The sequence below is a fragment of the Heteronotia binoei genome, chromosome 3 (assembly GCF_032191835.1).
Source record: "Heteronotia binoei isolate CCM8104 ecotype False Entrance Well chromosome 3, APGP_CSIRO_Hbin_v1, whole genome shotgun sequence".
NCBI classification, from domain to species: domain Eukaryota; kingdom Metazoa; phylum Chordata; class Lepidosauria; order Squamata; family Gekkonidae; genus Heteronotia; species Heteronotia binoei.
The window spans coordinates 21693841-21838019 of record NC_083225.1 but is presented as its reverse complement, the minus strand read 5'-3'; the positions used below and the strand labels follow the sequence as shown (position 1 = coordinate 21838019).

General features: G+C 42.5%; 2 protein-coding genes across 3 annotated transcripts; one reads left to right on the top strand and one right to left on the bottom strand.

Annotated features, from left to right (window-relative positions):
- Window positions 1-73304: 73304 nt before the first annotated feature.
- Window positions 73305-109609, bottom strand: EPSTI1 (epithelial stromal interaction 1). 2 transcript variants are annotated; one of them, XM_060233575.1, is made up of 11 exons: window positions 109415-109609; window positions 99138-99196; window positions 98614-98697; window positions 96626-96699; window positions 95852-95935; window positions 89664-89737; window positions 85965-86058; window positions 83229-83312; window positions 80199-80272; window positions 79460-79562; window positions 73305-73681 (listed from the first exon to the last, which is right to left on the bottom strand). In XM_060233575.1, exons 1-11 carry the CDS (start codon window positions 109441-109443, stop codon window positions 73628-73630), a joined length of 813 nt encoding a protein of 270 aa, XP_060089558.1. In that variant the 5' UTR covers window positions 109444-109609; the 3' UTR covers window positions 73305-73627. The 2 variants fall into 2 exon arrangements, with proteins under 2 accessions (XP_060089558.1, XP_060089557.1); XM_060233574.1 differs by lacking the exon at window positions 109415-109609 and adding an exon at window positions 102301-102599.
- Window positions 109610-114744: 5135 nt separating this feature from the next.
- On the top strand, window positions 114745-143110 carry DNAJC15 (DnaJ heat shock protein family (Hsp40) member C15). Its single transcript, XM_060233573.1, has 7 exons — window positions 114745-114966; window positions 117156-117438; window positions 128201-128252; window positions 130544-130617; window positions 136827-136903; window positions 138879-138949; window positions 142842-143110. Exons 2-7 carry the CDS (start codon window positions 117241-117243, stop codon window positions 142910-142912), a joined length of 543 nt encoding a protein of 180 aa, XP_060089556.1. The 5' UTR covers window positions 114745-114966; window positions 117156-117240; the 3' UTR covers window positions 142913-143110.
- The last annotated feature ends 1069 nt before the right edge of the window (window positions 143111-144179 follow it).

Sequence of the window (144179 nt, the reverse complement as noted above, 5' to 3'; positions counted from 1 at the left end):
CCTAACCCTAACCCTATGGGCCCATTCACTCTAATGAATCTCATAGGCTATAATGGAGAATGGAAAAACATCCATAATTTTTCCAAATCAAGAGTATATCCTTCAGTGTGATATGAAAAATTCATCTTATCCAACCCTAAACCAAACCCCAATTTTAACTTGAACATAAGTGTGTCCCGAACTCTAACCCTAACCCTAACCCTAACCCTATGGGCCCATTCACTCTAATGAATCTCATAGGCTATAATGGAGAATGGAAAAACATCCATAATTTTTCCAAATCAAGAGTATATCCTTCAGTGTGATATGAAAAATTCATCTTATCCAACCCTAAACAAAACCCCAATTTTAACTTGATCATAAGTGTGTCCTGAACTCTAACCCTAACCCTAACCCTATGGGCCAATTCACTCTAATGAATCTCATAGGCTATAGTGGAGAATGGGAAAACATCCATAATTTTTCCAAATCAAGAGTATACCGTTCAGTGTGATATGAAAAATTTATCTTATCCAACCATAAACCAAACCCCAATTTTAACTTGATCATAAGTGTGTCCTGAACTCTAACCCTAACCCTATTGGCCCATTCACTCTAATGAATCTCATAGGCTATAATGGAGAATGGAAAAACATCCATAATTTTTCCAAATCAAGAGTATACCCTTCAGTGTGATATGAAAATTTCATCTTTTCCAACCCTAAACCAAGCCCCAATTTTAACTTGAACATAAGTGTGTCCTGAACTCTAACCCTAACCCTAACCCTATGGGCCCATTCACAATAATGAATCTCATTGGCTATAATGGAGAATGGGAAAACATCCATAATTTTTCCAAATCAAGAGTATATCCTTCAGTGTGATATGAAAAATTCATCTTATCCAACCCTAAACCAAACCCCAATTTTAACTTGAACATAAGTGTGTCCTGAACTCTATCCCTAACCCTAACCCTAACCCTATGGGCCCATTCACTCTAATGAATCTCATAAGCTATAATGGAGAATGGAAAAACATCCATAATTTTTCCAAATCAAGAGTATATCCTTCAGTGTGATATGAAAAATTCATCTTATCCAACCCTAAACCAAACCCCAATTTTAACTTGAACATAAGTGAGTCCTGAACTCTAACCCTAACCCTAACCCTAACCCTATGGGCCCATTCACTCTAATGAATCTCATTGGCTATAATGGAGAATGGGAAAACATCCATAATTTTTCCAAATCAAGAGTATATCCTTCAGTGTGATATGAAAAATTCATCTTATCCAACCCTAAACCAAACCCCAATTTTAACTTGAACATAAGTGTGTCCTGAACTCTAACCATAACCCTAACCCTAACCCTATGGGCCCATTCACTCTAATGAATCTCATAGGCTATAATGGAGAATGGAAAAACATCCATAATTTTTCCAAATCAAGAGTATATCCTACAGTGTGATATGAAAAATTCATCTTATCCAACCCAAAACCAAACCCCAATTTTAACTTGAACATAAGTGTGTCCTGAACTCTAACTCTAACCCTAACCCTAACCCTATGGACCCATTCACTCTAATGAATCTCATAGGCTATAATGGAAAATGGAAAAACATCCATATTTTTCCAAATCAAGAGTATACCCTTCAGTGTTATATGAAAAATTCATCTTATCCAACCTTAAACCAAACCCCAATTTTAACTTGAACATAAGTGTGTCCTGAACTCTAACCCTAACCCTAACCCTATGGGCCCATTCACAATAATGAATCTCATTGGCTATAATGGAGAATGGGAAAACATCCATAATTTTTCCAAATCAAGAGTATATCCTTCAGTGTGATATGAAAAATTCATCTTATCCAACCCTAAACCAAACCCCAATTTTAACTTGAACATAAGAGTGTCCTGAACTCTAACACTAACCCTAACCCTAACCCTATGGGCCCATTCACTCTAATGAATCTCATAGGCTATAATGGAGAATGGAAAAACATCCATAATTTTTCCAAATCAAGAGTATATCCTTCAGTGTGATATGAAAATTTCATCTTTTCCAACCCTAAACCAAGCCCCAATTTTAACTTGAACATAAGTGTGTCCTGAACTCTAACCCTAACCCTAACCCTATGGGCCCATTCACAATAATCAATCTCATTGGCTATAATGGAGAATGGGAAAACATCCATAATTTTTCCAAATCAAGAGTATATCCTTCAGTGTGATATGAAAAATTCATCTTATCCAACCCTAAACCAAACCCCAATTTTAACTTGAACATAAGTGTGTCCTGAACTCTAACCCTAACCCTAACCCTAACCCTATGGGCCCATTCACTCTAATGAATCTCATAGGCTATAATGGAGAATGGAAAAACATCCATAATTTTTCCAAATCAAGAGTATATCCTTCAGTGTGATATGAAAAATTCATCTTATCCAACCCTAAACCAAACCCCAATTTTAACTTGTACATAAGTGTGTCCTGAACTCTAACCCGAACCCGAACCCTAACCCTATGGGCCCATTCACTCTAATGAATCTCATAGGCTACAATGGAGAATGGGAAAACATCCATAATTTTTCCAAATCAAGAGTATACCATTCAGTGTGATATGAAAAATTCATCTTATCCAACTCTAAACCAAACCCCAATTTTAACTTGAACATAAGTGTGTCCTGAACTCTAACCCTAACCCTAACCCTATGGGCCCATTCACTCTAATGAATCTCTTAGGCTATAATGGAGAATGGGAAAACATCCATAATTTTTCCAAATCAAGAGTATATCCTTCAGTATGATATGAAAAATTCATCTTATCCAACCCTAAACCAAACCCCAATTTTATCTTGAACATAAGTGTGTCCTGAACTCTAACCCTAACCCTAACCCTAACCCTATGGGCCAATTCACTCTAATGAATCCAATAGGCTATAATGGAGAATGGGAAAACATCCATAATTTTTCCAAATCAAGAGTATACCGTTCAGTGTGATATGAAAAATTCATCTTATCCAACCCTAAACCAAACCCCAATTTTAACTTGATCATAAGTGTGTCCTGAACTCTAACCCTAACCCTAACCCTAACCCTATGGGCCCATTCACTCTAATGAATCTCATAGGCTATAATGGAGAATGGGAAAACATCCAAATGTTTTCCAAATCAAGAGTATACCCTTCAGTGTGATATGAAAATTTCATCTTTTCCTACCCTAAACCAAGCCCCAATTTTAACTTGAACATAAGTGTGTCCTGAACTCTAACCCTAACCCTAACCCTATGGGCCCATTCACTCTAATGAATCTCATTGGCTATAATGGAGAATGGGAAAACATCCATAATTTTTCCAAATCAAGAGTATATCCTTCAGTGTGATATGAAAAATTCATCTTATCCAACCCTAAACCAAACCCCAATTTTAACTTGAACATAAGTGTGTCCTGAACTCTAACCATAACCCTAACCCTAACCCTATGGGCCCATTCACTCTAATGAATCTCATAGGCTATAATGGAGAATGGAAAAACATCCATAATTTTTCCAAATCAAGAGTATATCCTACAGTGTGATATGAAAAATTCATCTTATCCAACCCTAAACCAAACCCCAATTTTAACTTGAACTTAAGTGTGTCCTGAACTCTAACTCTAACCCTAACCCTAACCCTATGGACCCATTCACTCTAATGAATCTCATAGGCTATAATGGAAAATGGAAAAACATCCATATTTTTCCAAATCAAGAGTATACCCTTCAGTGTGATATGAAAAATTCATCTTATCCAACCTTAAACCAAACCCCAATTTTAACTTGAACATAAGTGTGTCCTGAACTCTAACCCTAACCCTAACCCTAACCCTATGGGCCCATTCACTCTAATGAATCTCATTGGCTATAATGGAGAATGGAAAAACATCCATAATTTTTCCAAATCAAGAGTATATCCTTCAGTGTGATATGAAAAATTCATCTTATCCAACCCTAAACCAAACCCCAATTTTAACTTGAACATAAGTGTGTCCTGAACTCTAACCCTAACCCTAACCCTAACCCTATGGGCCCATTCACTCTAATGAATCTCATAGGCTATAATGGAGAATGGGAAAACATCCATAATTTTTCCAAATCAAGAGTATACCCTTCAGTGTGATATGAAAAATTCATCTTATCCAACGCTAAACCAAACCCCAATTTTAACTTGAACATAAGTGTGTCCTGAACTCTAACCCTAACCCTAACCCTAACCCTATGGGCCCATTCACTCTAATGAATCTCATAGGCTATAATGGAGAATGGGAAAACATCCATAATTTTTCCAAATCAAGAGTATATCCTTCAGTGTGATATGAAAAATTCATCTTATCCAACCCTAAACCAAACCCCAATTTTAACTTGAACATAAGTGTGTCCTGAACTCTAACCCTAACCCTAACCCTATGGGCCCATTCACTCTAATGAATCTCATAGGCTATAATGAAAATGGGAAAACATCCAAATTTTTTCCAAATCAATAGTATACCCTTCAGTGTGATATGAAAAATTCATCTTATCCAACCCTAAACAAAACCCCAATTTTAACTTGATCATAAGTGTGTCCTGAACTCTAACCCTAACCCTAACCCTATGGGCCAATTCACTCTAATGAATCCCATAGGCTATAATGGAGAATGGGAAAACATCCATAATTTTTCCAAATCAAGAGTATACCGTTCAGTGTGATATGAAAAATTTATCTTATCCAACCATAAACCAAACCCCAATTTTAACTTGATCATAAGTATGTCCTGAACTCTAACCCTAACCCTAACCCTATTGGCCCATTCACTCTAATGAATCTCATAGGCTATAATGGAGAATGGAAAAACATCCATAATTTTTCCAAATCAAGAGTATATCCTTCAGTGTGATATGAAAAATTCATCTTATCCAACCCTAAACCAAACCCCAATTTTAACTTGAACATAAGTGTGTCCTGAACTCTAACCCTAACCCTAACCCTATGGGCCCATTCACTCTAATGAATCTCATAGGCTATAATGGAGAATGGAAAAACATCCATAATTTTTCCAAATCAAGAGTATATCCTTCAGGGACTTCCTGTTTGGCTGGAAGACAGTCTGCAGCTCCCTAACAGAGGGGGATTTTATTGTCACTGTTCAGGGTATTAAAGACCCCTGATAAGGTCTATGCTCATTAACCCTAGGCAAGGGTTAACCCAAGACGACTTATCTTCCTTTAATGCTGTTGATATCGAACTGGAGCAGTCAGGGAGCTGACTCCTTCATTTCTTGATGTCCGGCAATGGAATGTCAACCATCGTCTGCAGTGACTCTAAAGTGACTTCGGTCACTTAAGGCTGTCGGAATCCAAGCACGCTAGAAGGACTGATTTTAATTGCAAGAAAATAGCAGCCGGGGGAGTTGAGAACATCTAAAATGTAGACTCATCATTCTTATCTTCACTCTGAGAGACTTTGAATATAGTTTAAACACTGAGTGGATTAATAACAGACGAAGGCAAAGCATAATTGAATGGAAAAAAAACTTTTACCTTGTTAAGCTGAGCTCTGTGGCTTTGGATGTGAACAACAGCAAAAAAAAAAAAAAACCTTTCAAGATAAGAGTGAAAGTTGGCAATGGGAGGCTGGTGACGCAGAAGAAAGAAAAGAGAGTTGCCGTGTATATATGCCCATAAACTGCAGAACCTAGAATGAACTGAGCTGAGTGGGGGCACAGCAGGAAAAGAATTCAGCTTGGGAAAACTGAACGCCGTAAAAACAATTGCCTTCAAAGATATTTTGGAGAAAGGACATATTGTTGTGAATTTTTGTGGTTGCGGTTTCTTCATGCAGCTCAAAAAACTGCGAGATTAGACACGAGATCAGTCTAAGCTGTGACAGGAAGTGAAACTAAAAGGGGCTGGACAATAAATCAGAGCCTATAAGGACAACAAGAGCTGTGACATCCGACCTTTGAACTAGGAAGGAATTGAGTCCAAGACTCAGATCAAGAAAGACGAAGAGAGACCTCTCTAGGCTGGAACTGTACCATAGAGAAATAACGATTGCCATTTTAAAAGGGAGAAAAACTGTCAAAATTGTTAAAATTCAATATCTTTGCTCAGGAAGAAGGGAGAAAAACGAAACTAGTCTCATCTGAAAGAACTGGCTCTAAGCTATTGGATTGGATGCTAAATTTTATGTGGGGATTTTTTTAAGGTTTGGTGATTTTTTATATGTCAGTAGAAAGAACAACACGTGCAAGAGCCCAATCATTTGACAAGATGCAGGCTCAATTTGACGCTCTGGAGGCAAAAATGTTAAAAGCTATGGACAAATTGCATTTGGCAATAAAAAAAGATATTAAAAAAGAAGTTGGAGACCTTAAGAAGGAGATAGAGAATTTTAAGGAAGAGACTCAAAATAAAGTGAAAGAGGTAGAGATGAAAGTGGATACACAGGCCTCTGCCTTGCTAAAAATTCAAGAAAAGGTCATAATACACGACTGTAAGTTGCTGGAGTCACAAGTGCGTCTAAGAGGGGTACCTGAAAAAGAAGACACAGACTTAAAAGGCTATATGGTGGATATCATCACTGAGTACATAGAAGAAGACCCTGACAGATTTAAGAGTATGTTGGAGGGTGCCTACAGAGTCAACTCAGTTTATGCGAAAAATAAAGGTCTGCCAAGAGACATCGTCATAAGATTAAGATCAAAAGAAGTGGCAGAGAAAATTTTGAGGAAAGGGTACCAAAAAGCCTGGGCAATAGAAGGGAGCAGAGTTAAAATAATGAAAGAGCTACCAAGAGAAGTGATCAGCGATAGGAAAAAGTACAAGAAGCTAACCGATCAGTTGCGTGCAGAGGGCACAAGATATAGATGGATAATACCAGAGGGTCTTGGATTTGAACAAAATGGCAAAAGGATTACAATAAGAAGCGAACAAGAGATGCATAGCTTTTTTGAAGAAAATAAAGAACCAACATCATAATGGAGTACAAATTACTATCTTGGAATATAAATGGACTAAATTCACCACAGAAAAGAAGGAGAACATTTCATTGGATTAAAAAGCAAAAATGTAATATAATTTGTTTACAGGAAGTTCATATACAACGCAAGGACAGTAAATTTTTGTGGAATAGAAATTTGGGGTTGGAATTTTTTTCACTAGCAGAGCAAAAGAAAAGAGGGGTGGTTTTTTACATTAAAGAACAACTTGACCCAAAATTAATCTTTAAAGACAAAGAAGGAAGATACATTGCTGTTGAGGTGACGATAGAGGCGAAAAAAACGTTACTACTAGGACTCTATGCACCCAATGGAGCGAAAGACAAATTCTTTAAAGACATAAATAGACAAATGGACGAAGAGACTTATGACCAGGTATTGATGATGGGCGATTTTAATGGGACAATACAAAATAACCTTGACAGATCAAGTCCAAAGAAGAATGATAAAGAAGGGAAGCTGCCCAATTCTTTCTTTGAGTTGATTAAACAGGAAAATCTAGAAGACATTTGGAGAAAGTTCAACCCTGAGGTAAGAGACTATACATTTTTCTCAGCAAGGCATAATTCTTTTTCCAGAATTGACATGTTGTGGGGTTCCCAAGGCTTGGGCCTCATAACAAAAAAAATTGAGATTCTTCCAAAGGTTTGGGCGGACCATAATCCAATATGCTGGTCAACAAAATTGCAAAGAAAATCAAGAAGATGGAGAATTAATGAGGATTTACTACAAAATAAAGACACTGTATCATTCTTAGAAAAGGAGACTGCAGCATTCTTCCAAATAAATGAAACGGATGATATGGAATATCCAACAGTATGGGACACTTATAAAGCAGTAATGAGGGGTATATTAATTACATTGAATAATAAAGACAAAAGAGCAAGAGAAGAAAGGCTGTCAGCACTGCAAAATGAAATAGATAAAAAAGAAAAGGACTTAAAAAAAAGACCAGGGAAGAAAAAATTAATAAAAGAAATTACGATATTACAATCCCAAGTTAAACATTTGCTGAATAAAGAATTAGAATGGAATTTAAAAAATTTGAAACAGAAATCGTTTGAAAGTGCAAACAAACCTGGTAAATACCTGGCCTGGCAATTAAAAAAAAGGAAAGAAAATAAGACTATAAATAAAATCAGGGCAAATGGGAAAACAGTAGTGGATCAAGAAGGAATTAAAAGAGAATTCTTTAAATACTATGCAAATTTATTCAAGGGTGTGAATGTAAGTAAAGAAAAAGTGGAAGAGTATCTACGAAACATTCAGGTGGCACCTTTGACGGAACATATGAAAAAGATATTAAATGACCCAATAGAGAAAATTGAAATAGAAGCAGCAATAAAAGCAATGCAAGAGGGTAAAGCTCCAGGGCCAGATGGATTCACGTCAAAATTTTACAAATCTCTCAAGGATGAATTAACACCCAAACTGTTGAAGTTGTTAAACACGATAAGAGAAGAAGGGAAAATCCCAAAGACCTGGAGGGAAGCTGTAGTCTCTCTGATTCCTAAGGAAGATAAAGATAGCACAAACGTAAAAAATTATAGACCAATCTCATTGTTGAATAATGACTATAAGATCTATACAAGAATTTTAGCAGAGCGACTGAAACAATACCTGACCAACTTTATAAACAAAGACCAAGCGGGATTTCTTCCTAAAAGACAAATAAGGGACAATGTAAGAGCTGTTATTAATGTTGTGGAATACTATGAAAAGCACCCGGAAAAAGAAGTGGCCTTCGACAACTTAAATTGGGACTTTATGTTTGCGGTAATGGAAAAAATTAATTTAGGGGAACAATTTATAAAAATGACAAGAGCAATATATACAGATCAGCATGCAAAATTGTGTATAAATGCAGACCTTACCAAAGAATTGAAAGTGAGTAAAGGAACAAGGCAAGGATGCCCGCTATCACCATTGTTGTTTATAATGACTCTTGAAATTTTGTTACAACAAATTCAAAAAGATGAAAAAATAGAAGGTCTAAAAATTAGAAGATTCTCTTATAAATATAAAGCTTTTGCAGATGATATAGTGTTCATAATGGAGAATCCGGTTCAAGTGTCACCACTGCTGTTAGCTAAGATAAAAGAATACGGAGAACTAGCAGGATTATACATAAATAAGGAGAAATCGAAATTCCTCTGTAAAAACATGCAACCAAATAAAACAAACGAACTACAAAAGGTGACAGGTTGTGAAGTCACAACCAAAGTTAGGTACCTTGGAATAGAGATAACAATGAAGAACATTGATTTATACAAAAACAATTATGAAAAACTGTGGTGTAAGATGGACAAAGATTTGATGAAATGGAATAAACTCAACTTGTCCTTACTGGGCAGGATAGCTGCAATCAAAATGAATATTTTGCCAAGGATAATGTATTTGTTTCAAACCATCCCGATTGTAAAAGAAGCAAAACAATTCAACAAATGGCAAAGGAAAATCTCTGATTTCATTTGGGCCGGAAAGAAACCAAGGATAAAGATGAAGATCTTAACGGATGCCAAAGAGAGAGGAGGTTTTCAACTTCCCGATCTAAGACTATACCACGATGCAGTTTGTTTGACATGGATAAAAGATTGGATAATGCTGTTAGATAAAAAACCTTTGTGGTTAGAAGCTCACGGAAATAGATTCGGCTGGCATGCATACATGTACTATGGGAAGAATAAAATGGATGGTTTTTTCTCTCACCACTATGTCAGAAATACATTACTAAATACTTGGATAAAATACAAGAAATACGGGGACGAGAGAAAACCATTATGGATAGTGCCAGCAGAAGTAATAAAAATAACAGCTGATTCTGAAGAAAAAAGAGAAATGTCATATAACCAACTGCTTAAGATTCAAGGAGACAAAATTGAATTAAAAACCTCAGAAGAGCTAAATAACAATTATGATTGGTTTCAAATGCAACAAATTAAAAGTTTGATGGAAAATGACATAAAATCAGAGGGGATTAGACGAGAACAAACAGAACTGGAAAGAGTCCTGTTAGGTGACAATGAAAAATTGATATCAAAAGTATATAAGTTATTATTGAAATGGTCTACAGAAGAAGAAGTAGTAAAGTCTCAAATGGTCAAATGGGCAATTAATGTGAATAGAGAAATACAAATGGAAACATGGGAGCACCTCTGGAAGAACTCAATGAAGATATCAACTTGTCAAAGCATTAAGGAGAACTGTTTTAAAATGATGTATAGGTAGTATATGACTCCGAAAAAATTGGCTAAGATAAGTAAGAAAATGTCGGATAGATGTTGGAAATGTAAAAAACATGAAGGTTCTTTCTTCCATATGTGGTGGACATGTGAAAGAGCGAAAGAATTCTGGAAGATGATACAACAAGAAATCACCAAAATTTTGGGCTATGATTTTAAGAAAATTGCAGAGACGTTTTTACTTGGATTACAATTAGAAAAATACCCAAAAGAAGACAGGACTTTAATTTGGTACCTGTTATCAGCTGCTGGGACTTTGTACGCGCAGCTTTGGAAGCAAGAAAAAATACCAGAGAAATGGGAATGGACCATGAAAGTTTTATCGTGGTGTGAAATGGACAAATTAACCAGAACACTAAGAGACTATGATTTAGAGATATTCAAAAGGGAGTGGAGAAAATTTAAAGGATATATGGAGAAAACTTGGAAAGTAAAGAAATATTGGACATTTTTTTAGTTGTAAGAATATATATACGGAACTTTGAGCAATCAGAAGTGCCTTTAGTATGGATTTGAACTTATAACCTCGGGGAAGTCAACATTGGAGGGAGGGGGGATGGAAATGTCATATGGGTTAATGTGAAAAAAAAGAAAAAATTAAGAAATAGATAAGCTTTGTAACCATATGCTACCAATAAATTGTTTAAAACAAGAGTATATCCTTCAGTGTGATAAGAAAAATTCATCTTATCCAACCCTAAACCAAACCCCAATTTTAACTTGAACATAAGTGTGTCCTGAACTCTAACCCTAACCCTAACCCTAACCCTATGGGCCCATTCACTCTAATGAATCTCATAGGCTATAATGGAGAATGGAAAAACATCCATAATTTTTCCAAATCAAGAGTATATCCTTCAGTGTGATATGAAAAATTCATCTTATCCAACCCTAAACCAAACCCCAATTTTAACTTGAACATAAGTGTGTCCTGAACTCTAACCCTAACCCTAAACCCTAACCCTATGGGCCCATTCACTCTAATGAATCTCATAGGCTATAATGGAGAATGGAAAAACATCCATAATTTTTCCAAATCAAGAGTATATCCTTCAGTGTGATATGAAAAATTTACCTTATCCAACCATACACCAAACCCCAATTTTAACTTGATCATAAGTGTGTCCTGAACTCTAACCCTAACCCTAACCCTATTGGCCCATTCACTCTAATGAATCTCATAGGCTATAATGGAGAATGGAAAAACATCCATAATTTTTCCAAATCAAGAGTATACCCTTCAGTGTGATATGAAAAATTCATCTTATCCAACCCTAAACCAGACCCCAATTTTAACTTGATCATAAGTGTGTCCTGAACTCTAACCCTAACCCTAACCCTATGGGCCAATTCACTCTAATGAATCTCATAGGCTATAATGGAGAATGGGAAAACGTCCATAATTTTTCCAAATCAAGAGAATACCCTTCAGTGTGATGTGAAAAATTCATCTTATCCAACCATAAACCAAACCCCAATTTTAACTTGGTCATAAGTATGTCCTGAACTCTAACCCTGACCCTAACCCTATTGGCCCATTCACTCTAATGAATCTCATAGGCTATAATGGAGAATGGAAAAACATCCATAATTTTTCCAAATCAAGAGTATACCCTTCAGTGTGATATGAAAAATTCATCTTATCCAACCCTAAACCAAATCCCAATTTTAACTTGAACGTAAGTGTGTCCTGAACTCTAACCCTAACCCTAACCCTACGGGCCCATTCACTCTAATGAATCTCATAGGCTATAATGGAGAATGGGAAAACATCCAAAAATTTCCAAATCAAGAGCATACCCTTCAGTGTGATATGAAAATTTCTTCTTTTCCAACCCTAAACCAAGACCCAATTTTAACTTGAACATAAGTGTGTCCTGAACTCTAACCCTAACCCTAACCCTATGGGCCCATTCACTCTAATGAATCTCATTGGCTATAATGGAGAATGGGAAAACATCCATAATTTTTCCAAATCAAGAGTATACCCTTCAGTGTGATATGAAAAATTCATCTTATCCAACCCTAAACCAAACCCCAATTTTAACTTGAACATAAGTGTGTCCTGAACTCTAACCCTGACCCTAACCCTATTGGCCCATTCACTCTAATGAGTCTCATAGGCTATAATGGAGAATGCGAAAACATCCATAATTTTTCCAAATCAAGAGTATACCCTTCAGTGTGATATGAAAAATTCATCTTATCCAACCCTAAACCAAACCCCAATTTAACTTGATCATAAGTGTGTCCTGAACTCTAACCCTAACCCTAACCCTATGGGCCAATTCACTATAATGAATCTCATAGGCTATAATGGAGAATGGAAAAACATCCATAATTTCTCCAAATCAAGAGAATACCCTTCAGAGTGATATGAAAAATTCATCTTATCCAACCATAAACCAAACCCCAATTTTAACCTGATCGTAAGTGTGTCCTGAACTCTAACCCTGACCCTATCCCTATTGACCCATTCACTCTAATGAGTCTCATAGGCTATAATGGAGAATGGGAAGACATCCAAAATTTTTCCAAATCAAGAGGATACCCTTCAGTGTGATATGAAAAATTCATCTTATCCAACCCTAAACCAAACCCCAATTTTCACATGAACGTAAGTGTGTCCTGAACTCTAACCCTAACCCTAACCCTACGGGCCAATTCACTCTAATGAATCTCATAGGCTATAATGGAGAATGGGGAAACATCCAAAAATTTCCAAATCAAGAGCATACCCTTCAGTGTGATATGAAAATTTCTTCTTTTCCAACCCTAAACCAAGCCCCAATTTTAACTTGATCATAAGTGTGTCCTGAACTCTAACCCTAACCCTAACCCTATGGGCCAATTCACTCTAATGAATCTCATTGGCTATAATGGAGAATGGGAAAACATCCATAATTTTTCCAAATCAAGAGTATACCCTTCAGTGTGATATGAAAAATTCATCTTATCCAACCCTAAACCAAACCGCAATTTTAACTTGATCATAAGTGTGTCCTGAACTCTAACCCTAACCCTAACCCTATGGGCCCATTCACTCTAATGAATCTCATAGGCTATAATGGAGAATGGAAAAACATCCATAATTTTTCCAAATCAAGAGTATACCCTTCAGTGTTATATGAAAAATTCATCTTATCCAACCCTAAACCAAACCCCAATTTTAACTTGAACACAAGTGTGTCCTGAACTCTAACCCTAACCCTAACCCTAACCCTATGGGCCCATTCACTCTAATGAATCTCATAGGCTATAATGGAAAATGGGAAAACATCCAAAATTTTTCCAAATCAAGAGTATACCCTTCAGTGTGATATGAAAAATTCATCTTATCCAACCCTAAACCAAACCCCAATTTTAACTTGAACATAAGTGTGTCCTGAACTCTAACCCTGACCCTAACCCTATTGGCCCATTCACTCTAATGAGTCTCATAGGCTATAATGGAGAATGCGAAAACATCCATAATTTTTCCAAATCAAGAGTATACCCTTCAGTGTAATATGAAAAATTCATCTTATCCAACCCTAAACCAAACCCCAATTTAACTTGATCATAAGTGTGTCCTGAACTCTAACCCTAACCCTAACCCTATGGGCCAATTCACTATAATGAATCTCATAGGCTATAATGGAGAATGGAAAAACATCCATAATTTCTCCAAATCAAGAGAATACCCTTCAGTGTGATATGAAAAATTCATCTTATCCAACCATAAACCAAACCCCAATTTTAACCTGATCATAAGTGTGTCCTGAACTCTAACCCTGACCCTAACCCTATTGACCCATTCACTCTAATGAGTCTCATAGGCTATAATGGTGAATGGGAAAACATCCAAAATTTTTCCAAATCAAGAGTATACCCTTCAGTGTGATATGAAAAATTCATCTTATCCAACCCTAAATCAAACCCCTATTTTAACTTGAACGTAAGTGTGTCCTGAACTCTAACCCTAACCCTACGGGCCCATTCACTCTAATGAATCTCATAGGCTATAATGGAGAATGGGAAAACATCCAAAAATTTCCAAATCAAGAGCATACCCTTCAGTGTGATATGAAAATTTCTTCTTTTCCAACCCTAAACCAAGCCCCAATTTTAACTTGAACATAAGTGTGTCCTGAACTCTAACCCTAACCCTATGGGCCCATTCACTCTAATGAATCTCATTGGCTATAATGGTGAATGGGAAAACATCCATAATTTTTCCAAATCAAGAGTATATCCTTCAGTGTGATATGAAAAATTCATCTTATCCAACCCTAAACCAAACCCCAATTTTAACTTGAACATAAGTGTGTCCTGAACTCTAACCCTAACCCTAACCCTAACCCTATGGGCCCATTCACTCTAATTAATCTCATAGGCTATAATGGAGAATGGAAAAAACATCCATAATTTTTCCAAATCAAGAGTATACCCTTCAGTGTTATATGAAAAATTCATCTTATCCAACCCTAAACCAAACCCCAATTTTAACGTGAACATAAGTGTGTCCTGAACTCTAATCCTAACCCTAACCCTATGGGCCCATTCACTCTAATGTCTCTCATAGGCTATAATGGAAAATGGGAAAACATCCAAAATTTTTCCAAATCAAGAGTATACCCTTCAGTGTGATATGAAAAATTCATCTTATCCAACCCTAAACCAAACCCCAATTTTAACTTGATCATAAGTGTGTCCTGAACTCTAACCCTAACCCTAACCCTATGGGCCCATTCACTCTAATGAATATCATATGCTATAATGGAGAATGGAAAAACATCCATAATTTTTCCAAATCAAGAGTATACCCTTCAGTGTTATATGAAAAATTCATCTTATCCAACCGTAAACCAAACCCCAATTTTTAACTTGATCATAAGTGTGTCCTGAACTCTAACCCTAACCCTAACCCTAACTCTATTGGCCCATTCACTCTAATGAATCTCATAGGCTATAATGGAAAATGGGAAAACATCCAAAATTTTTCCAAATCAAGAGTATACCCTTCAGTGTGATATGAAAAATTCATCTTATCCAACCCTAAACCAAACCCCAATTTTAACGTGAACATAAGTGTGTCCTGAACTCTAACCCTAACCCTAACCCTATGGGCCCATTCACTCTAATGTCTCTCATAGGCTATAATGGAAAATGGGAAAACATCCAAAATTTTTCCAAATCAAGAGTATACCCTTCAGTGTGATATGAAAAATTCATCTTATCCAACCCTAAACCAAACCCCAATTTTAACTTGATCATAAGTGTGTCCTGAACTCTAACCCTAACCCTAACCCTATGGGCCCATTCACTCTAATGAATCTCATATGCTATAATGGAAAATGGAAAAACATCCATAATTTTTCCAAATCAAGAGTATACCCTTCAGTGTTATATGAAAAATTCATCTTATCCAACCGTAAACCAAACCCCAATTTTTAACTTGATCATAAGTGTGTCCTGAACTCTAACCCTAACCCTAACCCTAACCCTATTGGCCCATTCACTCTAATGAATCTCATAGGCTATAATGGAAAATGGGAAAACATCCAAAATTTTTCCAAATCAAGAGTATACCCTTCAGTGTGATATGAAAAATTCATCTTATCCAACCCTAAACCAAACCCCAATTTTAACTTAAACATAAGTGTGTCCTGAACTCTAACCCTGACCCTAACCCTATTGGCCCATTCACTCTAATGAGTCTCATAGGCTATAATGGAGAATGGGAAAACATCCATAATTTTTCCAAATCAAGAGTATACCCTTCAGTGTGATATGAAAAATTCATCTTATCCAACCCTAAACCAAACCCCAATTTAACTTGATCATAAGTGTGTCCTGAACTCTAACCCTAACCCTAACCCTAACCCTATGGGCCAATTCACTATAATGAATCTCATAGGCTATAATGGAGAATGGAAAAACATCCATAATTTCTCCAAATCAAGAGAATACCCTTCAGTGTGATATGAAAAATTCATCTTATCCAACCATAAACCAAACCCCAATTTTAACCTGATCATAAGTGTGTCCTGAACTCTAACCCTGACCCTAACCCTATTGACCCATTCACTCTAATGAGTCTCAAAGGTATAATGGAGAATGGGAAAACATCCAAAATTTTTCCAAATCAAGAGTATACCCTTCAGTGTGATATGAAAAATTCATCTTATCCAACCCTAAACCAAACCCCTATTTTAACTTGAACGTAAGTGTGTCCTGAACTCTAACCCTAACCCTACGGGCCCATTCACTCTAATGAATCTCATAGGCTATAATGGAGAATGGGAAAACATCCAAAAATTTCCAAATCAAGAGCATACCCTTCAGTGTGATATGAAAATTTCTTCTTTTCTAACCCTAAACCAAGCCCCAATTTTAACTTGATCATAAGTGTGTCCTGAACTCTAACCCTAACCCTAACCCTATGGGCCCATTCACTCTAATGTCTCTCATAGGCTATAATGGAAAATGGGAAAACATCCAAAATTTTTCCAAATCAAGAGTATACCCTTCAGTGTGATATGAAAAATTCATCTTATCCAACCCTAAACCAAACCCCAATTTTAACTTGATCATAAGTGTGTCCTGAACTCTAACCCTAACCCTAACCCTATGGGCCCATTCACTCTAATGAATCTCATAGGCTATAATGGAGAATGGAAAAACATCCATAATTTTTCCAAATCAAGAGTATACCCTTCAGTGTTATATGAAAAATTCATCTTATCCAACCGTAAACCAAACCCCAATTTTTAACTTGATCATAAGTGTGTCCTGAACTCTAACCCTAACCCTAACCCTAACCCTATTGGCCCATTCACTCTAATGAATCTCATAGGCTATAATGGAAAATGGGAAAACATCCAAAATTTTTCCAAATCAAGAGTATACCCTTCAGTGTGATATGAAAAATTCATCTTATCCAACCCTAAACCAAACCCCAATTTTAACTTAAACATAAGTGTGTCCTGAACTCTAACCCTGACCCTAACCCTATTGGCCCATTCACTCTAATGAATCTCATAGGCTATAATGGAGAATGGAAAAACATCCATAATTTCTCCAAATCAAGAGAATACCCTTCAGTGTGATATGAAAAATTCATCTTATCCAACCATAAACCAAACCCCAATTTAACTTGATCATAAGTGTGTCCTGAACTCTAACCCTAACCCTAACCCTAACCCTATGGGCCAATTCACTATAATGAATCTCATAGGCTATAATGGAGAATGGAAAAACATCCATAATTTCTCCAAATCAAGAGAATACCCTTCAGTGTGATATGAAAAATTCATCTTATCCAACCATAAACCAAACCCCAATTTTAACCTGATCATAAGTGTGTCCTGAACTCTAACCCTGACCCTAACCCTATTGACCCATTCACTCTAATGAGTCTCAAAGGTATAATGGAGAATGGGAAAACATCCAAAATTTTTCCAAATCAAGAGTATACCCTTCAGTGTGATATGAAAAATTCATCTTATCCAACCCTAAACCAAACCCCTATTTTAACTTGAACGTAAGTGTGTCCTGAACTCTAACCCTAACCCTACGGGCCCATTCACTCTAATGAATCTCATAGGCTATAATGGAGAATGGGAAAACATCCAAAAATTTCCAAATCAAGAGCATACCCTTCAGTGTGATATGAAAATTTCTTCTTTTCTAACCCTAAACCAAGCCCCAATTTTAACTTGATCATAAGTGTGTCCTGAACTCTAACCCTAACCCTAACCCTATGGGCCCATTCACTCTAATGTCTCTCATAGGCTATAATGGAAAATGGGAAAACATCCAAAATTTTTCCAAATCAAGAGTATACCCTTCAGTGTGATATGAAAAATTCATCTTATCCAACCCTAAACCAAACCCCAATTTTAACTTGATCATAAGTGTGTCCTGAACTCTAACCCTAACCCTAACCCTATGGGCCCATTCACTCTAATGAATCTCATAGGCTATAATGGAGAATGGAAAAACATCCATAATTTTTCCAAATCAAGAGTATACCCTTCAGTGTTATATGAAAAATTCATCTTATCCAACCGTAAACCAAACCCCAATTTTTAACTTGATCATAAGTGTGTCCTGAACTCTAACCCTAACCCTAACCCTAACCCTATTGGCCCATTCACTCTAATGAATCTCATAGGCTATAATGGAAAATGGGAAAACATCCAAAATTTTTCCAAATCAAGAGTATACCCTTCAGTGTGATATGAAAAATTCATCTTATCCAACCCTAAACCAAACCCCAATTTTAACTTAAACATAAGTGTGTCCTGAACTCTAACCCTGACCCTAACCCTATTGGCCCATTCACTCTAATGAAAATCATAGGCTATAATGGAGAATGGAAAAACATCCATAATTTCTCCAAATCAAGAGAATACCCTTCAGTGTGATATGAAAAATTCATCTTATCCAACCATAAACCAAACCCCAATTTTTAACTTGATCATAAGTGTGTCCTGAACTCTAACCCTGACCCTAACCCTATTGACCCATTCACTATAATGAGTCTCAAAGGTATAATGGAGAATGGGAAAACATCCAAAATTTTTCCAAATCAAGAGTATACCCTTCAGTGTGATATGAAAAATTCATCTTATCCAACCCTAAACCAAACCCCTATTTTAACTTGAACGTAAGTGTGTCCTGAACTCTAACCCTAACCCTACGGGCCCATTCACTCTAATGAATCTCATAGGCTATAATGGAGAATGGGAAAACATCCAAAAATTTCCAAATCAAGAGCATACCCTTCAGTGTGATATGAAAATTTCTTCTTTTCTAACCCTAAACCAAGCCCCAATTTTAACTTGATCATAAGTGTGTCCTGAACTCTAACCCTATGGGCCAATTCACTCTAATGAATCTCATTGGCTATAATGGAGAATGGGAAAACATCCATAATTTTTCCAAATCAAGAGTATACCCTTCAGTGTTATATGAAAAATTCATCTTATCCAACCCTAAACCAAACCCCAATTTTAACGTGAACATAAGTGTGTCCTGAACTCTAACCCTAACCCTAACCCTATGGGCCCATTCACTCTAATGTCTCTCATAGGCTATAATGGAAAATGGGAAAACATCCAAAATTTTTCCAAATCAAGAGTATACCCTTCAGTGTGATATGAAAAATTCATCTTATCCAACCCTAAACCAAACCCCAATTTTAACTTGATCATAAGTGTGTCCTGAACTCTAACCCTAACCCTAACCCTATGGGCCCATTCACTCTAATGAATCTCATAGGCTATAATGGAGAATGGAAAAACATCCATAATTTTTCCAAATCAAGAGTATACCCTTCAGTGTTTTATGAAAAATTCATCTTATCCAACCGTAAACCAAACCCCAATTTTTAACTTGATCATAAGTGTGTCCTGAACTCTAACCCAAACCCTAACCCTAACCCTATTGGCCCATTCACTCTAATGAATCTCATAGGCTATAATGGAAAATGGGAAAACATCCAAAATTTTTCCAAATCAAGAGTATACCCTACAGTGTGATATGAAAAATTCATCTTATCCAACCCTAAACCAAACCCCAATTTTAACTTAAACATAAGTGTGTCCTGAACTCTAACCCTGACCCTAACCCTATTGGCCCATTCACTCTAATGAGTCTCATAGGCTATAATGGAGAATGGGAAAACATCCATAATTTTTCCAAATCAAGAGTATACCCTTCAGTGTGATATGAAAAATTCATCTTATCCAACCCTAAACCAAACCCCAATTTAACTTGATCATAAGTGTGTCCTGAACTCTAACCCTAACCCTAACCCTAACCCTATGGGCCAATTCACTATAATGAATCTCATAGGCTATAATGGAGAATGGAAAAACATCCATAATTTCTCCAAATCAAGAGAATACCCTTCAGTGTGATATGAAAAATTCATCTTATCCAACCATAAACCAAACCCCAATTTTAACCTGATCATAAGTGTGTCTTGAACTCTAACCCTGACCCTAACCCTATTGACCCATTCACTCTAATGAGTCTCAAAGGTATAATGGAGAATGGGAAAACATCCAAAATTTTTCCAAATCAAGAGTATACCCTTCAGTGTGATATGAAAAATTCATCTTATCCAACCCTAAACCAAACCCCTATTTTAACTTGAACGTAAGTGTGTCCTGAACTCTAACCCTAACCCTACGGGCCCATTCACTCTAATGAATCTCATAGGCTATAATGGAGAATGGGAAAACATCCAAAAATTTCCAAATCAAGAGCATACCCTTCAGTGTGATATGAAAATTTCTTCTTTTCTAACCCTAAACCAAGCCCCAATTTTAACTTGATCATAAGTGTGTCCTGAACTCTAACCCTAACCCTAACCCTAACCCTATGGGCCCATTCACTCTAATGAATCTCATTGGCTATAATGGAGAATGGGAAAACATCCATAATTTTTCCAAATCAAGAGTATACCCTTCAGTGTGATATGAAAAATTCATCTTATCCAACCCTAAACCAAACCCCAATTTTAACTTGAACATAAGTGTGTCCTGAACTCTAACCCTAACCCTAACCCTATGGGCCCATTCACTCTAATTAATCTCATAGGCTATAATGGAGAATGGAAAAAACATCCATAATTTTTCCAAATCAAGAGTATACCCTTCAGTGTTATATGAAAAATTCATCTTATCCAACCCTAAACCAAACCCCAATTTTAACGTGAACATAAGTGTGTCCTGAACTCTAACCCTAACCCTAACCCTATGGGCCCATTCACTCTAATGTCTCTCATAGGCTATAATGGAAAATGGGAAAACATCCAAAATTTTTCCAAATCAAGAGTATACCCTTCAGTGTGATATGAAAAATTCATCTTATCCAACCCTAAACCAAACCCCAATTTTAACTTGATCATAAGTGTGTCCTGAACTCTAACCCTAACCCTATGGGCCCATTCACTCTAATGTCTCTCATAGGCTATAATGGGAAATGGGAAAACATCCAAAATTTTTCCAAATCAAGAGTATACCCTTCAGTGTGATATGAAAAATTCATCTTATCCAACCCTAAACCAAACCCCAATTTTAACTTGATCATAAGTGTGTCCTGAACTCTAACCCTAACCCTAACCCTATGGGCCCATTCACTCTAATGAATCTCATAGGCTATAATGGAGAATGGAAAAACATCCATAATTTTTCCAAATCAAGAGTATACCCTTCAGTGTTATATGAAAAATTCATCTTATCCAACCGTAAACCAAACCCCAATTTTTAACTTGATCATAAGTGTGTCCTGAACTCTAACCCTAACCCTAACCCTAACCCTAACCCTATTGGCCCATTCACTCTAATGAATCTCATAGGCTATAATGGAAAATGGGAAAACATCCAAAATTTTTCCAAATCAAGAGTATACCCTTCAGTGTGATATGAAAAATTCATCTTATCCAACCCTAAACCAAACCCCAATTTTAACTTAAACATAAGTGTGTCCTGAACTCTAACCCTGACCCTAACCCTATTGGCCCATTCACTCTAATGAGTCTCATAGGCTATAATGGAGAATGGGAAAACATCCATAATTTTTCCAAATCAAGAGTATACCCTTCAGTGTGATATGAAAAATTCATCTTATCCAACCCTAAACCAAACCCCAATTTAACTTGATCATAAGTGTGTCCTGAACTCTAACCCTAACCCTAACCCTAACCCTATGGGCCAATTCACTATAATGAATCTCATAGGCTATAATGGAGAATGGAAAAACATCCATAATTTCTCCAAATCAAGAGAATACCCTTCAGTGTGATATGAAAAATTCATCTTATCCAACCATAAACCAAACCCCAATTTTAACCTGATCATAAGTGTGTCCTGAACTCTAACCCTTACCCTAACCCTATTGGCCCATTCACTCTAATGAGTCTCATAGGCTATAATGGAGAATGGGAAAACATCCATAATTTTTCCAAATCAAGAGTATACCCTTCAGTGTGATATGAAAAATTCATCTTATCCAACCCTAAACCAAACCCCAATTTTAACTTGAACATAAGTGTGTCCTGAACTCTAACCCTAACCCTAACCCTAACCCTATGGGCCCATTCACTCTAATTAATCTCATAGGCTATAATGGAGAATGGAAAAAACATCCATAATTTTTCCAAATCAAGAGTATACCCTTCAGTGTTATATGAAAAATTCATCTTATCCAACCCTAAACCAAACCCCAATTTTAACGTGAACATAAGTGTGTCCTGAACTCTAACCCTAACCCTAACCCTATGGGCCCATTCACTCTAATGTCTCTCATAGGCTATATTGGAAAATGGGAAAACATCCAAAATTTTTCCAAATCAAGAGTATACCCTTCAGTGTGATATGAAAAATTCATCTTATCCAACCCTAAACCAAACCCCAATTTTAACTTGATCATAAGTGTGTCCTGAACTCTAACCCTAACCCTATGGGCCCATTCACTCTAATGTCTCTCATAGGCTATAATGGGAAATGGGAAAACATCCAAAATTTTTCCAAATCAAGAGTATACCCTTCAGTGTGATATGAAAAATTCATCTTATCCAACCCTAAACCAAACCCCAATTTTAACTTAAACATAAGTGTGTCCTGAACTCTAACCCTGACCCTAACCCTATTGGCCCATTCACTCTAATGAATCTCATAGGCTATAATGGAGAATGGAAAAACATCCATAATTTCTCCAAATCAAGAGAATACCCTTCAGTGTGATATGAAAAATTCATCTTATCCAACCATAAACCAAACCCCAATTTAACTTGATCATAAGTGTGTCCTGAACTCTAACCCTAACCCTAACCCTAACCCTATGGGCCAATTCACTATAATGAATCTCATAGGCTATAATGGAGAATGGAAAAACATCCATAATTTCTCCAAATCAAGAGAATACCCTTCAGTGTGATATGAAAAATTCATCTTATCCAACCATAAACCAAACCCCAATTTTAACCTGATCATAAGTGTGTCCTGAACTCTAACCCTGACCCTAACCCTATTGACCCATTCACTCTAATGAGTCTCAAAGGTATAATGGAGAATGGGAAAACATCCAAAATTTTTCCAAATCAAGAGTATACCCTTCAGTGTGATATGAAAAATTCATCTTATCCAACCCTAAACCAAACCCCTATTTTAACTTGAACGTAAGTGTGTCCTGAACTCTAACCCTAACCCTACGGGCCCATTCACTCTAATGAATCTCATAGGCTATAATGGAGAATGGGAAAACATCCAAAAATTTCCAAATCAAGAGCATACCCTTCAGTGTGATATGAAAATTTCTTCTTTTCTAACCCTAAACCAAGCCCCAATTTTAACTTGATCATAAGTGTGTCCTGAACTCTAACCCTAACCCTAACCCTATGGGCCCATTCACTCTAATGTCTCTCATAGGCTATAATGGAAAATGGGAAAACATCCAAAATTTTTCCAAATCAAGAGTATACCCTTCAGTGTGATATGAAAAATTCATCTTATCCAACCCTAAACCAAACCCCAATTTTAACTTGATCATAAGTGTGTCCTGAACTCTAACCCTAACCCTAACCCTATGGGCCCATTCACTCTAATGAATCTCATAGGCTATAATGGAGAATGGAAAAACATCCATAATTTTTCCAAATCAAGAGTATACCCTTCAGTGTTATATGAAAAATTCATCTTATCCAACCGTAAACCAAACCCCAATTTTTAACTTGATCATAAGTGTGTCCTGAACTCTAACCCTAACCCTAACCCTAACCCTATTGGCCCATTCACTCTAATGAATCTCATAGGCTATAATGGAAAATGGGAAAACATCCAAAATTTTTCCAAATCAAGAGTATACCCTTCAGTGTGATATGAAAAATTCATCTTATCCAACCCTAAACCAAACCCCAATTTTAACTTAAACATAAGTGTGTCCTGAACTCTAACCCTGACCCTAACCCTATTGGCCCATTCACTCTAATGAAAATCATAGGCTATAATGGAGAATGGAAAAACATCCATAATTTCTCCAAATCAAGAGAATACCCTTCAGTGTGATATGAAAAATTCATCTTATCCAACCATAAACCAAACCCCAATTTTTAACTTGATCATAAGTGTGTCCTGAACTCTAACCCTGACCCTAACCCTATTGACCCATTCACTATAATGAGTCTCAAAGGTATAATGGAGAATGGGAAAACATCCAAAATTTTTCCAAATCAAGAGTATACCCTTCAGTGTGATATGAAAAATTCATCTTATCCAACCCTAAACCAAACCCCTATTTTAACTTGAACGTAAGTGTGTCCTGAACTCTAACCCTAACCCTACGGGCCCATTCACTCTAATGAATCTCATAGGCTATAATGGAGAATGGGAAAACATCCAAAAATTTCCAAATCAAGAGCATACCCTTCAGTGTGATATGAAAATTTCTTCTTTTCTAACCCTAAACCAAGCCCCAATTTTAACTTGATCATAAGTGTGTCCTGAACTCTAACCCTATGGGCCAATTCACTCTAATGAATCTCATTGGCTATAATGGAGAATGGGAAAACATCCATAATTTTTCCAAATCAAGAGTATACCCTTCAGTGTTATATGAAAAATTCATCTTATCCAACCCTAAACCAAACCCCAATTTTAACGTGAACATAAGTGTGTCCTGAACTCTAACCCTAACCCTAACCCTATGGGCCCATTCACTCTAATGTCTCTCATAGGCTATAATGGAAAATGGGAAAACATCCAAAATTTTTCCAAATCAAGAGTATACCCTTCAGTGTGATATGAAAAATTCATCTTATCCAACCCTAAACCAAACCCCAATTTTAACTTGATCATAAGTGTGTCCTGAACTCTAACCCTAACCCTAACCCTATGGGCCCATTCACTCTAATGAATCTCATAGGCTATAATGGAGAATGGAAAAACATCCATAATTTTTCCAAATCAAGAGTATACCCTTCAGTGTTTTATGAAAAATTCATCTTATCCAACCGTAAACCAAACCCCAATTTTTAACTTGATCATAAGTGTGTCCTGAACTCTAACCCAAACCCTAACCCTAACCCTATTGGCCCATTCACTCTAATGAATCTCATAGGCTATAATGGAAAATGGGAAAACATCCAAAATTTTTCCAAATCAAGAGTATACCCTACAGTGTGATATGAAAAATTCATCTTATCCAACCCTAAACCAAACCCCAATTTTAACTTAAACATAAGTGTGTCCTGAACTCTAACCCTGACCCTAACCCTATTGGCCCATTCACTCTAATGAGTCTCATAGGCTATAATGGAGAATGGGAAAACATCCATAATTTTTCCAAATCAAGAGTATACCCTTCAGTGTGATATGAAAAATTCATCTTATCCAACCCTAAACCAAACCCCAATTTAACTTGATCATAAGTGTGTCCTGAACTCTAACCCTAACCCTAACCCTAACCCTATGGGCCAATTCACTATAATGAATCTCATAGGCTATAATGGAGAATGGAAAAACATCCATAATTTCTCCAAATCAAGAGAATACCCTTCAGTGTGATATGAAAAATTCATCTTATCCAACCATAAACCAAACCCCAATTTTAACCTGATCATAAGTGTGTCTTGAACTCTAACCCTGACCCTAACCCTATTGACCCATTCACTCTAATGAGTCTCAAAGGTATAATGGAGAATGGGAAAACATCCAAAATTTTTCCAAATCAAGAGTATACCCTTCAGTGTGATATGAAAAATTCATCTTATCCAACCCTAAACCAAACCCCTATTTTAACTTGAACGTAAGTGTGTCCTGAACTCTAACCCTAACCCTACGGGCCCATTCACTCTAATGAATCTCATAGGCTATAATGGAGAATGGGAAAACATCCAAAAATTTCCAAATCAAGAGCATACCCTTCAGTGTGATATGAAAATTTCTTCTTTTCTAACCCTAAACCAAGCCCCAATTTTAACTTGATCATAAGTGTGTCCTGAACTCTAACCCTAACCCTAACCCTAACCCTATGGGCCCATTCACTCTAATGAATCTCATTGGCTATAATGGAGAATGGGAAAACATCCATAATTTTTCCAAATCAAGAGTATACCCTTCAGTGTGATATGAAAAATTCATCTTATCCAACCCTAAACCAAACCCCAATTTTAACTTGAACATAAGTGTGTCCTGAACTCTAACCCTAACCCTAACCCTATGGGCCCATTCACTCTAATTAATCTCATAGGCTATAATGGAGAATGGAAAAAACATCCATAATTTTTCCAAATCAAGAGTATACCCTTCAGTGTTATATGAAAAATTCATCTTATCCAACCCTAAACCAAACCCCAATTTTAACGTGAACATAAGTGTGTCCTGAACTCTAACCCTAACCCTAACCCTATGGGCCCATTCACTCTAATGTCTCTCATAGGCTATAATGGAAAATGGGAAAACATCCAAAATTTTTCCAAATCAAGAGTATACCCTTCAGTGTGATATGAAAAATTCATCTTATCCAACCCTAAACCAAACCCCAATTTTAACTTGATCATAAGTGTGTCCTGAACTCTAACCCTAACCCTATGGGCCCATTCACTCTAATGTCTCTCATAGGCTATAATGGGAAATGGGAAAACATCCAAAATTTTTCCAAATCAAGAGTATACCCTTCAGTGTGATATGAAAAATTCATCTTATCCAACCCTAAACCAAACCCCAATTTTAACTTGATCATAAGTGTGTCCTGAACTCTAACCCTAACCCTAACCCTATGGGCCCATTCACTCTAATGAATCTCATAGGCTATAATGGAGAATGGAAAAACATCCATAATTTTTCCAAATCAAGAGTATACCCTTCAGTGTTATATGAAAAATTCATCTTATCCAACCGTAAACCAAACCCCAATTTTTAACTTGATCATAAGTGTGTCCTGAACTCTAACCCTAACCCTAACCCTAACCCTAACCCTATTGGCCCATTCACTCTAATGAATCTCATAGGCTATAATGGAAAATGGGAAAACATCCAAAATTTTTCCAAATCAAGAGTATACCCTTCAGTGTGATATGAAAAATTCATCTTATCCAACCCTAAACCAAACCCCAATTTTAACTTAAACATAAGTGTGTCCTGAACTCTAACCCTGACCCTAACCCTATTGGCCCATTCACTCTAATGAGTCTCATAGGCTATAATGGAGAATGGGAAAACATCCATAATTTTTCCAAATCAAGAGTATACCCTTCAGTGTGATATGAAAAATTCATCTTATCCAACCCTAAACCAAACCCCAATTTAACTTGATCATAAGTGTGTCCTGAACTCTAACCCTAACCCTAACCCTAACCCTATGGGCCAATTCACTATAATGAATCTCATAGGCTATAATGGAGAATGGAAAAACATCCATAATTTCTCCAAATCAAGAGAATACCCTTCAGTGTGATATGAAAAATTCATCTTATCCAACCATAAACCAAACCCCAATTTTAACCTGATCATAAGTGTGTCCTGAACTCTAACCCTTACCCTAACCCTATTGGCCCATTCACTCTAATGAGTCTCATAGGCTATAATGGAGAATGGGAAAACATCCATAATTTTTCCAAATCAAGAGTATACCCTTCAGTGTGATATGAAAAATTCATCTTATCCAACCCTAAACCAAACCCCAATTTTAACTTGAACATAAGTGTGTCCTGAACTCTAACCCTAACCCTAACCCTAACCCTATGGGCCCATTCACTCTAATTAATCTCATAGGCTATAATGGAGAATGGAAAAAACATCCATAATTTTTCCAAATCAAGAGTATACCCTTCAGTGTTATATGAAAAATTCATCTTATCCAACCCTAAACCAAACCCCAATTTTAACGTGAACATAAGTGTGTCCTGAACTCTAACCCTAACCCTAACCCTATGGGCCCATTCACTCTAATGTCTCTCATAGGCTATATTGGAAAATGGGAAAACATCCAAAATTTTTCCAAATCAAGAGTATACCCTTCAGTGTGATATGAAAAATTCATCTTATCCAACCCTAAACCAAACCCCAATTTTAACTTGATCATAAGTGTGTCCTGAACTCTAACCCTAACCCTATGGGCCCATTCACTCTAATGTCTCTCATAGGCTATAATGGGAAATGGGAAAACATCCAAAATTTTTCCAAATCAAGAGTATACCCTTCAGTGTGATATGAAAAATTCATCTTATCCAACCCTAAACCAAACCCCAATTTTAACTTGATCATAAGTGTGTCCTGAACTCTAACCCTAACCCTAACCCTATGGGCCCATTCACTCTAATGAATCTCATAGGCTATAATGGAGAATGGAAAAACATCCATAATTTTTCCAAATCAAGAGTATACCCTTCAGTGTTATATGAAAAATTCATCTTATCCAACCGTAAACCAAACCCCAATTTTTAACTTGATCATAAGTGTGTCCTGAACTCTAACCCTAACCCTAACCCTAACCCTAACCCTATTGGCCCATTCACTCTAATGAATCTCATAGGCTATAATGGAAAATGGGAAAACATCCAAAATTTTTCCAAATCAAGAGTATACCCTTCAGTGTGATATGAAAAATTCATCTTATCCAACCCTAAACCAAACCCCAATTTTAACTTAAACATAAGTGTGTCCTGAACTCTAACCCTGACCCTAACCCTATTGGCCCATTCACTCTAATGAGTCTCATAGGCTATAATGGAGAATGGGAAAACATCCAAAATTTTTCCAAATCAAGAGTATACCCTTCAGTGTGATATGAAAAATTCATCTTATCCAACCCTAAACCAAACCCCAATTTTAACTTAAACATAAGAGTGTCCTGAACTCTAACCCTGACCCTAACCCTATTGGCCCATTCACTCTAATGAATCTCATAGGCTATAATGGAGAATGGAAAAACATCCATAATTTCTCCAAATCAAGAGAATACCCTTCAGTGTGATATGAAAAATTCATCTTATCCAACCATAAACCAAACCCCAATTTTTAACTTGATCATAAGTGTGTCCTGAACTCTAACCCTGACCCTAACCCTATTGACCCATTCACTCTAATGAGTCTCAAAGGTATAATGGAGAATGGGAAAACATCCAAAATTTTTCCAAATCAAGAGTATACCCTTCAGTGTGATATGAAAAATTCATCTTATCCAACCCTAAACCAAACCCCTATTTTAACTTGAACGTAAGTGTGTCCTGAACTCTAACCCTAACCCTACGGGCCCATTCACTCTAATGAATCTCATAGGCTATAATGGAGAATGGGAAAACATCCAAAAATTTCCAAATCAAGAGCATACCCTTCAGTGTGATATGAAAATTTCTTCTTTTCTAACCCTAAACCAAGCCCCAATTTTAACTTGATCATAAGTGTGTCCTGAACTCTAACCCTATGGGCCAATTCACTCTAATGAATCTCATTGGCTATAATGGAGAATGGGAAAACATCCATAATTTTTCCAAATCAAGAGTATACCCTTCAGTGTTATATGAAAAATTCATCTTATCCAACCCTAAACCAAACCCCAATTTTAACGTGAACATAAGTGTGTCCTGAACTCTAACCCTAACCCTAACCCTATGGGCCCATTCACTCTAATGTCTCTCATAGGCTATAATGGAAAATGGGAAAACATCCAAAATTTTTCCAAATCAAGAGTATACCCTTCAGTGTGATATGAAAAATTCATCTTATCCAACCCTAAACCAAACCCCAATTTTAACTTGATCATAAGTGTGTCCTGAACTCTAACCCTAACCCTAACCCTATGGGCCCATTCACTCTAATGAATCTCATAGGCTATAATGGAGAATGGAAAAACATCCATAATTTTTCCAAATCAAGAGTATACCCTTCAGTGTTTTATGAAAAATTCATCTTATCCAACCGTAAACCAAACCCCAATTTTTAACTTGATCATAAGTGTGTCCTGAACTCTAACCCTAACCCTAACCCTAACCCTATTGGCCCATTCACTCTAATGAATCTCATAGGCTATAATGGAAAATGGGAAAACATCCAAAATTTTTCCAAATCAAGAGTATACCCTACAGTGTGATATGAAAAATTCATCTTATCCAACCCTAAACCAAACCCCAATTTTAACTTAAACATAAGTGTGTCCTGAACTCTAACCCTGACCCTAACCCTATTGGCCCATTCACTCTAATGAGTCTCATAGGCTATAATGGAGAATGGGAAAACATCCATAATTTTTCCAAATCAAGAGTATACCCTTCAGTGTGATATGAAAAATTCATCTTATCCAACCCTAAACCAAACCCCAATTTAACTTGATCATAAGTGTGTCCTGAACTCTAACCCTAACCCTAACCCTAACCCTATGGGCCAATTCACTATAATGAATCTCATAGGCTATAATGGAGAATGGAAAAACATCCATAATTTCTCCAAATCAAGAGAATACCCTTCAGTGTGATATGAAAAATTCATCTTATCCAACCATAAACCAAACCCCAATTTTAACCTGATCATAAGTGTGTCCTGAACTCTAACCCTGACCCTAACCCTATTGACCCATTCACTCTAATGAGTCTCAAAGGTATAATGGAGAATGGGAAAACATCCAAAATTTTTCCAAATCAAGAGTATACCCTTCAGTGTGATATGAAAAATTCATCTTATCCAACCCTAAACCAAACCCCTATTTTAACTTGAACGTAAGTGTGTCCTGAACTCTAACCCTAACCCTACGGGCCCATTCACTCTAATGAATCTCATAGGCTATAATGGAGAATGGGAAAACATCCAAAAATTTCCAAATCAAGAGCATACCCTTCAGTGTGATATGAAAATTTCTTCTTTTCTAACCCTAAACCAAGCCCCAATTTTAACTTGATCATAAGTGTGTCCTGAACTCTAACCCTAACCCTAACCCTATGGGCCCATTCACTCTAATGTCTCTCATAGGCTATAATGGAAAATGGGAAAACATCCAAAATTTTTCCAAATCAAGAGTATACCCTTCAGTGTGATATGAAAAATTCATCTTATCCAACCCTAAACCAAACCCCAATTTTAACTTGATCATAAGTGTGTCCTGAACTCTAACCCTAACCCTAACCCTATGGGCCCATTCACTCTAATGAATCTCATAGGCTATAATGGAGAATGGAAAAACATCCATAATTTTTCCAAATCAAGAGTATACCCTTCAGTGTTATATGAAAAATTCATCTTATCCAACCGTAAACCAAACCCCAATTTTTAACTTGATCATAAGTGTGTCCTGAACTCTAACCCTAACCCTAACCCTAACCCTATTGGCCCATTCACTCTAATGAATCTCATAGGCTATAATGGAAAATGGGAAAACATCCAAAATTTTTCCAAATCAAGAGTATATCCTTCAGTGTGATATGAAAAATTCATCTTATCCAACCCTAAACCAAACCCCAATTTTAACTTAAACATAAGTGTGTCCTGAACTCTAACCCTGACCCTAACCCTATTGGCCCATTCACTCTAATGAATCTCATAGGCTATAATGGAGAATGGAAAAACATCCATAATTTCTCCAAATCAAGAGAATACCCTTCAGTGTGATATGAAAAATTCATCTTATCCAACCATAAACCAAACCCCAATTTAACTTGATCATAAGTGTGTCCTGAACTCTAACCCTAACCCTAACCCTAACCCTATGGGCCAATTCACTATAATGAATCTCATAGGCTATAATGGAGAATGGAAAAACATCCATAATTTCTCCAAATCAAGAGAATACCCTTCAGTGTGATATGAAAAAATCATCTTATCCAACCATAAACCAAACCCCAATTTTAACCTGATCATAAGTGTGTCCTGAACTCTAACCCTGACCCTAACCCTATTGACCCATTCACTCTAATGAGTCTCAAAGGTATAATGGAGAATGGGAAAACATCCAAAATTTTTCCAAATCAAGAGTATACCCTTCAGTGTGATATGAAAAATTCATCTTATCCAACCCTAAACCAAACCCCTATTTTAACTTGAACGTAAGTGTGTCCTGAACTCTAACCCTAACCCTACGGGCCCATTCACTCTAATGAATCTCATAGGCTATAATGGAGAATGGGAAAACATCCAAAAATTTCCAAATCAAGAGCATACCCTTCAGTGTGATATGAAAATTTCTTCTTTTCTAACCCTAAACCAAGCCCCAATTTTAACTTGATCATAAGTGTGTCCTGAACTCTAACCCTAACCCTAACCCTATGGGCCCATTCACTCTAATGTCTCTCATAGGCTATAATGGAAAATGGGAAAACATCCAAAATTTTTCCAAATCAAGAGTATACCCTTCAGTGTGATATGAAAAATTCATCTTATCCAACCCTAAACCAAACCCCAATTTTAACTTGATCATAAGTGTGTCCTGAACTCTAACCCTAACCCTAACCCTATGGGCCCATTCACTCTAATGAATCTCATAGGCTATAATGGAGAATGGAAAAACATCCATAATTTTTCCAAATCAAGAGTATACCCTTCAGTGTTATATGAAAAATTCATCTTATCCAACCGTAAACCAAACCCCAATTTTTAACTTGATCATAAGTGTGTCCTGAACTCTAACCCTAACCCTAACCCTAACCCTATTGGCCCATTCACTCTAATGAATCTCATAGGCTATAATGGAAAATGGGAAAACATCCAAAATTTTTCCAAATCAAGAGTATACCCTTCAGTGTGATATGAAAAATTCATCTTATCCAACCCTAAACCAAACCCCAATTTTAACTTAAACATAAGTGTGTCCTGAACTCTAACCCTGACCCTAACCCTATTGGCCCATTCACTCTAATGAAAATCATAGGCTATAATGGAGAATGGAAAAACATCCATAATTTCTCCAAATCAAGAGAATACCCTTCAGTGTGATATGAAAAATTCATCTTATCCAACCATAAACCAAACCCCAATTTTTAACTTGATCATAAGTGTGTCCTGAACTCTAACCCTGACCCTAACCCTATTGACCCATTCACTCTAATGAGTCTCAAAGGTATAATGGAGAATGGGAAAACATCCAAAATTTTTCCAAATCAAGAGTATACCCTTCAGTGTGATATGAAAAATTCATCTTATCCAACCCTAAACCAAACCCCTATTTTAACTTGAACGTAAGTGTGTCCTGAACTCTAACCCTAACCCTACGGGCCCATTCACTCTAATGAATCTCATAGGCTATAATGGAGAATGGGAAAACATCCAAAAATTTCCAAATCAAGAGCATACCCTTCAGTGTGATATGAAAATTTCTTCTTTTCTAACCCTAAACCAAGCCCCAATTTTAACTTGATCATAAGTGTGTCCTGAACTCTAACCCTATGGGCCAATTCACTCTAATGAATCTCATTGGCTATAATGGAGAATGGGAAAACATCCATAATTTTTCCAAATCAAGAGTATACCCTTCAGTGTTATATGAAAAATTCATCTTATCCAACCCTAAACCAAACCCCAATTTTAACGTGAACATAAGTGTGTCCTGAACTCTAACCCTAACCCTAACCCTATGGGCCCATTCACTCTAATGTCTCTCATAGGCTATAATGGAAAATGGGAAAACATCCAAAATTTTTCCAAATCAAGAGTATACCCTTCAGTGTGATATGAAAAATTCATCTTATCCAACCCTAAACCAAACCCCAATTTTAACTTGATCATAAGTGTGTCCTGAACTCTAACCCTAACCCTAACCCTATGGGCCCATTCACTCTAATGAATCTCATAGGCTATAATGGAGAATGGAAAAACATCCATAATTTTTCCAAATCAAGAGTATACCCTTCAGTGTTTTATGAAAAATTCATCTTATCCAACCGTAAACCAAACCCCAATTTTTAACTTGATCATAAGTGTGTCCTGAACTCTAACCCTAACCCTAACCCTAACCCTATTGGCCCATTCACTCTAATGAATCTCATAGGCTATAATGGAAAATGGGAAAACATCCAAAATTTTTCCAAATCAAGAGTATACCCTACAGTGTGATATGAAAAATTCATCTTATCCAACCCTAAACCAAACCCCAATTTTAACTTAAACATAAGTGTGTCCTGAACTCTAACCCTGACCCTAACCCTATTGGCCCATTCACTCTAATGAGTCTCATAGGCTATAATGGAGAATGGGAAAACATCCATAATTTTTCCAAATCAAGAGTATACCCTTCAGTGTGATATGAAAAATTCATCTTATCCAACCCTAAACCAAACCCCAATTTAACTTGATCATAAGTGTGTCCTGAACTCTAACCCTAACCCTAACCCTAACCCTATGGGCCAATTCACTATAATGAATCTCATAGGCTATAATGGAGAATGGAAAAACATCCATAATTTCTCCAAATCAAGAGAATACCCTTCAGTGTGATATGAAAAATTCATCTTATCCAACCATAAACCAAACCCCAATTTTAACCTGATCATAAGTGTGTCTTGAACTCTAACCCTGACCCTAACCCTATTGACCCATTCACTCTAATGAGTCTCAAAGGTATAATGGAGAATGGGAAAACATCCAAAATTTTTCCAAATCAAGAGTATACCCTTCAGTGTGATATGAAAAATTCATCTTATCCAACCCTAAACCAAACCCCTATTTTAACTTGAACGTAAGTGTGTCCTGAACTCTAACCCTAACCCTACGGGCCCATTCACTCTAATGAATCTCATAGGCTATAATGGAGAATGGGAAAACATCCAAAAATTTCCAAATCAAGAGCATACCCTTCAGTGTGATATGAAAATTTCTTCTTTTCTAACCCTAAACCAAGCCCCAATTTTAACTTGATCATAAGTGTGTCCTGAACTCTAACCCTAACCCTAACCCTAACCCTATGGGCCCATTCACTCTAATGAATCTCATTGGCTATAATGGAGAATGGGAAAACATCCATAATTTTTCCAAATCAAGAGTATACCCTTCAGTGTGATATGAAAAATTCATCTTATCCAACCCTAAACCAAACCCCAATTTTAACTTGAACATAAGTGTGTCCTGAACTCTAACCCTAACCCTAACCCTATGGGCCCATTCACTCTAATTAATCTCATAGGCTATAATGGAGAATGGAAAAAACATCCATAATTTTTCCAAATCAAGAGTATACCCTTCAGTGTTATATGAAAAATTCATCTTATCCAACCCTAAACCAAACCCCAATTTTAACGTGAACATAAGTGTGTCCTGAACTCTAACCCTAACCCTAACCCTATGGGCCCATTCACTCTAATGTCTCTCTTAGGCTATAATGGAAAATGGGAAAACATCCAAAATTTTTCCAAATCAAGAGTATACCCTTCAGTGTGATATGAAAAATTCATCTTATCCAACCCTAAACCAAACCCCAATTTTAACTTGATCATAAGTGTGTCCTGAACTCTAACCCTAACCCTATGGGCCCATTCACTCTAATGTCTCTCATAGGCTATAATGGGAAATGGGAAAACATCCAAAATTTTTCCAAATCAAGAGTATACCCTTCAGTGTGATATGAAAAATTCATCTTATCCAACCCTAAACCAAACCCCAATTTTAACTTGATCATAAGTGTGTCCTGAACTCTAACCCTAACCCTAACCCTATGGGCCCATTCACTCTAATGAATCTCATAGGCTATAATGGAGAATGGAAAAACATCCATAATTTTTCCAAATCAAGAGTATACCCTTCAGTGTTATATGAAAAATTCATCTTATCCAACCGTAAACCAAACCCCAATTTTTAACTTGATCATAAGTGTGTCCTGAACTCTAACCCTAACCCTAACCCTAACCCTAACCCTATTGGCCCATTCACTCTAATGAATCTCATAGGCTATAATGGAAAATGGGAAAACATCCAAAATTTTTCCAAATCAAGAGTATACCCTTCAGTGTGATATGAAAAATTCATCTTATCCAACCCTAAACCAAACCCCAATTTTAACTTAAACATAAGTGTGTCCTGAACTCTAACCCTGACCCTAACCCTATTGGCCCATTCACTCTAATGAGTCTCATAGGCTATAATGGAGAATGGGAAAACATCCATAATTTTTCCAAATCAAGAGTATACCCTTCAGTGTGATATGAAAAATTCATCTTATCCAACCCTAAACCAAACCCCAATTTAACTTGATCATAAGTGTGTCCTGAACTCTAACCCTAACCCTAACCCTAACCCTATGGGCCAATTCACTATAATGAATCTCATAGGCTATAATGGAGAATGGAAAAACATCCATAATTTCTCCAAATCAAGAGAATACCCTTCAGTGTGATATGAAAAATTCATCTTATCCAACCATAAACCAAACCCCAATTTTAACCTGATCATAAGTGTGTCCTGAACTCTAACCCTTACCCTAACCCTATTGGCCCATTCACTCTAATGAGTCTCATAGGCTATAATGGAGAATGGGAAAACATCCATAATTTTTCCAAATCAAGAGTATACCCTTCAGTGTGATATGAAAAATTCATCTTATCCAACCCTAAACCAAACCCCAATTTTAACTTGAACATAAGTGTGTCCTGAACTCTAACCCTAACCCTAACCCTAACCCTATGGGCCCATTCACTCTAATTAATCTCATAGGCTATAATGGAGAATGGAAAAAACATCCATAATTTTTCCAAATCAAGAGTATACCCTTCAGTGTTATATGAAAAATTCATCTTATCCAACCCTAAACCAAACCCCAATTTTAACGTGAACATAAGTGTGTCCTGAACTCTAACCCTAACCCTAACCCTATGGGCCCATTCACTCTAATGTCTCTCATAGGCTATATTGGAAAATGGGAAAACATCCAAAATTTTTCCAAATCAAGAGTATACCCTTCAGTGTGATATGAAAAATTCATCTTATCCAACCCTAAACCAAACCCCAATTTTAACTTGATCATAAGTGTGTCCTGAACTCTAACCCTAACCCTATGGGCCCATTCACTCTAATGTCTCTCATAGGCTATAATGGGAAATGGGAAAACATCCAAAATTTTTCCAAATCAAGAGTATACCCTTCAGTGTGATATGAAAAATTCATCTTATCCAACCCTAAACCAAACCCCAATTTTAACTTGATCATCAGTGTGTCCTGAACTCTAACCCTAACCCTAACCCTATGGGCCCATTCACTCTAATGAATCTCATAGGCTATAATGGAGAATGGAAAAACATCCATAATTTTTCCAAATCAAGAGTATACCCTTCAGTGTGATATGAAAAATTCATCTTATCCAACCCTAAACCAAACCCCAATTTTTAACTTGATCATAAGTGTGTCCTGAACTCTAACCCTATCCCTAACCCTAACCCTAACCCTATTGGCCCATTCACTCTAATGAATCTCATAGGCTATAATGGAAAATGGGAAAACATCCAAAATTTTTCCAAATCAAGAGTATACCCTTCAGTGTGATATGAAAAATTCATCTTATCCAACCCTAAACCAAACCCCAATTTTAACTTAAACATAAGTGTGTCCTGAACTCTAACCCTGACCCTAACCCTATTGGCCCATTCACTCTAATGAGTCTCATAGGCTATAATGGAGAATGGGAAAACATCCATAATTTTTCCAAATCAAGAGTATACCCTTCAGTGTGATATGAAAAATTCATCTTATCCAACCCTAAACCAAACCCCAATTTAACTTGATCATAAGTGTGTCCTGAACTCTAACCCTAACCCTAACCCTAACCCTATGGGCCAATTCACTATAATGAATCTCATAGGCTATAATGGAGAATGGAAAAACATCCATAATTTCTCCAAATCAAGAGAATACCCTTCAGTGTGATATGAAAAATTCATCTTATCCAACCATAAACCAAACCCCAATTTTAACCTGATCATAAGTGTGTCCTGAACTCTAACCCTGACCCTAACCCTATTGACCCATTCACTCTAATGAGTCTCAAAGGTATAATGGAGAATGGGAAAACATCCAAAATTTTTCCAAATCAAGAGTATACCCTTCAGTGTGATATGAAAAATTCATCTTATCCAACCCTAAACCAAACCCCTATTTTAACTTGAACGTAAGTGTGTCCTGAACTCTAACCCTAACCCTACGGGCCCATTCACTCTAATGAATCTCATAGGCTATAATGGAGAATGGGAAAACATCCAAAAATTTCCAAATCAAGAGCATACCCTTCAGTGTGATATGAAAATTTCTTCTTTTCTAACCCTAAACCAAGCCCCAATTTTAACTTGATCATAAGTGTGTCCTGAACTCTAACCCTAACCCTAACCCTATGGGCCCATTCACTCTAATGTCTCTCATAGGCTATAATGGAAAATGGGAAAACATCCAAAATTTTTCCAAATCAAGAGTATACCCTTCAGTGTGATATGAAAAATTCATCTTATCCAACCCTAAACCAAACCCCAATTTTAACTTGATCATAAGTGTGTCCTGAACTCTAACCCTAACCCTAACCCTATGGGCCCATTCACTCTAATGAATCTCATAGGCTATAATGGAGAATGGAAAAACATCCATAATTTTTCCAAATCAAGAGTATACCCTTCAGTGTTATATGAAAAATTCATCTTATCCAACCGTAAACCAAACCCCAATTTTTAACTTGATCATAAGTGTGTCCTGAACTCTAACCCTAACCCTAACCCTAACCCTATTGGCCCATTCACTCTAATGAATCTCATAGGCTATAATGGAAAATGGGAAAACATCCAAAATTTTTCCAAATCAAGAGTATACCCTTCAGTGTGATATGAAAAATTCATCTTATCCAACCCTAAACCAAACCCCAATTTTAACTTAAACATAAGAGTGTCCTGAACTCTAACCCTGACCCTAACCCTATTGGCCCATTCACTCTAATGAATCTCATAGGCTATAATGGAGAATGGAAAAACATCCATAATTTCTCCAAATCAAGAGAATACCCTTCAGTGTGATATGAAAAATTCATCTTATCCAACCATAAACCAAACCCCAATTTTTAACTTGATCATAAGTGTGTCCTGAACTCTAACCCTGACCCTAACCCTATTGACCCATTCACTCTAATGAGTCTCAAAGGTATAATGGAGAATGGGAAAACATCCAAAATTTTTCCAAATCAAGAGTATACCCTTCAGTGTGATATGAAAAATTCATCTTATCCAACCCTAAACCAAACCCCTATTTTAACTTGAACGTAAGTGTGTCCTGAACTCTAACCCTAACCCTACGGGCCCATTCACTCTAATGAATCTCATAGGCTATAATGGAGAATGGGAAAACATCCAAAAATTTCCAAATCAAGAGCATACCCTTCAGTGTGATATGAAAATTTCTTCTTTTCTAACCCTAAACCAAGCCCCAATTTTAACTTGATCATAAGTGTGTCCTGAACTCTAACCCTATGGGCCAATTCACTCTAATGAATCTCATTGGCTATAATGGAGAATGGGAAAACATCCATAATTTTTCCAAATCAAGAGTATACCCTTCAGTGTTATATGAAAAATTCATCTTATCCAACCCTAAACCAAACCCCAATTTTAACGTGAACATAAGTGTGTCCTGAACTCTAACCCTAACCCTAACCCTATGGGCCCATTCACTCTAATGTCTCTCATAGGCTATAATGGAAAATGGGAAAACATCCAAAATTTTTCCAAATCAAGAGTATACCCTTCAGTGTGATATGAAAAATTCATCTTATCCAACCCTAAACCAAACCCCAATTTTAACTTGATCATAAGTGTGTCCTGAACTCTAACCCTAACCCTAACCCTATGGGCCCATTCACTCTAATGAATCTCATAGGCTATAATGGAGAATGGAAAAACATCCATAATTTTTCCAAATCAAGAGTATACCCTTCAGTGTTTTATGAAAAATTCATCTTATCCAACCGTAAACCAAACCCCAATTTTTAACTTGATCATAAGTGTGTCCTGAACTCTAACCCTAACCCTAACCCTAACCCTATTGGCCCATTCACTCTAATGAATCTCATAGGCTATAATGGAAAATGGGAAAACATCCAAAATTTTTCCAAATCAAGAGTATACCCTACAGTGTGATATGAAAAATTCATCTTATCCAACCCTAAACCAAACCCCAATTTTAACTTAAACATAAGTGTGTCCTGAACTCTAACCCTGACCCTAACCCTATTGGCCCATTCACTCTAATGAGTCTCATAGGCTATAATGGAGAATGGGAAAACATCCATAATTTTTCCAAATCAAGAGTATACCCTTCAGTGTGATATGAAAAATTCATCTTATCCAACCCTAAACCAAACCCCAATTTAACTTGATCATAAGTGTGTCCTGAACTCTAACCCTAACCCTAACCCTAACCCTATGGGCCAATTCACTATAATGAATCTCATAGGCTATAATGGAGAATGGAAAAACATCCATAATTTCTCCAAATCAAGAGAATACCCTTCAGTGTGATATGAAAAATTCATCTTATCCAACCATAAACCAAACCCCAATTTTAACCTGATCATAAGTGTGTCTTGAACTCTAACCCTGACCCTAACCCTATTGACCCATTCACTCTAATGAGTCTCAAAGGTATAATGGAGAATGGGAAAACATCCAAAATTTTTCCAAATCAAGAGTATACCCTTCAGTGTGATATGAAAAATTCATCTTATCCAACCCTAAACCAAACCCCTATTTTAACTTGAACGTAAGTGTGTCCTGAACTCTAACCCTAACCCTACGGGCCCATTCACTCTAATGAATCTCATAGGCTATAATGGAGAATGGGAAAACATCCAAAAATTTCCAAATCAAGAGCATACCCTTCAGTGTGATATGAAAATTTCTTCTTTTCTAACCCTAAACCAAGCCCCAATTTTAACTTGATCATAAGTGTGTCCTGAACTCTAACCCTAACCCTAACCCTAACCCTATGGGCCCATTCACTCTAATGAATCTCATTGGCTATAATGGAGAATGGGAAAACATCCATAATTTTTCCAAATCAAGAGTATACCCTTCAGTGTGATATGAAAAATTCATCTTATCCAACCCTAAACCAAACCCCAATTTTAACTTGAACATAAGTGTGTCCTGAACTCTAACCCTAACCCTAACCCTATGGGCCCATTCACTCTAATTAATCTCATAGGCTATAATGGAGAATGGAAAAAACATCCATAATTTTTCCAAATCAAGAGTATACCCTTCAGTGTTATATGAAAAATTCATCTTATCCAACCCTAAACCAAACCCCAATTTTAACGTGAACATAAGTGTGTCCTGAACTCTAACCCTAACCCTAACCCTATGGGCCCATTCACTCTAATGTCTCTCATAGGCTATAATGGAAAATGGGAAAACATCCAAAATTTTTCCAAATCAAGAGTATACCCTTCAGTGTGATATGAAAAATTCATCTTATCCAACCCTAAACCAAACCCCAATTTTAACTTGATCATAAGTGTGTCCTGAACTCTAACCCTAACCCTATGGGCCCATTCACTCTAATGTCTCTCATAGGCTATAATGGGAAATGGGAAAACATCCAAAATTTTTCCAAATCAAGAGTATACCCTTCAGTGTGATATGAAAAATTCATCTTATCCAACCCTAAACCAAACCCCAATTTTAACTTGATCATAAGTGTGTCCTGAACTCTAACCCTAACCCTAACCCTATGGGCCCATTCACTCTAATGAATCTCATAGGCTATAATGGAGAATGGAAAAACATCCATAATTTTTCCAAATCAAGAGTATACCCTTCAGTGTTATATGAAAAATTCATCTTATCCAACCGTAAACCAAACCCCAATTTTTAACTTGATCATAAGTGTGTCCTGAACTCTAACCCTAACCCTAACCCTAACCCTAACCCTATTGGCCCATTCACTCTAATGAATCTCATAGGCTATAATGGAAAATGGGAAAACATCCAAAATTTTTCCAAATCAAGAGTATACCCTTCAGTGTGATATGAAAAATTCATCTTATCCAACCCTAAACCAAACCCCAATTTTAACTTAAACATAAGTGTGTCCTGAACTCTAACCCTGACCCTAACCCTATTGGCCCATTCACTCTAATGAGTCTCATAGGCTATAATGGAGAATGGGAAAACATCCATAATTTTTCCAAATCAAGAGTATACCCTTCAGTGTGATATGAAAAATTCATCTTATCCAACCCTAAACCAAACCCCAATTTAACTTGATCATAAGTGTGTCCTGAACTCTAACCCTAACCCTAACCCTAACCCTATGGGCCAATTCACTATAATGAATCTCATAGGCTATAATGGAGAATGGAAAAACATCCATAATTTCTCCAAATCAAGAGAATACCCTTCAGTGTGATATGAAAAATTCATCTTATCCAACCATAAACCAAACCCCAATTTTAACCTGATCATAAGTGTGTCCTGAACTCTAACCCTTACCCTAACCCTATTGGCCCATTCACTCTAATGAGTCTCATAGGCTATAATGGAGAATGGGAAAACATCCATAATTTTTCCAAATCAAGAGTATACCCTTCAGTGTTATATGAAAAATTCATCTTATCCAACCGTAAACCAAACCCCTATTTAACTTGATCATAAGTGTGTCCTGAACTCTAACCCTAACCCTAACCCTAACCCTATGGGCCAATTCACTATAATGAATCTCATAGGCTATAATGGAGAATGGAAAAACATCCATAATTTCTCCAAATCAAGAGAATACCCTTCAGTGTGATATGAAAAATTCATCTTATCCAACCATAAACCAAACCCCAATTTTAACCTGATCATAAGTGTGTCCTGAACTCTAACCCTGACCCTAACCCTATTGACCCATTCACTCTAATGAGTCTCAAAGGTATAATGGAGAATGGGAAAACATCCAAAATTTTTCCAAATCAAGAGTATACCCTTCAGTGTGATATGAAAAATTCATCTTATCCAACCCTAAACCAAACCCCTATTTTAACTTGAACGTAAGTGTGTCCTGAACTCTAACCCTAACCCTACGGGCCCATTCACTCTAATGAATCTCATAGGCTATAATGGAGAATGGGAAAACATCCAAAAATTTCCAAATCAAGAGCATACCCTTCAGTGTGATATGAAAATTTCTTCTTTTCTAACCCTAAACCAAGCCCCAATTTTAACTTGATCATAAGTGTGTCCTGAACTCTAACCCTATGGGCCAATTCACTCTAATGAATCTCATTGGCTATAATGGAGAATGGGAAAACATCCATAATTTTTCCAAATCAAGAGTATACCCTTCAGTGTTATATGAAAAATTCATCTTATCCAACCCTAAACCAAACCCCAATTTTAACGTGAACATAAGTGTGTCCTGAACTCTAACCCTAACCCTAACCCTATGGGCCCATTCACTCTAATGTCTCTCATAGGCTATAATGGAAAATGGGAAAACATCCAAAATTTTTCCAAATCAAGAGTATACCCTTCAGTGTGATATGAAAAATTCATCTTATCCAACCCTAAACCAAACCCCAATTTTAACTTGATCATAAGTGTGTCCTGAACTCTAACCCTAACCCTAACCCTATGGGCCCATTCACTCTAATGAATCTCATAGGCTATAATGGAGAATGGAAAAACATCCATAATTTTTCCAAATCAAGAGTATACCCTTCAGTGTTTTATGAAAAATTCATCTTATCCAACCGTAAACCAAACCCCAATTTTTAACTTGATCATAAGTGTGTCCTGAACTCTAACCCTAACCCTAACCCTAACCCTATTGGCCCATTCACTCTAATGAATCTCATAGGCTATAATGGAAAATGGGAAAACATCCAAAATTTTTCCAAATCAAGAGTATACCCTACAGTGTGATATGAAAAATTCATCTTATCCAACCCTAAACCAAACCCCAATTTTAACTTAAACATAAGTGTGTCCTGAACTCTAACCCTGACCCTAACCCTATTGGCCCATTCACTCTAATGAGTCTCATAGGCTATAATGGAGAATGGGAAAACATCCATAATTTTTCCAAATCAAGAGTATACCCTTCAGTGTGATATGAAAAATTCATCTTATCCAACCCTAAACCAAACCCCAATTTAACTTGATCATAAGTGTGTCCTGAACTCTAACCCTAACCCTAACCCTAACCCTATGGGCCAATTCACTATAATGAATCTCATAGGCTATAATGGAGAATGGAAAAACATCCATAATTTCTCCAAATCAAGAGAATACCCTTCAGTGTGATATGAAAAATTAATCTTATCCAACCATAAACCAAACCCCAATTTTAACCTGATCATAAGTGTGTCTTGAACTCTAACCCTGACCCTAACCCTATTGACCCATTCACTCTAATGAGTCTCAAAGGTATAATGGAGAATGGGAAAACATCCAAAATTTTTCCAAATCAAGAGTATACCCTTCAGTGTGATATGAAAAATTCATCTTATCCAACCCTAAACCAAACCCCTATTTTAACTTGAACGTAAGTGTGTCCTGAACTCTAACCCTAACCCTACGGGCCCATTCACTCTAATGAATCTCATAGGCTATAATGGAGAATGGGAAAACATCCAAAAATTTCCAAATCAAGAGCATACCCTTCAGTGTGATATGAAAATTTCTTCTTTTCTAACCCTAAACCAAGCCCCAATTTTAACTTGATCATAAGTGTGTCCTGAACTCTAACCCTAACCCTAACCCTAACCCTATGGGCCCATTCACTCTAATGAATCTCATTGGCTATAATGGAGAATGGGAAAACATCCATAATTTTTCCAAATCAAGAGTATACCCTTCAGTGTGATATGAAAAATTCATCTTATCCAACCCTAAACCAAACCCCAATTTTAACTTGAACATAAGTGTGTCCTGAACTCTAACCCTAACCCTAACCCTATGGGCCCATTCACTCTAATTAATCTCATAGGCTATAATGGAGAATGGAAAAAACATCCATAATTTTTCCAAATCAAGAGTATACCCTTCAGTGTTATATGAAAAATTCATCTTATCCAACCCTAAACCAAACCCCAATTTTAACGTGAACATAAGTGTGTCCTGAACTCTAACCCTAACCCTAACCCTATGGGCCCATTCACTCTAATGTCTCTCATAGGCTATAATGGAAAATGGGAAAACATCCAAAATTTTTCCAAATCAAGAGTATACCCTTCAGTGTGATATGAAAAATTCATCTTATCCAACCCTAAACCAAACCCCAATTTTAACTTGATCATAAGTGTGTCCTGAACTCTAACCCTAACCCTATGGGCCCATTCACTCTAATGTCTCTCATAGGCTATAATGGGAAATGGGAAAACATCCAAAATTTTTCCAAATCAAGAGTATACCCTTCAGTGTGATATGAAAAATTCATCTTATCCAACCCTAAACCAAACCCCAATTTTAACTTGATCATAAGTGTGTCCTGAACTCTAACCCTAACCCTAACCCTATGGGCCCATTCACTCTAATGAATCTCATAGGCTATAATGGAGAATGGAAAAACATCCATAATTTTTCCAAATCAAGAGTATACCCTTCAGTGTTATATGAAAAATTCATCTTATCCAACCGTAAACCAAACCCCAATTTTTAACTTGATCATAAGTGTGTCCTGAACTCTAACCCTAACCCTAACCCTAACCCTAACCCTATTGGCCCATTCACTCTAATGAATCTCATAGGCTATAATGGAAAATGGGAAAACATCCAAAATTTTTCCAAATCAAGAGTATACCCTTCAGTGTGATATGAAAAATTCATCTTATCCAACCCTAAACCAAACCCCAATTTTAACTTAAACATAAGTGTGTCCTGAACTCTAACCCTGACCCTAACCCTATTGGCCCATTCACTCTAATGAGTCTCATAGGCTATAATGGAGAATGGGAAAACATCCATAATTTTTCCAAATCAAGAGTATACCCTTCAGTGTGATATGAAAAATTCATCTTATCCAACCCTAAACCAAACCCCAATTTAACTTGATCATAAGTGTGTCCTGAACTCTAACCCTAACCCTAACCCTAACCCTATGGGCCAATTCACTATAATGAATCTCATAGGCTATAATGGAGAATGGAAAAACATCCATAATTTCTCCAAATCAAGAGAATACCCTTCAGTGTGATATGAAAAATTCATCTTATCCAACCATAAACCAAACCCCAATTTTAACCTGATCATAAGTGTGTCCTGAACTCTAACCCTTACCCTAACCCTATTGGCCCATTCACTCTAATGAGTCTCATAGGCTATAATGGAGAATGGGAAAACATCCATAATTTTTCCAAATCAAGAGTATACCCTTCAGTGTGATATGAAAAATTCATCTTATCCAACCCTAAACCAAACCCCAATTTTAACTTGAACATAAGTGTGTCCTGAACTCTAACCCTAACCCTAACCCTAACCCTATGGGCCCATTCACTCTAATTAATCTCATAGGCTATAATGGAGAATGGAAAAAACATCCATAATTTTTCCAAATCAAGAGTATACCCTTCAGTGTTATATGAAAAATTCATCTTATCCAACCCTAAACCAAACCCCAATTTTAACGTGAACATAAGTGTGTCCTGAACTCTAACCCTAACCCTAACCCTATGGGCCCATTCACTCTAATGTCTCTCATAGGCTATATTGGAAAATGGGAAAACATCCAAAATTTTTCCAAATCAAGAGTATACCCTTCAGTGTGATATGAAAAATTCATCTTATCCAACCCTAAACCAAACCCCAATTTTAACTTGATCATAAGTGTGTCCTGAACTCTAACCCTAACCCTATGGGCCCATTCACTCTAATGTCTCTCATAGGCTATAATGGGAAATGGGAAAACATCCAAAATTTTTCCAAATCAAGAGTATACCCTTCAGTGTGATATGAAAAATTCATCTTATCCAACCCTAAACCAAACCCCAATTTTAACTTGATCATAAGTGTGTCCTGAACTCTAACCCTAACCCTAACCCTATGGGCCCATTCACTCTAATGAATCTCATAGGCTATAATGGAGAATGGAAAAACATCCATAATTTTTCCAAATCAAGAGTATACCCTTCAGTGTTATATGAAAAATTCATCTTATCCAACCGTAAACCAAACCCCAATTTTTAACTTGATCATAAGTGTGTCCTGAACTCTAACCCTAACCCTAACCCTAACCCTAACCCTATTGGCCCATTCACTCTAATGAATCTCATAGGCTATAATGGAAAATGGGAAAACATCCAAAATTTTTCCAAATCAAGAGTATACCCTTCAGTGTGATATGAAAAATTCATCTTATCCAACCCTAAACCAAACCCCAATTTTAACTTAAACATAAGTGTGTCCTGAACTCTAACCCTGACCCTAACCCTATTGGCCCATTCACTCTAATGAGTCTCATAGGCTATAATGGAGAATGGGAAAACATCCATAATTTTTCCAAATCAAGAGTATACCCTTCAGTGTGATATGAAAAATTCATCTTATCCAACCCTAAACCAAACCCCAATTTAACTTGATCATAAGTGTGTCCTGAACTCTAACCCTAACCCTAACCCTAACCCTATGGGCCAATTCACTATAATGAATCTCATAGGCTATAATGGAGAATGGAAAAACATCCATAATTTCTCCAAATCAAGAGAATACCCTTCAGTGTGATATGAAAAATTCATCTTATCCAACCATAAACCAAACCCCAATTTTAACCTGATCATAAGTGTGTCCTGAACTCTAACCCTTACCCTAACCCTATTGGCCCATTCACTCTAATGAGTCTCATAGGCTATAATGGAGAATGGGAAAACATCCATAATTTTTCCAAATCAAGAGTATACCCTTCAGTGTGATATGAAAAATTCATCTTATCCAACCCTAAACCAAACCCCAATTTTAACTTGAACATAAGTGTGTCCTGAACTCTAACCCTAACCCTAACCCTAACCCTATGGGCCCATTCACTCTAATTAATCTCATAGGCTATAATGGAGAATGGAAAAAACATCCATAATTTTTCCAAATCAAGAGTATACCCTTCAGTGTTATATGAAAAATTCATCTTATCCAACCCTAAACCAAACCCCAATTTTAACGTGAACATAAGTGTGTCCTGAACTCTAACCCTAACCCTAACCCTATGGGCCCATTCACTCTAATGTCTCTCATAGGCTATATTGGAAAATGGGAAAACATCCAAAATTTTTCCAAATCAAGAGTATACCCTTCAGTGTGATATGAAAAATTCATCTTATCCAACCCTAAACCAAACCCCAATTTTAACTTGATCATAAGTGTGTCCTGAACTCTAACCCTAACCCTATGGGCCCATTCACTCTAATGTCTCTCATAGGCTATAATGGGAAATGGGAAAACATCCAAAATTTTTCCAAATCAAGAGTATACCCTTCAGTGTGATATGAAAAATTCATCTTATCCAACCCTAAACCAAACCCCAATTTTAACTTGATCATAAGTGTGTCCTGAACTCTAACCCTAACCCTAACCCTATGGGCCCATTCACTCTAATGAATCTCATAGGCTATAATGGAGAATGGAAAAACATCCATAATTTTTCCAAATCAAGAGTATACCCTTCAGTGTTATATGAAAAATTCATCTTATCCAACCGTAAACCAAACCCCAATTTTTAACTTGATCATAAGTGTGTCCTGAACTCTAACCCTAACCCTAACCCTAACCCTAACCCTATTGGCCCATTCACTCTAATGAATCTCATAGGCTATAATGGAAAATGGGAAAACATCCAAAATTTTTCCAAATCAAGAGTATACCCTTCAGTGTGATATGAAAAATTCATCTTATCCAACCCTAAACCAAACCCCAATTTTAACTTAAACATAAGTGTGTCCTGAACTCTAACCCTGACCCTAACCCTATTGGCCCATTCACTCTAATGAGTCTCATAGGCTATAATGGAGAATGGGAAAACATCCATAATTTTTCCAAATCAAGAGTATACCCTTCAGTGTGATATGAAAAATTCATCTTATCCAACCCTAAACCAAACCCCAATTTAACTTGATCATAAGTGTGTCCTGAACTCTAACCCTAACCCTAACCCTAACCCTATGGGCCAATTCACTATAATGAATCTCATAGGCTATAATGGAGAATGGAAAAACATCCATAATTTCTCCAAATCAAGAGAATACCCTTCAGTGTGATATGAAAAATTCATCTTATCCAACCATAAACCAAACCCCAATTTTAACCTGATCATAAGTGTGTCCTGAACTCTAACCCTTACCCTAACCCTATTGGCCCATTCACTCTAATGAGTCTCATAGGCTATAATGGAGAATGGGAAAACATCCATAATTTTTCCAAATCAAGAGTATACCCTTCAGTGTGATATGAAAAATTCATCTTATCCAACCCTAAACCAAACCCCAATTTTAACTTGAACATAAGTGTGTCCTGAACTCTAACCCTAACCCTAACCCTAACCCTATGGGCCCATTCACTCTAATTAATCTCATAGGCTATAATGGAGAATGGAAAAAACATCCATAATTTTTCCAAATCAAGAGTATACCCTTCAGTGTTATATGAAAAATTCATCTTATCCAACCCTAAACCAAACCCCAATTTTAACGTGAACATAAGTGTGTCCTGAACTCTAACCCTAACCCTAACCCTATGGGCCCATTCACTCTAATGTCTCTCATAGGCTATAATGGAAAATGGGAAAACATCCAAAATTTTTCCAAATCAAGAGTATACCCTTCAGTGTGATATGAAAAATTCATCTTATCCAACCCTAAACCAAACCCCAATTTTAACTTGATCATAAGTGTGTCCTGAACTCTAACCCTAACCCTATGGGCCCATTCACTCTAATGTCTCTCATAGGCTAGAATGGGAAATGGGAAAACATCCAAAATTTTTCCAAATCAAGAGTATACCCTTCAGTGTGATATGAAAAATTCATCTTATCCAACCCTAAACCAAACCCCAATTTTAACTTGATCATAAGTGTGTCCTGAACTCTGACCCTAACCCTAACCCTATGGGCCCATTCACTCTAATGAATCTCATAGGCTATAATGGAGAATGGAAAAACATCCATAATTTTTCCAAATCAAGAGTATACCCTTCAGTGTTATATGAAAAATTCATCTTATCCAACCGTAAACCAAACCCCAATTTTTAACTTGATCATAAGTGTGTCCTGAACTCTAACCCTAACCCTAACCCTAACCCTAACCCTATTGGCCCATTCACTCTAATAAATCTCATAGGCTATAATGGAAAATGGGAAAACATCCAAAATTTTTCCAAATCAAGAGTATACCCTTCAGTGTGATATGAAAAATTCATCTTATCCAACCCTAAACCAAACCCCAATTTTAACTTAAACATAAGTGTGTCCTGAACTCTAACCCTGACCCTAACCCTATTGGCCCATTCACTCTAATGAGTCTCATAGGCTATAATGGAGAATGGGAAAACATCCATAATTTTTCCAAATCAAGAGTATACCCTTCAGTGTGATATGAAAAATTCATCTTATCCAACCCTAAACCAAACCCCAATTTAACTTGATCATAAGTGTGTCCTGAACTCTAACCCTAACCCTAACCCTAACCCTATGGGCCAATTCACTATAATGAATCTCATAGGCTATAATGGAGAATGGAAAAACATCCATAATTTCTCCAAATCAAGAGAATACCCTTCAGTGTGATATGAAAAATTCATCTTATCCAACCATAAACCAAACCCCAATTTTAACCTGATCATAAGTGTGTCCTGAACTCTAACCCTTACCCTAACCCTATTGGCCCATTCACTCTAATGAGTCTCATAGGCTATAATGGAGAATGGGAAAACATCCATAATTTTTCCAAATCAAGAGTATACCCTTCAGTGTGATATGAAAAATTCATCTTATCCAACCCTAAACCAAACCCCAATTTTAACTTGAACATAAGTGTGTCCTGAACTCTAACCCTAACCCTAACCCTAACCCTATGGGCCCATTCACTCTAATTAATCTCATAGGCTATAATGGAGAATGGAAAAAACATCCATAATTTTTCCAAATCAAGAGTATACCCTTCAGTGTTATATGAAAAATTCATCTTATCCAACCCTAAACCAAACCCCAATTTTAACGTGAACATAAGTGTGTCCTGAACTCTAACCCTAACCCTAACCCTATGGGCCCATTCACTCTAATGTCTCTCATAGGCTATAATGGAAAATGGGAAAACATCCAAAATTTTTCCAAATCAAGAGTATACCCTTCAGTGTGATATGAAAAATTCATCTTATCCAACCCTAAACCAAACCCCAATTTTAACTTGATCATAAGTGTGTCCTGAACTCTAACCCTAACCCTATGGGCCCATTCACTCTAATGTCTCTCATAGGCTAGAATGGGAAATGGGAAAACATCCAAAATTTTTCCAAATCAAGAGTATACCCTTCAGTGTGATATGAAAAATTCATCTTATCCAACCCTAAACCAAACCCCAATTTTAACTTGATCATAAGTGTGTCCTGAACTCTGACCCTAACCCTAACCCTATGGGCCCATTCACTCTAATGAATCTCATAGGCTATAATGGAGAATGGAAAAACATCCATAATTTTTCCAAATCAAGAGTATACCCTTCAGTGTTATATGAAAAATTCATCTTATCCAACCGTAAACCAAACCCCAATTTTTAACTTGATCATAAGTGTGTCCTGAACTCTAACCCTAACCCTAACCCTAACCCTAACCCTATTGGCCCATTCACTCTAATAAATCTCATAGGCTATAATGGAAAATGGGAAAACATCCAAAATTTTTCCAAATCAAGAGTATACCCTTCAGTGTGATATGAAAAATTCATCTTATCCAACCCTAAACCAAACCCCAATTTTAACTTAAACATAAGTGTGTCCTGAACTCTAACCCTGACCCTAACCCTATTGGCCCATTCACTCTAATGAGTCTCATAGGCTATAATGGAGAATGGGAAAACATCCATAATTTTTCCAAATCAAGAGTATACCCTTCAGTGTGATATGAAAAATTCATCTTATCCAACCCTAAACCAAACCCCAATTTAACTTGATCATAAGTGTGTCCTGAACTCTAACCCTAACCCTAACCCTAACCCTATGGGCCAATTCACTATAATGAATCTCATAGGCTATAATGGAGAATGGAAAAACATCCATAATTTCTCCAAATCAAGAGAATACCCTTCAGTGTGATATGAAAAATTCATCTTATCCAACCCTAAACCAAACCCCAATTTTAACTTGATCATAAGTGTGTCCTGAACTCTAACCCTAACCCTATGGGCCCATTCACTCTAATGTCTCTCATAGGCTAGAATGGGAAATGGGAAAACATCCAAAATTTTTCCAAATCAAGAGTATACCCTTCAGTGTGATATGAAAAATTCATCTTATCCAACCCTAAACCAAACCCCAATTTTAACTTGATCATAAGTGTGTCCTGAACTCTGACCCTAACCCTAACCCTATGGGCCCATTCACTCTAATGAATCTCATAGGCTATAATGGAGAATGGAAAAACATCCATAATTTTTCCAAATCAAGAGTATACCCTTCAGTGTTATATGAAAAATTCATCTTATCCAACCGTAAACCAAACCCCAATTTTTAACTTGATCATAAGTGTGTCCTGAACTCTAACCCTAACCCTAACCCTAACCCTAACCCTATTGGCCCATTCACTCTAATAAATCTCATAGGCTATAATGGAAAATGGGAAAACATCCAAAATTTTTCCAAATCAAGAGTATACCCTTCAGTGTGATATGAAAAATTCATCTTATCCAACCCTAAACCAAACCCCAATTTTAACTTAAACATAAGTGTGTCCTGAACTCTAACCCTGACCCTAACCCTATAGGCCCATTCACTCTAATGAGTCTCATAGGCTATAATGGAGAATGGGAAAACATCCATAATTTTTCCAAATCAAGAGTATACCCTTCAGTGTGATATGAAAAATTCATCTTATCCAACCCTAAACCAAACCCCAATTTAACTTGATCATAAGTGTGTCCTGAACTCTAACCCTAACCCTAACCCTAACCCTATGGGCCAATTCACTATAATGAATCTCATAGGCTATAATGGAGAATGGAAAAACATCCATAATTTCTCCAAATCAAGAGAATACCCTTCAGTGTGATATGAAAAATTCATCTTATCCAACCATAAACCAAACCCCAATTTTAACCTGATCATAAGTGTGTCCTGAACTCTAACCCTTACCCTAACCCTATTGGCCCATTCACTCTAATGAGTCTCATAGGCTATAATGGAGAATAGGAAAACATCCATAATTTTTCCAAATCAAGAGTATACCCTTCAGTGTGATATGAAAAATTCATCTTATCCAACCCTAAACCAAACCCCTATTTAACTTGATCATAAGTGTGTCCTGAACTCTAACCCTAACCCTAACCCTAACCCTATGGGCCAATTCACTATAATGAATCTCATAGGCTATAATGGAGAATGGAAAAACATCCATAATTTCTCCAAATCAAGAGAATACCCTTCAGTGTGATATGAAAAATTCATCTTATCCAACCATAAACCAAACCCCAATTTTAACCTGATCATAAGTGTGTCCTGAACTCTAACCCTGACCCTAACCCTATTGACCCATTCACTCTAATGAGTCTCAAAGGTATAATGGAGAATGGGAAAACATCCAAAATTTTTCCAAATCAAGAGTATACCCTTCAGTGTGATATGAAAAATTCATCTTATCCAACCCTAAACCAAACCCCTATTTTAACTTGAACGTAAGTGTGTCCCGAACTCTAACCCTAACCCTACGGGCCCATTCACTCTAATGAATCTCATAGGCTATAATGGAGAATGGGAAAACATCCAAAAATTTCCAAATCAAGAGCATACCCTTCAGTGTGATATGAAAATTTCTTCTTTTCTAACCCTAAACCAAGCCCCAATTTTAACTTGATCATAAGTGTGTCCTGAACTCTAACCCTATGGGCCAATTCACTCTAATGAATCTCATTGGCTATAATGGAGAATGGGAAAACATCCATAATTTTTCCAAATCAAGAGTATACCCTTCAGTGTTATATGAAAAATTCATCTTATCCAACCCTAAACCAAACCCCAATTTTAACGTGAACATAAGTGTGTCCTGAACTCTAACCCTAACCCTAACCCTATGGGCCCATTCACTTTAATGTCTCTCATAGGGTATAATGGAAAATGGGAAAACATCCAAAATTTTTCCAAATCAAGAGTATACCCTTCAGTGTGATATGAAAAATTCACCTTATCCAACCCTAAACCAAACCCCAATTTTAACGTGAACATAAGTGTGTCCTGAACTCTAACCCTAACCCTAACCCTATGGGCCCATTCACTCTAATGTCTCTCATAGGCTATAATGGAAAATGGGAAAACATCCAAAATTTTTCCAAATCAAGAGTATACCCTTCAGTGTGATATGAAAAATTCATCTTATCCAACCCTAAACCAAACCCCAATTTTAACTTGATCATAAGTGTGTCCTGAACTCTAACCCTAACCCTATGGGCCCATTCACTCTAATGTCTCTCATAGGCTAGAATGGGAAATGGGAAAACATCCAAAATTTTTCCAAATCAAGAGTATACCCTTCAGTGTGATATGAAAAATTCATCTTATCCAACCCTAAACCAAACCCCAATTTTAACTTGATCATAAGTGTGTCCTGAACTCTGACCCTAACCCTAACCCTATGGGCCCATTCACTCTAATGAATCTCATAGGCTATAATGGAGAATGGAAAAACATCCATAATTTTTCCAAATCAAGAGTATACCCTTCAGTGTTATATGAAAAATTCATCTTATCCAACCGTAAACCAAACCCCAATTTTTAACTTGATCATAAGTGTGTCCTGAACTCTAACCCTAACCCTAACCCTAACCCTAACCCTATTGGCCCATTCACTCTAATAAATCTCATAGGCTATAATGGAAAATGGGAAAACATCCAAAATTTTTCCAAATCAAGAGTATACCCTTCAGTGTGATATGAAAAATTCATCTTATCCAACCCTAAACCAAACCCCAATTTTAACTTAAACATAAGTGTGTCCTGAACTCTAACCCTGACCCTAACCCTATTGGCCCATTCACTCTAATGAGTCTCATAGGCTATAATGGAGAATGGGAAAACATCCATAATTTTTCCAAATCAAGAGTATACCCTTCAGTGTGATATGAAAAATTCATCTTATCCAACCCTAAACCAAACCCCAATTTAACTTGATCATAAGTGTGTCCTGAACTCTAACCCTAACCCTAACCCTAACCCTATGGGCCAATTCACTATAATGAATCTCATAGGCTATAATGGAGAATGGAAAAACATCCATAATTTCTCCAAATCAAGAGAATACCCTTCAGTGTGATATGAAAAATTCATCTTATCCAACCATAAACCAAACCCCAATTTTAACCTGATCATAAGTGTGTAGTGAACTCTAACCCTTACCCTAACCCTATTGGCCCATTCACTCTAATGAGTCTCATAGGCTATAATGGAGAATAGGAAAACATCCATAATTTTTCCAAATCAAGAGTATACCCTTCAGTGTGATATGAAAAATTCATCTTATCCAACCCTAAACCAAACCCCTATTTAACTTGATCATAAGTGTGTCCTGAACTCTAACCCTAACCCTAACCCTAACCCTATGGGCCAATTCACTATAATGAATCTCATAGGCTATAATGGAGAATGGAAAAACATCCATAATTTCTCCAAATCAAGAGAATACCCTTCAGTGTGATATGAAAAATTCATCTTATCCAACCATAAACCAAACCCCAATTTTAACCTGATCATAAGTGTGTCCTGAACTCTAACCCTGACCCTAACCCTATTGACCCATTCACTCTAATGAGTCTCAAAGGTATAATGGAGAATGGGAAAACATCCAAAATTTTTCCAAATCAAGAGTATACCCTTCAGTGTGATATGAAAAATTCATCTTATCCAACCCTAAACCAAACCCCTATTTTAACTTGAACGTAAGTGTGTCCCGAACTCTAACCCTAACCCTACGGGCCCATTCACTCTAATGAATCTCATAGGCTATAATGGAGAATGGGAAAACATCCAAAAATTTCCAAATCAAGAGCATACCCTTCAGTGTGATATGAAAATTTCTTCTTTTCTAACCCTAAACCAAGCCCCAATTTTAACTTGATCATAAGTGTGTCCTGAACTCTAACCCTATGGGCCAATTCACTCTAATGAATCTCATTGGCTATAATGGAGAATGGGAAAACATCCATAATTTTTCCAAATCAAGAGTATACCCTTCAGTGTTATATGAAAAATTCATCTTATCCAACCCTAAACCAAACCCCAATTTTAACGTGAACATAAGTGTGTCCTGAACTCTAACCCTAACCCTAACCCTATGGGCCCATTCACTCTAATGTCTCTCATAGGGTATAATGGAAAATGGGAAAACATCCAAAATTTTTCCAAATCAAGAGTATACCCTTCAGTGTGATATGAAAAATTCACCTTATCCAACCCTAAACCAAACCCCAATTTTAACTTGATCATAAGTGTGTCCTGAACTCTAACCCTAACCCTAACCCTATGGGCCCATTCACTCTAATGAATCTCATAGGCTATAATGGAGAATGGAAAAACATCCATAATTTTTCCAAATCAAGAGTATACCCTTCAGTGTTTTATGAAAAATTCATCTTATCCAACCGTAAACCAAACCCCAATTTTTAACTTGATCATAAGTGTGTCCTGAACTCTAACCCTAACCCTAAACCTATTGGCCCATTCACTCTAATGAATCTCATAGGCTATAATGGAAAATGGGAAAACATCCAAAATTTTTCCAAATCAAGAGTATACCCTTCAGTGTGATATGAAAAATTCATCTTATCCAACCCTAAACCAAACCCCAATTTTAACTTAAACATAAGTGTGTCCTGAACTCTAACCCTGACCCTAACCCTATTGGCCCATTCACTCTAATGAGTCTCACAGGCTATAATGGAGAATGGGAAAACATCCATAATTTTTCCAAATCAAGAGTATACCCTTCAGTGTGATATGAAAAATTCATCTTATCCAACCCTAAACCAAACCCCATTTTAACTTGATCATAAGTGTGTCCTGAACTCTAACCCTAACCCTAACCATAACCCTATGGGCCAATTCACTATAATGAATCTCATAGGCTATAATGGAGAATGGAAAAACATCCATAATTTCTCCAAATCAAGAGAATACCCTTCAGTGTGATATGAAAAATTCATCTTATCCAACCCTAAACCAAACCCCAATTTTAACTTGAACATAAGTGTGTCCTGAACTCTAACCCTAACCCTAACCCTATGGGCCCATTCACTCTAATTAATCTCATAGGCTATAATGGAGAATGGAAAAAACATCCATAATTTTTCCAAATCAAGAGTATACCCTTCAGTGTTATATGAAAAATTCATCTTATCCAACCCTAAACCAAACCCCAATTTTAACGTGAACATAAGTGTGTCCTGAACTCTAACCCTAACCCTAACCCTATGGGCCCATTCACTCTAATGTCTCCCATAGGCTATAATGGAAAATGGGAAAACATCCAAAATTTTTCCAAATCAAGAGTATACCCTTCAGTGTGATATGAAAAATTCATCTTATCCAACCCTAAACCAAACCCCAATTTTAACTTGATCATAAGTGTGTCCTGAACTCTAACCCTAACCCTAACCCTATGGGCCCATTCACTCTAATGAATCTCATAGGCTATAATGGAGAATGGAAAAACATCCATAATTTTTCCAAATCAAGAGTATACCCTTCAGTGTTATATGAAAAATTCATCTTATCCAACCGTAAACCAAACCCCAATTTTTAACTTGATCATAAGTGTGTCCTGAACTCTAACCCTAACCCTAACCCTATTGGCCCATTCACTCTAATGAGTCTCATAGGCTATAATGGAGAATGGGAAAACATCCATAATTTTTCCAAATCAAGAGTATACCCTTCAGTGTGATATGAAAAATTCATCTTATCCAACCCTAAACCAAACCCCAATTTTAACTTGAACATAAGTGTGTCCTGAACTCTAACCCTAACCCTAACCCTAACCCTATGGGCCCATTCACTCTAATTAATCTCATAGGCTATAATGGAGAATGGAAAAAACATCCATAATTTTTCCAAATCAAGAGTATACCCTTCAGTGTTATATGAAAAATTCATCTTATCCAACCCTAAACCAAACCCCAATTTTAACGTGAACATAAGTGTGTCCTGAACTCTAACCCTAACCCTAACCCTATGGGCCCATTCACTCTAATGTCTCTCATAGGCTATAATGGAAAATGGGAAAACATCCAAAATTTTTCCAAATCAAGAGTATACCCTTCAGTGTGATATGAAAAATTCATCTTATCCAACCCTAAACCAAACCCCAATTTTAACTTGATCATAAGTGTGTCCTGAACTCTAACCCTAACCCTATGGGCCCATTCACTCTAATGTCTCTCATAGGCTAGAATGGGAAATGGGAAAACATCCAAAATTTTTCCAAATCAAGAGTATACCCTTCAGTGTGATATGAAAAATTCATCTTATCCAACCCTAAACCAAACCCCAATTTTAACTTGATCATAAGTGTGTCCTGAACTCTGACCCTAACCCTAACCCTATGGGCCCATTCACTCTAATGAATCTCATAGGCTATAATGGAGAATGGAAAAACATCCATAATTTTTCCAAATCACGAGTATACCCTTCAGTGTTATATGAAAAATTCATCTTATCCAACCGTAAACCAAACCCCAATTTTTAACTTGATCATAAGTGTGTCCTGAACTCTAACCCTAACCCTAACCCTAACCCTAACCCTATTGGCCCATTCACTCTAATGAATCTCATAGGCTATAATGGAAAATGGGAAAACATCCAAAATTTTTCCAAATCAAGAGTATACCCTTCAGTGTGATATGAAAAATTCATCTTATCCAACCCTAAACCAAACCCCAATTTTAACTTAAACATAAGTGTGTCCTGAACTCTAACCCTGACCCTAACCCTATTGGCCCATTCACTCTAATGAGTCTCATAGGCTATAATGGAGAATGGGAAAACATCCATAATTTTTCCAAATCAAGAGTATACCCTTCAGTGTGATATGAAAAATTCATCTTATCCAACCCTAAACCAAACCCCAATTTAACTTGATCATAAGTGTGTCCTGAACTCTAACCCTAACCCTAACCCTAACCCTATGGGCCAATTCACTATAATGAATCTCATAGGCTATAATGGAGAATGGAAAAACATCCATAATTTCTCCAAATCAAGAGAATACCCTTCAGTGTGATATGAAAAATTCATCTTATCCAACCATAAACCAAACCCCAATTTTAACCTGATCATAAGTGTGTCCTGAACTCTAACCCTTACCCTAACCCTATTGGCCCATTCACTCTAATGAGTCTCATAGGCTATAATGGAGAATGGGAAAACATCCATAATTTTTCCAAATCAAGAGTATACCCTTCAGTGTTATATGAAAAATTCATCTTATCCAACCGTAAACCAAACCCCTATTTAACTTGATCATAAGTGTGTCCTGAACTCTAACCCTAACCCTAACCCTAACCCTATGGGCCAATTCACTATAATGAATCTCATAGGCTATAATGGAGAATGGAAAAACATCCATAATTTCTCCAAATCAAGAGAATACCCTTCAGTGTGATATGAAAAATTCATCTTATCCAACCATAAACCAAACCCCAATTTTAACCTGATCATAAGTGTGTCCTGAACTCTAACCCTGACCCTAACCCTATTGACCCATTCACTCTAATGAGTCTCAAAGGTATAATGGAGAATGGGAAAACATCCAAAATTTTTCCAAATCAAGAGTATACCCTTCAGTGTGATATGAAAAATTCATCTTATCCAACCCTAAACCAAACCCCTATTTTAACTTGAACGTAAGTGTGTCCTGAACTCTAACCCTAACCCTATGAGCCCATTCACTCTAATGAATCTCATAGGCTATAATGGAGAATGGAAAAAACATCCATAATTTTTCCAAATCAAGAGTATACCCTTCAGTGTTATATGAAAAATTCATCTTATCCAACCCTAAACCAAACCCCAATTTTAACGTGAACATAAGTGTGTCCTGAACTCTAACCCTAACCCTATGGGCCCATTCACTCTAATGTCTCTCATAGGCTATAATGGAAAATGGGAAAACATCCAAAATTTTTCCAAATCAAGAGTATACCCTTCAGTGTGATATGAAAAATTCATCTTATCCAACCCTAAACCAAACCCCAATTTTAACTTGATCATAAGTGTGTCCTGAACTCTAACCCTAACCCTATGGGCCCATTCACTCTAATGTCTCTCATAGGCTAGAATGGGAAATGGGAAAACATCCAAAATTTTTCCAAATCAAGAGTATACCCTTCAGTGTGATATGAAAAATTCATCTTATCCAACCCTAAACCAAACCCCAATTTTAACTTGATCATAAGTGTGTCCTGAACTCCGACCCTAACCCTAACCCTATGGGCCCATTCACTCTAATGAATCTCATAGGCTATAATGGAGAATGGAAAAACATCCATAATTTTTCCAAATCAAGAGTATACCCTTCAGTGTTATATGAAAAATTCATCTTATCCAACCGTAAACCAAACCCCAATTTTTAACTTGATCATAAGTGTGTCCTGAACTCTAACCCTAACCCTAACCCTATTGGCCCATTCACTCTAATGAATCTCATAGGCTATAATGGAAAATGGGAAAACATCCAAAATTTTTCCAAATCAAGAGTATACCCTTCAGTGTGATATGAAAAATTCATCTTATCCAACCCTAAACCAAACCCCAATTTTAACTTAAACATAAGTGTGTCCTGAACTCTAACCCTGACCCTAACCCTATTGGCCCATTCACTCTAATGAGTCTCATAGGCTATAATGGAGAATGGGAAAACATCCATAATTTTTCCAAATCAAGAGTATACCCTTCAGTGTGATATGAAAAATTCATCTTATCCAACCCTAAACCAAACCCCAATTTAACTTGATCATAAGTGTGTCCTGAACTCTAACCCTAACCCTAACCCTAACCCTATGGGCCAATTCACTATAATGAATCTCATAGGCTATAATGGAGAATGGAAAAACATCCATAATTTCTCCAAATCAAGAGAATACCCTTCAGTGTGATATGAAAAATTCATCTTATCCAACCATAAACCAAACCCCAATTTTAACCTGATCATAAGTGTGTCCTGAACTCTAACCCTTACCCTAACCCTATTGGCCCATTCACTCTAATGAGTCTCATAGGCTATAATGGAGAATGGGAAAACATCCATAATTTTTCCAAATCAAGAGTATACCCTTCAGTGTGATATGAAAAATTCATCTTATCCAACCGTAAACCAAACCCCTATTTAACTTGATCATAAGTGTGTCCTGAACTCTAACCCTAACCCTAACCCTAACCCTATGGGCCAATTCACTATAATGAATCTCATAGGCTATAATGGAGAATGGAAAAACATCCATAATTTCTCCAAATCAAGAGAATACCCTTCAGTGTGATATGAAAAATTCATCTTATCCAACCATAAACCAAACCCCAATTTTAACCTGATCATAAGTGTGTCCTGAACTCTAACCCTGACCCTAACCCTATTGACCCATTCACTCTAATGAGTCTCAAAGGTATAATGGAGAATGGGAAAACATCCAAAATTTTTCCAAATCAAGAGTATACCCTTCAGTGTGATATGAAAAATTCATCTTATCCAACCCTAAACCAAACCCCTATTTTAACTTGAACGTAAGTGTGTCCTGAACTCTAACCCTAACCCTACGGGCCCATTCACTCTAATGAATCTCATAGGCTATAATGGAGAATGGGAAAACATCCAAAAATTTCCAAATCAAGAGCATACCCTTCAGTGTGATATGAAAATTTCTTCTTTTCTAACCCTAAACCAAGCCCCAATTTTAACTTGATCATAAGTGTGTCCTGAACTCTAACCCTATGGGCCAATTCACTCTAATGAATCTCATTGGCTATAATGGAGAATGGGAAAACATCCATAATTTTTCCAAATCAAGAGTATACCCTTCAGTGTTATATGAAAAATTCATCTTATCCAACCCTAAACCAAACCCCAATTTTAACGTGAACATAAGTGTGTCCTGAACTCTAACCCTAACCCTAACCCTATGGGCCCATTCACTCTAATGTCTCTCGTAGGGTATAATGGAAAATGGGAAAACATCCAAAATTTTTCCAAATCAAGAGTATACCCTTCAGTGTGATATGAAAAATTCACCTTATCCAACCCTAAACCAAACCCCAATTTTAACTTGATCATAAGTGTGTCCTGAACTCTAACCCTAACCCTAACCCTATGGGCCCATTCACTCTAATGAATCTCATAGGCTATAATGGAGAATGGAAAAACATCCATAATTTTTCCAAATCAAGAGTATACCCTTCAGTGTTTTATGAAAAATTCATCTTATCCAACCGTAAACCAAACCCCAATTTTTAACTTGATCATAAGTGTGTCCTGAACTCTAACCCTAACCCTAACCCTATTGGCCCATTCACTCTAATGAATCTCATAGGCTATAATGGAAAATGGGAAAACATCCAAAATTTTTCCAAATCAAGAGTATACCCTTCAGTGTGATATGAAAAATTCATCTTATCCAACCCTAAACCAAACCCCAATTTTAACTTAAACATAAGTGTGTCCTGAACTCTAACCCTGACCCTAACCCTATTGGCCCATTCACTCTAATGAGTCTCACAGGCTATAATGGAGAATGGGAAAACATCCATAATTTTTCCAAATCAAGAGTATACCCTTCAGTGTGATATGAAAAATTCATCTTATCCAACCCTAAACCAAACCCCATTTTAACTTGATCATAAGTGTGTCCTGAACTCTAACCCTAACCCTAACCCTAACCCTATGGGCCAATTCACTATAATGAATCTCATAGGCTATAATGGAGAATGGAAAAACATCCATAATTTCTCCAAATCAAGAGAATACCCTTCAGTGTGATATGAAAAATTCATCTTATCCAACCCTAAACCAAACCCCAATTTTAACTTGAACTTAAGTGTGTCCTGAACTCTAACCCTAACCCTAACCCTATGGGCCCATTCACTCTAATTAATCTCATAGGCTATAATGGAGAATGGAAAAAACATCCATAATTTTTCCAAATCAAGAGTATACCCTTCAGTGTTATATGAAAAATTCATCTTATCCAACCCTAAACCAAACCCCAATTTTAACGTGAACATAAGTGTGTCCTGAACTCTAACCCTAACCCTAACCCTATGGGCCCATTCACTCTAATGTCTCTCATAGGCTATAATGGAAAATGGGAAAACATCCAAAATTTTTCCAAATCAAGAGTATACCCTTCAGTGTGATATGAAAAATTCATCTTATCCAACCCTAAACCAAACCCCAATTTTAACTTGATCATAAGTGTGTCCTGAACTCTAACCCTAACCCTAACCCTATGGGCCCATTCACTCTAATGAATCTCATAGGCTATAATGGAGAATGGAAAAACATCCATAATTTTTCCAAATCAAGAGTATACCCTTCAGTGTTATATGAAAAATTCATCTTATCCAACCGTAAACCAAACCCCAATTTTTAACTTGATCATAAGTGTGTCCTGAACTCTAACCCTAACCCTAACCCTATTGGCCCATTCACTCTAATGAATCTCATAGGCTATAATGGAAAATGGGAAAACATCCAAAATTTTTCCAAATCAAGAGTATACCCTTCAGTGTGATATGAAAAATTCATCTTATCCAACCCTAAACCAAACCCCAATTTTAACTTAAACATAAGTGTGTCCTGAACTCTAACCCTGACCCTAACCCTATTGGCCCATTCACTCTAATGAGTCTCATAGGCTATAATGGAGAATGGAAAAACATCCATAATTTTTCCAAATCAAGAGTATACCCTTCAGTGTGATATGAAAAATTCATCTTATCCAACCCTAAACCAAACCCCAATTTAACTTGATCATAAGTGTGTCCTGAACTCTAACCCTAACCCTAACCCTAACCCTATGGGCCAATTCACTATAATGAATCTCATAGGCTATAATGGAGAATGGAAAAACATCCATAATTTCTCCAAATCAAGAGAATACCCTTCAGTGTGATATGAAAAATTCATCTTATCCAACCATAAACCAAACCCCAATTTTAACCTGATCATAAGTGTGTCCTGAACTCTAACCCTGACCCTAACCCTATTGACCCATTCACTCTAATGAGTCTCAAAGGTATAATGGAGAATGGGAAAACATCCAAAATTTTTCCAAATCAAGAGTATACCCTTCAGTGTGATATGAAAAATTCATCTTATCCAACCCTAAACCAAACCCCTATTTTAACTTGAACGTAAGTGTGTCCTGAACGCTAACCCTAACCCTACGGGCCCATTCACTCTAATGAATCTCATAGGCTATAATGGAGAATGGGAAAACATCCAAAAATTTCCAAATCAAGAGCATACCCTTCAGTGTGATATGAAAATTTCTTCTTTTCTAACCCTAAACCAAGCCCCAATTTTAACTTGATCATAAGTGTGTCCTGAACTCTAACCCTATGGGCCAATTCACTCTAATGAATCTCATTGGCTATAATGGAGAATGGGAAAACATCTATAATTTTTCCAAATCAAGAGTATACCCTTCAGTGTTATATGAAAAATTCATCTTATCCAACCCTAAACCAAACCCCAATTTTAACGTGAACATAAGTGTGTCCTGAACTCTAACCCTAACCCTAACCCTATGGGCCCATTCACTCTAATGTCTCTCATAGGCTATAATGGAAAATGGGAAAACATCCAAAATTTTTCCAAATCAAGAGTATACCCTTCAGTGTGATATGAAAAATTCATCTTATCCAACCCTAAACCAAACCCCAATTTTAACTTGATCATAAGTGTGTCCTGAACTCTAACCCTAACCCTAACCCTATGGGCCCATTCACTCTAATGAATCTCATAGGCTATAAAGGAGAATGGAAAAACATCCATAATTTTTCCAAATCAAGAGTATACCCTTCAGTGTTTTATGAAAAATTCATCTTATCCAACCGTAAACCAAACCCCAATTTTTAACTTGATCATAAGTGTGTCCTGAACTCTAACCCTAACCCTAACCCTATTGGCCCATTCACTCTAATGAATCTCATAGGCTATAATGGAAAATGGGAAAACATCCAAAATTTTTCCAAATCAAGAGTATACCCTTCAGTGTGATATGAAAAATTCATCTTATCCAACCCTAAACCAAACCCCAATTTTAACTTAAACATAAGTGTGTCCTGAACTCTAACCCTAACCCTAACCCTATTGGCCCATTCACTCTAATGAGTCTCATAGGCTATAATGGAGAATGGGAAAACATCCATAATTTTTCCAAATCAAGAGTATACCCTTCAGTGTGATATGAAAAATTCATCTTATCCAACCCTAAACCAAACCCCAATTTAACTTGATCATAAGTGTGTCCTGAACTCTAACCCTAACCCTAACCCTAACCCTATGGGCCAATTCACTATAATGAATCTCATAGGCTATAATGGAGAATGGAAAAACATCCATAATTTCTCCAAATCAAGAGAATACCCTTCAGTGTGATATGAAAAATTCATCTTATCCAACCATAAACCAAACCCCAATTTTAACCTGATCATAAGTGTGTCTTGAACTCTAACCCTGACCCTAACCCTATTGACCCATTCACTCTAATGAGTCTCAAAGGTATAATGGAGAATGGGAAAACATCCAAAATTTTTCCAAATCAAGAGTATACCCTTCAGTGTGATATGAAAAATTCATCTTATCCAACCCTAAACCAAACCCCTATTTTAACTTGAACGTAAGTGTGTCCTGAACTCTAACCCTAACCCTACGGGCCCATTCACTCTAATGAATCTCATAGGCTATAATGGAGAATGGGAAAACATCCAAAAATTTCCAAATCAAGAGCATACCTTTCAGTGTGATATGAAAATTTCTTCTTTTCTAACCCTAAACCAAGCCCCAATTTTAACTTGATCATAAGTGTGTCCTGAACTCTAACCCTATGGGCCAATTCACTCTAATGAATCTCATTGGCTATAATGGAGAATGGGAAAACATCCATAATTTTTCCAAATCAAGAGTATACCCTTCAGTGTGATATGAAAAATTCATCTTATCCAACCCTAAACCAAACCCCAAATTTAACTTGATCATAAGTGTGTCCTGAACTCTAACCCTAACCCTAACCCTAACCCTATGGGCCCATTCACTCTAATGAATCTCATAGGCTATAATGGAAAATGGGAAAACATCCAAATTTTTTCCAAATCAAGAGTATACCCTTCAGTGTGATATGAAAAATTCATCTTATCCAACCCTAAACCAAACCCCAATTTTAACTTGAACATAAGTGTGTCCTGAACTCTAACCCTGACCCTAACCCTATTGGCCCATTCACTCTAATGAGTCTCATAGGCTATAATGGAGAATGGGAAAACATCCAAAATTTTTCCACATCAAGAGTATACCCTTCAGTATGATATGAAAAATTCATCTTATCCAACCCTAAACCAAACCCCAATTTTAACTTGAACATAAGTGTGTCCTGAACTCTAATCCTAACCCTAACCCTATGGGCCCATTCACTCTAATGTATCTCATAGGCTATAATGGAAAATGGGAAAACATCCAAAATTTTTCCAAATCAAGAGTATACCCTTCGGTGTGATATGAAAAATTCATCTTATCCAACCCTAAACCAAACCCCAATTTAACTTGATCATAAGTGTGTCCTGAACTCTAACCCTGACCCTAACCCTATTGGCCCATTCACTCTAATGAGTCTCATAGGCTATAATGGAGAATGGAGAAACATCCAAATTTTTTCCCCGTGAAGAGTATACCCTTCAGTGTGATATGAAAAATTCATCTTATCCAACCCTAAACCAAACCCCAATTTTAACTTGAACATAAGTGCGTCCTGAACTCTAACCCTAACCCTAACCCTAACCCTATGGGCCCATTCACTCTTATGAATCTCATAGGCTATATTGGAGAATGGAAAAACATCCATAATTTTTCCCAATCAAGAGTATACCCTTCAGTGTGATATGAAAAATTCATCTTATCCAACCCTAAACCAAACCCCAATTTTAACTTGAACGTAAGTGTGACCTGAACTCTAACCCTAACCCTAACCCTAACCCTAGGCGCCCATTCACTCTAATGAATCTCATAGGCTATAATGGAGAATGGGAAAACATCCAAAAATTTTCCAAATCAAGAGCATATCCTTCAGTGTGATATGAAAATTTCATCTTTTCCAACCCTAAACCAAGCCCCAATTTTAACTTGAACATAAGTGCGTCCTGAACTCTAACCCTAACCCTAACCCTATGGGCCCATTCACTGTAATGAACACCATACGCTATCATAGAGAATGGGAGAAATCCCAAAAATTCTCCCACTCAAGATTATACCATTCAGTATGATATGAAAGGTACTTCTCACCCAAACCTAAACCTAACCCAAACTTTCACCAGAACCTATCTATGACTTAAACCCTAACACTAACCCTATGGGCCCATTCACTCTCATGAATCTCATAGGCTATAATGGAGAATGGAAAAACATCCAAATTTTTTCCCCGTGAAGAGTATACCATTCAGTGTGATATGAAAAACACATCTTTCCCAACCCTAAACCAAACCCCAATTTTAACCCGAACATAACTTTCTCCGAAACTCCAGCCCTAACCCTAACCCTATGGGCCCATTCACTGTAATGAACACCATACGCTATAATAGAGAATGGGAAAAATCCCAAAAATTCTCTACCTCAAGATTTAACCTTTCAGTATGATATGAAAGGTACTTCTCATCCAAACCTAAATCTAACCCAAACTTTCACCAGAACCTATCTATGACTCAAACCCTAACACTAACCCTATGGGCCCATTCACTCTCCTGAATCTCATAGGCTATAATGGAGAATGGAAAAACATCCAAATTTTTTCCCCGTGAATAGTATACCATTCAGTGTGATATGAAAAATACATCTTTCCCAACCCTAAACCAAACCCCAATTTTAACCCGAACATAACTTTCTCCGGAACTCCAGCCCTAACCGTAACCCTAACCCTATGGGCCCATTCACTGTAATGAACACCATACGCTATCATAGAGAATGGGAAAAATCCCAAAAATTCTCCCACTCAAGATTATACCATTCAGTATGATATGAAAGGTACTTCTCACCCAAACCTAAACCTAACCCAAACTTTCACCAGAACCTATCTATGACTCAAACCCTAACACTAACCCTATGGGCCCATTCACTCTCCTGAATCTCATAGGCTATAATGGAGAATGGAAAAACATCCAAATTTTTTCCCCGTGAAGAGTATACCATTCAGTGTGATATGAAAAACACATCTTTCCCAACCCTAAACCAAACCCCAATTTTAACCCGAACACAACTTTGTCCTGAACTCTAACCCTAACCCTAAGCCTTTGGGCCCATTCACTGTGATGAACACCATACGCTATAATAGAGAATGGGAAAAATCCCAAAAATTCTCCCACTCAAGATTATACCTTTCAGTATGATATGAAAGGTACTTCTCACCCAAACCTAAACCTAACCCAAACTTTCACCAGAACCTATCTATGACTCAAAGCCTAACACTAACCCTATGGGCCCATTCACTCTAATGAGTCTCATAGGTTATAATGGAGAATGGAAAAACATCCAAATTTTTTCCCCGTGAAGAGTATACCATTCAGTGTGATATGAAAAATACATCTTTCCCAACCCTAAACCAAACCCCAATTTTAACCCGAACATAACTTTGTCCTGAACTCTAACCCTAACCCTATGGGCCCATTCACTGTAATGAACACCATACTCTATAATAGAGAATGGGAAAAATCCCAAAAATTCTCCCCCTCAAGATTATACCTTTCAGTATGATATGAAAGGTACTTCTCACCCAAACCGAAACCTAACCCAGACTTTCACAAGAACCTATCTATGACTCAAACCCTAAAACTAACCCTATGGGCCCATTCACTTTCATTAATGTCATAGGCTATAATGGAGAATGGAAAAACACTAAAAAATTTTCCCCATGAAGAGTATACCATTCAGTGTGATATGAAAAATACATCTTTCCCAACCCTAAACCAAACCCCAATTTTAATCCAAACATAACTTTGTCCTGATCCCTAACCGTAACCCTATTGGCCGATTCACTGTAATGAACACCATACGCTATAATAGAGAATGGGAAAAATCCCAAAAATTCTCCCACTCAAGATTATACCTTTCAGTATGATATGAAAGGTACTTCTCACCCAAACCTAAACCTAACCCAAACTTTCACCAGAACCTATCTATGACTCAAAGCCTAACACTAACCCTATGGGCCCATTCACTCTAATGAGTCTCATAGGCTATAATGGAGAATGGAAAAACATCCAAATTTTTTCCCCGTGAAGAGTATACCATTCAGTGTGATATGAAAAATACATCTTTCCCAACCCTAAACCAAACCCCAATTTTAACCCGAACATAACTTTGTCCTGAACTCTAACCCTAACCCTCTGGGCCCATTCACTGTAATGAACACCATACTCTATAATAGAGAATGGGAAAAATCCCAAAAATTCTCCCCCTCAAGATTATACCTTTCAGTATGATATGAAAGGTACTTCTCACCCAAACCTAAACCTAACCCAGACTTTCACAAGAACCTATCTATGACTCAAACCCTAACACTAACCCTATGGGCCCATTCACTTTCATGAATGTCATAGGCTATAATGGAGAATGGAAAAACACTAAAAATTTTTCCCTGTGAAGAGTATACCATTCAGTGTGATATGAAAAATACATCTTTCCCAACCCTAAACCAAACCCCAATTTTAATCCAAACATAACTTTGTCCTGATCCCTAACCGTAACCCTATTGGCCGATTCACTGTAATGAACACCATACGCTATAATAGAGAATGGGAAAAATCCCAAAAATTCTCCCACTCAAGATTATACCTTTCAGTATGATATGAAAGGTACTTCTCACTCAAACCTGAACCTAACCCAAACTTTCACCAGAACCTATCTATGACTCAAACCCTAACACTAACCCTATGGGCCCACTCACTCTCATGAATCTCATAGGCTATAATGGAGAATGGAAAAACATCCAAATTTTTTCTCCGTGAAGAGTATACCATTCAGTGTGATATGAAAAATATATCTTTCCCAACCCTAAACCAAACCCCAATTTTAACCCGAACATAACTTTGTCCTGAACTCTAACCCTAGCCCTAACCCTAACCCTATGGGCCCATTCACTGTAATGAACACCATACGCTATAATAGAGAATGGGAAAAATCCCAAAAATTCTCCCACTCAAGATTATACCTTTCAGTATGATATGAAAGGTACTTCTCACCCAAACCTAAACCTAACCCAAACTTTCACCAGAACCTATCTATGACTCAAACCCTAACTCTAACCCTATGGGGCCATTCACTCTCATGAATCTCATAGGCTATAATGGAGAATGGAAGAACATCCAAATTTTTTCCCCGTGAAGAGCATACCATTCAGTGTGATATGAAAAATACATCTTTCCCAACCCTAAACCAAACCGCAATTTTTACCCGAACATAACTTTGTCCTCAACTCTAACCCTAACCCTATGGGCCCATTCACTGTAATGAACACCATACGCTATAATAGAGAATGGGCAAAATCCCAAAAATTCTTCCCCTCAAGAGTATACCTTTCAGTATGATATGAAAGGTACTTCTCACCCAAACTTAAACCTAACCCAAACTTTCACCAGAACCTAGCTATGACTCAAACCCTAACACTAACCCTATGGGCCTATTCACTCTCATGAATCTCATAGGCTATAATGGAGAATGGAGAGACTTTCAAAAATTTTCCCTATCGTCACTATAGAGTACGAAACTTTCAGGATGACTCAACACAGAAAATGACAGCATTTTGCAGACAGTTGCATTCCTTCAATCGTGGGTGTCGCAGAAGGGCCCTCATGACCGCAGTGCTCTCCCAGAAGCTGCCCTTTCAAGGACAGAGACTCAGAGCGGCCTACAATCTCCTTTATCTTTCTCCCGCACAACAGATACCCTGTGAGGCGGATTGGGCTGAGAGGGATCTCCCAAAAGCTGCCCTTTCAAGGAGAGAGTCTCAGAGCGGCCTACAATCTCCTATATCTTCTCCCCCAGAACAGACACCCTGTGAGGTGTGTGGGGCTGAGAGGGCTCTCCCAGAAGCTGCCCTTTGAAGGACAGAGACTCAGAGCGGCCTACAATCTCCTTTATCTTTCTCCCCCACAACAGACACCCTGTGAGGCGGGTGGGGCTGAGAGGGCTCTCCCAGAAGCTGCCCTTTCAAGGACAGAGACTCAGAGCGGCCTACAATCTCCTTTCCCTTCCTCCCCAACAACAGACAACCTGTGAGGTGGGTGGGGCTGAGAGGCCTCTCCCAGAAGCTGCCCTTTCAAGGACAGACCCAGAGTGGCCTACAATCTCCTTTATCTTTCTTCCCCACAATAGACACCCTGTGTGGTGGGTGGGGCTGAGAGGGCTCTCCCAGAAGCTGCCCTTTCAAGGACAGAGACTCAGAGCGGCCTACAATCTCCTTTATCTTTCTCCCCCACAACAGACACCCTGTGAGGCGAATAGGGCTGAGAGGGCTCTCCCAGAAGCTGCCCTTTCAAGGACAGAGACTCAGAGCGGCCTACAATCTGCTATATCTTCTCCCCCACAACAGACACCCTGTGAGGCGGCTGGGGCTGAGAGGGCTCTCCCAGAAGCTGCCCTTTCAAGGACAGAGTCTCAGAGCGGCCTACAATCTCCTATATCTTCTCCCCCACAACAGACACCCTGTGAGGTGGGTGGGGCTGAGAGGGCTCTCCCAGAAGCTGCCCTTTCAAGGACAGAGTCTCAGAGCGGCCTACAATCTCCTATATCTTCTCCCCCACAACAGACACCCATCAGGTGGTCCACAAGTGGAGGCAGAAAGGAATTTCCTTCCAACAGAGCACGCTGTGCCATGTGCTTTAATTCTAGAACCCATTCCATAACCCCCCTGGCTAGACACCATGACAGAGCAGCAGCCTCTTTGCCACTGAGAAAAGGATTTCAAACCATGAAACGGTCCCTCCATTCCCTGCCCCAAGCGGGTGGTCCAGGAGGAAGCTTCAGCCAATGGTACCAAAGAACATCTTGGCCATGAAAAAAGCACATTAGAGGTCTGGAAGCAAAGGCCGTTTGCCATCATTCACACCCCACTCCAAAGAGAAACAGCAACAGTAGAACAAGGGTGTACGACTTCCCTAAGCCTTTCTGCATCTTTGGAATCATGACACAGCATGGTGGCTGCTACCAATAAAGCAGAAATCACGTGGATCCATAAGGATCCGTAGTCCAAAAGCAATGAGAGCAATGCCGCCACCTTGTGGATAAAGTGAATCAATACAGCCCTCGGGTTCATCACACCCAGACAGTGTGGATTGTTCGAGGATACTCCGGATTTATATAAGCCAGCTTCAATCCACAGAAAAGCTGGCTTAAACATCAATGCAGAATCGGCCTACAACTCTGTCAGTCTAGACTTTTCAGATCTTTTAGTGCTACAGATTTTTAAAAATAAAAGAACTGAGTAGCTGTGCATCAAAAAATGCTTTAGGTAACAGAGGTCAATCTGATAGCAGGAGAGGAGGAACTAAATGGCATGGGGGAAAATCCCTTTTAACTCTACAATTCTTTGATTCCCCTATGGCTGGGATGGGGGGTGGGGGTAGAAAGGAATTGGACAGAGGAGCGCCTCATTCACTCTCCCCCCGCCCCCGCAACAGAAAGCAGTGCTTGTAAGCCCCCATTTTGTTACAGCCCCACCAGTGAAGATATTTGACCAGAGAGGATTTGAGCTTTTATTTAGCATTTTGTAATTCTTGTCATCTTTAAAAAAAAAAAAAAAGATTCAAAGCAGATACAAAGAAGCAATCAATAAGTTAAAAACAAGTAGGTATACGGAAAAAGCTCTCCCGCTTTTTCCTAGTCAGAGTGTGTAAGCAATAAAGACCAGACCAGAGGAGAACTGATCTGAAATCCCTTCAGAGTTACAGAACCAAATCAATAGCTTAGAACGCTGATGAGTAAGAGAGAAGCGAGAGGCGGTCAGGCAGAGTATCTGAACAAAGCGGAAATAGGCAGAGACAGAAAATCGCTCCCGGAGTCATTCTTCAAGTTTCCTTCTCTGAATCCAGATAAAAGAGCTGCGTGAAGAATCCTGTCAAATGGAAACCAGAGATCGTGTTACTGAATACAAAAGAGCCCAGCCTTTGATAAGGGGGGGGGGGTGCCTACAACTGGTGCCCTCCTTTTCCTCTCAACATGGGGAATATCCCTAAAGGGAGCTCCAGACGTTGGAGGAAAAAGAGATCTCTAAGAAGGAAACAAAAGACTAGATTTATAACAATTTCCGAATATATCTTATTGTTATTAGGGGCTTTGTAAAGGGACAGCCAGGAGGCAGGTTTCAAAGCCTTACTACCAGCTTTCAGTTGGTGAAGCAACTGGTTGTTAAGGGGAGGCTAAAGGTCACTAAGAAGAAGCTCAGAACGGGGCTTGCTGTTAAGAGGGATGCTTTCAGGGGGCTCCTAAAGTTCAGATTCCAGAGCCAATCGGAAAGAGCCTTGACCAAGTGTCAGCAGCTGATCAGACGGAACCTTCCAAAGAAGGTACCGAAGGGGCAAGAAAGCAGTGGGAAGGCAGAAGATCTCCAGGAAGAGGTGAAGAAAGCTACTAGCTGAGGTGCCTTCCAAGAGCCCAGCAAGAGGCTAAAAGCCCTGTGGCTGCATCTCTCTGAAGGGATGGGAAGGAAGCCTCCAGAGAACCGGAGGGAGGGCAGGCCGTCCTCTGCCGGTATCAGCAGGCAGCTGCCAGGCTAATCGGGACAGGAGTTGCCCATCAGTGGAGCGTCATCTCAATAACAGCACTTTACTGAGGGAAGAAGAAGAAGAATTGCAGATTTCTACGCTGCCCTTCTCTCTGAATCAGAGACTCAGAGCAGCTCACAATCTCCTATGTCTTCCTCCCCCACAACAGACACCCTGTGAGGTGGGTGGGGCTGGAGAGGGCTCTCACAGCAGCTGCCCTTTCAAGGACAGAGTCTCAGAGAGGCCTACAATCTCCTTTCCCTTCCTCCCCCACAACAGATACCCTGTGAGGTGGGTGGGGCTGGAGAGGGCTCTCACAGCAGCTGCCCTTTCAAGGACAGAGTCTCAGAGAGGCCTACAATCTCCTTTCCCTTCCTCCCCCACAACAGACACCCTGTGAGGTGGGTGGGGCTGGAGAGGGCTCTCACAGCAGCTGCCCTTTCAAGGACAGAGTCTCAGAGAGGCCTACAATCTCCTTTCCCTTCCTCCCCCACAACAGACACCCTGTGAGGTGGGTGGGGCTGGAGAGGGCTCTCACAGCAGCTGCCCTTTCAAGGACAGAGTCTCAGAGAGGCCTACAATCTCCTTTCCCTTCCTCCCCCACAACAGACACCCTGTGAGGTGGGTGGGGCTGGAGAGGGCTCTCACAGCAGCTGCCCTTTCAAGGACAGAGTCTCAGAGAGGCCTACAATCTCCTTTCCCTTCCTCCCCCACAACAGACACCCTGTGAGGTGGGTGGGGCTGGAGAGGGCTCTAACCGCAGCTGCCCTTTCAAGGACAACCTCTGCCAGAGCTATGGCTGACCCAAGGCCATTCCAGCAGGTGCAAGTGGAGGAGTGGGGAATCGAACCCGGTTCTCCCAGATAAGAGTCCGCACCCTTCACCACTACATCAAACTGGCTCTCCAGAAAGAGAAATGGAGACATTTGGTTTGCAGTTTAATTCTTTTTTCCCCATTTAGGACTTCAGCCTTCTCTCCTCGGGGCCCTGACCAATAACCTGGCCAGCTTGCAAAGTTTTGGGGCTCTCCTGTTGTCTGGCAGGCAAAGTACTCTAGTCTGGCTACAGAACAGCAACGATCTTGGGATGATCTTAAAAGCTGAGGGATTTGGGTTCTGTCACCTAATCGGGCCTTTTCTCCCTTTTGGCCTCCTCCTGAGTCATGCCCCAATCCAGGGGACTTCTGGGCAGCTAGACAAATTCTGCCCGGTACTTTCTACCAACATACCTGATCTGCACCCCTCCCTCTGTAACCTCCCCCCACCCAAGCCTCACCCACAGACAGTCTCTGGCACCTTCTGGACCTGCCCCCACTTCTAACCACTCCCCCAGCAGGGGAACTGTGCAGTAGGGCTCTCTTTGACCTTGAAGACTAGGCAGCTAACGCTGTAATTCCAATCTAGGCCTGTTTTCACAGAAAACTTACCAGGAAGGGGCAGGGTAGAGGCTAAGATATTCACTTTTCAGAAGAAATAATTGGGCTCCTACAGGAATAAGAATTCTGCATTAGTGGATTCTTCCAACATGTGATGGGACAGCCAGCTTTTACCATCAGGAATTGGTCGCTTCCCTCAAAAGAGGCCGCCTCCTCACTCAGCTCTCTCCAATCAGGCAGGGCAAAGCACTCCCACCAGATCAGCTTAGGGGACCACAGAACTTCATGGGATTTCAAAACACTCATCTGTTTGCATTTTAGAAACAGAAATTTTTCTGAGGCAACAACAGGAAACAGGCAGGCCCTTAAGTGACTGAGTGACACAGCTATGCAGTTCTTCAAGTCACCTTTTTGAGTAGACTGGTAGACTGACTGCGATGGTTAATAGAACATATGAAGTTGCCTTCTACTGAATCAGACCCTCAGTCCATCAAAGTCAGTATTGTCTACTCAGACTGGCAGCGGCTCTCCAGGGTCTCAAGCAGAGGTTTTTCACACCTATTTGCCTGAACCCTTTTTAGTTGGAGATGCCAGGGATTGAACCTGGGATCTTCTGCCTACCAAGCAGATGCTCTGCCACTGAGCCACCATCCCTCCCCATTCTATCTAACTTCCATCTCTATCTATCTATCTATCTTCCATCTCTATCTGTCTGTCTTCCATCTCTGTCTGTCTGTCTTCCATCTCTGTCTGTCTGTCTTCCATCTGTCTGTCTGTCTTCCATCTGTCTGTCTGTCTTCCATCTGTCTGTCTGTCTGTCTCCCATCTCTGTCTTTCTGTCTGTCTTCCATCTCTTGAGAACAAGGAAGACACTCTGATACACTTGGGATCTTCCCACAGTCCCTTGAGGCAGAAAATTGATTGCACTTTCTGGGGGGGAGGGGCGCCTCTCAGTCTGGAGACTTCCATGGCTAAGAGTTCACAAAGTGTGCCAAACAAACAACAGAGAACAAGGCTTACAGAACCCTATGAAACCAACCATATAAGGAAAGATAAACAGTGAAAGAACAATGGTCACGGAGATTGGCAGTCACTCACCCTTTAGGAAGCCTGATAGGCTAAACAGTGACCCTCCAACTATGGTGGGTCCAGAGGGTCTCTCTCACCCTTGAGAAGAAGGAATCTTCATAGTAAGTCCAATCACAGAATCGTAAGAGTTAGAAGGGACCTCCAGGGTCATCTAATTCAACCCCCTGCACAATGCAGGAAATTCACAAATACCTTCCCCCCTACAACGCACACACTCAGTGACTCTTGCACCATGTCCAGAAGATGGAAAGAAACCTCCAAGATCTCTGGTCGAACTGGCCCGGAGAAAAACTGCTGACCCACCCCGAACTGGTAAACAGCATTTCCCTGAGCATGTAAGAAAGGGCCATGAGAACTAAGCAGTGACGCGACCCTTCCTGCCCTCCTTCTCATGAGCTGCCTAATTCACAGGATCTTCATGGCTGTCCGATGGCCATCTAGCCTCCATTTAGAAACCTCCAAGGAAGGAGAGCCCACCACCTCCCAAGCAGGAAGCCTGTTCCACTGAGGAACCACTCTGACTGTCAGGAAATTCTTCCCAATGTTTAGCCAAAAACTTCTGATTTCATTTCAACCCATTGGTTTCTGGTCTGACCTTCAGGAAAGGGAAAAGTGACGGCCAAGTACAGAGATAACAGGAGGGCAAGACCAGTTACTGTAGGACCCTTCCTGCATCTGCTAGGCTGATGGAGTCCATCTTGAAGTGTCTGATAAACACTGACACTGAGGCTGATAGATAGGTAGGTAGGTAGGTAGACAGGTAAGTAGGTAGATGATAGATAGGTAAATGATAGATAGATGATAGATAGATAGATGGATAGACAATAGCCAGACAGACAGACGATACATGATGGACGGTCGATACATGATGGACGGACAGACAGAGACAGACACATGATAGACACATGACAGATAGACACATGATAGACAGATGATAGACAGACAATAGACAGGATGACAGACAGACAGACAGATCGTACTGAAAACACACATCCAATACGAAAGACAGAGAGCTGTAAAGTGCTATATGTTTTCTAAGAGATCAGAAATATGAGACACTGGACTGTATAACACTGAACTCCTCCCTAGAATACTGTCAGAGGCATTATAGTGCGTTAATCACATTGGAACAATAGACGTTTGGATGCACGTTGTCTACGTCCATTGCATACTAAGGAATTATTGAATGCTGTTGATTGTCTTACAAATCACCATCCTGCTCTTGCCACAGGAGTAATACCTTCTGGCATTGGTCTGAGACTGGCTGTAGCTCTCTCAAGCTGCAAAGGCCTTGAAGGATTCTGTGACCCCCCTGAACAGTGGATGGCCTGGAGGTTAAAAGCAGCAGCTACAGGGCAGGTTGTCTTGAAGACCTCTGGCTGTGCTCTGGGTGAGAATCTCTGCTGGCTCTCATGGTGAGAGCAGAGGCTCAGATTATTTTTGTATGCTCCACCTAAGTTGTCTCTCAACAGGAGGGCTTTTCCTCCAGTGTCTCCACATAAGGGACACTCTGGCCAAGAGCGAGCAAAGGGACTGACTTATCCCCATGGTGAAGGAGAGGCCTTCTTAGTTCTCCACAAGCCAAACTCCTTTGGGGAATTCACCACCCCCTTGTGAGGCCCTTTTCACTGTTAGGGACATAACAGCCCAAACAAGAAACTGGAGCAGCTGTGGAGCGTGTGTTTATATTGCAAATGTATACTGTATATGGCATATGATTTCTTAAAGGTCTCAGGCATTGCTTCCCAGTACAAGAGCACTCTGAATCAAAGGGCTAACACCTTGGAGGTTTGCTGGCTAATTCTTTCCAGGCTCCTCTGTAAGCTCAAACAGTTTGGAACCACGAAAAGGCAGTGGCAGAAACCTTTTGCAGTTTGGCTCCAGTTCCGAGCTTTCCTTCCTTCCCCAACAGGGCCGCAGGTTTCCCCCTCTGGCTGTGCTCCAAAGCAGCCACTGGGATTCTCTTCACGGGCAGAGGCAGGAAGTCACAGAGGGAGTCGTTGGGGATGTTATGCTGAACATTTTAAATTTGATTTGTAAGCTGCTTTGACCCACAAGGACAGGAGGCATCTAAATGTTTCCTAATTCGGGGTTCTGTTCCGCCTCCCAAAACCCACTGAAGTTCAGCTCCTCCACAGCTTGCCGGAAGAGCTGCACCTCCCTTCTTCTTTTTTTTTTTTTTGCAGGCCCTCCACTGAGTCTGAGCCAAAAAGACATTAACCCTTTCCTCCCTTCCTCCAGCCAATGACAATGGCTGGGATATTACAGCGAATTGGTCCATGCAAATTATGCCGTTTTAAACAGGTCTGAGAAGCAGCCCTGTAAGGTTTCGTATTTAGGGACCGTATCCTGTTCACCATGCACACGAGCTCTTATTTCTCTGCCCACAGACATTTCCCATGACTCTTTCTGTGGTAACATCCTGAAGGAGCGATTTGAAAGAGGTCTATTCCAGGCAACCTGCAGTGCGTGGCGGTGGCAACTCCCGTGTTGGGGGTTTCCTCCCAACTTCTTCCTAACTCAGAAGTGACCACGCAGTTTCTCACCCCTGTGCCGCCCCCACCCCTAGCTGTGAATGTATTACTACTCAAGGAATCAAACATTTACTGAAACCACATTTAATCCCCCCCCCTTACAACTTCAAAAGATGAGGTTTCTTGCTCACCCAGTCGTCGCTACTAAAATCCATATACCCCAGGCTTCTGGACAGGCACGTTCCACCAGGTTGATGACTGTGTTGCAGCCGGTCCAGAAATGCATTATTCACCCTTGGAAATAGCAAAGGGGGGGAAATGAATGTTAAAGACTTGCCAGAAGCCAGAGATTAACAAGCGGAGTGCCGTATAGGAGTCTAAATTGCTTTTCATGGGTTAGGACAGATTGAACGGAGAACATTTCCAAGCGTGAAGACTCAAGTCGCTATTTTTAAGAATATTCTTGCATTCTGCAATTTGACTGTAATGCCCAAGCTGTCCGACGCAGCCCCTTCAGGCAAACTCTTCACCCCAACTCCACAATAAGGAAAACCTTGAGAGAAATTTGAGTACAGAGGGCGTTTTCGCACTGACCTTAATCGGCAGCGACGTCCCTCTTCACCGCGCAGGATCTGCGCGGATTTCGCACCAATTGCTGCGGAGCACCCGGAAGAGCCGCAAAGTTCCGCGGCTTTTGCGGCGCAAATGGAAACCGCCAAAACCCAGTTTCCATTTGCGCCGCAAAAGCCGCGGGACTTTGCGGCTCTTCCGGGTGCTCCGCAGCAATTGGTGCGAAATCCGCGCAGATCCTGCGCGGTGAAGAGGGACGTCGCTGCCGATTAAGGTCAGTGCGAAAACGCCCAGAGTAAGAGGCAGGGTAAATCTCAAAATGCTTCATCCAAGCCAAAGTATTAGATTCTATTAATTTACCTCTGCTGATCACGCTGATGGGCTTTTACTCTTGTTCTTTCTTCCTGCCTTTGTTTAAGTTCCAACATTTCTGCCTGAGAAACAGAAAAAAAAAATTAAAATGTGCCTAACAACAATGCAGATAGCAACGATTAAGTGCATGCAGTAGCAACCCATCAGTGTCTTCCTTGAGAGGTTCCTCACGTTCCGCATGTTCCTGCGCCATGCAAACTATAATAGCCAAGTACTTTGGAAAGAAGGGGGTTGAAGGAAGTGGGGCGGCCCTTAACAATTCTCCAGGCACTGAACTGGCCCCAAATGCTTCTCTCCTTTCAGTGGGAGAGTGTAGCTGTCTTGATGTACCTGGCCACTGCTCATGGTATTGACTTCCAAGGCCTGCGAGCAAAACCTGAGTCCAGAGATTCTCTCCCCTACAGCGCCATCATCTACCGGAGCTCCTCCCCCTGATGGCCCCGTGCAGAAATGATTCTTGGGCAGCTGGGAAATGGGGACAGAGTGAGGAAGGCAGGACCATCTAGAAAGGCTGGGGTTAAAACTTGCTTCGACAATAACTGATCCTAACCTAGAAGTAATTACATTTTTGAGTTTCAGGAGGGGAGCCATGTTGGTCTGCAGTAGAAGACCTCGATTTGAGTCCAGGAGCCCCTCAGAGACCCAGGAGAGTTTCAGGGCAGGAGCCTGGGAGAGTCCATGCTCCCTTGGTCAGATTCTGCCATGTTTGAGCCAGCCTCCTACGAGACACTCAGGACCGTGGGCTTGGATAGCGTTCTCCTCAGCGCCATCCTCAGAGGCAGGTATGTGGCCAGTCACACATTCCCTCAGCCTTGAGCACCCAGCCAACGTCATGGCTGAATGAGGCATCAACCCTGGTCTAAGCGCAGCCCCCACCCCCTTCCACCAGACAGCCCCTTGTGGGCTTCACCAGGTGAAGGCCTCACTGCTCAGTCAGAAGCCACTTTGATGTCCCTCCAGAGGATCTGAGAAGCTCAAGATGACTTCTGCAAGTCCATATGCGACTGTGCGCCCGTCCCATCACGGTGTGTGAGTGGGGGGAGAGGGGAACAACGCTCAAGTCCAGGGGCACTTTTGAAAGCAGTGAAGAGTCTCAGGGGAGAAGCTTCCAAAAGCCAAAGCGCCCCAGGACTCTCCCAGGCTTGGCTGGTCTCCTGGACTGTAACCTGCTTCTCTGCTGCAGGCGAAGGCGGCTCCCCTCTGGGGCTCTCTTCATAGCTGGGGGGGGGGGACTCATATACTGCGATGTCCCTGTAACCTTGCAGACCGTTTTCCCTCAGCTGGAAGCAGCCGGGACCCAAAACAGAGCCCCATAACCAGCATCACCCACTACCCATTGTGCTTCCTTGTACTGGAGAGGCTGGAAAACAGAATCTTCTCTCACAAGATGGAAGGTTTTCCTCTGACGCTTCTGTGAAGACCCTTCCCAGCCACACCTTCCCCCCAGCACTCACATGTTCTGAGTGGGCTGAGGCTAAATCCGGCGAAGACAGAGGTCCTTTGCTTGGGTCGTCGGGGTCTGGGGAGGGAAATCCCCCTGCCAGCTTTTGACGGTGCGCCGCTGATAGCGGCGAACAGGGTCAAAAGCCTGGGGGTACTATTGGAGTCCTCCTTAACGATGGAGGCTCAGGTAGCAGCCACTGCCAAGTCCGCATTTTTTCATCTTAGGCGGGCAAGGCAGTTGGCTCCCTTCCTGGAGCGCGACAATCTAGCAACAGTGATCCACGCCATGGTCACCTCGAGGTTGGACTACTGCAATGCTCTCTACATGGGGCTGCTTTTGTGTCGAACTCGAAAGCTGCAGCTAGTGCAGAATGCTGCGGCCCGGCTGCTGCTAGGGCTCCCAAGAAGGGAGCACATCCGGCCGGGGCTCCGGGACCTGCACTGGCTGCCAATAACTTATCGAGTCCGGTACAAGGTGCTGGTTATTACCTTTAAAGCCCTATATGGCCAAGGACCTGCCTACCTGAAGGACCGTCTCTCCCCACATGTTCCCCAGAGAGTACTGAGATCGGGAACTCAAAACCTCCTGGTCATCCCCGGGCCAAAAGGAGCCCGTTTAAAATCTACCAGGGACCGGGCCTTTTCTGTTATGGCCCCTTCCTGGTGGAACCAGCTGCCGGAAGAGGTGAGGGCCCTGCGGGACCTTGCTCAGTTCCGCAGGGACTGTAAGACAACCCTCTTCCGGCTGGCCTATGACTAACTGGCACAAGAAATTAAGTGTGGTTTTATTAGACTTCTGCTGCTCTTAATGTTTTAAATGTTTAAATGTTTTAAATGTTTAATTATTTTACTGTTTAAATGTTTAAACCCTATTTATGTTAGATTCTATGTTGTGAGCCGCCCTGAGCCACTTGCTGGGAAGGGCGGGATATAAATCATAAAATAAATAAATAAATATTCACGCTTCAGATCTGGGAAGCTCAGCAGGGTCAGCACTGGAAGGGAAACCCCCAAGGGAGCCCAGGGTCACGATGTGGAGGCAGGCAATGGTGAACCCGCTGAGATGATTGGCCACGGCAGTGAGTCTTGTGATGGGCGTGAGGTGGTTCAGGCCGTGGAAGGACTTGAGGGGATGTCCAGAGTGGCAGCAGGCCTTGGGGTGGGGGGCAGAAGAGAAGATGGAAGGGAGAGCAGGCCGAGTCAGACTCTTGGGGCTCCTCCTGCCCATCACAGAGGTACCCCAAATGCCTCTTTCGGTGGGGGCGTTGGGTGTCCAGCTGCCTCCTCCTCCCCCCCTCCTCTGAGTCTTCAGCCTCTTCATCTGATGGGAGGGGGGGGGTCTGTGTGCTGCTGACCCAGGAAGGCTCTGCTTGGGGTGTGTGCCCTGCTTCAACTACAGCCTCTGCCACCAACTATACCTCCCTAGTACTACTCCATCAAACTGGGGCGTTCAGATTTCAAGTCAAGGAACTGACTCCTTTTCCTCCCCAGGAATTTGAAGAGCGGCCCTACACGGACGTTCACAAGGCAAAGCAAAGGGGACCAGCTGGTGTGAGCGAACGGCTGCTTCCTCACCTTCCTCCGCTGCTCCTCCTTCATCTCCTGCAATCTTCTGTCGTCTTCTTGTCTCTGGAGTTGCTTATATGCCCGGCTTCTGGCCTGTTGCACAATCAAGAAAGCAGGACTGAGCTGGAATTTAACTGCCTCTCCACTTAACCACATAGTATCCTGTGAGTAAGACCAGCTGGCTGGCATTTGCAGATGTTCCTGTGTCTAACGAGGCAGAACAGTGTGCGGTTCCCAGCAGTTCCCCAGCTCTATATACCTCTTCAGAGTCACAATAAACTTCTCAAAGCGACAGGGGGCAGGAGAGATGCAACACTGCTTGTGGGCTCCACATTTCTTTTGTCCCAGGTGCTGCCTCATCCCATCACATGGGTCTCGCCAGTTCTGGGACCTGTCACACCAAGAGAGTCCTGAGGGATGAGCAGGGAGATCAGGGGTGGCCAAAGTGCGGCTCGGGAGCCAAGTGTGGCTCTTTCACACATATTGTGTGGCTCTTAAAGCCCCCACCGCCCCATCAGCCAACTTTAAATCCCTTCTCTGAGCCAGCCAATTGTTTGGAGAATGCATTTTAAGTTAAAGTTGCTTTCTTTCCACCTCTCCTCCCCCCCACCTGTTTGCTTGCCTGCCTTTCCTTTCCTTTGACGTTTGTGTCCCCGTGACTAGCAAACATCTGATGTTCCTGCCTTGCAGCTCTCAAACATCTCTTGTTTATTCTATGTGGCTCTTAGGTTCAGCAAGTTTGGCCTCTCCTACACAATGTAGATGATGGACCAGTCCCTCTCAGCTCTGAAGAATCGTGCCTGGATGAGTCTTAAGTTACAGCCTGAAGGCCTCGCCTGGAGGGACAGACCATTTCCCTCACTTCTCCAGGGCACCCTCTAAAATGGACCACAAAACTACAGCTCCTGTACAGGATGAATGGGAAAGGGAGACTGCAGGTCACGGAACGCAGCTCTTGCACTGGCTTAGCAGCAAGAAATGAGATCTGCACGGAGCTGCATTTCATTCCTTCCGTTTTGGTGCACATCTTCTGCAGCAGGAGGAGGAGCTAAGAGAAAGCCTGAAGTCTGGTTTCTGAACACACTTGGTGGCCCAGGGCTCCTCTGCCCGATCTCATCCACTCTCAGAAGCCAGGCAGGTTCAGGCCCGGGCTAATACCTGGATGGGAGACCACCAAGGAAGTCCTGAGTGGCTGTCAAGGCAGGAGGCCAGGGGAGTGGTTGGCCCTTGCCTGCCTCCGCGTCACAGCCCTGGGCTTCCTTCAAGGTCTCCCACCCAAGGCCAAACCAGGACTGGCCCTGCGGAGCTTCTGAGGTCCTTCTTCACCCAAAGGGTGATTAACATGTGGAATTCACTGCCACAGGAGGTGGTGGCGGCTACAAGCATAGACAGCTTCAAGAGGGGTGAGATAAAAATATGGAGCAGAGGTTCATCAGTGGCTATTAGCCACAATGTGTGTGTGTGTGTATATATACACACACACACTATATTATATATAATATATATATTTATATAATATATATAATATATATATATTATATATAATATATATATATTATATTATATATAATATATATATATATATTATATAATATATATATATATATATATATATATATATATATATATATATATATATATATATATATATATATATATATATATATATATATATATATATATATATATATATATATATATATATGTGTGTGTGCCTCCATGCTTTGCGATCTGAGGCTAGGTCAGACCACTGGTGATGGTTGATGCAACAGGTACCAAGGGATTTCTTCAAGGAGTCCTTGTACCTCTTCCTTTGAGAACCACCAGCGAGCCTGCAGCAGACGTGGACTACTGCACCTTTCTTAAATCTTCATTTGCGAAGTGAACTTCTCTTATGTTCCTATGTGACACAGAGTGTTGGACTGGATGGGCCATTGGCCTGACCCAACATGGCTTCTCTTATGTTCTTATGTGATACAGAGTGTTGGACTGGATGGGCCATTGGCCTGGTCCAACATGGCTTCTCTTATGTTCCTATGTGACACAGAGTGTTGGACTGGAGGGGCCATTGGCCTGATCCAACATGGCTTCTCTTATGTTCTTATGTGACACAGAGTGTTGGACTGGATGGGCCATTGGCCTGATCCAACATGGCTCCTCTTATGTTCTTATGTGACACAGTGTGTTGGACTGGATGGGCCATTGGCCTGATCCAACATGGCTCCTCTTATGTTCTTATGTGACACAGTGTGTTGGACTGGATGGGCCATTGGCCTGATCCAACATGGCTCCTCTTATGTTCTTACTTGGGGCTTTTAAGCTATTTTTAAAAACCAACTGTGTGGCCCGGTGGTTTGAAACCATCTTTTTCTGGCTATGCCATTGCCAGTATAGGTGGGCCAGCCAGCACTGCACCTTCCATTCAGAATTAGTTGCGGTTGGAGAAGCTGGGACAGTCCAACTGGGGAAGGAAACCTGAGGGAGACAAAAATCTTGAGATTTCAGTCACCAGCTCCTGCTCCATGCTGTGACCACAGGAGCAGTGGTTTGTTGGAAAGGATTTCCTTCGGCTGCACAGGGAAAAATCTTCTCCTTATTTAATGGTAGCTTGGAACTCTCTCTCGTTTCTCCTCAGGTCAGAACAGGGAAGCTTGTTGAGAAGAAGTGGCCTAGAACGGTCTGCTTTGACACCATCCAAGGTGTACCTCTGAGACTGTCCGTGGCACAACCCACAACAAAACTCACCCAGGGTGTAGATTCCAGACCATGGCTTTCTGCTGTACAAGAGGTTCTCTGAGATGGGCCAAAAGCCAGTTTATTCAAGAGCTCAGTGGGTTTCCTGTAGGATATAGGAAGGCTATATTAAAAGATGGTTAACTTTGGTGCAGTGGAGAAAGAAATGCAGTGATATTCGCCCGCACATACAAATACCAATCATTCTCAATAAAAAAACATGTTTTGGCAAAATGTACAATAGAAATCTTCCCCATCTGTTTGCCATAAGGGAACAAACCCACCTTGCTAGAGTGGCAAGATATTATTTTTAAGTCAAAATTAGTTTCCTCAGCAGATCATACTAAGTAATATAACATCGTTATCTCCCAAGCTAAAGAGGTAATGTGCAGTGCTAAGTATTTTTATTCACTTTACATTAATCTCACCTTCCAAAGAATTCAGGGCAGCAGAACACCCCCTTCTCCACTCCCCCGTTTTAGCCTCACAACAACTGTGGGAGGAGGGCTAGTCCAAGAGTGTGTGACCGGCCCAAGACTACTCAGTTCAGCAGCTTCCTTGGTAGATTGGAACCCAGGTCTTTCTGCTCCTGGTCCAACACTTTAGTTGCAACTCCAAACTTGCTTTCTGGGCAAAACGGCTCAGCAATCCAGGCTCAAACAGCTTCCGTGCTATGGAAGCTCTCTGGGTGGTACTGGACCAGCTTCTCACTCTCAGCCTAGCCTACCTCATAAGGTTGTTGAGAGGAGAAAACAGAGGTGCAGCATGATGCGTAATGCCCTCAAATCTGGGGTGGGGAGGGAAACAGCAGGATGAAATTTGCAGAATAAATGAATAAGATGTCCTTAACAAATTCAAAACGTGTTTATAATCAACTTTTTTTTTGCAAAGGCAACAAATTCTCAGAGGAACAGTAGGATTCTGCACACAGACTTGGATGGCTGCGATCTTGCAGATCTGGTTTGGGAGCAGTCCCCTCCAGCAAGAGAAGAGGCCTGAAGGATCCAACCCAATGAATGCCCAAGAAATTCTTGAGAGTTCAGGTTTGAACGTGGCAATGAAAGGCAAGGGACCCTAATGCCAGATAAGTTTCTCTTTAAGGGCATGGGAATATTTCGAATTAATCACTCCAAATTTCTCCTTCCTTTCCCTATTTTTTCTCTCTATAATATAGTGGGTTCAAGGCAATGAGGAGGTGAGGTGGTCGTGATCATCAGCTCTTTATTAGGTACAGCACAGTAGAGGGCTGCGCTCAAAGACTGAAGAACTGGGCCAAAGAGGTCAACTATATACAACTCAGGGTTTCTGCGCAAGCACGTGACTGGATCATTCAAACCAGCAGGGGGCTCGTGATTGGTGCAGGGCAGCAGGAATTTGGATCCTGCAGTCCACTGTTCCCGAGTCCCCAAGCTCAGTCCATATGGCTCCAATGAGCCTTCCAGGAACACCCAATGAAGTCTTCACTAAGGTCCGCATACACAACACTCTCTTAACCTAAACTTTTAATCTTTTTTTGGCAAACACTGCAAGATGTCAGATACCAAAGCTGGCTTTTCCCAGTAGCAACAGACAGAACAAAAATCCACAGGAGTTTTCCCAGCATCATCTTGTCTCAGTTCTCAGTAACTTTTCCAATCAACATTTTGTTTGTTTGTTACTGCCAAGATCTTCGTGTTATTCCAAACATGTTTTGTTAGCTGGCTAGAATACTTATTTTCTGCTTGCCCACCTTCCCGACTTCATCCCTGGAAGTAATTTCAGGCATCACAATTTCATTCATTATTTTGGAACCGTTGGCATCAGTCCCACCGTTTGAGAAAATTACAGGACTATGAGAAGTCCATTATGGAGGTGCTGCTTTGCAAGCCCCCCCACCCCTCCGGCATCTGTGCAGCCAGTCTGTTGCCTGGTTTCCAGCCAGCTTGAGTGGACAGATTAATGGCGGCAATTAGAATGTCCCCGTCCCCCCCCCCCGCAGGCATTCGAACTGCTTTTCCTGCGGCACTCCAGAGGACACCCCGAAGCCCCTTCAAGCCTGTCGGCTAAATACTCAACAATGCTAAAAGAGAAATCAGATCTAAGACAGAACTGGGTGTGACCCTGAGAAGAGCTCAAACCAGCACTCTGATTCCACACTTTTTTGTGGTGTGAAGTAAGTACTCTCCCCCCCAGCACCAAGACCATCCTGGCTTGAGAGGAGAAAATCTGTTGTCGACAGGAAGAAACTCGTCAAAGCGTGCACTTATTTTGATTTATGAATGGTATTTTGAGCACTGCAGCTGTGGAACTGGCCACTTGGAAAGATAAATGTAAACAGAATATTGACAAAACGTGGATCCTCCACTGGAGCCTTGCAACGTTTTGGGGGAAATTCTGCCAGTACCCAAGAGGCCCACAGAAGGCTGGGGTGCCACTTGTGCCGGCTATCAACAATGCCACAACGTCTGGGGAATGCAGCCTCGTGGTCAGAGGCCAGAGTCTTCCACAGCTCAGCTCTGCAACCAGCTCTGCGTTCCTTCTCCGCCATCTTTTTCTTGCTGTCTTATTCCAAACGGTGCAATTCTTAAAGCAAAGCAAGTGGAGTATGCAAAGCAAATTCACATGTTAATAGATTCTACAAGGAGCTTTTTTGGTCTCCCCATCAGAAAGTTGCTTTTGTGTGAGCTCTTCAGCATTTAGCTTGAGAAGAATGCCAGAAAGGACCGTTAGATAACCCGTTGTCGTTCCATGTTTTTTAAAAGACTGTTTCGGGATGGGAGCCCTGCTGGTCTCCAGCCCAGCAACCAGATTCAACCCAAGAGCCCCTCAGAGACGCACAAGATTTCTGGGGTCTGGAGCTTCTGAGAGCCAGAGGTCGCTGATGGAAAAAAGGAACTGACCAAGGGAGCTCGGACCCTTGAAAGCTTCTGCCTCAAAGATCTTGTTGATCTCAAGAGTGGCTCCTGGGCTCGAATCTAACCGTCCAGATGGACTGAAAACCAAAGTGTGTTCCAGGTTGGTCTTTCCACAGCACTTCATCCCTCGCAAGGCAGGGTCAAGAACTGTGCAGCACGCTGCCAACTTTGAGCAAAGAAACGCATCAGCGTTCTCAGGGTCGGGGAAGCAGACAGTGACTGAAAGCAGGGGCAGACCAAAGGCTGCTGAAACGGTGAAATGAATTAAGGGGCAGGGGGTGGGGAAATCACAAAGAAACAAAAACTTCATTCCTCTGAGGGGAAACGATCATGCACCAGTAAACCCAGCACACAGGGTCCTTAACCCAAGGGGCCAGGAAAGGCCCCCTGTGCAAGCACCAGTCGTTTCTGACTCTGGGGTGACCTTCCTTTCACAACATTTTCACAGACTTTTTACAGGGTGGTTTGCCGTTGCCTTCCCCAGTCTTTTACACTTTCCCCCCAGCAAGCTGGTGACTCATTTTACTGACCTTGGAAGGATGGAAGGCTGAGTCAACCTTAGGCTGGCTACCTGAATCCAGCTTCCGCCGGAATCACACTCGGGTCGTGAGCAGAGAGTTCAGACCACAGTACTGCCGTTTTACCACTCTGCGCCACAGGGCCAGACCCCAGCACAAAAGAGGCCTTCGCTTGCTTGGTGTCAGGGGCTGGCAAGAAGCAGCAAGGCCTTCATTTTTAGTTACACTCTCACCACCACACCAGTCTGGCTCCCCAAAGCTTTTACAAAGTACTTCCCCACTGTGGAAGCCTGACTTACATGTAGTTGTCCTCATGGAACATCTGCCTTCTTTGCCACTGTTCTTGCCTTTGTTTTTCTTCAAGTTTATTGGCCTACGGGGTAAAGCATTGCCACAGTGAGACATCGCCTCATTGATTCCCAGTGTGAAAGTGGAGGAACGCCCTCCTATGGAACCCACTGGGTGTGAGAGAGGGGAGGGGGGAGAGAGAGAGACAGAGAGAGAGCAGCTGCTTCCAATGGATCCCACCCTGCTGGGTTTTACAAGGGATGGTGTTTGAGCCCCTTCAGGAAACAGATAAAGCACTCCCAGCAGTATATGGGCCAAGCACACAATGCCCTCCCTGCCCTCGTCAAGACCAACTACAGAAACCAGCAACCTACTGAAAGCCCCCACGGCTACCTTTTTAAAAAAAGGTCAGCAGACGAGATGCCAAGAGTATGGGAGCCCAACCTCACCTAAAGCAATCCTGAAGTAAACTGGGGAAGGGGAGTGAAACATACACAGAACTGAAAGGCAAAACAGAACATTTTTATAGGGCTATCTGTCAAGCATGCATATTTCTAAGCACAATGGTGGGTTCTTAGACAGAAAGGAGACCGTTGGTATCCATAACCTCCCTCCTTTTTTTCCCCAGAGGTTGGGCAAATAGTAAATCCATCTAGCCCAAGGATGTTCCCGCTGCAGCCGGGCTGCGAGGTGCCTCTCCCCAACATTCACACAGACAGCTCTTATCAAGTCTGGAAGAAGTGCGAGAAACGTTCCCTCCGCAGCGTCCGGTCGGATTTCCCACCATCTGCGCCGGAGTTACAGGAAGTGCCGCAGCTTCTGTGTAGCAAACGTAAACTGGGTTTTAGCAGTTTACGTTTGCTACGCAAAAGCCGCGGCACTTTCTGGAACTCCTGCGCAGATGGTGCGAAATCCGACCGGACGCTGCGGAGGGAACAGGATTGTGACTGCGAGGTTAGATGTGTGCGAAAACGGTAGGAGATGTTTTTTATAATCTACATTCCTTAGTAGTAAACTAGATACGATGTACTAACCTTTGAACCCGTGACTCAAAATGCATCTGTATGTTATCCTTTGAACTAATCTTATATAGTAACAGTATAATCATGTATATGTCATTACTTCCAAGAATTCTGTCCTTAGTAAAGTTTCAGAGTTTCTACAATAAAGCAACTTTTGATTTTACAACAAAAGACTGATTACTTTTTTTATTTTTTTAAAAATTTTATCGTTATATATTCCAACACCAATCCACCTCTGTGAGAGTCCCAGGCCATAGATACATTATAATATTCCATAAATTTATAACTATTAACATTTCATCCAAATACAACTCCATCACTCTATTTAAACATCTTATCCATTCATTTTCTTATTAACCAACCAATCGTCTTAAATTGTTTAAACTTTTCCAAATATCTCACCATCTTCCTAAACCACCCCTCCTCCTGTTCCCTAACCTTTAATCCGTTCATTCTTCGTATCTTCATCGTTAAATACTCCAAAAGACTGATTACTGAGAAATATCGATGCTTGACACTATCCTTGTCAAGGCATTAGTTGATCCTGGGAATCAACCCCCAAAGTAAAAAACCCCAAACCCATACTTAACCCAGTGGTGGTATATTTATCCCTCAGGCACATGCCGACAATGACTGCCTTCTGGGGGACTTGGGAAGGAATCAGGTATCAAAACTGGCTGTTGCAGCACTTTGTTTCTACTTCTGTCTTCCCCTGGAGCTCAGGTGTCTGTCTGTTCAGCAGGCATGCAAAATGCCTGCTATTTAGTCTAAGCCTCCACCAGCCTTCCTCAAGCAACCCTTGAGATTGAGGATACAAGTCTATGGTGGTCTGTGTTGTTGCCAGTCACGTATCATCCTTCACTCGTGGAAGGCCCTTCTCTCCAATGCAAGAATGCCCTGATCTGGTCAAACATCGCTCTCCCACCACTTCTATCAAGGTGAGAGAGAGAGCAAAGTTGGAGTCCCATGGCAAGTTTAAGACCAACAACATTTTATTCCAGGCATAAGCTTTTGTGCGCAAGCACACTTCTTCAGAAGGAGAGAGTGTGGATGGATTCTTCTGACATGCTTAATGTACATTGAGGAAATTATTCTGGCTTATTCTTAAAAGTTGAGGTGTTTTTTTTTTAAAAGGATTTCTCTGTTCCTATCTGGATTTATTCTCTTTCAAAAAGACCCTGCTTAGGAATCTGAGCACTTGAGTTGGTCCTTCTATCTTGGAGAGTGGAGTGGTTTCAGATGCCAGATGATAAGAGCACACATTCGTAATGAGACAGCAAAACCAGCTCTCTCTGTTCAGTCCAGGAGGGCACACTGTCTGGAGCTTCAGTATCAATTGCAGTTTAGCAGTCTCCCTTTCTGATCTCCCTTGGGAATTCCTTTGTAAGACTGCTGCTACTCTTAGGTCAGCAACTGAATGCTGTGTGGTTTCTAATGTCAGACTTATGCCCACTTCTTTTTTGCATCCTCCTGGATGGAACGGAGACCTGGGTTTCTTGTCTGATTACCAGTGCTGGTATCTCCACACCTCCTAACCTCTTGCATAATCCAACCAAGCCTGCGATAGCCATTTGGCATCTGAAATCACCATTACAGAGTTTATATCTCTGGTATCTTGCGATACATTTTATGGCATGCATGACCCTTCCCAACAAAGTGACGTTTATGCCAGATCCATCCCTCGTAACAAATGAGTTTGACACCTTGCTCAAGTGGGTCCTGTGAAAAATACATCAGAAGTTCAAAGCTGCTGAGAAAGTTACATATAATTGCAGGGTTGAAACAGCATTTACTCAGCTGTGGAATAATTGTCTCTGGGTGCTTAGGAAAGCTGTTAGACTTGATTGAGTCCATAATAAACAAAATCAATGTCTGCAACACCAAAGTGCTTCCAGGACTGGATAAGCATTCACTACATAAAGCCAGGATCTAAAGCAATCTCCAACGGATATTGCTCAGTAACATCTGCCTTGCAGAGCGGTATGATAAATGTAAACGTGATTGCACCGCTTGGGAACAGTGACCATAATGTTATCGAGTTCAATGCTCGTATAAATAGGGAGTTGCTCAAAAAGACCAACACAACCACTCTTAACTTTAAAAGAGGTAACTTCTCTGAGATGAGGGGGCATGTGAAGAGGAAATTGAAAGGAAAGATAAATAGGGTCAAAACCCTTGGGGAAGCCAGAGACTATTTAAAACTACATTCCTAGAAGCTCAGATAAAATATATACCACAGGTTGGGAAAGACACAAATAAGCCTGCATGGTTAACAAACAAAGTAATGGAAACTATAAAAGTAAGAAGGATTCCTTTAAGTGGTGGAAAGCTAGGCTCAGTGAGGTTAATAAAAGGGAGCACAGGCTGTGGCAAATAAAATGCAAGTCTGTGATCTGGCAGGCAAAAAGGAAATATATATTGCAAAAAACCATAAAGACCAATAATAAAATTTCTTCAAATACATTAGTAGAAGCAGGAAACCAGCCAGGGAGACAGTGGGGCCTTTGGATGACCAAGGGGTAAAAGAATTACTGAATGACGATAGGGAAACGGCTGAGAAGCCGAATGCATTTTTTGCCTCTGTCTTCTCTGCGGAAAATGAGAAGAACTTATCCACTCCAGAACTGCTGATTTCGGGGGGGGGGGGGGGGGGGGGGGTGTTGTTGTTGTTGAAAGACATCTTTTTCTTGCCAACATTCTTGTCTATGTCCTTCTTAAATTGTGGTGCCCAAAACTGAACACAATACTCTAGGTGAAGCTTAACCAGAGCAAAGTGATACCATCACTTCGCATGACCTAGACACTATACTTCTGTTGATTGGCCTTTTTAGCTGCTGCACCATACTGTTGATTCATGTTCAGCGTATGGTCCACTAAGACCCCTAGATCCTTTTCACACATACTACTGCCAAGACATCTCTCCCCCATCCTATAATTATGCATTTGATTTTTCCTACCTAAATGCCTAAATTTGCATTTATCCCTATTAAAATTCATTTTATTTCTAGTCCAGTTTTCCAGCCTGTCAAGATCATCCTGTATCCTGACCCTGTCTTCTACTGTACCTGCGACCCCCTCTCCCATTTAGTATCATCTCCAAATGATACTGAAATGCAAATGATACTATGGGACCACCTCTCCCTATACGTGCCTCAGAGAGTCTTGTGCTCCATAGACCAACATCTCTTCAAAATCCCCAGCAAAAAGATGTCCACTTAGCCTCGGCCAGGGCCTTTTTGGTCCCGGCTTGGTGGAACATGCTCCCACTGTCAAGCGCTGATATTTCCCAATAACAGAGTCCTTTGTTTTGAATCAAAAGATAGGTTTGTTGTAAGAAACTCAGGAGCTTTTCCAAGGACATAAGCCTTGGGAGTAATGGAGTACCAACAGTTACGCAGTTGCTATATAGGAGAGCATCAAAGGTTACATTACAGATGCATACTTGAGTCATGGGTTCAAAAGTTACTAAGCAACTATCTATCCATACTAAGGCATCTTAGGCTATTGAAAACATCAGAAACATTCTCACACTTATTTGTGAACCGATAAGGGCTGTCTGCGTGAAACCGGGGGAGGCCGCTTTGAGGTACCAACTGCCAACCTATAACGTAAACATCCCAGGGCCAGATGTTTTTGCTACGTGCCCTCTGGGTTGTAAATAGCTGGCCCTCCACCTAATAAAATGTGGTGCAGAAATGAGCGCGCTTGACACCCACTCAAGATCAGTGCCCTGCAAGAACTATTAAAGGTCCATAGGGCAAGTTGAGCCATCTTAGCATTGAATGATCTTGGCCTGCCCAGCTTTCTATTCCAGTGCCCAGATGCTGCCTACTTCTTACGGGGCACCATTGTGCAACAGGGCACCATCTCTGCCTAACTAGAATCATAAGAGTTGAAAGGCACCTCTAGGATCATATAGTCCAACCCCCTGCACAATGCAGAAAATTTACAAATACCTCCCCCTAAATCCACAGGATCTTCATTGCTGTCAGGTGGCCATCTAGCCTGTTTTAAAACCTCCAAAGAAGAAGAGCCCACCACCTCCCAAGGAGGAAGCCTGTTCCATTGAGCCCATCACCTCCTGAGGGAACCTGTTCCACTGAGGAATCGCTCTAATGGTCAGAAAGTTCTTCCTAATAATAGAATCATAGAGTTGAAAGGGTTCTCCAGGGTCATCTAGTTCAACCCCCTGCACAATGCAGGAAATTCACAAATATTTCCCCCTAAATTCACAGGATCTTCATTGCTGTCAGATGGCCATCTAGCCTCTGCTTAAAACCTCCAAGGAAGGAGAGCCACCACCTCCCGAGGAGGAAACCTGTTAGAATCATAGAAGAGTTGGAAAGGGTCCTCCAGGGCCATCTAGTCCAACCCCCTGCACAATGCAGGAAACTTACAAATACCTCCCCCTAAATTCACAGGATCTTCATTGCTGTCAGATGGCCATCTAGCCTGTTTTAAAACCTCCAAGGAAGGAGAACCCACCACCTCCCGAGGAGGAAGCCTGTTCCACTGAGCCCACCGCCTCCAGAGGAACACTGTTCCACTGAGGAATCGCTCTAATGGTCAGGAAGTTCTTCCTAATGTTGAGCTGGAAACTCTTTTGATTTAATTTCAATCCACTGGTTCTGGTCCTACCTAACTAAAAACTACTATGATTCAGGCTGCTCACCATCACCTGCAAAATACTGACGGAGATTTCCGTTATTAGTATTTTAGTGCCATTTTATTTTAAATTGTTTAACTTGTCCTACCGTTGAGTTTTATTTGTTCTATTGTGATTTTACTATGTTGTCAGCCGCCCTGAGCCCACTTGTGGGGTAGGGTGGAATACAAATCAAATCAAATAAATTAAAATACAACACAACACAATAAACTTTTGCCATCTAATGACCCTTCCCGGATTGAACCTCAAAATCCTGCCAGTGTCATCTTGGATCCTCAGTGCCCCACAGCTCAGCAGCAGAAACTACTAAATCCAAGACGATTTTTAGGGAGATTGAGGTTAGAAACGCTGCCAGAGATTAGCATGGGGCTTTGCAAGAACGCAGAGGATGCTTCATTTCCATCTTGCCTTCACGCAAAGTCAGGAGTTGTGCCCTTTGAACAAACCCATTGCACACCCAGCTCAAGAAAGGGAGAAACTTGTCGTTAAAGCCAGGTGAACGCTGTCTTACTTTCTCTCTTTGAATTGCTTTCTTCCTTAACAGCTCTGCTTCTTCAGCCTCTCTCCTGATCCTCCCATATTCTTCTCTTTTCAACTACAGCCGGAAAGAAAATGGAGCTTCTGTTACAGTCTGCACTTCTCAAAGAATGACGACCTTCCCATGAAATGATATCAGGATTTTTTAAAAATGGGTTTGAAACTTGTCTGGACAAACTGTACTTCCATTGTTCTGAACTCCTCTTCCACAACCTGAAACTCCCTTGCCACCAATTGCCACTGAGTATCCATTGATATGGAGTTCTTCATTGGCTGTAGCACATTATGGCGATCTCACCCTCTTCCCTCCGTCATGCGCAGGATTTTCCCTTTGTTTCTACTTTCTTGCTGAGCAGCCCCTACCTCTATTTTCTTCTTATTTGCTGGTCTATGGCTGCCCCACCCTGTCATGTTATTATATATTTTGATGCTGACCCAGCCCACCTGCTAATATTCTACCCCTGTAATGGGACATGAGAGGCTTTTGAATGTTCAAAAATGAACACTCTTTTTGCCTCTGCTGTGGGGAGTCCCAGCAGCCTCCACCACCATCACAGCAATGAGGCCCACCAAACCTTTCAAAGGGCGCCATATTTTCTTGCACCTTTCATTCTGCCTTGAAAAGGTTTCTCTTTCTGCACACTCGTTTCTAGTCAGAGGAAAACTAAAGGTTAAGTTAGACGAAGCAAGAGGCTTCCTCGCTGCCCGTGCAGGGGACAAGGGAACTGACAGAAACATCTTTCCTGACCTTTTGCTGGTATTTAGATTGGCTGTGCTCCAGTTGCTGTTTTCGCCTCACTTCAGTCTCAGACGCTCTCCCACCTACCAACACAAAATACTTCGTCAAACAGCGAGCAGAGTAAGTTCTGTTCAAACAAACGACAACTACTAAGCGCCCTTTAAGCATTCTGCATATTAAATGCTCAAACCAGAGAGAGGCTATACATCATCTTTGTTTTAGCGCATTGGAATAGTTAAGATTAGAATAAGGATATAATGTAGTGCAGCAAATATTAGAATGGCATAGAGAACATTTCCTGGCCTGCACTTTTAAGCACAGTCTGTATCTCTCCTTGACAGGGCTGCCGCGTTGCAAATCAGTGATGTTAAATCAGCTCAATGTGGCCGCCGGGCTTGGACACGGTCCCAGCTTGGACATGGTGCATTTGCCTCCTTTTCCTAATGCTATTTAAGGATTCAAATTTTAATTGGACAATTTTATTTATATAATATTTGATTCAGGGGAAAAAACCAAGTTATCCTAGAAAACCCACAGTGCTTTATGCCCTATGCTGTATGTATTAAATTGTGGTAAAGCTGCAGTACTGCAGTCCTAAGCTCTGCTCACGACCTGAGTTCGATCCTGGTGGAAGCTGGGTTCAAGTAGCTGGCTCCAGGTTGACTCAGCCTTCCATCCTTCCGAGGTCGGTCAAATGAGTCCCCAGCTTGCTGGGGGGGAAAGTGTAGACGACTGGGGAAGGCAATGGCAAACCACCTCGTAAAAAGTCTGCCATAAAAACGTTGTGAAAGCAATGTCACCCCAGAGTCGGAAACGACTGGTGCTTGCACAAGGGACTACCTTTACCCTTTAAAAAGGGGGGGGGGGAGGGACTGTTTCTTGTCATGCTTATATTCTAGGCCTCTTCTTCTCTCAACCTCCTTAGTAATTCTTGGGGACCAACAGTAATTTCTGAGACAATTTCTGTCATGTTAAAATTCAATTTGAAGAAAAATCTACTTTTGAGGTACTTCTCAACCAGTCTTTGAAGCAGACATCCAGCCCTCATTAACATTCCTCATCACTCTTGCAACTATTCAATGCAGCATTTTAAAGCAGAGAATTTCAGTCAATTAAGAGCCCGACTTGAGGCAAAATGCTTCATCACCTCCACGATCACTTCTGTGCAATTTGATCAAGACTTCTAACCAAACAATTGCCTTCTCCTCCACAAAGTTCCATAAGAAGGAAACAGATCCTGTAGCATGGGGCTCCGTGGCTAATTAGTGGGGTGTGTGTGGAGAGTGTGGTCAAATCATCACAGGGTTTGAAAGGCAAGAGACATCCACAGGTGGTTTGCCGTGGCCTTCCTTTGCGTAGCAAGCCTAGTGGTCTTCCATCCAAGGACTAACCACAAGGGCTGACCTCCACTTAGCTGCTGAGATCAGATGGGATCAGGCTGGACCAGGCCTGAGCTACTGGTATTAAAGCTGTGAGCTGCTGGCATTAAAGGTGTGAGCTGCTGCATAAATTACTGCGCTCTGTGGCCATTTTTCCTGAGCTAAGACAAAAATGTGTGAGCCGGAGGCTAAAAATTTGTGAGCTAGCTCACACTAACTCAGCTTGGAGGGAACATTGGCAGGGATTTGGCCAATTAACAGCAAACATTTACGTACTTCCTGCTGGCAATTTTTTCAAAATAATTGTGGGAATCTGAGTGATTATTCAACATACTATACAATGCTGTTATGTTAAAGTAACAATTGGGGGAAGGGCAGACTGTAAATTCAATAAAACAGACAGACAAATAAATAAATGTGGCTTTGACTTCAGTTGCCCAAGATACAGTAAGATATGTGATTTTGTACAGTTGGAAAGAAAACAGTTTGGATTCTTCAGATTTCACATTAAAGCTTCCTTTTCGCTTCAGCCAATTCAACACAATGTTGTAAAGCGGTAGATACATCTCAACGCAGCCTCCTCTCAAACAGACACGTCAGTTCCTTAAGTTCACTTACCCAGCTTCTGGGGGGTCAAACTGATTGGTCCCGGTCTGTGCAGATCCTTCCACTTTTGGAGTTCTTCCAGTTCTTTATTAGCAACTAAAACACAAGAAAAGCAATACAGACCCTGAGCAACAGTTTCAGATTGCTAAGAGACTCTCTTTTTAGCATAGAAACACCTAGCCCAAGGTGTTACCAGATGTCCTCTTTTGGGCCCTTCTTAAAAAAATAATGACAATGTCCTCTTTTGGGGTTGGAAGGTTAGGAATATGCCTAGCTAGCAGCAATGATCATAGCTTAAAGAGTAGGGGTATTTCAAATGAGATTTGTCATAGTGATCACTTGTGTGAAGTCATCAGGAAATACGCCCTCTTTTTTGCTTGCCACGTGCCAGAATGCCAGGTGCCAGAATGCCCACCCTCAGGAACCCCCAACATACAACGTGAACAGCCTCCCCCAAAAGTCTTGCCTACCAGTCAGGAACTACTACATTCTCTACAGAAATGGCACAACAGCTTAGCTCCAATTCATATACTTACTTCTCTGTAACTGATTCCTTCTTGCAGTATTGGGCGGTATCACAACGTAAGCACCCGGGCTAAAAAGAAAGAGAAACCAGATGTTACCCCTTCATGAACAGGGTAGAGCTGCAACCAGACGCAAGTTCCCTCCGGCAGCACCAGCTCTTGAAAGCGCCAGGCCCAAAACTCTTCTGGGGCTCTGCAGGTGCTGCTGCTGGACTGGAGTCCGACTGTTCTCCTGCAGCACAACGTGATTAGCCCTCCGAAGCTGTCTCCATGGTGGTGCTGGAGTTCCAGCAGATACGTTCACTCTGTAGGGCTTCCAAGCAAGAGATGCCCAGAGACAGTCGGCCCTTTGCACAGTAGCTGCCCAGGACTTCCTTGGGGGTCTTCCAGCCAAGTTCTAACTTGAGCTGACCCCGCTTAGCATCCAAGATCCGATGGGATCAGGCCAGCCAGCTCAGGGGGGATAAGACACATAGGACCTTAATGTTAGGATCCTGTGGATGAATTCTGGAAATCCCAAACTGAAGAATCTCAAATGGTTAACACATAAGGGATTCCAGGCATGGCTGTAGACTGATTTTGCTTGACTTGAGTGACTCAGAGCAGCTATTGAGGCTCCCTGGGCAGTACTGGGCGTAGCAGCAGCAAAGGTTACACCACAGACGGAGATCCTGGCCCAGTAAGCAGAACAAAGAAAACCTTCCACTGAGACTTGTAATGTGTTGCTTCAACTGCATGCTGGACCCCCAAGAAACAACAAGGGACCCCGCCCTTACTTGATCCCACAGACCCCTTTGCAGTTCTGACACAGCATGGTGGGCACAGCCACAAAATGGAGGTGACACGGGAGGTGGAGCCAGCCACCAAACAGCTGCCACAGTTGACCCTCAGCCACATAGCGAAGGTCCTTGCGAGCTCTGGTAGCAGCTGCTGCCAAAGCAACCTCTAAAAAAAGAAAATCTGCACAGCCCATAAAATCTCCAGTGGCCAATCAGAAGCCCAGCTGGGCAATAGCCCCACCTCACCACGGCTGTGATCACACATATTAGATAATGCACTTTCATTAGGGTTTGTAGAATCTTTCGGGCTCAAGTGCCGTGTTCTACTAGAGAAAGTTTTTCTTCCAGACGTTTCGTTCTCGGCTGCGGAGAACATCCTCAGTGGCGTTGCAGTCGGAGCAGGCGCTCTGGCCTTCTTGGCTGCTGTGCATTGAGTGAGGCCAGGGCTGCTGGAGAGCTGCTATTTCTAGACTGGAGGGGGTGTGGTGAAAGGGCAATAGGTGTGTGGATGTGCCCATTGTTTGGTGGGGCTTCCTGGAAGGGTAGTGATAAGGAAACTGGCTGTTGAATGTGACCATTGTTCTGTATTAATTGCTGGGAGGGTTGGAAGGGGTGTGAAGAAAAGGCAGATGGTTGTTGACTGTGCTGATTGTTCTGTTGAATGTGCTGGTTGTTCTGTGAATTTCTGCAATTTATAGTCAATAGGGTGTTTTGCAGAGCTGGATACCAAGATTGGTGGATGGAAATGCCTTCTTCAAGGAGACCACGTCATCCACTTTGAAAGAACTGAAGTCCTTTCTACAGCCTCACATTATCATACCCGCCTGAACAGAGAAGCTATTGAGATTTACAAACACCAGCAGAACTTTAACAGAAAGGAAGAAGGCATTTCCATCCACCAAGCCAGCCGGAACTGCATTCCTGCTCCAAAAATGTCCTGCTTGGAGCCAAGGGACCTAAACAGGGCCAGGGGACATCCAGAACGAGGCTGGCAAAACTCTGCTATAGAGCCCATTGGAAGCCCTATGAAGCAAGCAGCAGTAAGAGCAGCAAAGAACTGTTATTCCTCTGCTACTATAGGATCAGCTGGTTCACAACCCAACTGCCAAATGTGCGGAGGACAAAATCTTGGCCTCCATCCTCTCAAGGAGAGACAAGCAGCTGTCTGTCTGGGATCCTTCGGCCAAGCTTTTTGCTCATCAACGATCAAGCCCCGGACCTGAGGGGCCAGCCCATTGGCAGTAAACAAAGTACAGAAAATATATTTATTTAAAAAAAAAAACAACCCAAGCATCTCACACTTTCCCTTGTAGCTGGCAAACCAGCCCCGCCCCAGCAAGGAGGAAAGTCCCGTCTCCAAAGCTGCCCAGAAGCCAATCTATTGCTCTGTTGTGTCTTCCCTCTCTTGCTGGCAAGCCCTTAACCCCGCCTCCTATCCGATCACCCACTGGCGCTACTGTTGTGCTCAGTTAATTTTGTTAGTAGCCAAAAATCTCCGTTGCCTGCTGACACTCTTCCTCTCCCTTCTCTTGCCATTGCCTCTAGTGGATAAGCCTGGTCGATGGAGGCTAGTCCAGGGCAGTGTAAACTGTACCCTAAGACTGTCTGTGGGGATACCAGGCTCCAGGTGGGACCTGGGGATCGTCATTTAGAGAGCCATTAAATTTCTGTATCATTGTGGTGGAGGTGGGGGATATGGGACGCTGCTGCCAGGCTGAGTTCTAGAGATCCCCATCTCTGACTCTCTTTCATGGGTTTGCTCACTCTCTCCCAGCTGCTGCACACCTAAGAATACTGCTCTTGATGGACCAAGAGGTATTGATTCAGAATACCGCAGCTTCGCATGTCCCTTGGTAATAAGTGAGCTGATTATATAGAAAAATGTCAGACTGGAGGTGATCCAGTTGGTTGGTGGGGTCTTTAAATTGCTCCTGGAGGCTGGAGGCCCCTCTTGAGCTACACACCAGCACGGTGATTTTTAGGTGAGAGGGGCCACCTTTAAATTTCTGACTAAGGCCCTGAGCTGCTGGGAGGAGGAGTTCTTCGGGGGCGGCGGGGGAAGTGGTCCCCAAAGGCCCGGCCCTTTTCTGCAGAGGCCACGAGCAAAGGGCGGCCAGGCCCACGTAGGCAGCTCTCCCCGGGCTGGCCCCTTTCCCAGCCAGGCGGCCTGCAGCGAGTCACACCCAGGCGGGCCGCCGGGGCGCAGCGAGAAGGGGCCAAAGAGCCGCGGGAGGACTTGGCTTCTTGGCGCTCCTGACGCGCAAGACCTTGCGCAGCAACCAAAGGTCGCTCCTGAGCTTGCAGACGACCCTCGGTGCCCCGAATGCCAGGGGGCCTTTGCTCGACGGGCGGCCCCCGCGGCCAGGCGCCTCCACTCGCCCCCGGGGGCTACTCACGCCTCCTGCTCCTCCCGCCCGGGAGGCTCCGCAGCTCCGCCGGCAAGGGCGCGCCCCTGCTCCTCCTCCTGGGCTCCCCGCGCTCCGGCTCGCCTCATCGCGCCCCAGGAAGCGGCACCAGCTGGCTCGACGGGAAGGAGCTCGCCTCGCCCGGCCCCGCTTTCGATTCCTCCTCAGCTGCCGCCGCGGCTGCCCCGCCTCCTCCTTTGCCTGGGCAGGGCTGGGGTTGGGCTAGATGACCCCCGGAGGGCCCTGATGCCCTTAGAACTCGCGGCGAGGAGGAGCTGCCGCTCCCTCCCGCCCAAGGAAGGAGCCCCGGGCAGGACCGACTCCAGCCTCCATGGTGGGGCCGGATCTAGAGGGAGGGGCAGAGGGGGGCGCTTGCCCTTGCGCCGAAGGAGGGGGGGGCGCCAAATTGGGTATGGAGCCCATTGTATTCTATGGGACCATAAGCCTTCTCTAGCTGGGGGGGGGGGGGGTGCCTGGGGGGAGTATTCTATGGGACTCCTGCCTCTCGCTGGAGCCTTTTTCTCCAGGGGGGCAGCAGACCTTTGCCTTCTGGAAATGACCAGCTGTAATCCTGGGAGATCTCCCGGTCCCGCCTGGAGGCTGGCAAGCCATCTTGCGTTTGTCTCCACCGCCCGCAGCAGCACTCCCCGCTCCCTCTCACCATTCCCCGAATGCCCGCAGGCTGGGAAAAGTTCAGGGACCCCGACCTGCAGCAAAGAACCATTCTGAGCACCCAGGGGTTTGACTCTGGGCCATACAATGCCCCCCCCCCCCATCAGTATAGACGCACAAGAACAAACAGAAAGATGCGCATCTATACATTAAGGCAATAGAGAAACACTGTTCTAGAATAGCCCCTTGGTCGAAGATTACCATTTTTTAAAAATGCAGACCTCTTGTATACCTTCCTGCTGGACTACTGTAACTCATCATGTGAAGGGCTGCCCTTGAAGATGGCCCAGAAGCTACAATTGGCATAGGCTTCTGTCTCAGACTTGACATTTAGCAGACATTTAGCAGACAAACTGCTAACAACAGCATGTGCTGTTGTTAGCAGTTTGCTTCCAGGCCGGCTTCAAGGTGCTGCTTGTTAAGTTTAAAGTCCTTTGTGGCCTGGGGCCCTTGTACCTGATGGGCTACCTATCCTGATATACTCCTATGCACCCACTGCATCCCTCAGGGCACTGCTGCCTCCTTGCTTTGCCCCACTGGGCAGCCCACTCAACTTCAGTTCAGGCGGGGGGGGGGGGGTGGAGCCAGTAGGGCTCTTGCTCTTGAATGGTCCGCCCAAAGGGCTTCCTCTTCCGCATAAAGCACGTCTGTCCATGGGTCTTATTGTAGGGAGCCTTTTGTGGCCCATAAGTTGTGGGTAAGATTGCCAAGTTCAGGTGGGGACACCCCTGGAGGTTTGGGGAGGGACCTTAGCAAGATCAAATGCCACAGAGTCATAAAAGAAGCCATGTTGGATCAGGCCAATGGCCCTTCTAGTCCAACACTCTGTGTCACGTGAGAACATAAGAGAAGCCATGTTGGATCAGGCCAATGGTCCATCCAGTCCAACACTCTTGTGTCACATAAGAACATAAGGGAAGCCATGTTGGATCAGGCCGATGGCCCACCCAGTCCAACACTCTGTGTCACATAAGAGAAGCCATGCTGGATCAGGCCAATGGTCCATCCAGTCCAACACTCTGTGTCACGTAAGAGAAGTCATGTTGGATCAGGCCAATGGTCCATCCAGTCCAACACTCTGTGTCACATAAGAACATAAGAGAAGCCATGTTGGATCAGGCCAATGGCTCACATAAGAGAAGCCATGTTGGATCAGGCCAATGGCCCATCCAGTCCAACACTCCATCACACAGTGACAAAAAAAACCAAAACCCTGATATGCCACCAGGTGGTCCACTTGTGGGGCCAGGACACTAGAAGCCCTCCCACTGCTGCCTCTCCAGGCACCAAGAATACAGAGCATCACTGCCCCAGACAGAGTTCCAACAATACCTTGTGTCTAATAGCTACTGATGGACCTCTGCTCCATATAGATATATCCTAGCAGGCAGCCGTGTTGGTCCGACGTAGTAGAACAAAATAGGAGTTGATTCCACCTTTAAGACCAACTTAGTTTTATTCAGAACTTCAGCTTTCTTTATCCAATCCCCTCTTGAAGCTGGCTATGCTTGTGGCTGCCACCACTTCCTGTGGCAGTGAATTTCATGTGTTTAATCACCCTTTGGGTGAAGAAGGACTTCCTTTTATCCAGTTTGGTGTAGTGATTAAGTGCGTGGACTCTTATCTGGGAGAACCGGGTTTGATTCCCCACTCCTCCACTTGCACCTGCTAGCATGGCCTTGGGTCAGCCATAGCTCTATCAGAGGTTGTCCTTGAAAGGGCAGCTGCTGTGAGAGCCCTCTCAGCCCCACCCATCTCACAAGGTGTCTGTTGTGAGGGGAGAAGATAAAGGAGATTGTAAGCCGCTCTGAGTCTCTTCAGAGAGAAGGGCGGGGTATAAATTTGCAATTCTTCTTCTCCATTCTAACCTGACTACTCAACAATTTCATTGAGTGCCATCATTCTAGCTGCCCTTTTCTATGCTCTAGTATCTTTTTAAAGGTGTAGTGACTAGAGGCCTCCCTCCAAAGCAGCCATTTTCTCCAGGGGAACGGATAGGTTGTAAGTCTGGGAGGTCCCCAGGCCCCACCTGGAGGCTGGCAGCCCCGTGGGGCTAAAGAGCAGGCATGCCTGTGGCAGATAATGCAGAAGGGGCTAACCCTGCTTGTATCCTCAGGCAAATGCCAGGAATAAATAAATGTGTTCATAGGTAAGTCATATAATTGAGCTTTAATAGTTGCATTGCAAATTTGGGTGTAGCTTTTACTGGTGTGATAAGGGAAATGTTAACATTTCCCAAGATAAAGCTGTTAAAGTGTTGTTATATCACATGACAGGCCTCAGAATATCAGCTGTATTGATTGCAGAGAGCCAGAATGTGTGTGTGTGTAAGTAACATTATTGGCTAAGAAGAGGAAAGCTACTCCTCTTCCTTGTCTCCCAGCCTTTTCCTGTTGGACCAAACAGCATTAACAACACCATCTCAGGCTCATTCACTTGTTCATCTCCCAATATTATATATGCCATTAAATGCCAACAATGCCCTTCAGTTCTTCACACAGGACAAACCCTACCAAAGGGTAAATGGACACAAATCTGACCTCAGGAATCACAAAACTGAGAAACCTGTGGGAGAACAATTCAGCCTCCCAGAACATTCAGTGGGCGACCTCAAAGTAGCTGTTTTACTGCAAAGGAACTTCAAGAACAGAATGCAGAGGGAAATTGCTGAATTAGAAATTATTATGAAACCTGGAACAAACACCTCCCCAGGACTGAACAGGAATATTGGTTTTTTATCTCATTACAGATGCTAAACCTATTCTCACCAAGTAGAGCTATATATCCACAATATTCCAATGTATTTCTCTTTTAGAATAGTGTATCAGAATGTTTTTTGCATTGACATAAATAAGGGATGGATATTGGCTGTTTATCTTGTTACATATCAGAATCATAGAGTTGGAAAGGACCTCCAGGGTCTAGTCCAACCCCCTGCGCAATGCAGGAAACTCACAAATACCTACCCCTAAATTCACAGGATTGCAGTCAGATGGCCATCTAGCCTCTGTTTAAAAACCTCCAAGGAAGGAGAGCCCACCACCTCCCGAGGAAGCCTGTTCCACTGAGGAATTGCTCTAGCAGTCAGGAAGTTCTTCCTAATGTTGAGGTGGAAGCTCTTTTGATTTGATTTCAACCCGTTGGTTCTGGTCCTACCTTCCGGGGCCACAGAAAACAATTCCACACCATCCTCTATATGACAGCCCTTCAAGTACTTGAAGATGGTGATCCTATCACCTCTCAGCTGCCTCCTCTCCAGGCTAAACATATACTAAACCCATTTTCACTATATTTTAATGTATTCTTTTTTTTTTCTTATAACTAGAATTATGTTTATAATGCATTTACATTTTAAAAAGTAAATTAGGTCCTTGCTGTGGAAGCTAACTGAGTGATTTCAGACCAGTCACAGACTTCCAGCCTAACCTGCTTCACAGGGTTGTTGTTCAGATCAAAGGGGGCAGAAGAGAATTATGCAAGCTGCTTTGGTTCCCCACCCTCCACTGCGGAGAAAGACAGCCTATGTAGAAGCTGCAGGGAGGGAGAAGGAGATGGAAACCTGAAGTCAGAGGGGGAGATAAAGGGAAGGAGATAGGTTGCCAACTCCAGGTTAGGGAATTCCTGGATATTTAAGGGGTGGGGTTTGAGGAGAGGTGGAACCTCAGACAGGTACAATGCCATTTCCTCCTAGGGAAGCACTGGAGATCACACAGGGCGTTTTCGCACTGACCTTAATCAGCAGCGACGCCCCTCTTCACCGCGCAGGATCGGCGCGGATTTCGCACTAATTGCCGCGGAGCACCCGGAAGAGCCGGAAAGTCCCGCGGCTTTTGCGGCGCAAATGGAAACTGGGTTTTGGCGGTTTCCGTTTGCGCCGCAAAAGCCGCGGGACTTTCCGGCTCTTCCGGGTGCTCCGCGGCAATTAGTGCGAAATCCGCGCCGATCCTGCGCGGTGAAGAGGGGCGTTGCTGCTGATTAAGGTCAGTGCGAAAACGCCCTCAGATTTACAACTGCTCTCTAGATAGCAGAGATAAGCTCCCCTTGAAGTGGGGGGAGATTAATACCTTCACTTGGGTGGGTGGGTAAGTGTGACAGGCACTTGCTCAGAGCCTCCTTCTAGAGCCCGTTGTATTTTTTTCCACAATGGGCCTTACTCCTAGTAAATAAATAAACCTGGAAAGAACATAAGAAGGGCCCTGCTGGATCAGACCAAGAGTCCATCTAGGCCACCATCCTGTCTCACACAGTGGCCAACCAGTTCCTCTGGAGGGCCAACAACAGGGCAGAGAAGCCGAGACCTTCCCCTGAGAAGGACCTCAGAAGAGCCCTGCTGGGTCAGACCAGGGAGGGTTCATCTAGTCCAGCCTTCTGTCTCACACAGTGGCCAACCAGTTCCTATTCAGGGACGATAACAACAGGGCAGGGAGGCCGAGGCCTTCCCCTGAAGACATCAGAAGAGCCCTGCTGGTCCAGACCAGTGAGGGTCCATCCAGTCCAGCCTTCTGTCTCACACAGAGGCCAACCAGTTCCGCTGGAGGGACGACAACAACAGGGCAGGGAGGCCGAGGCCTTCCCCTGAGAAGGACATAATCAGAGCCCTGCTGGACCAGACCAGTGAGGGTCCATCTAGTCCAGCCTCCTGTCTCACACAGCAGCCAACCAGTTCCTCTGGAGGGCCAACAACAGGGCAGAGAGGCTGAGGCCTTCCCTCGATATTGCCTCCTGGCTTTGTGATTTAGAGGATTAGTGCCTCTGAATGTGGAGGTTCCCCTCAGTCGCCATGGCGAGTAGCCACTGATAGCCTCATCACTTTTTGTGGCCCTGGGATACTCCCTAGTTCTTTCCCATTCCACAGTAGGAGGTCAGTTCTTACAATGAAACACAAACTCACGGTCTCTTGGGGTTGTTGCCATGTATGGGGTAAGTTAAGCTGCAGCCAGTTTTGGCATATTTCTTCATCTCAAGGAGCAGAGGTCCTGGCAAGATACATCATTTGTTTTTGGACATCCATTGTATCCCAGCAGCGAATTCTCTTAGCCAGATCTCTGTCATTTTGCTACTAGATTAAGTGACATTCAGCACTTTAATTTCTCTGGCCTTTACTGGTTGATTCCAACTGCCACCTTCTTCTAGAATGTGCACCCAAATTCCTAGAACCCAGCATTCCACTTAGCAGCCTCTGTTCTTACTTTTTCCTCTCACCTATCTTACAAGATGGTTTGGGTTGCTAGGTTCTGACCCGCAGACCCTGCTGGTCATTTTAAGAACATGCAAGCCATTGAAGCTGATTGTTTTCAAACATGAGTTGGGTTTGCCGCTTATCCGTGCTATGTCTTCTGGAGAGTATAGTAACCCATGAAAGGCAAGTTATTTCTTAAAATATTTTAAGTTCCATTTGTATCCCAAGGTATATAGCAATTTATAATGAAAGCAAGGTTCAGTTAAAAACCGTTGAAACCCCAAAAAAATGCCTGTAGCTCAAACCCATTAAAAATCATAACAAATATAATGATAATAAAAAGCAGAGACATCACCCTACCAACAAAAGTCCGTATAGTTAAAGCGATGGCATTCCCAGTAGTAATGTATGGCTGTGAGAGCTGGACCATAAGGAAGGCCGAGCGTAGAAGAATATATGCTTTTGAGATGGAGAAGACTCTTGAGAGTCCCTTGGACTGCAAGAAGATCCAATCAGTCAGTCCTAAGGGAAATCAACCCAGACTGTTCCCTGGAAGGTCAGATGCTGAAGCTGAAGCTCAAATACTTTGGCCACCCAATGAGAAGGGAGCCCTCCCTGGAGAAGACCCTGATGCTGGGAAAGACAGAAGGCAAAAGAAGAAGGGGATGGCAAAAGATGAGATGGTTGGACAGCGTTACTGATGTAACAAACACAAATTTGAGCAGACTTTGGAGGATGGTGGAAGACAGGAGGGTCGGACTCCACTGTGCGACTGAACAACAACAAAATATCTTCGAAAAACCTCTAAGAACATTTCTTTCACCTCAGGGAGTCCATTCCATAAAGAGCCACTATCAAGAAGGAACAGGAAGAGTGGATGCCAAGCAGGTGACCTTAATCAGACAGTGGCAACCAGAGGACCCCATGACCCATGGGGATGTATTATGTAGAGAGGTGAGCCTTTTAATATGTGGGTCCTATCACTAAAGGGCTCTGAAGTTCATAACCTTGAATTGAACTCTGAAAAAACCGGTCAATGCAGTTGTTTCAAGATAAGCAAGATATGCACCCACTGGCTATCCTCCTGATGAAAGTCAGGTTGCCACATCATAGGTCAATTGCAGTGTTTGGGTTGTCTTCAAGAGCTGACCCATGTAGAGCACTTCACAGTTATCCAGCTGCATGGATCAGCATGACCAGATCAGCTGAATCTGTGAAAGATTTGATGAGCCAAATCCAGTCTTTGGCACCAACCTGTTTTCAAGCAGCAAGGCTGAGTCCATGATGAGTATCCTCAAGTTCTTGCCTCAGCTCCAATCCAGCCTCCACAAGAAGTTCTAGTCTTCCTGAAACATCAGCCTTCTCAATCAACTAGCAAATTATCTCTACCTTGTCTGGACTCAGCTGCAGCTCATTCTGCCTCAGCTGCCCGACCTCCTGACCCAAGACGATACCTCTGGAGACTTAGGTAATAAAACAGAGAGCTGGGTTTCGTCTGCCTATTGATGACGCCCAACCCCCTGGAGAGCCAGTTTGGTGTAGTGGTTAAGTGTGTGGACTCTTATCTGGGAGAACCGGGTTTGATTCCCCACTCCTCCACTTGCACCTGCTGGAATGGCCTTGGGTCAGCCATAGCTCTGGCAGAAGTTGTCCTTGAAAGGGCAGCTGCTGTGAGAGCCCTCTCCAGCCCCACCCACCTCACAGGGTGTCTGTTGTGGGGGAGGAAGGTAAAGGAGATTGTGAGCCGCTCTGAGACTCTTCGGAGTGGAGGGCAGGATATAAATCCAATATCTTCATCTTCAAACCATCTCAGTCAGTGGTTTCATGTGAATATTGAAGGTGGTAAAATGGACCCTTAAAGCATTCCACAAGGTTCCCAGACTCTTGACTCTTCTCTTCTGGAGGCAAATCTCTTCCAAAAGCAAAATGAGGATGTGTTGGCAATAGCGATCAATACCATAAAAACAGGCAGATGATGAGAGGAAGGGCAGGAAGGGTTGCATCGGTGCTTAAGCTCTTGTGGAAATGCTGGTTTCCATTTTGGGGTCAGGCAGCAATATCCCTCCAGGCCAGTTTGGCCGGGGATCCTGGAGGTTTTCTCTCTCCCCCCGTCCCCATCTTCTGGGTGTGGAGAAGGGGTTACTGGAAGTGTGAGGGGGAAGGTATTAGTGAATTTCCTGTATTATGCAGGGGGTTGGACTGTGGCCCCTTTACCATCTTGACCTAAATCTACCCCCTCCGCTTATGTTAAGGGCACCGCTGGCTTCAGCTTTAGACCCAGCTTCAGGGGGGCCCATCGTGACAAGATTAGGGCAGTGTTGCTGAACTACAGGTGGATATCAGCAATGTGCAGCCACGGAAAATAACAAAAATATCAATACTATTGAACTAGATTTTAAATACTGTAAGAATGTAATTGATAATTTTTAAAGAGCAGAAATTTCTTAAAGCGCCACAGCAGTCTTACAGTTAAAGGTTCAAAGTAATAGCCTTATATTATACAATCATATTCTCGAAATATTTTTTAAAAAAACCATTCAAAACAAGAAGACTTCCTGTATTTCCAAACTGCATAAATGTCATCCCGCCACTTCAGCAGATTGGCTTAAAGTGCTAGTGCCGGTCTTGTTGTGCAAATGAGATTTCCAAGCGATATAGCCTCTCAGTCATCTCCTCTCCAGGCTAACCATACCGAGCTCCTTCAACCTTTCCTCATAGGATTTGGTCTCCAGACTCCTCACCATCTTTTTTGCCCTCCTCTGGACCTGTTCCAGCTTGTCTACATCTTTTTTAAATTGTGGTGCTCCAAACTGAACACAATACTCCAGGCAAGGTCTAACTAGAGCAGAGTAAGTGATTCACGTAATCTGGACACTATACTTCTGTTAATATAGCTCAAAATTCATTTGCCTTTTTAGCCACCGCATCACACTGCTGACTTATTTTCAGTGTATAGTCCACTAAGACTCCTAGATCCATTTTGCACATACTACTGCCAAGGCAAATCTCCCTCATCCTGTAATTATGCATTGGATTTGTCCTAGCTAAATGCAGAACTTTACATTTTTCCCTGTTAAAATTCATTTAACATGTTTTAGCCGAGTTTTCCAGCCTGTCAAGATCATCCTGTATCCTGTATCTGTCTTTTACTGCATTACTAACCCTCCCAATTTAGTATCACCCACAAATTTAATAAGCATTTCTTCTATTCCTTCATCCAAATCATTTATAAAGATATTAAACAAAACAGGTCCCAGGACAGATCTTTGAGGCACTCCACTTGTCACTCCTCTCCAAGAGGATGAGGAACCATTCAAAAGCACTCTTTGGGCACGATCTGTCAACCAGTTACAGATCCACCAAATAGTAACAAATTTCAAACCACATTTTAGCAACTTGTCAACAAGAATAGTATGTGGAACCTTATCAAAAGCTTTACTGAAATCAAGATAAATGATATCTACAGCATTAACCTTATCCATCAAGGTAGTCACTTTCTCAAAAAAGGAGATAAGGTTAGTCTGACATGACTTGTTCTTGAGAAACCCATGCTGGTTCGTAGTAATCACAGCCATCCTTTTTAAATGTTCCAGGATTGATTGATTGATTGATGACTGTTCTAAAACTTTCCCAGGTATAGAGGTTAAACTGACAGGTCAGTAGTTACCTGGATCATCTTTTTTCCCCTTCTTGAAAATAAGGACAACATTCCCTCGCCTCCAATCTTCCGGCACCTCACCTGTTCTCCAAGAATTCTCAAAAATAATGGCCAGGGGCTCGGAAATGACATCTGCAAGTTCTTTTTTTACCCTTGGATGCAATTCATCTGGCCCTGAAGACTTAGTTTCATTTTTTAAAACTAGGTGTTTTTGTACTATGCCTGTGCCAATTCTAGGCTGCTCCCTTCCCTCTGTTAATGTGCTCTGTTTTTGGCATGTTGAACACCATCTCCCTCCCAAAAGAAGACCCAGAAAAAGTAGGAATTGAGCAATTCTGCCCTCTCTTCATCACCTGTTACAATTTCCGTTTCCTCTCCCTACCATGCAACAGGCCTACCATGTCTTCGCTCTTTTTTCTTACTTTGAACATAACAAAAGATCCTTTTTTGTTGTTTTAGCCAGTATTGCTAGCTTAAGCTCATAGCAAGCATCAGCTTTTCTAACTCTCTCTTCGTAAGCATTCATTATTTGTTTATGGTTATAATAAGGCCCTCCTTCCATTTCCTAAATGAGACTTTTTATTTCTCCTCAGAAAGCTGTTTATGGAGCCACTTTGGCTTCTTTAGGCTCCTCCCATTTTTGCTTCTCATAGGAAACATTTGTGATTGTTCCTTCAATATTTCATTGTTTAGAGAAGTACAGTATTTCCTTTTGTCAGTCCTGAATCCACTGCCCATCAACTTCATTCGATTCCGTTAAGAGTTCTAACATTTGGGGAGAGAACGTCCTCTCTGTCTACCCTCTTTACCCCATGCATAATTTTATAAACCTCTATCGTGTCCCCTCTTTTAATAATTTCTTTTCTAGAAGAAGAAGAAGATATTGGATTTATATCCCGCCCTCCACTCCGAAGAGTCTCAGAAGGGCTCACAATCTCCTTTACCTTCCTCCCCCCACAACAGACACCCTGTGAGGTGGGTGGGGCTAAGAGAGCTCTTACAGCAGCTGCCCTTTCAAGGACAACCTCTGCCAGAGCTCTGGCTGACCCAAGGCCATTCCAGCAGGTGCAAGTGGAGGAGTGGGGAATCAAACCCGGTTCTCCCAGATAAGAGTCCACACACTTAGCCACTACACCAAACTGGCTCTTCTAAACTGAGAAGTCCAAAACACTTCTGCTTTTTCTTCCTAGGGAAGGTGCTTCAATTCCTTAATTGTCTTGGTTGTCCTCTTCTGTACTTTTGCCAGCTCTGTGACGTCCTTTTTGAGATAGTGGCCGGAACTGCACCCAGTCTTCCAAACGAGGCTGCACCACAGAGCTGTGTGTGAGTGTAAAATGCCCACAGGTCACATCTGACTTAGGGCAGCTGCAGCAAGGGGGGCGTTCGAGGCAAGGGAGAAGCAGAGGGGTCTCCCCTGGCCTTCCCCTGCAGAGCCTTCCTTGGTGGTCTCCCATCCAAGCACTGGCCCCGCTGAGTTTCCGAGATCTGAAGAGACTGAGCTCTACCTCTGCTGCCTCCCCTCCCAAGCACAGAGCTATGCGGGTCCATGGTAATATTCCCTAATTTATTCTCAGTCCCTTTCATAAAAATCCCCAGCATGGGGTTCGCCTTTTTCACCAGTGCCTCATGCCGAGGCCATGTTTCCAGTTAGCTCTCTCCTTACAACCCTGGTCTCTTTCAGTCTTCTTTTTTTAGCACACGGAAGCTGACATTCACAATAAAACTTTGTTGGCCTTAAAGGTGGACTCCAACTTTGTTCCAGTCGTCTTCTCAGTCAGGTCAGATCCTGACATATTTAAAATTAGCAGCTTTTATTCCAATATACATTACCGTTCACCTAACCAGGCTGAACTTCACTTGCCCCTTGATTACCAATTCAGCCTGTTCGTTCATTCATTCATTCATTCATTCATATGATTTCTCTCTTGACATACCCCACTAGAGGGCTGAGGGCAACTCACAAGACAGAGATACAGTTGAAAAGATTAAAACATAATACTATTTAAAAATTCAATTTAGAGAGATCTTCCTGTAACCTTCATAATCCACTCCGTTTTCTACCATCCTGAATACCTGAGTGACATCTGCAGATGTGGCCACTCCCCTGCAGGCCCCCAATTCCAGATCATTGATGAACCAGTTCATTAGCCCCAGCCTTATGGGACCTCACTGCTAACTTCCCTCCATTTAACAGAAATCTTCACGCTAAACACTGAATCCTAAAGATGGCTACTCAGAAGACTATTCAGCTCTTCTACTTGCTCACTGTTCTTAGGACAGCGTTGCAAAAAGCATAGCTCATAGGTTTTCTTCAGAGCATCCAATAATTTCCTGTCTTTCCACTGGAAAAAATGGTGGTAGTGGGGAACAATCAAGAGGGGCATCTCTTCTGAGCACCCTCCACTCGCCCTTGGCTTTCATATTGAATTCAACTCTGTAACAGCCTTGAACTATTCAACAGTTTCGTCTGCTCATACCATCCTACGCACACGTTCTGGGGCTTAAGCCCCCCATGGGGACCTGCTGCTGAGTAAATCTGCAGCAGAATCAGAGGCTACAGACGCATGGTGATTGCAGACAAAAATAGCTCGCCTGGACTCATATTTTTTTTTTCATTTAATTTAAACTATACCCCACTGTAAGACAGTTTAAAAATACAATAAATAATAACTTGACATTCAGGAAACAATTTATATCTTGCTTGAGCCCAATAAATAATATATCTTTGCACATGGTAGCATAGCTCAAATTTATTCTGATTAGAATGAGTGTCTGAAACACCCATGCATTTTTTTTTTCTGATCTCTGTCTTTCGGAGCTTGAAAAAAAGGGGAGCTTAGAACAGGCTGTTGTCCTCTTAACTCTTCCAAGCTTGTATGGCCCTTGAGAGAGAGATTCCAAATTACACTTAATTAGAAGCTGCAGAGGGGGCAATTGCAGCAGCAGACAGGCACGCCACTGCCTAGTTCAGGGCTCCCCAACATGTCACTGACACCTCTTCTGGTGCCTGCCAGGTGCCTTCAGAAGAACTTCTAGAGAGTGAGCAGGGCCAAATGGGGCTTTCCCCAGCAAGGCTTCTGACTGGCGGCCACTGGAGAGTCAATGGGCTTGGCAGATTGTCACAAGAATCTTCAGTGTGTGATTGAAGGTATGCTGCGGCAGTTGTTTTGTGGCTGTACCCACCACATCTTGTCAGAATTCCAGTGATGTCTGGAGGCTCAAAAAGGCTGAGGGCAACTGGCCTTGTTCATGTTTAAAATGAGCAGTGAGTGGCATTTTAGATTTTTAGTGGCATTTTAAAGAAGATATTGGATTTATACCCTGCCCTACACTCTGAATCTGAGTGGCTTACAATCTCCGCTACCTTCCCTCCCCACAACAGACACCCTGTGAGGTGGGTGGGGCTGAGAGAGCTCTCCCAGAAGCTGCCCTTTCAAGGACAACTCCTGTGAGAGCTATGGCTGACCCAAGGCCATTCCAGCAGCTGCAAGTGGAGGAGTGGGGAATCAAACCTGGTTCTCCCAGATAAGAGTCCACCACTTAACCACTCCACTGGAAGGTTTGGAGAAGCCTCCAGAGAGAGGTTTCTCTCACCCCAACTCCAGTGTCCTAAGTGATTGAAGGTGGGAGAAAGATCTCTGGAGGTGCAGGCCTGCAGCAAGGTATAGAATCAGAGTTGGAAGGGGCCATACAGACTATCTAGTCCAACCCACTGCTCCATGCAGGATCAGCCTAAAGCAACTCTGACAAATAATCATCCAGCTGCATTTTGAAGACTGCCAGGTGCCACAACAGAGTGCCCATTTCCTCTGGCCATGTGCACATTCTGCTCTGAAACTAAGATGAAAAGGAGTTCCCCATCGAGAATGTATTTTTCTCTCCATTAGGTGGATAGATGCAGAGGAAAATGAAGCATGTTTACTCAGAAGAAAGCTCAATAGGGCTCACTCCCTAGTAAATCTGTTTAGGGTTGCAGCCTTAAAAACATGGACTGTGTAGCCCGTTCCTGATAAATGACCCAATGCACCTGCTGCAGGGATGTTTTTAGCACAACCAATTTCCTCAACAACCTTTAAGTATAGGCAAACCCTGCCCTTGAATACCTGCAGCAGCTAGGGTTGCCAATCCCCAGGTGGGGGCAGGGGATCCCCCGGTTTGGAGACCCTCCCCCCGCTTCAGGGTCGTCGGAAAGTGGAGGGAGGGGAGGGAAATGTCTGCTGTGAACTCTATTATTCCCTATGGAGATTTATTCCCATAGAAAATTATGGAAAATTGATCCGCTGGTATCTGGGGCTCTGTGGGGGCTGTTTTTTGGGATAGAGGCACCAAATTTTCAGTACAGCATCTAGTGCCTCTCCCCAAAATACCCAAGTTTCAAAAAGATTGGACCAGGGGGTCCAATTCTATGAGCCCCAAAAGAAGGTGCCCCTATCCTTCATTATTTCCTTTGGAAGGAAGACATTTAAAAAGGTGTGCTGTCCCTTTAAATGTGATGGCCAGAACTCCCTTTGGAGTTCAATTATGCTTGTCACAGCCTTGATCTTGGCTCCACCCCCAAAGTCCCCAGGTATTTCTTAAATTGGACTTGGCAACCCTAGCAGCAGCTCACTTTGTGGGGAGGTCAGATATCCTGCAGTATTTCTATGGAGGGCAAGGTGAACGATGGCGAGATTTAATGTTGGCAGCTGAGCACATTCCTGATTATCTGAGCATCTGCTTGGTGCTACTTAGTAGAGAAAAGTCCAAGAGCAAAAGTTGTGTAGCATTTCATTTGGACCAACCACAGCATCTCAAGAACCCATTTTGAGTCCAGGGGGCACCTCCTAAAACCAACAAAGGTTTATTCAAGCGATGAGCTTTCATGGACATACCCACATCCTCAGTATCTCAAAACTACACGTGCGTTTGGGCTCTCTGGAACGGTTTCTCAGGCTCAATAGTCAATACAGAACATTGCGGGGGGGGGGTGTTGTTGGTCTTCCTTCTTCTGCCTTACAGGGCACCCCCACTACTTTTTTTAAAAAAAAACCTCAAAGTGGCTGTTTTTCACTCCAGCAGCCCTTGGTGCACCTGAAAACCTATTTTGTGCTGAAAAGCCCCCTAATCCCGTTCAGTCTGCAATCTGGGATGTCACCAGGTGTGGACAAGGAGTGTGTACTGTTGTCCCTTTCCCTGGAGGCTCATGCGTGCAACTGGGCAGGTGGGCCTTTGCAATGCCTGCAGACAAAAGGGCGAGCCCTGAAGTCTCTTCTCTGCCGGGGTGCGTTTGTGTGTGTGTGTGGGGCGGCCGAGACATTCTCCTCCCGGTCAGTTGGCAACCGTCCCTTTCGCTTCCAGCAGGGTTGCCAGCCAGGCCCGGAGATCACCTGCCGGAGTCGCAGCGTCCCTTCCCCTCCGCCCCCGCGGCTGCTTCGGGGCTCCAATGAGGTCATCAGGCCGGCTCAGCCCGCCGGGCGCCCACGCGAAGCTGCGCGGATTGTCCCGGGCAGGCCCCCGTAGCTCCTTCCTTCTAGCCATGGCAGGCGCCGCCGGGCCGGCCTCGGAGTCTCTCCGCCACGTCGAGTACGTGAGGGCCGGGAGCGGCGGGTCAGCCTCGGACTTGGACCGGGACGCGGGGCTGGTGAGTGCGGAGGCGGCGGCAGAAGGCCGGGCCGAGTGCGCATGCGTGCCGGGTTCGCCATAGCAACGCTCTCCTGGGGGCCCCTCGCCTGATGGGTGGTGGCCCCGCAGGCTGCGCTTCCACAGGGGCGGCGGATGCAGGGAGGGCCTGCCCCTAAAGGGACCCCCCGAGGACGCTGGCAGGCGGCGGCGTGCTTGCCACCGAGACTGGCGGGTCCCCAAGCTGTTTTTGCCTACAACTCCCATCAGCCCCAGCCATTGGCCATGCTAGCTGGGGCTGATGGGAGTTGTAGGCAAAACCCCCCAACCATCTGGAGAGCTACCCTTGGCTGATGCATTTCAAAAGCACGGATTCCTTGAAAGGAACTGAAGGCAGCTTGCAGTATAGGCGGGAATGAAACGCAGCCATACAAAAACCAGTGCTCTGCATTTCTGGATGATTCCATTCCTTCTCCCAGGGGTGGCCAACGGTAGCTCTCCGGATGTTTTTTTTTTTTTGCCTACAACTCCCATGGCCAATGGCTGGGGCCGATGGGAGTTGTAGGCAAAAAAAAACTTCTGGAGAGCTACCGTTGGCCACCCCTGCACTATTTCATTGATGCATTTCAAAAGCACGGATTCCTTGAAAGCGTTTTCCCCTCCAGGAACTCTAAATTACTGGAGGATTCCATTCCTTCTTCCAGGGGTGATGGGAGCTGTAGGCAAAAAACATCTGGAGAGCTACTGGTTGGCGAGCTGGGAGGGAGCAGATGCCCAAAGGGCCTTCCTGGGCAGGGCAGCGGACTTTGAACCCAGCGCCCTCCGCCAGCCTTGTGCTGCAGCTCTCCTGACTGCCCCTCCTCCTTGCTCTACAGGAGCCCCAAATAGCTCAGCAGGGAGAGGCCCCCGTTTGCTCCTGGAGCAGATGCCTTGACCCCCTATTTGGTTGATCTGCAAAGCCAAACTGGTGCCCTCCTGGGGCTCACTTGGAGTTGTTCACCTGTGTTTGCCCTTTCCCTCTCCAAATGGGGCTTGGGCCCCACCTGCCTCTTAACAGGTGGACAAAGCAGGAGCCAAGGAGCACTGTGCCGGATTCCTCGTCTGATGAAGTGTGCTTAAGAGCACACGAAAGCTTACGTTCTTAATAAAAATGGGTTGGTCTTAAAGGTGCCACTTGGCTCCTGCTTTGTTCTACTGCTTTGGACCAACACGGCTGGCTGCCTGCTTGGATCTATCTTAACAGGTGGGTACATGAGGGAATTTGAGCAGCACCCTGTATCATGGGAAGTCATGGTTTTCTTACTTTCCCCCTCGTTTATTTTTTCCTCATTTCTGTGTCTTTTAAAAGAAACAAGGAACCATGTTTTTGCTCTTGATCTGATCCTTTTAGGAGCTTTTTGCTCCAGAATCAAAGCAGTAGACAAGTTCACCTTTAAGACCAACTATGTTTTATTCAGAATGTAAGCTTTCGTATGCTCTCTGCCTTTTGCTCCAGCTGAGCCAGTAATCGGAGTAGGTGTCATGTTTGGAGCCGTAGTTGCATCATCTCTTATACGAGGTGGTGTCCCTGTGCTGCAGGGCTAGACTTAGGAAACTACACGTCCTTGTGCTTTCTCTGTTGTGGCTCCCACTTCATGGAATGACTTGCCAAAGGGAGTCGGGAAGGTTCTTGCTTGCCTGACTTTCCACAAAATACGCTAAGCTGAATTATTCCAGAGGCTTTCTGCACAGGAAATAGGATTGCCCTGTACAAAATGTGCACATTAAAGCTCATACTTTGAACAAAACTTCGTTGGTCTGAAAGGTGTCCCGGGACTCAGACTGTGCTCTATTGGGCAAAATGGTTTTCAGACTTACTTGGATCAATGATGTAGGGACTGCAGTCTTTACTGCTGTGTACAGCTTGCTGTAAAAGGGATCCCATTATTTTTGCTCAGTTTAATATGTAATTTTTGCTCAGCTTAATGTGTCATGTCAATGCTTACACTGTGCTTCATTCTGTCTTTTAAATTTCTGGTTGGTTCCAGACTTCTATTTACTTATTTTATTACATTTATATCCCGCCCTCCCCTAATGGGCTCAGGGCGGCTAACAGCAGTTAAAATAACAGAGTATTAAAATCAAAGTACAATAAAATCATTAAAACATTTCAACAGTTCATACAATTTAAAATATGTAGTATTGTTCCAGGTTCACTCGCCAGGATCTAGATGGCGGGTTTTAATTCTTATTGAGTGTCGCATATAATGATATCATAAGATGTTATTTGGCACTCTGGATTTGTACTGGGATGGTTCAGGTGTCAGTGCTGGATGGTGGAATAGGGGTGTCCTCCCTGCCTCTACAATCTCTCCATCTCTACAATCCTAGCACATTGTTTATTGAATACCCCATTTTGTAGACTGCACTATCTCACTCTGGGTGATCTGCTTTGGGTCCCTGAGAGAAAGGGAGACAATAAATAAATGAATAATTTCTCGTGTTAAAGAGGATTTTGCGAGCAAGCCAGTCCCCTTTCTCCCACAACTTGCCTTTAAGCAACAGTTAACTGCTCTCGATTCATAATATTTTTATTTTTACATAATAAACAACATAAAAGCAATGCAATAACAATAACACAAATGTTATAACAATGCAAAAACAAAAACACAATAACAATAACACAAATGTTATAACAATACAAAAACAATAAATGAAAAATACACATAAATGAACATTTTGGGGGAAGAGAACTTTGATCTGGTTCTTCTTCTAAGTTCATCTGTTAGTTTCATTAAAACTTCTCTTCCATCACCCCTCTCCTTTATTACTACTATTTCTGCATGCTCAACCAATCATACATGGGCTGCCAAACCTCTTTACATTGATTTAACTTTGTTGTAAACAATTTGGTTGAGAGAAAGTCCATTTCAGCTATTTCCAGCACTTTTTGCACAAATTCTTCTTTCTTAGGTACTTGTGGTGTCTTCCAGTACCTAGCATATATAATTCTTGCTGCCGTAGTTGCATGAACCAAAAATCTAGCTTGTGTCAACAGTTAACTGCTCTCAACAGTTCATGCCCCAGGCATATATTTAGGCTTTATCTAGTCTGTTTTGAAGTTTTTTTTTTCTTGATTAATTTGCGCAGTCATGTGTTTCTACCTACCAGGGGAGAGGCCATGCCACTTCAGTGCATGTAGACACCTCTGTCGGGTGGCGGGGTCGGGGGGGGGGGCATGGCTCAGGTATGCAGAAAGTCCCCAAGTTCAATCTCCAGTTAAAAGACGAAGCAGGTGGTGCTGTGAAAGATTTCTGCTTGAGACCCGGCCTGAGTAGACAAGATTGACCTTGACGGAAGGAGGCTCTGAGTCAGTAGAAGGCAGCTGCAGCTGTTCATGTGCTTCCGCTCTGTCTTGGCCGGGCACCCGCCAATTTTGCCGATCTTCCTGCTTTTGCAGTTGACCAGTTTATAGTGATATTATTGACAATCACTTTCTACACATTTGACATTAGGTTTGCCGGTTCCCCTCTTCGTCTCAGTGGGGGGATTTGGAGGGCATACCGGGGGTGGAGGTGACATCATTGCGTTGGTAATGTCACATGTGGCGCTCTGGTATGGGGGCAAAACTCTATGGTTTTTGCCTTCAAAACCATAGAGTTTGCCAAAAACCAGAACGTTGCTGCACAACATCCCTGTTTGGGGGTGGGGTTTTGGCAGCGATGGATCAAAGCCCCCCAAAGCAGGAGAAAAGCAGCTCTACTTGACATTCTTTTCCCCTTTCCTTTTCTTTGTAAAATAGAGTTTGCCTCAGGGAGCCGGGGTCTTGCAGGCCTAGATTAGCCAGGGCCACGTGAAGTAGTTTTCTCTGGTTATATTGATCTGGGTGAAAACTTGCGCAATAAAACAAGCTACTGTGTACAATAATGGGATGGTCAGTCTGGGCAAAGTTCCATCTTGAACAATCTTACTTTGGCTAAATTCTGAAAGGCGCCTATGTTTGCCATTTGCCTGCCATCTGTCAGATGATCGCCTCCTCATGCATGGCCTCACCTCACATACATACCTGCTTGTCTAGGTTTAGGATTGCCGACTCCGGGTGGGGAGATTCCTGGAAATTTGGGGGGGTGGAGCCTGGGGAGGGGGGACATCAGCAGGATGTGATGTCATGGAGTCTCCCCTCCAAAGCAGTCACTTCCTCCTGATCTCTGTCATCCGGAGACTCATCTCTGCACACTCCGAGTGTTGTGGTAGCCGTGGCCAGAAAGATCAGTTAAACCTGCATTCCTTGGATTGTGTGCGTAGAAGTTTAAGATCGCCCTCACATAACCCAATTCCTTTGCCTTGCAGGATATCCGGAATGCTTTATAATCAACCTGCCTTGGCGCTAACCCGTGTTTACCTGTCACGGTGTGCAGGTGCATGCAACAGCCTGACCACTGAAACACGTTTGGCCCTTTTTTGAATGTGGGTCAAGGTTATCAACCTGGATATATTGAATTGTTGGTCCTGTTCTATTGGATCGAGGCTTTTAACCTAGAAATATCCAAATGCCTTGCGTTAAATAAGTTTAGTACTTCTTAGTTCAAATATTCACCACTTCAAGAGTGAATTGTGCTAGTGTTTTTAAGGTGCCGCAGAGTGGTAAAGCAGCAGTACTGTGGTCTGAACTCTCTGCTCACGACCTGAGTTCTATCCCACCGAAAGCTGGTTCAGGTAGCCAGCCCAAGGTTGACTCAGCCTTCCATCCTTCCGAGGTGGGTAAAATGAGTCCCCAGCTTGCTGAGGGGAAAGCGTAAAAGACTGGGGAAGGCAATGGCTAACCACCCCGTAAAAAGTCTGCCGTGAAAACACTGTGAAAAGCAACGTCACCCCAGAGCCGGAAACGACTGGTGCTTGCGCAGGGGACCTTTCCCTTTCCTTTCCTTTTAAAGTATAATTTTAGAGCACTTTGTGATAAATACGTATATTTTGTTTATTTCTCAAAATCTTTTTTCTCTCACCCAACCTTTGCGTACCCAACACTGATAATTCTCCACTCCTCCATTTTGTCCTCCCAGCAACCACGCTGTGAGGGAGGTAAGGCTGTGAGGCGGTGACTGGCCCCCAAGGGCTCACCTAGCGAGCTTCTATGGCAGAGGGTGGAGTCGAACCTGGGTCTCCCAGATCCTAGTCTGACACTCTTGACCCCTGCACTGCCTGCTGGCACTGCCAAGTGTGTTCTGGTGATCCTTTCGAAAGGAGGAAGGTCTTGTTCCCTTTGGGGAAGCAGCTGCTGTTGGGAACTGGGAAGAAGCTTTTTCCTCTGCAGGAGGTTGAAGCTGCCAGTGATGGATGAGGCTGTAAACAGAGAACTCTTTACAGTAGAGAACCCCCCCATGCACAGATGTGCTGGTTTTTTGGTTTTAGAACAAACTCGCAGGCAGCCCTAATTGTTTGTTTTAGTAGAAATGGTGTCTTACTGCTGCGTATGACAGATGGAGGAAGGGGTACCCCTAGAGGGAAGAGGCTGGTGAGGCGTTGGGTACTCTCTTGGTTTACAGGGAAGCTTGGTCTTTGAACTTGGGGGTGCTTTTTGAAATTCTGTCATCTTACTTGGCTATTGTCAGCTGCTTTGAAGACCCATCAATCTTAGTAAAAAATGACACAGAATATTTTTTAAATGGCTACGTAAACTATTTTGCATTTATTTTAAGGCATGCGCTTTCCTGGATCATTTACTTATTTTTGGAAAAATGCAAAGTTTCCTATTCCCATGAATATTTTCATTTAAAAGGGTCGGGGATACATCTTAAACGTAAGCTACTCATTCCTGCTATGGAGCAGCAGAACTGTTCAGAGAGCGCAGAGGTCCTGCAAGCACTTCAGTCCTTTGCCATCCCGCCCTTCTGAATCCGCCTGTGCTCTTCGGCTCCTCTTTCCTTGCTTTCTTCCACCCTGCGTGGAAGGCCGGGGGCGGCCCGTCTCGCCCTTTCCCATTAGCAGGATGAGCTGCCTAATTACCATGTGCCTCCTGTTGCAAGAATTAATGTTTGTAAACCGCTTCAAGAGGCTTAGATTAAAGATGCTACACAAGTGGAAAGAATTATTCTTGAAAATGATGACTTGGGTTTCCGTAACAAGGCAAAACATGACAAGAATTCCAACGGTGAATGGTAATCACTTGAAGTGGTACATCTGCTCTGGTGTTAGAGAATATTAATGTGGCTTTTGTAGGAAACGAAGGCAAGCTCTGAATGGGGACAGTGTGCAGGAGCGCAAAATGGAGTTCGCTTAACCAATGCCTTGAAGGTTGGGTTAGAATTCTAGAGTTCCATTTTTCAAGCTGCATGTTGTTTGCATAGCAGATGCTTTAATAAAACCTGCAGAGAACTTGCGAAGAGCTTTTATACAGAAACAAAACAGTATAGAAATTTAAGCATAGACTCCTCCACTTGCAGCTGCTGGAAGGGTCTTGGGTCAGCCATAGCTCAGGTAGGAGTTGTCCTTGAAAGGGCAGCTGCTGTAAGAGCTCTCTCAACCCCACCCACCTCACAGGGTGTCTGTTGGGGGGGAGGGGAAGGTAAAGGATCTTGTGATTGTTCTGAGACTCTGAGATTTAGAGTATAGGGCAGGATATAAATCCGATATCCCTTTAGGCACCACGTGTCAGCGAAGGGGCATTGAAGTTCCAGCAATGAACAGGCTTAGCTTTGTTAAAAACAAAGTTTCCTTTTATTGATTACAGCAATGCATTTCACTACGCAGGTTCATTGATACTAATAACGAGAGGGGTGCAAGCATGAGCATATATGGATACACATCAAAGGATAGGGGTTTTAAATCATTTCCCATAATAAAACTGGGGCTCTTCTGTTGAGAATAGCCAGGGCGCCTATCTGTTATCTCCCACCGACAGGGCAGCCTCTCCTCCCCTGCAACGGCCTTGCTCGGCTCGGCTTGTTCCTGCTGGCGCCTGGGAACCAGCTAGATGTTTTACACTTCAAAAGCTGGTTGGCACCTCGGCTTCCCACCTCCCAGCCATTCTTCACATTCCGCTACAATGCTATGGTTAGTATGGTAAAAGGCATGGGGTTAGTTAGCAGTAAATAAGCAGATCAGGTCATAAAGCGAACTTCAGTGTATACAAGCTGACACCACGGCTAGCAGCCACTGATAGGCTCTGCCCTTCATGAATCTGCCCTTTTAAAGGAGTCTCTGCTCAGGCTGCCACTACATCCTCTGGCAGTAAATTCCACATTTTAAGCACTCACGGTTTAAAGAAGTGTTTCCTTTTGTCTGTCCTGAATCTACTGCCCGTGAACTTCATTCACTGCCGTTAAGAGTTCTCGCATTTGGGGAGAGAACGTCCTCTCTGTCGACCCTCTTTACCCCATGCATAATTTTATAAACCTCTACCGTGTCCCCTCTTTTCATAATTTCTTTTCTAACCGAGAAGTCCAAAACACTTCTGCTTTTTCTTCCTAGGGAAGGCGCTCCAATTCCTTAATTGTCTTGGTTGTCCCCTTCTGTACTTTTGCCAGCTCTGTGACGTCCTTTTTGAGATAGTGGCCGGAACTGCACCCAGTCTTCCAAACGAGGCTGCACCACAGAGCTGTGTGTGAGTGTAAAATGCCCACAGGTCACATCTGACTTAGGGCAGCTGCAGCAAGGGGGGCGTTCGAGGCAAGGGAGAAGCAGAGGGGTCTCTCCTGGCCTTCCCCTGCAGAGCCTTCCTTGGTGGTCTCCCATCCAAGCACTGGCCCCGCTGAGCTTCCGAGATCTGAAGAGACTGAGCTCTACCTCTGCTGCCTCCCCTCCCAAGTACAGAGCTATGCAGGTCCATGGTAATATTCCCTAATTTATTCTCAGTCCCTTTCATAAAAATCCCCAGCATGGGGTTCGCCTTTTTCACCAGTGCCTCATGCCGAGGCCACGTTTCCAGTTAGCTCTCTCCTTACAACCCTGGTCTCTTTCAGCCTTCTTTTTCTTTTAGCACACGGAAGCAGAGTCAAACTCTGTTAGTCTTAAAGGTGCTGCTGGACTCCGACTTCGTCCTGATCTTCTCAGTCAGTTCAGATCCTGACATATTTGAAATGAGCAGCTTTTGTTCCAATGTACATTGCCGTTCACATACCCCGGCTGAACTTCATTTGCCTCTTTGAACATATGAACATATGAAGCTGCCTTATACTGAATCAGACCCTGGGTCCATCAAAGTCAGTATTGTCTTCTCAGACTGGCAGCGGCTCTCCAGGGTTTCAAGCTGAGGTTTTTCACACCTATTTGCCTGGACCCTTTTTTTGGAGATGCCAGGGATTGAACCTGGGACCTTCTGCTTCCCAAGCAGATGCTCTACCACTGAGCCACTGTCCCTCCCTCTTTTATTACCAGTTCAGCCTGTCTATTTATTTGTTTGATTTATGTCCCGTAGTATACACACACACACACCCCTGGCGGGCTCAGGGCAACACACAACACATACAGTTTAAATGATTAAAACATAATACTATTTAAAAGTTAAAATTCCTTTTAGAGAAATCTTCCTATAACTCTTCATAGAATCAGAGTCGGAAGGGACGCCCCCTCCCGGGTCGTCTGGTCCCAATCCCTTCTGCACAATGCAGGAAACTCACAAACGCCTCCCCGTACATTCACGGGATCAGCGTTGCTGTCAGATGGCCATCTAGCTTCTGTTTAAAAACTTGAGCCCACTTTGTTTTCTGCCATCCTGAATAATTGGGTGACATCTGCAGACGTGGCCACTCCGCTGCTGGCCCCCAGTTCCACATCACTGATGAAGAAATTAATTAGCTTAGCTTTATGGGACCTCACTGTTGACTTCCCTCTGCTGAGAGAAGGGTCCACGTATTCCTGCCCTTCTGCGTCTTGTCGTTTAGCCATGCTGGCACTATGTTTCCAGATGTGTTTGGGGCACCACATGTAAATTGTGAGTCTGTCTGTGCCAAAAGAACTGGGCTCCAGTGGAGGAGATGGAATGCTGCAGGCCCAGAAGCTCGGGATTAAAAGTAAAAGAGAGAGGACTCCAAAGCAGGCCTAGCTAGGAAAGTGAAGATGGTAATAAATTGAAATTGTCAAGAGAATTCATTGGCGAGAATTCAGGTTTACAGGCAAGCAAGTCTGAGATTATTCCAGTGCACTTTTGCAAGAAGTACCATGCAGTGCATTAGTTCCCACACCCAGTCTTGGTGCCCACAGAGCAATGCCTCCCTCAGAGCAATGGGGGCCCAGTGTGGTGCCTGTAGACCCCATGGTGCCCGCTGGCACTTTCCCTGGTGCCCCCCCAAATGTTTTGAGCAGGTGGGTGGGGCTTCTTCCCAGAGGGGCTTGTGACTGGCCACTGGAGGTCTCATTGGATGTGCAGATGAAAACGATGCTTCAGCGGCAGCTGCCACAACGGTATCTGTTTTATTCTCTCTCTGTTTTCCCCAGTGTACTTTCAGAACTGCTTCTCCTTTCCCCTGCATGTGGGCTTCCTCTGTGTGATTTCACTCCCTACAGCAGCCATGTTGTGGCCGCACCCACCACCACCCTCCCAGACTCAAACGAGGTTGGAGAGACCCCTGATCCTCAGGGTGGAAGGGGGGGGGGAACGAGGAAGAAGCAGAGCATGACCTCTCCTTTCCTGCACCCGGCGGTGTGTGTGGGGGGTGGATGGGTGGAATAGTCCTGGTTTGTTGGAGGGACACGCAAACTTGGGCAGGGGAGCAGGGCTCGGCGGTGTGGGGTTAGGGTTGCCCTCAGGCCTGGGAGGAAAGGTCCTGTCCCATTAACAGAGGGTAAAGGTGTGGAAATGGGCCCTTGGAGCAGGGGTGTCAAACATGTGGCCCAGAGGCCGAATCAGGCCCCCGGAGAGCTCCTATCAGCCCCCCCCCCCCGAGCAACTGACTGTCATCTGCTTCCTTCTCCCTCTCTCTCGTTTCCTTCTGCATCACAGCTTGCTTTGCAAGGCTTGCCCAATTGCACAGGAACTACAGAGCAAAGTCTCTGTTTTCTCCATTGGCTGAGGCTCCTCCCTTGGGGAGGAGGGATAGCTTGCTCTGCCAGGCTCTCTCAGTTGCACAGCAGAGCTACTGAGCCAAGCCTCTCTTTCTTCTATTGGCTGAGGTTCCTCCCTCTCCTCATCCCCTGGAAGTGAGGAGCTTCCTTTGCCCACTTCCCTGGATCCCATGGGAGAAATACAAAGAAAGCACCTTAAAGACCATGTTCTTTTTTTTTTTTTTAAATTTAACTGTGTTTGTCTCTGTCCTTTGTAAATTTAATATCTCTGCTACCTAATCTTAAATGGGTACACACATGGCCCCGCCCAACGGCCCCGCCCAACATGGCTCGGCCCAACAAAATCTCATTTATGTCAGATCCGACCCTCATGAGAAATGAGTTTGACACCCCTGCCTTGAAGTGTGTCAGGGCTTGTTGTCTGGTAAATAATCTCCCCTGAAGGGAAAGGGCATCCCCCCCCCACACACACCTGTGGGCCACCCCTGCTCTGTGGGCTTTGAGTCCCCACTTGGCTCTGAAGCTCTCGGCTTTGCTGGCCTTGAGTGCTTGTGAGGGCCAGGGGGCTTTATTGAGGAAAGCTCTGAGTTCCTCAGCTGGGGGTGGGGGGTGGTGCTCGTGGGTGCAGCAGGTTGGAGCTGACGCTGTGGCGGAGAAACGTCCCGGTGGGAAAAGGGAGGGGGGGTTCCTATTCCGTACTCGAAAACATTCTGCTTTTGGGAGTTGTATAAACAGAGTCTCTTTTAAAATGCCTGGACTCTTTATCGTCACACTTTTATAACTTTGCTTCCTTTTTTGTTTAACAGGCCAGATCTATGATCGCTGTCGGTCTGGGCGTTGCAGCCGTTGCTTTTGCAGGTAAGTAAAACAAATGGTGGGGGTTTTTTGGGGGGGGGGGAATGGTGGGCCTGCCCAGAAGGGACCCATGTGATTGGAGGAGGGGGTTGTGGCTGAGTGGCAGAGCCTCTGCTTGGCCTGCAGAAGGTCCCAGGTTCAATCCCCGGCATCTCCTGGGGAAAGAATTGAGTGGAAAGTAATGGGAAAGGCCTTTCCCCACCAGAGACCCTGGGGAGCTGCCTGCTGCCTGTCTAAGTAGATGATGCTGACCTGGATAGAGTGGGGGGTGGGTAGTGCAGGACTGGAAGGAGAGCAGGGCTCTGCAGGCGCCTGGGAGCAGAGTCACACTGCCGGACACCCACCTGGGCCACGTCCAGTCTGCTGCAGCCAGAGAGAGGCTGAGCAGTGGGAGGAAGGGATCCTGGAGACCCATTTTAATGGCCAAGGCAGCTGGTTTAATTGTGTGGATCTGGGCCAGGGGGTGCCATAGACTGTCAAGGAGGAATTTGGAGAAGCGCTAATGCAACTCGGGGGTAAATTTTGTTGCTGGACCAAATGGGGCTGAATCTTCCCCTTCCAGGTGAAGCATCACACACCCATTGCTGGAGAATATCCCTCCCACCCCCCCCCCCAAAAATACTCTGCCTTATTTCAGGCCTGTTTGGTGCTCTTTCACTTCCTTTTGTTGAGGTCTTGAGTTCTGACTTGGTGATAGACAGCCTGCTTCTCGTGCCACCTTCCGTCCTGCGCTTCCCTGTTGCTCTGAACTGCTCCTGGCTGTGGAGTCTCACAGCTGGGCTTGCCAAATACCTGGAGAATGGCCCCCCCCTCCCAATTTGAAACCTGCGAGGGTGGAGTTTGGGGAGGGAAGCAATCTCAGCGGGGTATAATTCCATACTGTCTGCCTCGTATTATTTGTGTTGCCACAACCTAACAATTTCTGTTGTGTTAGAAAAGTCCTCTTCCGCTTGGGGGTGCTCTCTTGGCACGATTGGAGAGACGCAGAACTGTTGCCTGTGTGGGAGCAGCCTCAGGTGGCACCACTGTTCTGTCTGCTTCAAGGGTACTTACTCAGCAACGCCTTCAGAGCCATGTGACCTGTGGCTTTCCCCAAAGCGTCACCTTTCCAGAAAAGTGGGTGGTGCCATTGCCTGGTGAGCCCAGCGGTTGCACACCGTTTCCCCCTTCAAACAGCTGCTGTTGGAGGAAGTGGAGCGTGGAGCAGCTGTTGGCGTCTCTCAGCTTTGGGATGAAGTCTGGGGCCAGTCCTCTCTGCCCCCCCGCCCAGCCTCTGCTTACATCCCAACACGGGGGCAGCTGCCAGCCAGAAAGCCATCTGACTGCAGAGGGGAGGGAGGGGGAGAGAGAGAGAGAGAAGCCCCCCCCCCTGCAGCTGCCCGAGCTGGCCCTGGTGGGTGATGGAGATTTGACTTCCCTTCCTCCCTGGTCGTTTCCCTTCTCCCTGGCCTGACCTGCTGTGCCTCACGCTGAAGAGGGGGAGAGAAGGCCCCGAGAGGAGCCCTTCCCCTCACCCCACCCCCCCCAGACACAAGGGCTCGAGCAGGGGTGGGTGAGGAAACCCCACATTTGCAGAAGCGCTCTGGTCCTTTAAAAAGTTATACAGTTGCATACTCTAATAGTCATAGTTACATTATGCTCTTTGTGTGTGTGTGGATGTGGGCACTTCATGAGCCACGGAGTGAGGACTGCTGGTCTATCTCAGAGGAGCATGCCTGATTCTCCCCTCCTCCATTTTATCCACACAACAACCCTGTGAGGTAGATGAGGATGCGAGACTGTGGGACTGGCCTATGTGGGATTGGAGCCTTGGGCCTACACTGGTTCCGTTGGGAACAGAATGAAAAGCTGAGGTTCTGAGCAATGCCCTAGTTGTAGAAGCCTCCTTCAAATAGAATCTGCAGGGTCCTCTTTTCACACCTGGCAATGAAAATCCTGAGCGTATGTTGTAGCCATCCCTGAAATCCAGAAGGCGGATTAATCAAAGGCCAAGGAAGTGGAGGGCTGGAGCCCCAGCCATGGAGGGTCACTCCTCGCAGGCAGCTTCTTAAAAGAGAGGCTTCCTCTCGTCACACGGCAAAGAGGGAGCACGCTCAGTGCCTGCCAGCTCTTTCCTGCGCCGGGCTGGGCGGGGGGGGGGGGGGGGGGACTCCAAACCCAGCCATTCAGGGAGGGCAACAGTTTGGACTTCCTTGTAAATAAGATAACTAATCAGATCTTTTGCGAGGCGACCGTCGCTGCCTGCTTTCCTACAGACCGCCAGACCGCAGTCCTTTTGTCTCAATGTTTCCTAGGTCGGTACGCCTTCCAGTTCTGGAAGCCGCTGGAACAAGTAATCTCTGGAACAGCAAGGAAAATTTCAAGCGCCGTAAGTTGAGCCCTCGGGTCTCTTTCAAGAAAGCAAAACGATTTCTCCTTCTCCCTCTATGCAGGGTGGAAAGCCCGTCCACGTAGGGGAACCAGGTCATGTATCCAACTGAGCTGGCCTGTGGTGCAAACTCGTGCCACAATAATTGCAGAGGTACCAGAGGACTTCCTTGTTGTTGAAAAAGAGTCATGCAGCAATCATTCCCCCCCCCCCCGGGTTCAGATTTTCAAGTGGCCTGGGGTAAAGGGAGGGGCATGCCCTGCTATTGGGGGCACGAGGTGTTTGAGAGTCGTTTTCAGGGTCTCATGCCTGTTCTTTTACAGTTTGTTTTATCCGGTTGTCCGTATATTGCTGTTGCCCACCTAATAATAATAATAATAATAATAATAATAAAAAAATTTTATTTATATCCCACCCTCCCCGCCGAGGCGGGCTCAGGGCGGCTAACAACATTTCATAAAAATTATACAGAGTTTAAAATCACATTAGCTTTAAAACATTCCAATTAATCGAGTATTAAACAAGTTTCCAGGTGCTAATTCCATTTATAAATGATAATAGCGGAAGTCACCCAACAGCGGTCTCTCAGCCAGCGAAGGCCATCCTGAAAAGGGTGGTCTTGCAGGCCCTGCGGAACTGGTCAAGGCACCTTGTGTCTTGGCATGGTTTGGGAATAAGGCAGGCACATAAAATTTTTAAAACAATATTCTTTTTTTAAAAAAAAAACCTACTTTGACACCCCTGCATTTTATGAATGGCATAGTATTCCACATGATGGAGACCTTTGAGGCAGACAGAAGAGCTGCTTTGCCCCTCTTTATTGATGGTGACAGCTTCTTCCCTGGCTCTGTCCCCGCCCCCCCCCTGCAAAAATCAGGCCTCTCCCCCCCCTCCATTGTTAAGTAGTGAATTGCTGCGTTTAATCTTACTAGTGTCAATCCAATCAGAACTCTGGTGGCAAATTTAATTCCTTTTCTTTGGCTAAGGTTGGAACGGCAGGCTCTCTTGTTCAAAGGATTCCCCAAAGCTCATTATTTACCAGCTTCTGTAAACCCCAGCCTGTGTATCTGCTGCACACGTACTTTTGTTACTCAGTGCGCCTAACAGCGTCACTGTCCTGCCTTTAAAAGCAGGAGCTAAGAATGATTTCACAAAACTGCTAAGAGGCCTGACATCTTCTTTTTACTTCCAACGATTGTGTCAAATATAGTCTGATTTGAAAAGTATTGATAAAAGGTGCTCTTATCTTCTCCGCCGCTGAAATCTTCTCATTAAAAGACAAAGATTCTGCTCCCTTTGATCATATTACAAAATCAAATCGGCTTCCTTTATGCCCACACATTAAAGATAGGTATGATTCTGGAGTGTCCAAACGTTAGACACCAAAGGAATGTTTCTGGATTGAAGTTTCTTCAGAGTTTATCCCAGGTTTTTGAGGTTACTATATCTGTCCCTTAAAAAAAAAACCCACAATAGGTATTTGAAGAGGAGGTTTTCTTGCATCTTGGCAATTGCTACTCTTTTGCGAGGTGGCAGGGTTTCAGGCCTCAGGGAGCTTAAAACCATTCGTCTGTCTCCACCTCACGTGGGGGAAAGGAGAGTTTCCCAGTCATTTCTCTCCCCCGGATGATTTCTTGTAAGCTCTCAACCTGTAAAATTGGTCCTCATGCCATCAGTCATATTTAGGAATAATGATACCCAGGGCTTTTTTTTGTAGAAAAAGTGCAGCAGGAACTCATTTGCATATTAGACCACACACCCCCTGATGTCACCATTACTTCATAAAGGGCTTTCTTGTAGAAAAAGCTCTGCAGGAACTCATTTGCATATTAGGCCTCACCCCGACACAAAACCAGCCGGAATTGCATTCCTGTGCATTTCTCTGGCGATACTGGTGTAAAAGAATGTGTGACAATGGATCGCAGTGCAAAAAATAAAGTGGGACTTGTGCTGCTTTCCCCATCCTCCGGGCTTCTAAGTTTGCCATTGGCTTCTCTTTCTAAAATACAAAAGCGCAGCTTCCCGGAAAGCTTCAGCATGCTAAGGCGATGGCTGCCTTTTCTAACTGTCCTTTGTTCAGCGCTCTTTACAGGAGAGCTGGTGTGGTGTGGTGGTTAAGAGTGGCAGACTCTGGTCTGGCGAACCGGGTTTGATTCCCCACTCCTCCTCCGCATGAAGCCTGCCGGGTGACCTTGGGCCAGTCACCATTCTCACTCAGCTCTCTCAGCCCCAGCTGCTTCATGGGGTGTCTTGTTGGGGGAGAGGAAGAGAAGGAGATTGCAAGCCATTTTGAGACTCCTTCAGGTAAAGGATAGGAGTGTGCACTCAGTATATACCAAGTCAAATAAATACCCTCCGAAATACCTTATTGATATTTTTCACGCATTTATTCAGCCAAGTACAAATTAGAGATCCGCATTCAACTACCAAAACAGCCGCACCCAAATAAAAGCTGATATTATTCAACTTTTATTCGGGCATGGCTAGAAGGCTGAGTGGACTTGGCAAGGTGACTCTGTGAGTCAACTGAGCAAGCATTTAAACTTTAAATCCCTGCTGAGTTGACTCCGGCACAACCATGATTTTATTTTTATTGATTTGATTTGTATTCCGCCCTCCCCGCCATGATCACATCTCCCATACTCCTTTTTCCTTGTAGATCACTTCCTTCCCCTAAGCCAAACCCCGCCTTCTCGGTGCTATGGTGCCAACTGTGTATCCAAAAGGTGCCCCGGGCACCCTCACTAACATCCAAGGGTCAGCTTCCCAGCCCCCCTTCACTGCTACCGCAAGCAAGCTCCCCCCCCCTCCCCTTTCACTTTTCCCACCCTGCAAATTCACCTTCCCGGAATGCTAGTTGCAGAGCACTCACCAAGCACATCCAGTACCCATGAGTTGGATTTAAAGTTTAAATACTTGCTCAGTTGACTTGCACAGTCTCACCCCCCCACCATGGCATGACTCAGCAAGTCAACTCAGCAAGCATTTTTTTTTTAGTTTTGCATCGTTAGCAATTTTAATGTCATTTCTGTAAGTAAATGTAATTTTTAGTCGTTTTAATGTAATTTTTTAGCTGTCGTTAGCCGCCCTGAGTCTGCTTGCGGAGAGGGCAGGATACAAATTAAAAGTAAATAAAATAAATAAAATAAAAAGTAAACATTAAATCCCTTCTCTGTTATACCCTATGGGGCAGTCTCCATAGGGTATAATGGAACCAAATAAATTAAGGTTTCCTGAATACTTACCCGAATCCCAGTACAAAACCACTACTGGTGTTTAGGAATACCAGTATTTGCTGGGTCCAGTGGACCTGAGTCAGGGGAAAAAACTTCTTTTTTTCCACACCCTTAGTAGAGAAAGGAAAGGAAAGGTCCCCTGTGCAAGCACCAGTCGTTTCCGACTCTGGGGTGACGTTGTTTTCACAACTTTTTCATGGCAGACTTTTTGCAGGGTGGTTTGCCTTTGCCTTCCCCAGTCTTTTACACTCCCCCCCCCCAGCATGCTGGGTACTCCTTGGACCGACCTTGGAAGGATGGAAGGCTGTGTCAACGTTGGGCCGGCTACCTGAATCCAGCTTCCGCCGGTATCGAACTCAGGTCATGAGCAAAGAGTTCAGACCACAGTACTGCAGTACTGCTGCTTTATCACTCTGCACCATAGAGCCGCTTAGTAGAGAAAAGCAGGCTATAAAAATCAACTCTTCTTCTTCTCCAGCCTTTCCTAAGTCAAAAAGAGATATGCCCAGATCTTTCCCAGAGAACCAACAATCTAGATTTTGGGTGGGATTGAGAAAGAAGAACCTGTGGGGGTGGAGGAGTGGCTTGTGAGCAAAGGCAGCTGGGGTCTGTGGGTGTGGCTCATCTCTGGCCTTCCAAATGAGGGGGCCACTTTGGCTGAGACCATGTAGAGGAAGGGAGGTTATTGCCTCTTGTACACACTTCTGTTTTAAAACAATTTTATTACAGTAACATATGGTAGCAATCAATTCTTCGCATTATTAATTACTTCTTTTTCTCTAACCCATATATTACTTTTCTAATCCCCCCTCCCCTCGTTACTTGACCCCCGCCAGTGTTGTATACTTAAAATACAAATATTTTAAGGTACCACTAATAAAACAAAATTTTCTATTTTTCTTTCTTTTAAGGCTTAATCATTATCAAAAATTGTCCAGTCCTTTTACTTTCCACTCTTTTTCTATATAACTTCTAAACTTCTTCCACTCCAACTTAAAATTTTCTAAATCATAGTCTCTCAGAATTCTTGTCAGTTTGTCCATTTCATTCCATGTTATAACTTTTAAAATCCAATCCCATTTCTCTGGTATTTTCTCTTGCTTCCACAACTGAGCATACAATGTCCTAGCAGCTGAGAGCAAGTACCAAATTATAGTTCTATCTTCTTTTGGAAATTTTTCCATATATAATCCCAACAAAAAAGTCTCTGCAACTTTCTTGATTTCATATCCCAAGATCCTAGATATTTCTTGTTGAATCATCTGCTAATACTTTTTTGCTCTTTCACAAGTCCACCACATATGGTAAAAAGAACCTTCATGTTTTTTACACTTCCAACACCTATCTGGCATCTTATTGTTCATCTTTGCCAACTTTTTAGGAGTTATATACCATCTATGCTTCATTTTAAAACAGTTCTCTTTAGTACTATGACATGTTGAGAGCTTTATAGAATTCTTCCAAAGATATTCCCAAGTTTCCACCTGTATTTCTTTATTTACATTGATTGCTCCCTTAATTATTTGAGATTTCACTACTTCATCTTCTGTAGACCATTTCAAAAGCAGTTTATATAGTTTTGAAATTAATTTTTCATTATCTCCAAGAAGAACTATTTCCATTTCTGTTTGTTCTTTTCTTATTCCTTCAGTTTTGATATTTTTTCCACCAAGCTTTTTATTTGTTGCATTTGAAACCAGTCATATTTATTATTCAACTCTTCTGCAGTTTTCAACTCTATTTTACCGCCTTGTATTTTTAATAGCTAATTATATAACCACTTTTCTTCATCCAGTTCCGCTGTTATTTTTATCACTTCTGCTGGCACTATCCATAACGGTTTTCTCTTATCACCATATTTCTTATATTTCATCCAAGTATTCAACAAATTATTTCTTATATAATGGTGAGAGAAAAAACCATCCATCTTTTTTTTCCCATAGTACATATAAGCGTGCCAGCCGAATTTGTTTCCATGACCTTCCAACGCCAAAAGTTTTCTGTTTAGTAGCATCACCCATTCTTTTATCCACACTAAGCAGACTGCTTCATGATATAGTTTTAAATCTGGTTATTGGAGTCCTCCTCTCTCTTTTGCATCTGTTAAAATTTTCATTTTAATTCTTGGTTTCTTCCCAGCCCACACAAATTCTGAGATCTTCCTCTGCCATCTGTTAAACTGTTTGCTGTCCTTCACAATCGGAATAGTTTGTAAATACATTATTCTTGGTAAAATGTTCTTTTTAATTGCAGCTATTCTTCCCAGCAATGAAAAATTAAGTTTATTCCATTTTATCATGTCTTCATCCATTTTACGCCATAGCTTCTCATAATTATTTTTAAACAAATCATTATTCTTCATTGCTATCTCCACACCCAAATATTTTACCTTCGAGGTAACTTCACAACCCGTTCGCTTTTGTAGCTCCTTTTGTTTACTTATTTGCATATTTTTACATAAAATTTTCTTTATTTATATAAAATCCCACCAGTTCTCCATATTCTTGTATTTTAGCTAACAGCAAAGGTGTTACTTGAGTGGGATTTTCATTTATAAACATTATATCATCTGCAAATGCTGTATATTTATAAGTAAATACTTTTATTTTTAATCATTCTATTTCTTTGTCTTCTTGAATTTGCATCAGTAAAATTTCAAGTGTCATTATAAACAACAATGGAGAGAGCGGACACCCTTGTCTTGTACCTTTACTGATTATCATATCTTCTGTAAGGTCTGCATTTATACATAGCTTTGCACGTTGTTCAGTGTATATTGCTTTTATCATCCTTATAAAGTCTTCTCCCAACTCCATAACTCTGCATCCGCAAAGAATAATGCTACTTCCTTTTCTGGATGTCTTTCGTAATACTCTACAATATTTACAACAGTCCTAATATTGTCTCTTATCTGTCTTTTGGGGAGCCTCTTGTACACACTTCTAATGATTTCTTCCTGTCTCTCCCGTATAGAGTCTCTCCTCCTACTATAAAGGGGGATTTGAACAGAAAATGAATCGGCGAGAAGCTAGTCTTATTTTAGGCATCAGGTGAGTGCTCCGCAATTCATATTTTAAAATACAGGGAAGAAACACCCCCCTCTTTTTTTTTAGAAAGGTGTCTTAATTTTTCTTTCTTTCTTTCTTTCTTTCTTTCTTTCTTTCTTTCTTTCTTTCTTTCTTTCTTTCTTTCTTTCTTTCTTTCTTTCTTTCTTTCTTTCTTTCTTTCTTTCTTTCTTTCTCCCTTCCTTCCCTCCTTCCCTCCTTCCTTCCTTCCTTCCTTCCTTCCTTCCTTCCTTCCTTCCTTCCTTCCTTCCTTCCTTCCTTCCTTCCTCCCTCCCTCCCTCCCTCCCTCCCTCCCTCCCTCCCTCCCTCCCTCCCTCCCTCCCTTCCTTCCTTCCTTCCTTCCTTCCTTCCTTCCTTCCTTCCTTCCTTCCTTCCTTCCTTCCTTCCTTCCTTCCTTCCTTCCTTCCCGCATCTGGTGGTGCCTTCCCGCAAAACAACTGCACAATTTAGTGTCGGCCTGCCCTTTGCTGTTCTGGAAACAAAGTGGTTGTTATTTGCATTTATTTCTTGCTTTTCTGGGAGCAGTGCAAAAAGTAAAAAGGGGCTGGGGTGGGAAGGAAAAACCAGCAAGTTCAGGAACTAATTCCCACATCTCACAAGCAGCACACTCCGCTGCTGCCTTCCTGCTGCTCAGACATGTCGTCTTCTATGTGGAATCTTGTGCAGAACTTGGAGAGTTGAAAGTCCATGCATTTCCCGTTTTTGAAAAAGGAAGAGCAATTGTTGAGCTCTAAGCCTGGGCTTGCCAGCCTCCAGGTGGGGTCTGGGGATCTCTTGGAATTGCAACCCATCTCCAGACTCAGACACAGCTCAGCTGGTGCAGAGGAAAGGGGATGGACTGTATGGCGTTATACCCCACTGAGGTTCCTTCTTTCTCCAAATCCTACCTCTCCAAGCTCTTCGCCCCAAATCTACAGGAAGTTCCCTACCTGGAGTTGGGAACCCTACCCAGAGCCCCGGATGATTTTGGTGTAGTGGTTAAGTGTGCAGACACTTGTCAGGGAGAACTGGGTTTGATTCCCGACTCCTCCTCATGCAGCTGCTGGAGTGACCTTGAGTCAGTCACAAGTTCTCACAGAGCTGTTCCTCTCAGGAGCAGTTTCTGTCAGAGCTCTCTCAGCTCCACCTGCCTCAAAGGGTGTCTGTTGAGGGGAGGGAAAGGAGATTGGAAGCTGCTCTGAGACTCCTTTGGATAGTGAAGGGTGGGGTATAAATCCAATCTCCTCCTCCTAATTTTGGAAGCAGGCAGGCCTCTTAAGAGCATTGCATAGTGTTGTCTGCTCCTGGCCTACAGATACCGTAGTTGTTCCTGCCTTTTTGCCTCTCCTTCATATCAGCCACACAGCTGCTCATAACCAAAGCATCTTAAATTTTGGAAGAAATACAAAATCAAGGGGGGAAATGACATCAGTGAGCAATTTGCTTTTTGAAGGACCACATCGCTCCGTGTGGCATTCCTAGACCTTGGCGATCTAGCCGCGTGTTCTCTCCACTGCTGCTGTTGGAATTTTGCTGCAGTCGTGTCTTTTGAGATGTGCACTTTTGAGACGCGTGGGGAGGCCTTGCAAATGACAGCCGTGGAGCGCCTCAGGTAGACTGCAGGACGCATTGTGTCCCTCCGCAGAGAGAGAGAGAGAGAGTGTGACGGGAGTGCTGCTGTCCCAGGTCTGAGCAGAGACCATGCAGGTCCTTGCAGGGGGTGGGTCCCAGACTGCTCTTTTCCGGCGGCTTCCTGTCCCATGTTCAGCACCTGTGTTTTGAGTGCTCAAGTGCCCCAAAAGACAGAAGCAGGTGATACTTTAAAGGGGGTAGTTCTTTAAGCATGCAGTGGCATGGTTTGCCCACCAGATGGCAAAGATGCTTAGATTGTTTGAAACGGATGCATTTCAGACTCAGAGAGCTAATTTACAGCGTGCCAGAGTCATTATTTATGGCAAGTCCTCCATTTATTTTTTTACAGTCCATCTGCTGACAAGACCAAGATAAGAACTGCTCACAGACGAATCATGGTTTTGAATCACCCTGATAAAGGTACGCTCGGATTGTCACGCGCAGGAGGTGTGAGCAGGAACGGCCAGACCTCCTCCTCCCTTTGCAGAGCATAATTATGTGTGGAGACCCAAATGCAGCTTTCCTATTTAGACGCAGCTTCTTCCCAAGTTAAAAACAGAGCTGCTGTGTGTTCAGCCTGCCTGCAACAGATTAACATTCAGTCTCTGGGGACCTTCGCAGGGGCTGTTTTTGGGATCGTTCAGTAGTTCACAGAGTAAATAGCTGTCAAGCGGTGGATCTACAGGACCTGCCGTGTGGAATGGCTGGCCTTTTGGAGAAGGAAAGAGCTGAGCCATGAAAGCATCCCCACCAACTTGCAGATTTGTTCCTGAAGCCATAAATAGACTTGCACGTAACTTTTTGAGTGGAATGTGATACAAATGACAAATGCACGTTCTAGATTTTAACGCCCTTAAACTATAAAGCCCTGCACAGATGTTTTAACTAGCCAGATTTTTAATGCAAACGCATCTCCCCCCCAAAAGCTGTTATTATAACTTTAACTACACTGCAGCTGCCTAAGAAGGGAAGCCATATGTTCATTGCTGTTTGTACTTGGATACAGCAGATGGTTCGGAGTTACACAGTATTTAAAAAGCCAAAAAAAGGGGAAACGAAGACTTTTATATGTGGTTGGCAGATTTACAGTTTATTCCTTCTCCTTTCAGGAGAGTAAATTTAAAGTCTGACTAGTTGTTGAGGTGAAAGGTGCTGAGCACACATGGGCTCTTTTCATGGATTGGCTGGATCAGATTGAGGGAGTCAGAAAACGGCACGTTTGGAGGCGAATGTGATGAACGGGGATCAAAATGCAGCCTTTCCAAATCCATTTCCATTATTGCTTCTTAGACTTCCCAGCAACTCCTTGGGTGGGGGAAACGGCCTCCAGGGAGAGCACCGGGGGGGAAGGGGGGACCTAGCTGACTAACCCACTTCTTTGGGCCCGGCATCGCATCCAGAGTTGTCCTGGTGACTTGAGACTTGGGCTCTCCTCCTGCTGCTGCTTGTGTGCTGGGAGGCTGCCCAGTTTGCCACACTGGCTCAGACTCCAGGAACAGCAGATGGTGCCAGGGCTAAAAGCGGAACACTGGAGACTTCCTGCATCAGGGAGTACCCAAGACTTGCTGCCTGATACCAGTCAGAGAGCACCAGCGTCAGCTGGCTGGGAGGCTGCTTGGGATGGACCCCTGGTGCTCTGCCTTGACAGCGCGAAGTGAAGCAGTGCCTGAGTCAAGCGGCAGAAGACCCCAAATCTCCAGCTCTCCAGGGCACCTCCTGGGCTTGTATGGGCGTGGCTCGTTTCTCTAAGCTGCTTCCCATCCCGTTCTGCGGTGCCTGTTTTTGTTTTGAGTGGCCTTTTTTGCCTGTCGCTGCCCTGGGAGGGCTGCGGCATCCCGTGCCCCCCCACCCCCCGTTCAAGCCTATCTTGACTGCCAAAGGAAGGAGAAAATAAAAGGGGGCTGCACCAGCCAGCCAAAAATGCCAAGAGCCCCCCCGGTGCAAATAAACTGGGGAAAAAAATACATTTTATTGCCCAGCTGAAAGTAACTTCAGTGTTTCACCAACAGGCTTCTTCGAGGGAATTTGTTATATATAAATACAATCCTGAGATCTCCCAACTACGTAACGGTTATTAGTTAAAAATTACGTAAATAAATAAAACATTGTTTCAGAACTCAAATTGCAATTCATACCAAGTAATATCAGCTAGATTAAAAACATTAAGCGCAATTGCTAAGTCTTATTCTGCCTTTGTGATTACGTTCTTTCACCGTGTAGTCTGTCCTGTTGGGTATGGATCAGCCTCTCTCGCGTACAGGGAGTTTTTTCTATCATGTTTTCCCTTCATGCAATTATAAAGACAAACGGAGCTCTCGCTATTTTGCTTCACGGTATCTAGTTGACGTTAGACTATATGAATTGCAGTTTGGTTTTTAGGACAATATTTTACTTGCTTACATATTTTTAACTTAATAACCATTACGAGAACTCTGTACTGTTTTTTTGTGTATTGTATTATATCCAAAAGATTTAGGTGTGGGCTCGGGGGGCACCAGGCTAGGGGCACAGCGAGTTCACGGCCACAGGTCTGAGCAGGAGGCAGCTGGTTGGGTCTCAAGGGGAGAGTAACAGACAAATGTTGATGCTGCTGAATGGTAGTTGGATTGTTGGCTGGCCTGGGAGGAGGGAGGAGGTGGCCGGAGGCTTCTGGCAGGATGTTTGTGTCTCGACTCCTGGATGGAGAGGGCCGGCCTGCGTGAGGTCCTGCTCCTGCCTGTGTGCTGCTACTCAAGCCCACTGCTGTACAGCCCCCCTCACCCCCACCACCGCTGGCGGCCGCTGAAGGCTTCTGCAGGCCTCTCTGGCGTCTCCCTCCTGGGAAGGGTCCCAGGACATGAGGGTCCCAGGATTTGTCCGTCGGGCTGGTGGGGGGAGCAGCTCTGCACTCTAGAAGGGGTGGCATTCTGAAATCCAGAGCTCAGGTCCCGGCAGCTGTCTAAGACCTCACAAATCTCATTAGACCCTCACTCTAATATCATCATTTCTCAGTTTTCTTCTCAGAGAAGATAACCGTTTTCGCACACAGTTTACCTCGCAGTCACAATCCTGTTCCCTCCGCAGCATCCGGTCAGATTTCCCACCATCTGCGCCGGAGTTACAGGAAGTGCCGCGGCTTCTGCGTAGCAAAAATAAACTGGGTTTTAGCGGTTTGCGTTTGCTACGCAAAAGCCGCGGCACTTCCTGTAACTCCGGCGTAGACGGTGGGAAATCCAACCGGACGCTGCGGAGGGAACAGGATTGTGACTGCGAGGTGAGCTGTGTGCGAAAACGGTTGATGATCCTCACAAGCAGCTCTTGGGGCTGTGTCTTTTCGTAGCATAAGGGTCCAAATACAACACTTTGGACTCTTGTGTTTCAGAGCATCCCTCCAGCAGAAAGATGAACGCAGGCAGAACTTAGGCAGATGATGAGCCGGAGGGCAGGAAGGGCTGCCTCTGGGCTTCATTCTCGTGGCCCTTTCTGACACACTCAGGGAAATGCTGACGGACACAATGGGGTCAGGCGGCAATTTGTCTCCAGGCCAGTTTGGCCAGGGGTCCTGGAGGTTTTAGCCATCTTCCGGGCGTGGAGCCTGCAGGGGTCAGTGGGGATATATGGGGGGGGAGGTGTTTGTGAATTTCCTGCATTGTGCAGAGGGTTGGACTAGATGACCCTGGAGGTCCCTTCAAACTCTAGGATTCTATGAAATTGGCCTCTTTTTCCTTGGAGGTTTTTCAACAGAGGCTAGATGGCCATCTGACAGCAATGAAGATCCTGTGAATTTGGGGGGAGGCGTTTGTGAGTTTCCTGCATTGTGTAGGGGGTTGGACTAGATCAGGGGTGGCCAACTGTAGCTCTCCAGATTATTTTTGGCCTACAACTCCCATCAGCCCCAGCCATTGGCCATGCTGGCTGGGGCTGATGGGAGTTGAAGGCAAAAAACACCTGGAGAGCTACAATTGGCCACCCCTGGACTAGATGACCCTGGAGGTCCCTTCAAACTCTAGGATTCTATGAAATTGGCCTCTCCTTCCTTGGAGGTTTTTCAACCGAGGCTAGATGACCATCTGACAGCAATGAAGATCCTGTGAATTTAGGGGGAGGTGTTTGTGAGTTTCCTGCATTGTGCAGGGGGTTGGACTAGATGACCCTGGAGGTCCCTTCCAGCTCTGTGATTCCATGATTCTATGAAAGCTGTAGTCCTGTGAAAGCAGCCACGCGGTGGGATCATGTGAAACTGGCCTGGGCCTTTGGACAAGAGGCAGCTGAGCTAAAGTTCTGGTAGATTTTTAACACAACGAACCTTGTTCCTTCCCTTCTCTTTCTTTAGGTGGCTCTCCCTACCTAGCAGCAAAGATCAATGAAGCGAAAGACTTGCTGGAGTCCAGCAGTCGACATTAGGGGCCCCAGGATTTGTCTGTCCCGAGAAGCCTCACGCGTGCTGTGTTGAAGAACCTCCGGTGCTGCCGCTGCTTCTTCTGCAGCGGCTTTCTGTGCTGGGTTGCACTTCTTGGACAGTTTCATCAAGATAGCCCTCTAAGCACTTTGAAAATACCATTCCAGGTATTTAATAATAAAAGTGAGACCTTTAACGTATAACCCACCTAAGCCGTTCCTGCAGATATATACATTACATAGTTATTATACTTGAAGCATAACAACAGTATGTCCCTTTTCATAGTGTGAACAAAAGAACAGATGTTTTACGTATTTTTCCGAAGCAGAAAGATTGGGCTTTTTTTCATAAAAAAGATCAGCTGAGCTACCCCTCCCATCACGGCACTGAGGGCACCACACACACAAGTGCCAGAAGAGCCGGAGCTGGGGTGGGGGGCTGTCTTCAGTCCCTTTTTCCTTTGCGCAAGTCCTTCTGCCCTGCTCAAAGGGGGGGCGTGTTCGGTGTCCAACCCTGAGCTCCCTGTAGGAAGAAGCAGGCTGCATCTCATGAAGCTGCCTTGTACTGAATCCGTCTGCTGGTCCATCAAGGCCGGTCTTGTCTACTTAGACTGGCAGCAGCTTGCTCTCCGTGGTCTCAGGCAGAAAAGGGTCTTTCACACCACCTACCTACCACCTGGTCCTCTTCACTGCCGGGTGCTGCCGGGGATTGAACCAGGGATCTTCTGCATGCCAAGCAGAGGCTCTGCCACTGAGCCAAGGCCCCTCTGCAATAGTCCAGATTGTTTTTAATATGAAAAACTGAATTAACGTTTGTTTCTGAGAGGCCCTGGAGACCGTGTGCCTGTTGTGAATGCTCTGTCCTCCCTAATGCGGTCTTCAGACCAAAAAGGTCCAGTTTGTGTTCTCCTTGAGCTCCAATATCCGCTCCTACCCCCAAGCTACGGGAAACCACTTCTCTCCAGTTTGGGATACTGTTCTCCCATAGGCCCTGTTCCCCCCCCCCCCCCAAAGAAATCCTGCCTGTCTTCTCCCTTTGGAGTCCTTTGAAGTGTTCCAGGGGTGCGGTCACACGTCACATTAAAAGCGGGTGTGTAGTGCTCAAATTTGAACCGCTGAATATTGATTCGATGCAGGGCTGATCAGACGAGCATCCAAGAATGCGACTCATTCTGTCGTTGAGCGATCAGACATCCAATACTATCATGCTCTTTTCTTGGCGCATGCGTGATCAAATGGTGATTTCTGGGAGGCGGGGGGTCCATTGAACATG

What these genes read in the sequence shown, in the direction of transcription:
- EPSTI1 (XM_060233574.1), bottom strand. Translation starts at nt 102,398, where the DNA reads ATGAGGCGAGCCGGAGCGCGGGGAGCCCAGGAGGAGGAGCAGGGGCGC. An exon ending in GGGCGGGAGGAGCAGGAGGC is followed by an intron (nt 99,197 to 102,300) that starts GTGAGTAGCCCC and finishes CTTTCTTTTTAG; the next exon opens with CCCGGGTGCTTACGTTGTGA. An exon ending in CATCAGCGTGATCAGCAGAG is followed by an intron (nt 79,563 to 80,198) that starts GTAAATTAATAG and finishes GCTATTTCCAAG; the next exon opens with GGTGAATAATGCATTTCTGG.
- DNAJC15 (XM_060233573.1), top strand. Translation starts at nt 117,241, where the DNA reads ATGAGGTCATCAGGCCGGCTCAGCCCGCCGGGCGCCCACGCGAAGCTG. An exon ending in TGGACCGGGACGCGGGGCTG is followed by an intron (nt 117,439 to 128,200) that starts GTGAGTGCGGAG and finishes TTTGTTTAACAG; the next exon opens with GCCAGATCTATGATCGCTGT. An exon ending in CAAGGAAAATTTCAAGCGCC is followed by an intron (nt 130,618 to 136,826) that starts GTAAGTTGAGCC and finishes TCTCCCGTATAG; the next exon opens with AGTCTCTCCTCCTACTATAA.